Source organism: Somniosus microcephalus, chromosome 1 (genome assembly GCF_052327205.1).
Source record: "Somniosus microcephalus isolate GS21.2 chromosome 1, FLI_Smic_1.0, whole genome shotgun sequence".
Classification (NCBI taxonomy): Eukaryota; Metazoa; Chordata; class Chondrichthyes; order Squaliformes; family Somniosidae; genus Somniosus; species Somniosus microcephalus.
This window is the reverse complement of record NC_140987.1, coordinates 22,302,388-22,446,566: the sequence shown is the minus strand read 5'-3', so window position 1 is coordinate 22,446,566 and position 144,179 is coordinate 22,302,388. Positions and strand designations below refer to the sequence as shown.

At 48.7% G+C, this 144,179-nt stretch overlaps 1 protein-coding gene across 1 annotated transcript; it reads right to left on the bottom strand.

Annotated features, from left to right (window-relative positions):
* Positions 1-30,206: 30,206 nt before the first annotated feature.
* hgfac (HGF activator) lies at positions 30,207-143,311 on the bottom strand. The gene is made up of 19 exons (XM_085975404.1): positions 143,128-143,311; positions 127,162-127,258; positions 104,829-104,925; positions 101,295-101,368; positions 98,435-98,548; positions 94,413-94,544; positions 86,245-86,355; positions 83,415-83,589; positions 76,297-76,391; positions 70,430-70,543; positions 69,705-69,836; positions 61,811-61,921; positions 51,760-51,934; positions 49,833-49,927; positions 42,322-42,562; positions 40,499-40,638; positions 40,234-40,374; positions 37,197-37,345; positions 30,207-30,719 (listed from the first exon to the last, which is right to left on the bottom strand). Exons 1-19 carry the CDS (start codon positions 143,188-143,190, stop codon positions 30,537-30,539), a joined length of 2,439 nt encoding a protein of 812 aa, XP_085831530.1. The 5' UTR covers positions 143,191-143,311; the 3' UTR covers positions 30,207-30,536.
* Between the last annotated feature and the right edge of the window lie 868 nt (positions 143,312-144,179).

Genomic DNA, 144,179 nt, shown 5'->3' with positions numbered 1-144,179 from the left:
GCAACAAAGTAATGCCATTAGTGACACATTTGAGCTATGGATGCTGCAGTGCAAATAAAGGAGACAAGCTACAGATTGGCATCTGATGCAAATTAAACTGTCAACATAGTACTGACAGTCAGTGAGTTATAATGGCTATAATATCTAGGGCGTGCAGGAGAGATATTGCGGGGTTTTTTTTGCTATTGCCGATTCTAAACCTTGAAGACTGTGACGCGGTCGGGCGGAGGCGGCTGCTCCTCTCCTCGCGGGCGGGCCGTGGCCGGTGAAAGGGGCGGTTGGGCGGGGCGGGCCCAGTGCAGTGAGCAGGTGGGCCAGAGATACCGAGAGTGAGCAGGCGGGCGGCGGCGATGCTCACGGCTGCGCGAAGCCCGTGTTCCCAACCGTCACCGACACACAAACCGCCGCGCAGGCGCACAACAACTCTTTCCCCCGCCGCGCAGGCGCACAACAAACCCCCCCCACCCCGCGCCACGCAGGCGCTCTCCGCCCCCCCAGGCCAGGACAGTGCGCCCGCGCAAGGCGGCGAGGGCAAAGGGCGGGAAGGAGCAGCCTGGCGGCGGCCTGTGCACAACATTAAACATCCAGCTTCTCTCAGAGTGGGTCAGGAAGAGACAAAGAGAGTAACCAAGGTGACATCAGGGAAAAAATGAAATAGAGTCTTAACGGCACAGAAGGAGGCCATTCGGCCCATCAAGTCGGTGCTGGCTCTCAGTAGAGTAGTCCGGTCAGTCCCATTCCCCCGTTCTATCCCCGTAACCCTGCAAGTTTATTTCCCTCAAGTGCCTATCCAGTCTCCCCTTGAAAAGATTGAGTGTCTCCGCTTCCACCACTTCAGTCGGCAGCGAGTTCCAGGTCCTCGCCACTCGCTGCGTAAAATTTCTTTTCCTCACGTCCCCCCTGTATCTCTTGGCCAAAACCTTAAATCTGTGTCCCCTAGTCCTTGTACCATCAACTAGTGGGAACAGTCGTTCCCTGTCTAGCCTAGCCAAACCCGTCATAATCTTGTACACCTCTATCAAATCACCCCTCAATCTCCTTTGCTCTAATGAAAACAAATCCAGCTTCTCCAGTCTGTCCTTGTTGCTAAGATCCCCCATATCTGGAACCATTCTGGTAAATCTCTGCACCCTCTCAAGGGCCTTCACATCCTTTCTAAAGTGTGGTGACTAGAACTGGATGCAATACTCCAATTGTGATCTAACCAGCGCTTTATAAAGGTTCAGCATAACATCTCTACTTTTGTACTCAATACCTGAGATTGGAAGGAGTGGACCTGGAGGGAACACAGCAACAGCGGAGCAGTTAAAAGGAGCGGCAGCAACTCAACAAAGGCACTTTTTGGAAAATTGAAGTCGGTGTAAAAAGAAGTGATGTCGACACAAGGGAAGGAGCTGATTGCTGAGTAGCTGGGGAGTGTTTTTTAAGTTTTAAGTTTACTTCTGCTGGGTTAGTTCTTAGTCTATTAAATAGAGGCATGGCAGGGCAGCTCAGTCCCGTGGAGTGCACATCCTGTGCTATGTGGGAATCCTGGACGCTTCGCGAAGCCTGGACGACCACATGTGCGGGAGGTGTCACCAGCTACAGCAACTCGAGCTCCGGGTTACGGAGCTTGAGCGGCGGCTGCAGTCACTGCGGTGCATCCGCAAGGCTGAGAGTTACGTGGACAACACGTTTCTAGAGGTGGTCACCCCGCAGCTTAAGAGTATGCAGGCAGAGAGGGAATGGGTGACCGCCAGACAAAAGAGGGGTAGTGCTGGGGTACATAGAAACATAGAAGATAGGAGCAGGAGTAGGCCATTCAGCCCCTCGAGCCTGCTCCGCCATTCAATGCGATCATGGCTGATCATCCAAATTCAGTACCCTGTCCCTGCTTTCTCCCCATATCCCTTGATCCCTTTAGCCTTAAGAAATATATCCAACTCCTTGAATATATTTAATGAATTGGCCTCTACTGCCTTCTGTGGTAGAGAATTCCACAGGTTCACCGCTCTCGGTGAAGAAATTCCTCCTCATTTCTGTCCTAAATGGCCTACCCCTTATCCTTAGACTGTGACCCCTGGTTCTGGACTCCCCCGCTATCGGGAACATCCTTCCTGCATCTAGTCTGTCCAGTCCTGTCAGAATTTTTAAAGTTTCAATGAGATCCCCTCTCATTCTTCTAAACTCTAGCGAGTATAAGCCCAATCGACCCAATCTCTCCTCATACGTCATTCCTGCCATCCCAGGTATCAGTCTGGTGAATCTCCGCTGAACTCCTTCCATGGCAAGAGCATCCTTCCTTAGATAAGGCAACCAAAACTGCACACAATACTCCAGATGTGGTCTCACCAAGGCCCTGTACAACTGCAGCAAGACATCCTTGTTCCTGTACTCAAACCCTCTCGCTACGAAGGCCAACATACCATTTGCCTTCTTAACTGCCTGCTGCCCCTGCATGCTTACCTTCAACGATTGGTGCACAAGGACACCCAGGTCTCGTTGCACTTCCCCTTCTCCCAAACTATTGCCATTCAGATAATAATCTGCCTTCTTGGTTTTGACACCAAAGTGGATAACCTCGCATTTATCCACGTTATATTGCATCTGCCATATCACCCAACCTGTCCAAATCATCCTGGAATTTCTCGGCATCCTCCTCACAGCACACACGCCCACCCAGCTTTGTGTCATCTGCAAACTTGGGGATATAACATCTAGTTCCCTTCTCTAGATCATTAATATATATTGTGAATAGCTGGGGTCCAAGGACCGATCCCTGCGGTACCCCACTCGTCACTGCCTGCCACTCGGAAAAAGACCCGTTTATTCCAACTCTTTGCTTTCTGTCTGCTAATCAGTTCTCTATCCAAGTCAATATTTTGCCCCCAATCCCATGTGCCTTAACTTTACACGCTAATCTCTTATGCGGGACCTTATCGAAAGCCTTCTGAAAGTCCAAATACACCACATTCACTGGTTCTCCCTTATCTATTTTACGAGTTACATCCTCAAAAAATTCCAGTAGATTAGTCAAGCACGATTTACCTTAAGTCAATATGGATTTACAAAAGAACACAAGAACATAAGAAGTAGGAGCAGGAGTAGGCCATACGGCCCCTCGGGCCTGCTCCGCCATTCAATAGGATCATGGCTGATCCGAACCTAGACTCACGTCCACTTCCCTGCCCGTTCCCCGTAACCCCCAATTCCCTTATCAGCTAGGAAACTGTCTATCTCCGTTTTAAATTTATTTAATGTCGCAGCTTCCACAGCTCTCTGAGGTAGCAAATTCCATAGATTTACTACCCTCTGAGTGAAGAAGTTTCTCCTCATCTCAGTTTTGAAACGGCAGCCACTTATTCTAAAATTATGCCCCCTAGTTCTAGTCTCACCCATCAGTGGAAACATCCTCTCTGCATCCACCCGATCAAGCCCCCTCACAAATCTTATATGTTTCGATAAGATCGCCTCTCATTCTTCTGAATTCCAATGAGTAGAGGCCCAACCTACTCAACCTTTCCTCATAAGTCAACCCCCTCATCTCCGGAATCAACCGAGTGAACCTTCTCTGAACTGCCTCGAGAGCAAGTATATCTTAAATATGGAAACCAAAACTGTACGCAATATTCCAGGTGTGGCCTCACCAGTACCCTGTATAACTGAAGCAAGACTTTCCTGCTTTTATACTCCATCCCCCTTGCAATAAAAGCCAAAATTCCATTGGCCTTCCTGATCACCTGCTGTACCTGCATACCAACCTTCTGTGTTTCATGTACCAGGACCCCCAGATCCCTTTGTACTGTAGCACTTTGCAGTTTCTCTCAATTTAGATAATAACTTGCTCTTTGATTTTTTTCTGCCAAAGTGCATAACCTCACACTTTCCAACATTATATTCCATCTGCCAAATTTCTGCCCACTCACTTAGCCTGTCTATGTCCTTTTGCAGGTTTTTTATGTCCTCCTCACTCACTGCATTCCCTCCCATCTTTGTATCGTCGGCAAACTTGGATATGTTGCACCTGGTCCCCTCCTCCAAATCGTTAATATAGATTGTAAAGAGTTAGGGTCTCAGCACTGACCCCTGCGGAACACCACTAGCTACTGATTGCCAACCCGAGAATGAACCATTTATCTCAACTCTCTTTCTGTTAGAGAGCCAATCTTCCACCCATGCCGGTATACATAAGAACATAAGAAATAGGAGCAGGAGTAGGCCAATCGGCCCCTCGAGCCTGCTCTGCCATTCAATAAGATCATGGCTGATCTGATCCTAACCGCCAATCTACTATCACAGAACCATCTCCTGAATCTAACAGAATTAGACACACGAAATAGGAGCAGGATCAGGCTACACGGCCCCTGGGCCCGCTCCGCTACCCACAGGGCCATGACCGATCCGAACCTAGACTCGTGTCCAAATTCCTGCCCGCTCCCCGTAACCCTTAATTCCCTTTACTTCTAGGAAACTGTCTATTTCTGTTTTAAATTTATGTAATGATGTAGCTTCTACAGCTTTTTGGGGCAGCATATTCCATGGACCTACCACCCTCTGAGTGAAGTAGTTCCTCCTCATCTCAGTTTTGAAAGAGCAGCCCCTTATTCTAAGACTATGCCCCCTAGTTCTAGTTTCACCCATCATCGGGAACATCCTCCCCGCATCCACCCGATCCAACCCCTTCACAATCTTATATGTTTCAATAAGATCGCCTCTCATTCTTCTGAACTCCAATGAGTAGAGTCCCAATCTACTCAACCTCTCTTCATATGTCCATCCCCTCATCCCCGGGATTAACCGAGTGAACCTTCTTTGTACTGACTCGAGAGCAAGTATGTCTTTTCTTAAGTATGGACACCAAAACTGTATGCAGTATTCCAGGTGCGGTCTCACCAATACCTTGTACAACTGAAGCAATACCTCCCTATTTTTATATTCTATCCCCCTAGCAATGAAAGCCAACATTCCATTGGCCTTCTTAATCACTTGCTGCACCTGCATACTAACCTTTTGAGTTTCGTGCACCAGGACCCCCAGATCCCTTTGTACTTCAATACTTTCCAGTTTCTTGCCATTAAGATAATAACTTGCTAATAATATTACCCCCAATCCCGTGTTTTTTTTATCTTGTGCAGTAATCTTTTGTGTGGCACCTTGTCAAATGCCTTTTGAAAGTCCAAATACACCACATCCACTGGTTCCCCTTTATCCACCCTGTTTGTTACATCCTCAAAGAATTCAAGCAAATTTGTCAAACATGACTTCCCCTTCATAAAACCATGCTGACTCTGTCCGATTAAATTATGCTTATCCAAATGTCCTGTTACTGCTTCCTTAATAATGGACTCCAACATTTTACCAACCACAGATGTTAGGCTAACTGGTCTATAGTTTCCAGCCTTTTGTCTACCTCCCTTTTGAAATAAGGGCATTACATTAGCAGTTTTCCAATCTGCTGGGACCTTTCCTGAATCCAGGGAGTTTTGGAAAATTACCACCAATGCACCGCAATCCCTACCGCTACTTCTCTCAAGACCCTAGGATGTAAGCCATCAGGTCCAGGGGATTTATCCGCCTTAAGTCCCATTATCTTACCGAGTACCATCTCCTTAGTGATTTTAATCATGTTTAGCTCCTCCCCCACTATAGCCCCCTGTTTGTCCAGTGTTGGGATATTTTTAGTGTCCTCTACTGTAAAGACTGATACAAAATATTTGTTCAGCGTTTCTGCCATCTCCATGTTCCCCACCACTAATTTCCCGGTCTCGTCCTATAAGGGACCAACATTCACTTTAGCCACCCTTTTTCTTTTTATATAACTGTAGAAACTCTTGCTATCTGTTTTTATATTTTTTGCTAGTTTACTTTCATAATCTATCTTCCCTTTCTTAATTAATCTTTTAGTTATTCTTTGCTGGCTTTTAAATGCTTCCCAATCTTCTATCCTCCCACTAGATTTGGCTACTTTATATGCCCTTGTTTTCAGTCGGATACTATCCTTTATTACTTTACTAAGCCACGGATGGCTGTCTTTTCTTTTACGCCCCTTTTTCCTCAGTGGAATATATTTTTCTTGAAAGTTGTGAAATATCTCCTTGAATGTACACCACTGCTCATGTACCGTCTTACACCTTAATCTATTTTCCCAGTCCACTTTAGTCAACTCTGCTCTCATACCTTCATAGTCTCCTTTATTTAAGCTTAGTACGCTGGTTTGAGATCCAACTCTCTCACCCTCCAACTGAATCTGGAATTCAACCATGTTATGGTCACTCATTCCAAGGGGATCCTTTGCTAGGACATTTTTTATTAATCCTGTCTCATTACACAGGACCAGATCTAAGATTGCCTGCCCCCTGGTTGGTTCAGTAACATACTGCTCAAGGAACCCGTCCCTAATGCACTCTATGAACTCTTCCTCAAGGCTGCCCTGCCCAATTTGATTTGGCTAGTCAATATGAAAGTTAAAATCTCCCATGATTATAGCTGTTCCCTTATTACAAGCCCCAACTATTTCCTGATTTATACTCCAACCAACAGAGTTGCAACTGTTAGGAGGCCTATAGACTATGCCCACTAGTGACTTTTTCCCCTTACTATTCCTTAACTCCACCCAAACCATTTCACTATCCTGATCCTTTGACCCAATATCATTTCTCACTATTGCAGTGATTCCATCCTTTATTAACACAGCCTTTCCTTCCTGTCTGTCCTTCCTAATAGTCAAATACCCCTGGATGTTTAGTTCCCAGTCATGGTCACCCTGCAGCTATGTCTCCGTAATGGCCACCAGATCATACCCATGTGTAGTTATTTGTACCGTCAACTCATCTATTTTGTTACGAATGCTGCGTGCATTCAGATAAAGAACTTTTAAATATGTTTTGTGACAATTTATTCCTGCTTTTACCCCCTTTACTACTTTACCTTTATCTTTATATATTCTGTCCCTTCCTGACACGCTCTGGTTATTAATTCCCCCACTGCTACCTTGCTCTATTGCCTTCTCCATTGACATTCTTATTTTTCGCTCTCTTGAAACCTCCCCCCCACTAATTAGTTTAAAGCCCTCTCTACAGCCCTAGTTATTCGATTCGCCAGGATTCTAGTCCCAGCACTGGCCAAGTGAAGTCCGTCCCAATGGAACAGCTCTCTCTTGTCCCAGTACTGGTGCCAGTGTCCCAAGAAGCAAAACCCATTTCTCCCACACCAGTCTTTGAGCCACGCATTTAACTCTCTGATTTTATTTACCCTAGCCAAATTTGCTTGCGGCTCAGGTAGTAATCCAGAGATTATTACCCTTGTGGTTCTGCTTTTTAATTTGGCCCTTAGCTGCTCAAACTCCCTCAGCAGAACCTCCTTCCTTGTCCTATCTATGTCGTTGGTACCAACATGGACCACGACAACTGGATCCTCCCCCTCCCACTCCAAGTTTCTCTCCAGCCCAGAGGAGATGTCCTTAACACAACCTTCGGGACTCTCGCTCTCGGCTGCAAAGAACCCTATCTATCCCCCTAATGATACTATCCCCTACCACTACAACATTTCTTTTTACTCCCCCCACTTGAATGGCCCCTCGTTCCACGGTGCTGTGGCCAGGTTGCTCATCCTCCCTGCAGTCCCCGTTCCCGTCCTCACAGGGAGTAAGAGCCTCGAACCTGTTGGACAAGAGCAAGGGCTGCGGCTCCTCCAACACTACCTCCTGGATCCCCGTACCTGCCTCACTCATAGTCACACCCTCCTGTCCCTGACCACGGACTACATCTGAATTAGTTAATCTAATTGGTGTGACTACTTCCTGGAACACAGAGTCCAGGTAACTCTCCCCCTCCCTGATGCCAAGTTTTAAATCTTTCAGCAGCAGACAATGAAGAGAGTCCCGGTGACACTGTGATTGCTCTCAGAAGCGGGACGTTGTTAGCTGTCACCGGTAACACATCCAACGGTCATTCACCAGGAGCTGATTGGGACACCGAGATTAAAGGAACTACTTTAAGTCAGCAAGGAACAGCTTCAGGTGAGGAAGAACAGTGACGGTTTAAGTCTCAGTACCTCTGTACTTCCATAAATACTGAGAACACTGTGCAATGAGGAAATGGTCTGAGGTACAAATCATACAGTTCAGGGATAGAGCATGGGTACTGTTCAGGGGGTACAGCACGGACACTGTTCAGGGGGTACAACACGGGCACTGTTCAGGGGGTACAACACGGGCACTGTTCAGGGGGTACAGCACGGGTACTGTTTTTAAGGGGGTACAGCACGAGTACTGTTCAGGGGGTACAACACGGGTACTGTTCAGGGGGTACAGCACGGGTACTGTTCAGGGGGTACAACACGGGTACTGTTCAGGGGGTACAACACGGGTACTGTTCAGGGGGTACAGCACGGGTACTGTTCAGGGGGTACAACACGGGTACTGTTCAGGGGGTACAGCACGGGTACTGTTCAGGGGGTACAACACGGGTACTGTCAGGGGTACAGCACGGGTACTGTTCAGGGGGTACAGCACGGGTACTGTTCAGGGGGTACAGCACGGGTACTGTTCAGGGGGTACAACACGGGTACTGCTTTTAAGGGGGCACAGCATGGGTACTGTTTTTAAGGGTACAGCACGGGTACTGTTTTTAAGGGGGTACAGCACGGGTACTGTTCAGGGGGTACAGCACGGGTACTGTTTAGGGGATACAACACGGGTACTATTCAGGGGGTACAGCACGGGTACTGTTCAGGGGGTACAGCACGGGTACTGTTCAGGGGGTACAGCACGGGCACTGTTCAGGGGGTACAGCACGGGTACTGTTCAGGGGGTACAACACGGGTACTATTCAGGGGGTACAGCACGGGTACTGTTCAGGGGGTACAGCACGGGTACTGTTCAGGGGGTACAGCACGGGTACTGTTCAGGGGATACAACACGGGTACTATTCAGGGGGTACAGCACGGGCACTGTTCAGGGGATACAACACGGGTACTATTCAGGGGGTACAACACGGGTACGGTTCAGGGGGTACAGCACGGGTACTGTTCAGGGGGTACAGCATGGGTACTGTTCAGGGGGTACAGCACGGGTACTGTTCAGGGGGTACAGCATGGGTACTGTTCAGGGGGTACAGCACGGGTACTGTTAAGGGGATACAGCACGGACACCGTTCAGGGGTACAGCACGGGTACTGTTCAGGGGTACAGCACGGGTACTGTTTTTAAGGGGGTACAGCACGGGTAGTGTTCAGGGGGTACAGCACGGGTACTGTTCAGGGGGTACAGCATGGGTACTGTTCAGGGGCTACAGCACGGGCACTGTTCAGGGGGTACAACACAGGTACTGTTCAGGGGGTACAGCACGGGTACTGTTCAGGGTACAGCACGGGCTCTGTTCAGGGGGTACAGCACGGGTACTGTTCAGGGGGTACAGCACGGGTACTGTGCAGGGGGTACAACACAGGTACTGTTCAGGGGGTACAGCACGGGTACTGTTCAAGGGTACAGCACGGGCACTGTTCAGGGGGTACAGCAGGGGTACTGTTCAGGGTTACAACACGCGTACTGTTCAAGGGTACAGCACGGGCACTGTTCAGGGGGTACAGCAGGGGTACCGTTCAGGGGGTACAGCACGGCTACCGTTCAGGGGGTACAGCACGTCTACCCTTTAGGGGTACAGCACGGCTACCATTCAGGGGGTACAGCACGGGTACTGTTCAGGGGGTACAACACGGGCACTGTTCAGGGGGTACAGCACGGGCACTGTTCAGGGGGTACAGCACGGGCACTGTTCAGGGGTACAGCACGGGTACTGTTCAGGGGTACAGCACGGGTACTGTTCAGGGGGTACAGCACGGGTACCGTTCAGGGGGTACAGCACGGGTACCGTTCAGGGGGTACAGCACGGGCACTGTTCAGGGGTACAGCATGGGTACTGTTCAGGGGGTACAGCACGGGCACTGTTCAGGGGTACAGCACGGGTACTGTTCAGGGGTACAGCATGGGTACTGTTCAGGGGGTACAGCACGGGTACTGTTCAGGGGGTACAATACGGGTACTGTTCAGGGGTACAGCACGGGCACTGTTCAGGGGGTACAACACAGGTACTGTTCAGGGGGTACAACACAGGCACTGTTCAGGGGGTACAGCACGGGCACTGTTCAGGGGGTACAACACGGGTATTGTTCAGGGGTACAGCACGGGTACTGTTCAGGGGGTACAGCACGGGTACTGTTCAGGGGTACAGCACGGGCACTGTTCAGGGGGTACAGCACGGGCACTGTTCAGGGGTACAGCACGGGCACTGTTCAGGGTTACAGCACGGGTACTGTTCAGGGGTACGGCACGGGTACTGTTCAGGGGGTACAGCACGGGTACCATTCAGGGGGTACAGCACGGGTACTGTTCAGGGGGGTACAGCACGGGCACTTCAGGGGTACAGCATGGGTACTGTTCAGGGGTACAGCACGGGCACTGTTCAGGGGTACAGCACGGGTACTGTTCAGGGGGTACAGCACGGGTACTGTTCAGGGGGTACAATATGGGTACTGTTCAGGGGGTACAGCACGGGCACTTCAGGGGTACAGCATGGGTACTGTTCAGGGGGTACAGCACGGGCACTGTTCAGGGGTACAGCACGGGTACTGTTCAGGGGGTACAGCACGGGTACTGTTCAGGGGGTACAGCACGGGTACTGTTCAGGGGTACAGCACGGGTACTGTTCAGGGGGTACAGCATGGGTACTGTTCAGGGTACAGCACGGGTACTGTTCAGGGGGTACAGCATGGGTACTGTTCAGGGGTACAGCATGGGCACTGTTCAGGGGTACAGCATGGGTACTGTTCAGGGGTACAGCATGGGTACTGTTCAGGGTACAGCACGGGTACTGTTCAGGGTACAGCACGGGTTCTGTTCAGGGGGTACAGCATGGGTACTGTTCAGGGGGTACAGCATGGTTCTGGTTAGGGGGTACAGCACGGGCACTGTTCAGGGGGTACAGCAGGGGTACCGTTCAGGGGGTACAGCCCGGCTACTGTTTAGGGGTACAGCACGGCTACCGTTCAGGGGGTACAGCCCGGCTAATGTTTAGGTGTGCAGCACGGCTACCGTTCAGGGGGTACAGCACGGGTACTGTTCAGGGGCTACAGCACGGGTACTGTTCAGGGGGTACAGCACGGGTACTGTTCAGGGGGTACAGCACGGCTACCGTTCAGGGGGTACAGCACGGGTACTTTTCAGTGGGTACAGCATGGGTACTGTTCAGGGGGTACAGCACGGGTACTGTTCAGGGGGTACAGCATGGGTACTGTTCAGGGGGTACAGCACGGGTACTGTTCAGGGGGTACAGCACGGGTACTGTTAAGGGGATACAGCACGGACACCGTTCAGGGGGTACAGCACGGGTACTGTTCAGGGGGTACAGCATGGGTACTGTTCAGGGGGTACAGCACGGGTACCGTTCAGGGGGTACAGCACGGGTACCGTTCAGGGGGTACAGCACGGGCACTGTTCAGGGGTACAGCATGGGTACTGTTCAGGGGGTACAGCACAGGCACTGTTCAGGGGTACAGCACGGGTACTGTTCAGGGGGTACAGCACGGGTACTGTTCAGGGGGTACAATACGGGTACTGTTCAGGGGGTACAGCACGGGCACTGTTCAGGGGTACAGCACGGGTACTGTTCAGGGGTACGGCACGGGTACTGTTCAGGGGGTACAGCACGGGTACCGTTCAGGGGGTACAGCACGGGTACTGTTCAGGGGGGTACAGCACGGGCACTTCAGGGGTACAGCATGGGTACTGTTCAGGGGGTACAGCACGGGCACTGTTCAGGGGTACAGCACGGATACTGTTCAGGGGGTACAGCACGGGTACTGTTCAGGGGGTACAATACGGGTACTGTTCAGGGGGTACAGCACGGGTACTGTTCAGGGGGGACAGCACGGGTACTGTTCAGGGGTACAGCACGGGCTCTGTTCAGGGGGTACAGCACGGGTACTGTTCAGGGGGTACAGCACGGGTACTGTTCAGGGGTACAGCACGGGCACTGTTCAGGGGGTACAGCATGGGTACTGTTCAGGGTACAGCACGGGTACTGTTCAGGGGGTACAGCATGGGTACTGTTCAGGGGTACAGCATGGGCACTGTTCAGGGGGTACAGCATGGGTACTGTTCAGGGGTACAGCATGGGTACTGTTCAGGGTACAGCACGGGTACTGTTCAGGGTACAGCACGGGTACTGTTCAGGGGGTACAGCATGGGTACTGTTCAGGGGGTACAGCATGGGTTCTGGTTAGGGGGTACAGCACGGGCACTGTTCAGGGGGTACAGCAGGGGTACCGTTCAGGGGGTACAGCCCGGCTACTGTTTAGGGGTACAGCACGGCTACCGTTCAGGGGGTACAGCACGGGCACTGTTCAGGGGGTACAGCAGGGGTACCGTTCAGGGGGTACAGCCCGGCTACTGTTTAGGGGTACAGCACGGCTACCGTTCAGGGGGTACAGCACGGGCACTGTTCAGGGGGTACAGCAGGGGTACCGTTCAGGGGGTACAGCCCGGCTACTGTTTAGGGGTACAGCACGGCTACCGTTCAGGGGCTACAGCACGGGTACTGTTCAGGGGGTACAACACAGGTACTGTTCAGGGGGTACAGCACGGGTACTGTTCAGGGGGTACAGCACGGCTACCGTTCAGGGGGTACAGCACGGGCACTGTTCAGGGGGTACAATACGGGTACTGTTCAGGGGGTACAGTTTGCAGCACGGGTCTGGTACAATAGCTGGGAGTGGGGCCCAGGAATGGTGCAGTAAGTGGGAGTGGGGCCCGGGAATGGTGCAGTAACTGGGAGTGGGGCCCAGGAATGGTGCAGTAACTGGGAGTGGGGCCCGGGAATGATGCAGTTAGTGGGAGTGGGGCCCGGGAATGGTGCAGTAACTGGGAGTGGGGCCCAGGAATGGTGCAGTAACTGGGAGTGGGGCCCGGGAATGATGCAGTAACTGGGAGTGGGGCCCGGGAATGGTGCAGTAAGTGGGAGTGGGGCCCGGGAATGATGCAGTAAGTGGGAGTGGGGCCCGGGAATGTTGTAGGAACTGGGAGTGGGGCCCGGAAATGCTGCAGTTAATGGGAGTGGGACACGGGAATGATGCAGTAACTGGGAGTGGGGCCCGGGAATGGTGCAGTTAATGGGAGTGGGGCCCGGAAATGGTGCAGTAACTGGGAGTGGGGCCCGGGAATGGTGCAGTTAATGGGAGTGGGACACGGGAATGATGCAGTAACTGGGAGTGGGACATGGGAATGGTGCAGTAACTGGGAGTGGGACATGGGAATGGTGCAGTAACTGGGAGTGGGACATGGGAATGGTGCAGTAACTGGGAGTGGGACATGGGAATGGTGCAGTAACTGGGAGTGGGACACGGGAATGGTGCAGTAACTGGGAGTGGGGCCCGGGAATGGTGCAGTGAGTGGGACACGGGAATAATGCAGTAACTGGGAGTGGGGCCCGGGAATGGTGCAGTAACTGGGAGTGGGACACGGGAATGATGCAGTAACTGGGAGTGGGACATGGGAATGGTGCAGTAACTGGGAGTGGGGCCCGGGAATGGTGCAGTAACTGGGAGTGGGGCCCGGGAATGGTGCAGTAACTGGGAGTGGGGCCCGGGAATGGTGCAGTAACTGGGAGTGGGGCCCGGGAATGGTGCAGTAACTGGGAGTGGGACACGGGAATGCTGCAGTAACTGGGAGTGGGACACGGGAATGGTGCAGTAACTGGGAGTGGGGCCCGGGAATGATGCAGTAACTGGGAGTGGGGCCCGGGAATGGTGCAGTAACTGGGAGTGGGGCCCGGGAATGGTGCAGTAACTGGGAGTGGGGCCCGGGAATGGTGCAGTAACTGGGAGTGGGGCCTGGGAATGATGCAGTAACTGGGAGTGGGACATGGGAATGGTGCAGTAACTGGGAGTGGGGCCCGGGAATGGTGCAGTAACTGGGAGTGGGGCCCGGGAATGGTGCAGTAACTGGGAGTGGGGCCCGGGAATGGTGCAGTAACTGGGAGTGGGGCCCGGGAATGGTGCAGTAACTGGGAGTGGGGCCTGGGAATGGTGCAGTAACTGGGAGTGGGACACGGGAATGGTGCAGTAACTTGGAGTGAGACACGGGAATGGTGCAGTAACTGGGAGTGGGACACGGGAATGCTGCAGTACTGAGAGCGGGAGAGGAGCTGTAGTAGGGTATGAGGATCCACTCTGTCGCATTTTCCTAGCCTTACCCAAATCATTTTAAATTTTTTATTTTTGAAACTTCCGTTATAAAGCCATAGAGAGCATATACTGTAGATTCACCAGAATAGCGCCACAGATGGGAAATTTTAGTTCTGAGGAGAGACATGAGATAATGAGACTGTTTCCACTGGAGCAGAGAAGACAGCCATAGAATCATAGAATAGTACAGCACAGAAGGAGATCATTCGGCCCATCGAGTTTGCCCCGGCTTTTTTGAAGAGCAATCCAGTGAGTCCCGCTCCCTGGCTCTTTCCCCATATCCCTGTAATTTTTTCTCCTTCAAGTATTTAAGCAATTCCCTTTGGTAATGCAGTAGATGTAATTTATCTGGAATTTCAAAAGGCCTTCGATAAGGTACCCCATAATAGAATGATGAACAAGGTCAGAGAATGCGGAGTCAGGGGACAAGTAGCAGAATGGATTGCTAGCTGGCTTCAGGACAGAAAGCAGAGGGTAGGAGTAAAGGGTAGCTGTTCACAATGGCAGAAGGTGGGTAGTGGTGTTCCACAAGGATCAGTGCTGGGATCACTGCTGTTCACAATTTACATTAACGATTTAGACTTAGGAATCAAAAAGACAATTTCTAAATTTGCGGATGACACCAAATTGGGGGGGATAGTCAATACTGAGGAGGACTGCAATAAGTTACAGGAGGACATTAATAAACTTGCAGAATGGGCATATAATTGGCAAATGAAGTTCAACACAGATAAATGTGAGGTATTACATTTTGGTAGGAAGAATAGGGGGGTCACTTATTACTTGGAGGGTGCGAGTCTAGGTGGGGTAGAGGAACAAAGGGATCTCGGAGTACAAATACACAAATCACTAAAAGTTGCGACACAGGTTAGCAAGGCCATAAAAAAAGCACTAGGATTATTTCTAGAGGGATAGAATTGAAAAGTAGTGAAGTTATGCTAAACCTGTATCGAACCTTGGTTAGACCACACTAAGAGGACTGCGTACTGTTCTGGTCGTCATATTATAAAAAGGATATAGAGGTGCAGAGACAATTTACAAGGATGATACCAGAAATGCGAGGGTATACCTATCAGGAAAGGATGAACAGGCTGGGTCTCTTTTCTCTTGAAAAAAGGCTGAGGGGTGACCTAACCCTAACACTAACCCTTTAAAATTATGAAAGGTTTTGATAGAGTGGATACAGAGAGAATGTTTCCACTTGTGGGGAAGAGCATAACTATTGTGGGGAAGAGCATAACTAGAGGCCATCAATATAAGATAGTCACTAATAAATCCAATGGGGAATTCAGAAGACACTACCCAGAGAGTGGTGAGAATGTGGAACTCGCTACCACAGGGAGTGGTTGAAGCGAATAGTATAGATGCATTTAAGGGGAGGCTGGACAAGGATATGAGGGAGAAGGGAATAGAGGGTGATGCTGATAGATTTAGACGAGGAAAGATGGGAGGAGGCTCGTGTGGAGTATAAACGTCGGCATGGACGGGTTGGGCCGAATGGCCTGTTTCTGTGCTGTATATCCAATGTAATCCTATGTAATCTTTTGAAGGTTACCACTGAATCTGTTTCCAGCACCCTATCAGGCACTGCTTTTCAAATCCTAACCACTCCTTGCATAAAAATGTTTTATCTTTTGTCAATCACCTTAAATCTGTGCCCTCTGGTTATCGACCCTTCAGACATTGGAAACTGTTTCTCTTTATTTACTCGATCTAAACCCTTCATGATTTTAAACACCTCTATCAAATCTTATCTTAACCTTCTCTGCTCTAAAGAGAACAATTCTAGCTTCTCCAGTTTATCCAAGAAACTGTGATCCCTGATCCCTGGAACTATTCTAGTAAATCTCCTCTGCACCCTCTCAAAGGCCTTCACATCCTTCCTAAAGTGTGGTGACCAGAACTGGATGCAATTCTCCGGTTGTGGCCTTACCAGCACTTTATAAAGGTTCAGCATAACTTCTCTACTTTTGTACTCAATACATCTATTTATGAAGCCCAAGATCCCATATGCTTTGTTAACCACTCTCTCAAGATGTCCTGCCACCTTCAGGGCCCTATGCACATTAACTCCCAGGTCCCTCTGTCCCTGCACACTCTTTAAAACTGTGCCATTAAGTGTATATTGCCTCTCCCTGTTCCTTCTGCCAAAATGCATCACCTCACACTTCTCTGTATTAAGTTCCATCTGCCACTTGTCTGCCCATTCTGCTAGCCTTTCTATGTCCTGTTGCAGTCGATTGATATCATCATTGCTGTTTGCCACACCCCCAAGTTTGGTGTTATTGGCAAATTGAGAAATTCTGCTCTGTATTCCAATATCCAGGTCATTTATATATAAAGCAGTGGCCCCAGCACTGACCCTTAGAAACATAGAAGATAGGAGCAGGAGTAGGCCATTCAGCCCCTCGAGCCTGATCCGCCATACAATGCGATCATGGCTGATCATCCAAATTCAGTACCCTGTCCCTGCCTTCTCCCCATATCCCTTGATCCCTTTAGCCTTAAGAAATATATCTAACTCCTTGAATATATTTAATGAATTGGCCTCAATTGCCTTTTGTGGCAGAGAATTCCACAGGTTCACCACTCTCTGGGTGAAGAAATTCCTCCTCATCTCTGTCCTAAATGGCTTACCCCTTATCCTTAGACTGTGACCCCTGGTTCTGGACTCCCCCGCCATCGGGAACATCCTTCCTGCATCTAGTCTGTCTAGTCCTGTTAGAATCACAGAAACCCCACAGTGCAGATAGAGGCCATTTCGGCCCATCGAGCCTGCACCAACACATATCCCACCCGATCCCCGTAACCCCTACACCAACACATATCCCACCCTATCCCCGTAACCCCACGTATTTAATCCCCCTAACACTAAGGGTCAATTTATCATCGCCAATCAACCTAACCCGCACATCTTTGGACTGTGGGAGGAAACCGGAGCACCCGGAGAAAACCCACGCAAACACGGGGAGAATGTGCAAACTCCACACAGACAGTCACCCGAGGCTGGATTCGAACCCGGGTCCCTGGCGCTGTGAGGCAACAGTGCGAACCACTATGCCACCGTGCTTCCCGGTGGCATAGTGGTTAGCACTGTTGCCTCACATTATGAATGTTATAAGTTTCAATGAGATCCCCTCTCCTTCTTCTAAACTCCAGCGAATATAAGCCCAATCGACCCAATCTCTCCTCATACGTCATTCCTGCCACCCCAGGTATCAGTCTGGTGAATATTCGTTGCACTCCCTCCATGGCAAGAACATCCTTCCTCAGATAAGTGACCAAAACTGCACACAATACTCAAGGTGTGGTCTCACCAAGGCCCTGTACAACTGCAGCAAGACATCCTTGCTCCTGTACTCAAATCCTCTCGCTATGAAGGCCAACATACCATTTGCCTTCTTAACCGCCTGCTGCACCTGCATGCTTACCTTCAGCGAGTGGTGAACAAGGACACCCAGGTCTCGTTGCACTTCCCCTTCTCCCAATCTATTGCCATTCAGATAATAATCTGCCTTCCTGTTTTTGACACCACGTTATATTGCATCTGCCATGCTTCTGCCCAATCACCCAACCTGTCCAAATCATCCTGGAGTTTCTCGGCATCCTCCTCACAGCACACACGCCCACCCAGCTTTGTGTCGTCTGCAAACTTGGAGATATTAAATCTAGTTCCCTTGTCTAGATCATTAATATATATTGTGAATAGCTGGGGTCCTAGGACCGATCCCTGCGGTACCCCACTAGTCACTGCCTGCCACTCGGAAAAAGAGCCGTTTATTCCAACTCTTTGCTTTCTGTCTGCCAACCCGTTCTCTATCCATGTCAATACCTTGCCCCCAATCCCATGTGCCTTAATTTTACATGCTAAATCTCTTATGCGGGACTTTATCGAAAGCCTTTTGAAAATCCAAATACACCACATCCACTGGTTCTCCCTTATCTATTTTACTAGTTACATCCTCAAAAAATTCCAGTAGATTAGTCAAGCATGATTTACCTTTTGTAAATCCATGTTGACTTTGTCCGATTCGGTCACTTTTTCCAAGTGCTCTGCTATTACATCCTTTATAATGGACTCTAGCATTTTTCCCACTACCGATGTCAGGCTTACCGGTCTGTAATTCCCCGTTTTCTCTCTACCACCCTTTTTGAACAGTGGGGTAACATTAGCTACCCTCCAATCCATGGGTACTCTTCCAAAGTCTATCGAATTATGGAAGATGACCCGCAATGCATCTACTATTTCTAGGGCCATTTCCTTAAGTACCCTTGGATGTAGATTATCAGGCCGTGGGGATTTATCAGCCCTCAATCCCATTAATTTCCCTAACACCATTTCCCTACAAATACTGATTTCTATCAGTTCCTCCCTGTCATTAGACCCTATATTCCCCGACATCTTTGGGAAGTTATTTGTGTCCTCCTTTGTGAAGACAGAACCAAAGTATGTATTTAATTGGTCTGCCATTTCTTTGTTCCCCATTATAAATTCCCCTGATTCTGACTGCAAGGGACCTACGCTTGACTTTTCCAAACTTTTTCTCTTCACATATCTATAAAAGCTTTTACAGTCAGTTTTTATGTTCCCTGCAAACTTACTCTCATACTCTATTTCCCCCCTCTTAAATAATCCCTTTGTCCTCCTTTGTTGAATCCTAAACTGCTCCCAATCCTCAGGTTTACTGCTTTTTCTGGCCAATTTATATGTCCTCTCCTTGGACCTTATGCTATCCCTAATTTCCCTTGTTAGCCACGGTTGAGTCACCTTTTTTGTTTTATTTTTATGCCAAATTGAGATGAACAAACTCTGTAGTTCATCCATGCGATCTTTGAATGTTTGCCATTGCCCATCCACCGTCAACCCTTTGAGTGTCATTCCCCAATCAATCCTACCCAACTCGCACCTCATACCATTGTAGTCTCCTTTATTTAAATTCAGGACCCTAGTCTCTGAGTCAACTATTTCACTCTCCATCTTAATGAAGAATTCTATCATATTATGATCGCTCTGACCCAAGGGGCCTCGCACAACAAGATTGCTAATTAATCCTTTCTCATTACATAATACCCAGTCTAAGATGGCCTGATCTCTAGTTGGTTCCTCGACATATTGGTCCAGGAAACCATCCCGTATACACTCCAGGAATTCCTGCTCCACAGTATTGTTACTAATTTGGTTAGCCCAATCTATATGCAGATTAAAGTCACCCATGATAACTGCTGTGCCCTTATTGCATGCTTCTCTAATTTCCCATTTAATGCCATCCCCGACCTCCGCATTACTGTTTGGAGGTCTATATACCACTCCCACTAACTGAATGGTGGAACAGGCTCGAGGGGCCGAATGGCCTACTACTCCTATCTTCTATGTTTCTATGTTTTCGGACTGGAGGAATATATACAGTAGTGTTCCCCAGGGGTTGGTACTAGGACCACTGCTCTTCTTGACATCTATATTAATGATTTGAACTTGGGAGTATGTAAGATTCGAAATTTTCAGTAATTTAATCACGCAACAATACAGGGTTAATAAAACAGTTTTATTGACCAAAAGAAGCTTGTACAGAAAAACCTTTGATAAAAAGGGCATACAAAATGGCCGCCGGACCTCGTGATCAGTTTCTGGGACCATTTGATTTCTGTTAATCCACAAGCCTGTCTGGCTTGCAGTGAGGACAGTAAGCCCGCGAAAGCCAGTATCGGGAAAACGAAACTCAGGGAACTGAGCATACATATTAATTGGATTCTAAGTACAAGACAGTTTCAGGTAACAGGATGGGGCCCATCAAGAAATGGGCGGACTTTTGAATGAACACTTAAACCCATTTACTGTACAAAGGAAAAACCGTTTAACAGCCATCAAGGGCAATCTCCAGACCGATCAATATACGAACCGAGTTACGGTGACAAAGTAAAAGACATTATCGGCCAGGAAGGCCAGTTAAGCTATCACCGGCTCCCGTTACAAGACAAAGCGCCCCTGCAGAGATTTCTGCCCGCCAAAAATATTACAAAGACTGGACTATGATTTGGCGGGAGATAAGACTGTCCCAACAAGGTATAACTGTGGATTGAAAGGTCCATCAGGGCTCACTCTCCGGGGCTGCACTTCGGTTTTCATTTCTTCAACGCTTGGGAGTACGCTTCGGCGTTTCGCTTCAGATTCACGTTTCGGGACGGACTCTTCGGTTAAGGCAGCGTGGTCGGTGTTCGGCCAGGCAAGGCTCGGCCACAACGGGAAGACGACGAGGGTGGCCCGGGTACTTTTGTCGGGAGATCATCGACGACCCAGGCCGAAGGAGAAGACACCCTCAGGAAAACCGACGAGCCAGGCCGGAGGGAGAAATAAAAGGACACTCCGGGCCTAGCCCTCCAGGGCCTCAACATACCATTCGACCAGGAATTTTCCCTGTGCAGCTCTGCAACGTCGCATCGGTGACTTGAGTCTTACATGGGCATCCAGTTCTTAAAGTCCCGCCGGTAACGGATTCAGTCATGACGAGCGCTCATCGAGACTGTATCTGCTGCTCCATCGCCTGAGAGAAAAACAAGCTGCGCCAGAAGTTTCCAAATCCACGTGACGACGGAAAGCTGTGCCAAAAGGCTGCGAACCCCTTTTTGCGAATCTGAAAGTGGTGAGCATGATCCCGAGTTCCTCAAGTCGAAACTTAGTTTAGGTCTAGGGGAGGGGGTTAAGGGTAATCGTAATGTGTTTCCCCTTTTACGATGTGCCGTGTGTTCCCCATTTCCATAGAGTTAAGTTTATAGATATGTGCATGATTGTAGTTCTTTTAATCTGTGCTTATGACATGTATTTTACAATGCTGCAAACTGTTTTATAATAAAAGCCTCCATTTCATGCTATTCAACCTGGTCTATTGAGTTTTTTTCTCTGCACTACAGTTCCCTGCACCTAAGTCCAAGGTCTAGAACCGTAGGGAAGAGTGGGTCGAACCACTCAAGGGTAATTATTGCACGAAGCCTGGTAGGAGACCAGAACGAGCAAGAGAAACCCCCTACAAGTACAGGGCACAATTTCAAAATTTGGGGATGACACAAAGCTTGGAAGTATAGTGAACAGTGAGGAGGATAGTGATAGACTTCAAGAGGACATAAACAGGTTGGTGAAATGGGCGGACACGTGGCAGATGAAGTTTAACACAGAAAAGTGCGAAGATTTAGGTAGGAAGAACTAGGAGAGGAAATATAAACTAAAGGGCACAATTCTAAAGTGGGTGCATGAGCAGAGAAACCTGGGGGTATATGTACACAAATCATTGAAGGTGGTAGAGCTGGTTGAGAAAACGGTTAACAAAGCATACGGGATCCTGGGCTTTATAAATAGAGGCATAGAGTACAAAAGCAAGGAAGTTATGATGAACCGTTATAAAACACAGGAGTATTGTGTCCAATTCTGGGCACTGCACTTTAGGAAGGATGTGAAGGCTTTAGAGAGGCTGCAGAAAAGATTTACTAGAATGGTTCCAGGGATGAGGGACTTCAGTTACGCGGATAGACTGGAGTAGCTGGGGTTGTTCTCCTTGGAGCAGAGAAGTTTGAGAGGAGATTTGATAGAGGTGTTTAAAATCATGAGGGGTCTAGACAGTAGATAGAGAGAAACTGTTCCCATTGGTGGGAGGGTCGAGAACCAGAGGACACAGATTTAAGGTGATGGACAAAAGATCCAAAGGCGACACGAGGAAAACATTTTTTACGTGACGAGTGGTTATGATCTGGAACCCCGAGGGGCCGTATGGCCTACTCCTGCTCCTATTTCTTATGTTCTTATGCACAGCTTGAAATGGTGGTGGGGGCAGATTCAATTGTGGCTTTCAAAAGGTAATTGAATAAGTACCTGAAGGGAAATAATTTGCTGGGCTACGGGGAAAGGGCGGGGGAGTGGGACTAGCTGAAGTGCTCTTGCAGAGAACCGGCACGGGCTCGACGGGCCGAATGGCCTCCTTCTGTGCTGTAACCATTCTATGATTCTCGAGAGCAATTAGGGATGGGCAATTAATGCTGGCCTTGCCAGTGATGCCCACAGCCCAGGAACAAATAAAGAAAAAAGTGCCATAACCTACAGGGCTACGGACCAAGAGCCGAAAAGTGGGATTAGGCTGGATAGCTCTTTATCGGCTGGTACAGAGACGATGGGTCGAATGGCCTCCTTCTGTGCCATGAATTTCTATGATTCTATGAAAACTTATATGGTAAAAAGTGTGTGTTTGTAGAGAGAAGTCTCAGCTCCCAGCAATCGTAACACTCCAAATAAGAAGTAAAAGTACTCTGGTTCAAGATGAGAATAGTCTGATTTTACTTGTTGGCACCATTACAATGTACACATGCAGCAACCCAGAGCTACACAGTCAGATCGAAAAGTGAACCTTGCACTCTAAGTCAGACCATTCCCGGGAGCAACAATTCTAAAGTGGGAGCTTGTCCTGGATCAGGGGCATGGAGACTTGAGTTTGTTTCAAGGAAGATTTCTATTTGGTCATTCTGTCCTTCCGTTGCTGTATTCGTGCTTTGTGCTTTATCCTAGTGTAATGCTCAGTATCTCTCGCACAGGTTCAGACAATGTGTATCTGACATGGAGCAGTGCTGGAGGACTCTGCCATTCAGCCCAATTCACTCGAACCTTGTTCCTTTCTTTTTTTCCCCACAGACTCCTCTTGCCGAGAGGGTTCCAGATATCGTACTATGATTCGAATGGGACTCTGGTGACAGAGCAGGACACTGATCTGGTGAGCAATCTCTTGCAAACTGAGTTCAGGCTGAAGCCCATTGTTTTTTAAATGCAATGAATGTGGCACTTCTCTACCAGCAGGTTATGCAGGAGGAGGATCAGAGGATGCAAACAGATAGCTGTGTTAGCTCCAGAGGTGTCAGTCTGGGCTCAGTAGTAGCATTTTCGTCCCTGAGTCGGATGATTTCAAATCTCACTCCAGAGTCTTGAGCCCATAATCTCAATCTACCTGTCGCAGATGCATCTGTCCATGACAGGATTGGTAGCAGTCATTGTGGAGATGAAGTCCCGTCTTCACACTGAGGACACCCTCCATCGTGTTGTGTGGCACTACCACTGTGCTAAATGGGATAGATTCAGAACAGATTCAGCAGCTCAAAACTGGGCATCCATGAGGTGCTGTGGGCCATCAGCAGCAACATAATTGTATTCCACCACAATCTGTAACCTCCTGGCCCGGCATATCCCTCACTCTACCATTACCATCAAGCTAGGGGACCAACCCTGGTTCAATAAGGAGTGTAGAAGAGCATGCCGGGAGCAGCACCAGGCGTACCTAAAAATGAGTTGCCAACCTCGGGAAGCTGCAACACAGGACAACATGCATGCTAAAAAGCGGAAGTAGCATGCTATAGACAGGGCTAAGCGATCCCACAATCAATGGATCATATCAAAGCTCTGCAGTCCTGCCACATCCAGTCATGAATGGTGGTGGATCATTTAACAACTAATGGGAGGAGGAGGCTCCATGAATATCCCCATCCTCAATGGTGGTGGAGCCCAGCACATGAGTTTGAAAGACAAGGCTGAAACGTTTGCAACCATCTTCAGCCAGAAGTGCCGAGTGGATGATCCATATCGGCCTACTCCTGAGGTCCCCACCATCATAGAAGCCAGTCTTCAGTCAATTCGATTCACTCCACGTGATATCAAGAAACGGCTGAGCGCACTGGATACAACAAAGGCTATGGGTCCTGACAACATCCCGGCTGTCGTGCTGAAGACTTGTGCTCCAGAACTAGACGCACCTCTAGCCAAGCTGTTCCAGTATAGCTACAACACTGGCATCTATCCGACAATATGGAAAACTGCCCACGTATGTCCTGTCCACAAAAAGCAGGACAAATCCAAGCTGGCCAATTATCGCCCCATCAGTCTACTCTCAATCATCAGCAAAGTGATGGAAGGTGTCATCAACAGTGCTATCAAGCAGCACTTACTCACCAATAACCTGCTCACTGATGCCCAGTTTGGGTTCCACCAAGACCACTCAGCTCCCGACCTTATTACAGCCTTGGTCCAAACATGGACAAAGGAGCTGAATTCAAGAGGTGAGGTGAGAGTGACTGCCCTTGACATCAAGGCAGCAGTTGACTGAGTGTGGCATCAAGGAGCCCTAGTAAAACTGGTCAATGGGAATCGGGGGGAAAACTCTCCACTGGCTGGAGTCATACCTAGCACAAAGGAAGATGGTTGTGGTGGTTGAAAATTAATCATCACAGCCCCAGGACATCACTGCAAGAGTTCCTCAGGGCAGTGTGGTAGGCCCAAACATCAGGTCAGGAATGGGGATGTTCGCTGATGACTGCACAGTGTTCAGAGCCATTCACAATTCCTCAGAAAATGAAGCAGTCCATGTCCGCATGCAACAAGGTCTGGACGACGTTCAGGCTTGGGCTGATAAGTGACAGGTAACATTCGCGCCACAGAAGTGCCAAGCAATTACTATCTCCAACAAGCGAGTCTAACCTCCGCCCCTTGACATTCAACAACATTACCATCGCCGAATCCCCACCATCAACATCCTGGGGGTCACCATTGACCAGAAACTTAACTGGACCAGCCACAAATACTGTGGCAACAAGAGCAGGTCAGAGCCATTCCACCATCTACAAGGCACAAGGAGTGTGATGGAATACTCTCCACTTGCCTGGATGAGTGCAGCTCCATCAACACTCAAGAAGCTCAACACCATCCAGGACAAAGCAGCCCGCTTGATTGGCACCCCATCCACCACCTTAAACATTCACTCCCACCACCGGCGTACCGTGGCTGCAGTGTGTACCATCTACAAGATGCACTGCAGCAACTCGCCAAGGCTTCTTCGGCAGCACCTCCCAAACCCGCTGTTTTGATTTCTTTTTGGGTTCAATAAAGACTCATTTCTGAAAGAGAATGTTGTTTAATCTAAAGTCTTGTTCAAGACTTTCTACAGCTTTTTACAGAACACACTATGCTGTGATGCAGCTAGAATGAAACTGAAAGTAAAACTTCTCTGGACTGCTTGTCTCTCACATGACCTCTGCTGGTCAGGCACAAGTAATCAAAAACACAGACAAATATGCTGTAAGGCATAAGTAATCAAACACAGACAAATATCATCACTATTTGCTGATATCATTACACCCGCGACCTCTTCCATCTAGAAGGACAAGGGCAGCAGACGCATGGGAACACCACCACCTCCAAGTTCCCCTCCAAGTCACACACCATCCTGACTTAGAAGTATATCGCTGATCCTTCATCGTCGCTGGGTCAAAATCCTGGAACTCCCTCCCTAACAGCACTGGGAGTACCTTCACCACACGGACTGCAGTGGTTCAAGAAAGCGGCTCATTGCCACCTTCTCAAGCGCAATTAGGGATGGGCAATAAATGCTGGCCTTGCCAGCGATGCCCACATCCCATAAACGAAAAAAAAATCTAGGCTGATTCTCCCATGCAGGACTGAGGGAGTGCTGCACTTTTGGAAGTACTGTATTTTGCATGAGATGTTAAACAGAGGCCCTATCTTCTCTCTGAGGTGGACATAAGAGATCCCATGGCATTATACGAAGAAGAGTAGGGGAGTTCTAACCAGTGCCTTGGCCAATATTTATCCCTCAATCAACACATAAAAAGCAGATTATCTTGTCATTATCTCAGTGTTCTTTGTGGAAACGTGCTGTGCGCAAATTGACTGCCGGGTTTCTTATATTACAGGAATGTACAGGTCCCATTGCTAGCACAAATCTGAATGCTGTCATAGAATCATAACAGCACAGAAGGAGGCCATTCGGCCCATCGAGTCCGTGCTGGTGGTGTTCCGATGCACCTGCTGGTCGCTGAATGCCAGCAGCCCCAGCTGGTCTCAGCGGGGTTAGTGTTTGTGGTATAGACTCTGGAATAGTTCCCATGGATTGGAGGGTAGCTAATGTAACCCCACTATTTAAAAAAGGTGGTAGACAGAAAATGGGGAATTATAGACCGGTAAGCCTGACATCGGTAGTGGGAAAATGCTAGAGTCCATTATAAAAGATGTAATAGCAGAGCATTTGGAAAACAGTGACAGGATCGGACAAAGTTAACATGGATTTACAAAAGGTAAATCATGCTTGACTAATCTACTGGCATGTTTTGAGGATGTAACTGGTAGAATAGATAAGGGAGAACCAGTGTATTTGGACTTTCAGAAGGCTTTTGATAAGGTCCCGCATAAGAGATTAGCATGTAAAGTTAAAGCACATGGGATTGGGGGCAAGGTACTGACTTGGATAGAGAACTGGCTGGCAGACAGGAAGCAAAGAATTGGAATAAATGGCTCTTTTTCCGAGTGGCAGGCAGTGACTAGTGGGGTACCGCAGGGATCGGTGCTAGGACCCCAGCTATTATTAATGATCTAGACGAAGGAACTAGATGTAGTATCTCCAAGTTTGCAGCCGACACAAAGCTAGGTGGGCGTGTATGCTGTGAGGAGGATGCCGAGAAACTCCAGTATGATTTGGACAGGTTGGGTGATTGGGCAGATGTCTGGCAGATGCAGTATAATGTGGATAAATGCGAGGTTATCCACTTTGGTGTCAAAAACAGGAAGGCAGGTTATTATCTGAATGGCAATAGATAAGGGGAAGTGCAACGAGACCTGGGTATTCTTATGCACCAGTCGCTGAAGGTAAGCATGCAGGTGCAGCAGGCGGTTAAGAAGGCAAATGGTATGTTGGTCTTCATAGCGAGAGGGTTTGAGTACAGGAACAAGGATGTCTTGCTGCAGTTGTACAGGGTCTCGGTAAGATCACACCTTGAGTATTGTGCAGTTTTGGTCACCTTATCTGAGGAAGGATGTTCTTGCCATGGAGGGAGTGCAGCGAAGATTCACCAGACTGAAAGCTGGGATGGCAGGAATGATGTATGAGGAGAGATTGGGTCGATTGGGCTCATACTCGCTGGAGTTTAGAAGAATGAGAGGGGATCTCATTGAAACTTATAAAATTCTAACAGGACTAGACAGACTAGATGCAGGAAGGATGTTCCCGATCGTCGGGGAGTCCAGAACCAGAGTGGCGGTGGCGGGTAACTCGGCAGAGTGGCGAGGTATAAAAGCAGCAGCGAGGCTCAGGTAGGCCTCAGAGCGGCGGCGGCGGGTAACTCGGTGGAGCGGCGAGTTTAAGAGGCAGCGGCGAGGCTCAGGTAGGCCCCAGAGCGGCAGCGGCGGGTAACTCGGCAGAGCGGTGAGTTTAAGAGGCAGCGGCGAGGACCAGGTAGGCTTACCAGTCTCCAATCTCCAATCTCAGAGAGAGGGAGAGAAGTAAAAAGTAATCGAAGTGTGACGTCACCAGAAAGCAGGCAAGTGATTGGTTGGTGAGTATTTCTCTCTTTTTTTAAACTTTAACTCTGTGGTTTATAGTTTCTAAGCTCTCTGTGGTGTAGCGGGGACTGTTTGTAAACCAGGGCCCTTAAATATATCATTTAACTGTAGTGTGATTGGTGGGATTGATTTGATTTAATTTATTTTGAATTAATTAAAGGGTAAGTCATGGCAGGACAGCTCGGCCCCATGGCATGCTCCTCCTGCGCTATGTGGGAACTCAGGGACACTTCCTGTGTCCCTGACAACCATGTGTGCAGGAAGTGTATCCAACTGCAGCTACTGGCAGACCGCATTGCAGCGCTGGAGCTGCGATTGGATACATACTGGACCATTCGCGATGCTGAGGACGTCGTGGATATCACATTTAAGCAGTTGGTCACACCGCAGGCAAAGGTTGCACAGGCAGAAAGGGAATCGGTGACCAACAGGCAGAGTAGTAGGCGCAGGCAAGTAGTGCAGGTGTCCCCTGTGGCCATCCCCATCTCAAACAGATATACCACTTTGGATACTGATGGGGGGGATGGCTTACCAGGGGAAGGCAGCAGCAACCAACTTCCTGGCACCAGGGGTGGTTGTGCTGCACAGGACAGGAGGAATAAGAGTGGGAGAGCTATAGTGATAGGGGATTCTATTGTAAGGGGAATAGATAGGCGTTTCTGCGGCCGCAAACGAGACCCCAGGATGGTGTGTTGCCTCCCTGGTGCAAGGGTCAAGGATGTCTCCGAGCGGCTGCAGAACATTTTGGAAAGGGTGGGTGAACAGCCAGTTGTCGTGGTGCATATACGTACCAACGATATAGGTAAAAACCGGGATGAGGTCCTAAAAGCTGAATATAGGGAGTTAGGAGGTAAATTTAAAAATAGGACCTCAAAGGTAGTAATCTCAGGATTGCTACCAGTGCCACGTGCTAGTCAGAGTAGAAATAGAAGGATATTTCAGATGAACACCTTTTCTCTTGCGGATGGACCCAGAGGCAGAGGGTCGACATGCAGCTGAGCTGAGCTGAGCTGTCCTGCACCCTCCGACGAGGACTCTCCACTGCTGTCCCTGTCTCCACAATCTGCTGAGGCTCACTTGTGAGCTGTGAAACACCAGGTGACAACACTACTCTATGTCCCGAAGGTCCCCCCGAGGTGTGAGTGTCTGCGCTGGTGCTGGGTGTGCTTACTTCTGCTGACGTTGCGCCCTCAGAGGTTGGAGCTTCCTCTGAGGAGTCTGGCTGCACAGCCTCTTCCTCCTCCACAGTGGGGACAGGGGCTCTGGATGGTACTGTGGGGGAGTAAAGGAAGGAGTTAGAGATGTAATGCCAAGGTTCCTCTGGTGACTCCCAGCGAGTTGACATCTGCTGACACCTGCATCCATGCAGCCTTGGTCTCAGTGGGAGGCCTCTTCCTCCCTGACCTAGGGAAGAGGACCTCCCTGTGGGCCCTAACCCCATCCAATAATGCCTGCAGTGAAGCCTCGTCGAATTTGGAGGCAGCTCGGGGGCTGGCACTGGCCACAGCTGCTCTGCCATCCTGTATGGTTCGTTTGGAAGCCTTCAGAGGATGCAGTGCTTGCTGTGGACCTTGAAAACGCCACGATTGATGACATCATACTGTGGGGCTTTCTGACTGGAAATAGTCAATTAGCAAGGGTTCCCACACGCTGGAAATGAACTGGCCAATTGAGGGAAAATTGCATCGATGTGGCAGACCCATTTAGATTTGTGGGGGAACCCGACAAATCCCCGCACCTGCGGGAAAATCAACCCCTTTAGAAACTATAAACCACAGAGTTAAAGTTTAAAAAGAGAGAAATACTCACCAACCAATCACTTACCTGCTTTCTGGTGACGTCACACTTCGATTACTTTGTACTTCTCTCCCTCCCTCTGAGTTCGGAGATTAGTAAACCTACCTGGTCCTCGCCACTGCTTTATACCTCGCCGCCGCCGAGTCTCCCGCAGGTCCGCCGCTCTGAGGCCTACCTGGTCTCTGGCGCTCTTTTAAACCGCCGCTCCGCCGATTCTCCCGCAGGTCCGCCGCTCTGAGGCCTACCTGGTCTCTGGCGCTCTTTTAAACCGCCGCTCCACCGATTCTCCCGCAGGTCCGCCGCTCTCGCCGCTCTGAGGCCTACCTGAGCCTCGCTCCTGCTTTAAATAACCGCCGCTCCACCGATTCTCCCGCAGGTCCTCCGCTCTCACCGCTCAGTTTGATTTTTCACCGAAGCATTCCTGTCCGGGACTTATTTCATTTACACTCTGAATAATAATTCCCGGGTATAGAACTTTCGTAAGGCGGGGGCGATTCGAACCGTCCGTCTAGCAATTGGGCTAGGATCAAAAACCGCTTACAACGCAATGGCATGGGGCACCTGACTGGGGTCCCACATTTAGCTGGGACCACTCAGGCCGAGCCCCTTTCAGGCCCCCTGCATTAATCCGCCCCTCTCCCACCCGCCCGAGTACCCTCCACCGTAGAGTTTGCCAACCCCGGTGGGACGTATTCCCGGAGCTTTCATCGCACGAACCTCCCGCCTCCAACCTTCCCGCCCAGTCCAACAGACATTTTTTTTTGTTTTGTTTCCCATCTCCAATACTTTTATAAGGAATAAATGAAAGCCTTCCAAGAAAATGGAAAAAAAAAACACACACAATTTATTTTTTGAATGACCCTGTCTCACTTTTCTCCTGGGTTTCTCTGGCAGCCGCGGGCTGGAGATTAATTCCTGGAGACTCCCGGCCAATCCTGGAGGTGTTGGCAACCCGACTCCATCGTCGAATTAAAAGCTTATTGGCAAAACGTCCGCCGGGGCTTCCGGTTTGAATAATTAAAGCAGAGCGATGAATGTTCTTCCAAAGTCACCGTTTCCACACACACACACACACATAAGAAAATAGAAATGGGGCAAGGAAGCGATCGGGTTCGTCGTTCGAGTGAAGTAAGAATTCCTCTTCTTCCAGCTTAGCCTTTCCTGCCGCATTTCGGCCTATGTTTGATTTTCTTGTAAATCCAGTCCACGTATTTGGGGACCCGTGTGTACACTCCCGGCTGGTTCATTTTAGCGCAGCCTTCGCCCCAGCTGATGATCCCGTACAGGTACGCAGTGCCGCCCTTGTAGCACGCCAACGGTCCTCCAGAGTCTCCCTGCGCAGGCCAGCCCAAGAGGCAAAAGGGTTAAAATACGTCTTAAACGCCGCGAGGCGGCCTCTCCTGGCGCAGCCAGTGGGTCGTCAGAGGGACTTCCTCAGCACTTTACAACCAGTGAAGTACTTTTGGAGTATAGTCACTGTTGTAATGTGGGGAACGCAGCTGACAAGTTGTGCACAGCAAGCTCCCACACACAGCCATGTGATTTGGTGGTGTTGGTTGAGGGATAAATATTGGCCCCAGGACACCGGGGAGAACAGGGGAGAACTCCCCTTGCTCCTCTTCGAAATGGTGGCCATATTACGGCGCCTCCGACAGTGCGGCGCTCCCTCAGCACTGCACTGGAGTGTCAGCCTGGATTTTGTGTCCAAGTCTCTGGAGTGAAGCTTGAACCCACGACCTTCTGACTCAGAAGTGAGAGTGCTGCCCACTGACCACGGCTGCTTATTAATGCATAGGATGTGTAACCCACAATGTATTATTTTAATGCAAAGGTGTTGCCTTTGTGTGACCTGTTTTGACCCTGTGTGACCCTCTGTGACCTGGTGTTGCCTTTGTCTGACTTGGTGTTGCCTTGTGTAACCTGGTATGACCAGGTGTGAATCGGTGTGACCAGGTGTGAATCGGTGTGACCTGGTGTTACCTGGTGTGACCCTGTATGACCTGATGTGACCCTCTGTGACCTGGTGTTGCCTTTGTCTGACTTGGTGTTGCCTTGTGTAACCTGGTATGACCCTGTGTGAACTGGTATGACCAGGTGTGAATCGGTGTGACCTGGTGTGACCAGGTGTGAATCGGTGTGACCTGGTGTGACCCGGTGTGACACTGTATGACCTGGTGTGACCTGGTGTGACCCAGTGTGACCTCCTGTTGCCTTGTGTGACCTGGTATTGCCTTGTGTGACCAGTCGTGTCTTTTTAACACCACTACTGCAGTACCTGAAGAGGTGGACAGCTATTTAATGGGGATGTGGGGTGGGGAGGAAGAGCAACCAAAAACCTCGACCAAGACCACCATTCACCTGGCGGTACAAGGGGCAGCAAAGCTGGCCAGGAAGTCAGGCTCTGCTACCCCCTGCCGGCATTTACACGCGGTGGACCTGGCAGGGTGGAGGAGGGGCGGGGGATGGAGCTCAGGATGGGGACCTGGCAGTAGCCCTTACTGCCTGATTTTGCCCCCCTTTTTCTTGCCATTAATATGGTTGGCAAATGGTGAGCAGCACACGCCCAAGTTTCCAATACACAGGCAAGGCTCCCTACCAGCACCACACACTCATAGGCCTGCTAGTGTCATAGGACTGAGCTATTGGGAACTGAGGGTGACTATATCGAGGTGGAGAGTGCTATTAAACAGTAAATGTTGGGCACTTAGAAAATTATAATATGATTAGGCAGAGTCAACATGGTTTTATGAAAGGGAAATCGTGTTTAACAAAATTTATTAGAGTTTTTTGAGGATGTAACTAGCAGGGTAGATAAAGGGGAACCAGTGGATGTAGTATATTTGGATTTCCAAAAGGCATTCGATAAGGTGCCACATAAAAGTTTATTACACAAGAAAAGGGCTCACGAGGTTGGGGATAATATAATAGCATGGATAGAGGATTGGTTAATGGACAGAAAACAGAGAGTAGGGATAAACGGGTCATTTTCAGGTTGTCAAGTTGTAACTAGTGTGGTGCCACAGGGATCAGTGTTGGGAACTCAGCTATTTACAATCTATATTAATGACTTAGATGAAGCGACCAAGTACAATGTATCCATGTTTGCTGATGATACAAAGCTAGGTGGGAAAGTAAGCTGTGAGGATGACACAAAGAACCTGCAGAGGGGTATAGACAGGTTAAGTGAGTGGGCATTAAGGTGGCAGATGGAGTATAATGTGGGGAAATGTGAGGTTATTCACTTTGGTAGGAGGAGTAGAAAAACAGAATATTTTTTAAATGGTGAGAAACTTTCAAATGTTGGTGTTCAGAGAGAATTAGGTGTCCTCATACAGGAAACACATAGGGGTAGATTTTCCCGAACCTGTCGGGAAGAAGGCGGGACTTCCCCTTTCGTGTTTTAGACCCGCCTACTTCGACGTCCGGCCAATCCACGCGATTTTCCCTTGATTGACCTTATTGAGCCCGCCCAGCGTGCTCAGCAGGCCAATTGAGGGCCACCTGGTAACAGGTGATGTCACAGACTGCAATTTCATCTGTCAAGAACTCTTGACAGATGGAATATCAGCGTTTGACAGCTGTTTGAAGCTGTGAAGCAGTGACAGTCCAAGTTCTAACTGCAGTAAGGAGGGATGATATATTAGCAGGTTCCTCTAATGAGGCCATATGGGTGGAGCTTAAAAACAAAAAGGGGGCAAGGACTTTGCTGGGAGTGTACTATAGGCCTCCAAACAGTCAGGGGGAGATAGAGGAACAGATATGTAGGCAAATCTCAGAGAAATGTGCAAATAATAGGGTAATAATAATGGGGGATTTCAACTTCCCCAATATTAACTGGGATAGTCAAAGTGTGAAAGGCTCAGAGGGTGTAGAATTCTTAAAGTGCATCCAGGAGAGCTTTTTGAGCCAGCATGTAGAAAGTCCTACAAGAGAGGGGGCAGTACTGGACCTAATTCTAGGGAATGTGGCCGGCCAAGTGGAAAAAGTGCTAGTAGGTGAGCACTTTGGTGACAGTGACCATAATATGGTGAGATTTAAGGTGGTCATGGAAAAGGACAGGGATGGGCCGGAAATAAAGGTTCTAAATTGGGGGAAGGCCTATTTTAATAGGATAAGGCAGGATCTGGCCAAAATGGACTGGGATCAGCTACTTGTAGGAAAATCCGCATCGGAGCAATGGGAGGCTTTCAGAAGGGAGATTGAGATCATACAATGGCAACATGTTCCCGTAAAGGTCAAGGGTGGTTCCAAAAACCACAGGGAACCTTGGATGTCAGGGGATATACGAGAATGGATTAGGAAAAAAAGGAGGGCTTTTGGCAGATACAAAAGGCTAAAGACGGAGGAAGCCCTAGAGGAGTACAAAAAGTGCAGGGGGATACTTAAAAAAGAAATTAGGAGATCAAGGAGGGGCCATGAAATAACACTGGCGAGCAAAATAAAGGAAAATCCTAAGATGTTTTATAAGTATATTAAGGGTAAGAGGATAACTAGGGAAAAAATAGGGCCCATTAGGGACAAAAGTGGCAATCTGTGTGTGGAGCTGGAAAATGTAGGAGGGGTTCTAAATGAATTTTTTGCATCTGTTTTCACTATGGAGGAGGACGATGTAGACATAGAAATAGGGCAGGGGGACTGTGATATGCTCGAACATATTAACATCGAGAGGGAGGAGGTATTGGCGGTTTTAGCAGGCCTAAAAATGGATAAATCCCCAGGCCCGGATGAAATGTATCCCAGGCTGCTGTGTGAGGCAAAGGAAGAGATTGCGGGGGCTCTAACACATATATTCAGGACCTCTCTGGCCACAGGGGATGTGCCAGAGGACTGGAGAACCGCTAATGTAGTACCATTATTCAAGAAGGGGAGTAGGGAAAAACCGGGCAACTACAGGCCAGTGAGCCTAACATCAGTGGTAGGAAAATTATTGGAAAAAATTCTGAGGGACAAAATTAGTCTCCACTTGGAGAGACAAGGATTAATCAGGGATAGTCAACATGGCTTTGTCAAGGGAAGATCATGTCTGACTAATTTGATTGAATTTTTTGAGGGGGTGACTAGGTGTGTGGATGAGGGTAACGCAGTGGATGTGGTATACATGGATTTCAGTAAGGCCTTCGATAAAGTCCCGCACAGGAGACTGGTCAAGAAGGTAAGAGCCCATGGAATCCAGGGTGCCTTAGCACATTGGATACAAAACTGGCTTAGTGGCAGAAGGCAGAGGGTGATGGTCGAAGGTTGTTTTTGTGACTGGAAGCCTGTGGCCAGTGGGGTGCCACAGGGATCGGTGCTGGGTCCCTTGCTGTTTGTGGTCTACATTAATGACTTGGATATGAATGTAAAAGGTATGATCAGTAAGTTCGCGGATGATACAAAAATTGGTAGGGTGGTAAATAGCGAGGAGGGTAGCCTCAGTCTGCAGGACGATATAGATGGGTTGGTCAGATGGGCGGAACAGTGGCAAATGGAATTTAACCCGGAAAAGTGCGAGGTGATGCACTTTGGGGGGACTAACAAGGCAAGGGAATACACAATGAATGGTAAGACCCTAGGCAAGACGGAGGTGCAGAGGGATCTGGGTGTGCAAGTACACAGATCCCTGAAGGCGGCGGAACAGGTGGATAAGGTGGTAAAAAAGGCATATGGGATACTTGCCTTCATTAGCCGAGGCATAGAATATAAGAGCAAGGAGGTTATGATGGAGCTGTATAAAACACTGGTTAGGCCACAGCTGGAATACTGTGTGCAGTTCTGGTCGCCACACTATAGGAAGGATGTGATCGCTTTGGAGAGGGTGCAGAGGAGATTCACCAGGATGTTACCAGGGCTGGAGCGCTTCAGCTATGAAGACTGGGCAGATTGGGTTTGTTTTCCTTGGAGCAGAGGAGGCTGAGGGGGGACATGATTGAGGTGTACACAATTATGAGGGGCATAGATAGGATGGATACTGAGGAGCTTTTTCCCTTAGTAGAAGGGTCAATAACTAGGGGGCATAGATTCAAGGTAAAGGGCGGGAGGTTTAGAGGGGATTTGAGAAAGAACTTTTTCACCCAGAGGGTGGTTGGAGTCTGGAACTCACTGCCTGAAAGGGTTGTGGAGGCAGGAACCCTCACAACATTGAAGAAGCATTTGGATGAGCACTTGAAATGCCATAACATACAAGGCTACGGACCAAATGCTGGAATATGGGATTAGATTAGACAGGGCTTGATGGCCGGCACGGACACGATGGGCCGAAGGGCCTCTATCCGTGCTGTATAACTCTATGACTCTATGAGTCCTTCTGTACAGACTCCGTTAGAACTCACACCCGCACTCAAAGCTGAAGGCTGTCACTTTTGACAGATCGCAGCCGTTCAGCTTTCAGTTCCAGCTGAGTGATGCGCTCCCGACGGCTACAGGAAGAAAGGCTGTTAAGGTAAGTACAGGTAAGTAAAAGTTCTTTACACACACCAAACACACTTACCTTTACACTCATGCACCCATCACTCACCTGAGCACCGACATCGCGACCCCTCCAACTCCTTCAACCCGACGGCCCACCTGCTCTAACCTGGCGTGGTTTGGCGCCGTCGGGAAACCCACACGAAACCCCTCAAAATAGGGATTAGGCTAAAAACTGCTTTTTAACTACCTGTTAACAGGCAGTTAATTGGCACTAATCCCTTCCCACCTGGTTTCGGCGGGTCCCAGTGCGGGGCGGGTACCCGCCACCCCTGAAACTTACGTGGGGCGGGGTTTTGGGCGGGATGGTGTCGTAACCCCCAAATCCGGGATTCCCCCCCCCCCACACGCCTGAAACCCCGCCTGACGGCTCCACGAAAATCTAGCCCATAAAGTCAGCATGCAGGTACAGCAAGCAATTAGGAAGGCAAATGGCATGTTGGCCTTTATTGCAAGGGGGTTGGAGTATAAGAGTAAGGAAGTCTTGCTACAATTGTACAGGGCTTTGGTGAGATCACACCTGGAGTACTGTGCACAGTTTTGGTCTCCTTATCTGAGGAAGGATATACTTGCCTTGGAGGCAGTTCAACGAAGGTTCAATAGATTGATTCCTGGGATGAGAGGGCTGTCCTATGATGAGAGATTGTTTAGAATGGGCCTATACTCTCTGGAGTTTAGAAGAATGAGAGGCGATCTCATTGAAACGTACAAGATTCTGAAGGGGATTGACAGGGTAGATGCTGAGAGGTTGTTTCCCCTGGCTGGAGTGTCTAGAACCAGGAGTCACAGTCTCAGGATAAGGGGTCGGTCATTTAAGACTGAGATGAGGAGAAATTTCTTCACTCAGAGGGTTGTGAATCTTTGGAATTCTCTGCCCCAGAGGGCTGTGGATGCTTCTTCGACAGCACCTCCCAAACTGGGTGACCTCTACCACCTGGAAGGACAAGGGCAGCAGGCTACCTAACAGCACTGCAGGAACACCTTCACCACATTGTCTGCAGCGGTTCAAGAAGGAGGCTCACCACCACCTTCTTATATTGGATATATTAGTGACTAACTTATATTTGTGGCTCTTAGTTTTGGTTTTCCCCACAAGCAGAAACGTTTTCTCTAACTCGACCCTATCAAAATCCCTTCATAATTTTAAAGACCTCTATCAGGTCACCCCTCGGTCGTCTCGTTTCCGGAGAAAAAAGTGCCCCAGACTCTTCAGACTTGCATTTCTATAGCGCCTTTCACGACCTCAGGACGTCCCAAATGCGCTTTATAGCCAATGAAGTACTTTTCGAAGTGTAGTTGCTGCTGTAATGAAGGCAACGCGGCAGACAATTTGCGCACAGCAAGCTCCCACACAGTGTATCGAGTACCTGGCAGGCATCGACTGCTTTGATGAGGTGTCCAGCACAGATCATATTCGAGGTCACTTCACTGCCGTAGAGAATGTTGCTGCTGCACAACACTTGGGAAATGATGAGGACGTAGACTTCCTGCAAAGTGTTCGCATATTCGGTCGTATCTAGAATAAAAAATGCAGCCAAAAAAGGAAACAAGCATCATGGAAACAGAAGGAGGCCATTCGGCCCTTTGAGCCTGTGCTTGCTCTTTGAAAGAGCGACCCTGATCAGTCCCACATCTCCGCCCTTTGTCCGTAACCCTCTTAAGTTCCTCATCCTCCAGAACCCGTCCAAACTCCCTTTAAAAATTATTGATGGAATCACCACCTCTTCAGGTCGAGCGTTCCAGATCCCCAGAACTCTCCAAGTGAAAAAAATATTCTCCTCATCTCCCCTCTGGATCTTTTGCCAATGACCTCTGGTTGTTGGCCCCACTCCATCTACGCTAGCAAAACCTCTCATCATCTTGTAAACCTCGATTAGGTCACCTCTTAACCTTCACTGTTCCAAGGAGAACAGTCCAAACTTTTCCCAACCTCTCCTCATAACTGAAGTCCCTCATCCCTGGGAAACATAAAAATTGGTCCAGAATGGCATCCAAATCAATAACATGCATTTATATAGCGCCTTTAACGCAGTAAAACGTTGCAAGGCGCTTCACAGGAGCGTGAAAAGAAAGACTTGCGTTGCTACAGCGCCTTTCACGACCACCAGACGTCCCAAAGCGCTTTACAGCCAATGATGTACCTTTTGAAGTGTAGTCACTGTTGTAATGTCGGAAACGTGGCAGCCAAATTGCCCACCGACGTGTATGACCATTTTGGTGTCAGCCATGGTTCAGTGACTCAGAAGGTTGTGGGTTCAAGTCCCCACTCCAGCGACTTGAGCACAAAGATCTAGGCTGACACCCCCAGTGCAGTGTTGAGGGAGTGCTGCACTGTCGGAGGTGCCGTCTTTCGGATGAGACGTTAAACCGAGGCCCCGTCTGCTCTCGGGTGGATGTAAAAGACCCCGTGGCCACTATTTTAAAGAAGAGCAGGGGAGTGCTCCCCGGTGTCCTGGTCAATATTTATCCCTCAACCAACATCACTAAAAACTGATTACAGGAAACTTTGTGCTATCCGGCACCCACGGGACCGAGCTGCTGCCATTGCCTAAAAAGTGCCGTACTCTCCAGAGTTAATGTTGAGAGATACGGAGATTCTTATCTCCGTATTTGACAACAAACACTGTTGCTTAGCAACAGCTAAACACTCGGGTGTGGCCCTAAAGCTCTGTAGCTGAAGCTGTTGCTATAGCTACAGACCTTGCACAGCTTGACTGTTCAAACAAAGCAAAAAAAACAAACAAAAAGAATAAAAAACAGCTGCTGATTTTTGCCGGTGGCTCCAGATTGCCGGCTAGCTCACCTCCGGATAGCACAAAGTTTCTTGTATCTGGTTCGTATCACATTGTTGTTTGTGGGAACCTGCTTTGCACAAATTGGCTGCTGCATTTGATACATTACAGCAGTGTCTACACTTCAAAAGTACTTCATTGGCTGTAAAGTGCTTTGGGACATGAAAGGTGATGAAAGGCGCTGTAGCAATGCAAGCCTATCTTGAAATCTGTTTCTGGTTGTGTTGGTCACAGCAGCAATGTTGGACGGGAGCCCCCGCCTCCACCGCTCTGCTCTAACGGGCACCACCTGAACGGGCAGACCCCATCTTGGAGGGCAGCGCCTCGACAATGCAGCACTCCAACAGCGTAGCACCGGAGAGACCGCCCAAGAGTTACGAGCTCGAGCCTCCGGAGTGGGATATCGACTCGCTATCTTCTGACATCAGAGGCGAGAGTGTTGCCCACTGACAACCCAACCCCCACCCACCCCACCCCCCACCCCGTCCATGTTCCAAAGAGGGAATTCCATCCAAAACATTAATCTGCGCAGGCAGTGACTAGTGGGGTACCGCAAGGATCGGTCCTAGGACCCCAGCTGTTCACAATATATATTAATGATCTGGACGAGGGAATTGGATGTAATATCTCCAAATTTGCAGACGACACAAAGCTGGGTGGGAGGGTATGCTGTGAGGAGGATGTCATGAAACTCCAGTACGATCTGGACAGGTTGGGTGATTGGGCAGAAACATGGCAAATGCACTATAATGTGGATAAATGTGAGGTTATCCACTTTGGTGGCAAAAACAGGAAGGCAGATTATTATTTGGCAATAGATTGGGAGAAGGGGAAGTGCAAAGAGACCTGGGTGTTCTTGTGCACCAGTCGCTGAAGGTAAGCATGCAGGTGCAGCAGGCGGTTAAGTAGGCAAATGGTATGTTGGCCTTCGTAGCAAGAGGGTTTGAGTACAGGAACAAGGATGTCTTGCTGCAGTTGTACAGGGCCTTGGTGAGACCGCACCTTGAGTATTGTGTGCAGTTTTGGTCGCCTTATCTGAGGAAGGATGTTCTTGCCATGGAAGGAGTGCAGCGAAGATTCACCAGGCTGATACCTGGGATGGCAGGAATGACGTATGAGGAGAGATTGTGTCGATTGGGTTTATACTCACTGGAGTTTAGAAGATTGAGAGGGGATCTCATCGAAACCTATAAAATTCTGTCAGTCCTGGAGAGACTAGATGCAGGAAAGATGTTTCCGATGGGGTAAGGATAAGGGGTAAGCCATTTAGGACTGAGATGAGGCGGAATTTCTTCACCCAGAGAGTGGTGAACCTGTGGAATTCTCTGCCACAGAGGGCGGTGGAGGCCAGTTCATTAAATATATTCAAGAAGGAGTTGGATATATTTCTTAAGGCTAAAGGGATCAAGGGATATGGGGAGAAGGCAGGGACAGGGTACTGAATTTGGATGATCAGCCATGATCTCATTGAATGGCGGAGCAGGCTCGAGGGGTTGAATGGCCTACTCCTGCTCCTATCTTCTATGTTTCTATGTCTGATTGTTGTTGTCTTACTTCCCACACTTTTCTATCTGATAAGGAAGATGAGTGTTAGAGCTCCGACCGTTCTTACTTTCGTGGGTGTGTCCCCATCCAGAGATTTGGCACTGTGTATCAGCCGGGAAGAAGTCGGTTGCACTCGGTAAACATATCGGTCGAACAAATCTGGAATTGGTTGTACATCTTTTATTTTTCTTCTTCAGCTTTAGAAGGGCTGGAAGATTTTAAAAAAAAACTCTGGTTGCGGCATATAAACAAACACACACGTAAACATGACCATTCGAATGAAACTTCACGATTGCACAGATGTAACAATATATATATAGTTGTCGTTTTACCTATATCATGTTTGGTTTCTTCATACACATTGTACTTGTTGTGTATAAAGTATCTCTCGATTTCAAATACCTGTGTGTTCCTACTTGTTTTATTAAAATTTTGCTGGCCCAACACAACTCTGATAGACGACCTCAGCGGACTTAAAGAAAAGAAAACACCGGTCAGATTTCACCATAGGGAAACGATAATCAGAAACAGACAATTCTTTACCAAATCTACGCTGATTTCTGGTCAAAGCTGTCCAGCAGAAGCTAGTTAGGAAGGAAACAAAAAGAACCGCATTTACATATCGTACTGTATGTGCCAGGAACACCCCCCACCCCCACCCCCACCCGAGTGTTTCATCGAGCAGTTACAAGATGAATGATCAATTAATCTTAACTCAGAGTGTGGTGAGAATGTGGAACTCACTACCACAGAGAGTGGTTGAGGTGAATCGCACAGATGCCTTTAAGGGGGAAGCTAGAGAAGCACATGAGGGAGAAAGGAATGGAAGGATATGCTGATTGGGAGAGACGAAGGGTGGGAGGAGGCTGGTGTGGGGCATAAACACCGGCATAGACCAGTTGGGCCGAATGGCCTGTTTCTGTGCTGTAATATTCTATGTAAATTCCATTGGCATTAATTGGAGGCTAAGGGAGGGAGGGAAGGAAGGATAAAATGACTGTTTTCCACTATATTTGTTTACACAACCCTGTCCGTACAAGGGGTCATAAATATAAGATAGTCACTAATAAATCCAATAGGAAGTTCAGGAGAAACTTCTTTACCCAGCGAGTGGTTGGAGAGTGGAACCTCCTAGCACATGGAGTGGTTGAGGCAAACAGCATCGATGTATTTAAGGAGGAGCCAATGGTTACTGCCCAAGTCGAGTTTTTATCCCAATGAGGAGATGACTGCATGTTGCAACAAAATCCACACGATCTGCGAGTCCATGCGTTTCCCACTCAGAGAATCACAGGGGCCATTTGCTTAGCTTGCTGGCGATGTAGGAAATGGGTGTGAGCAGAAACCCGCATCCTGTTATTGATTAGGGGTTCCTGCTGGAGACAGGACTCTCCGGTCTCACGGGAGCGCTGCTGGAGGACGTTGGAACAGGAGACGGCTACTCAGCTCCTCGAGCCTGTTCCACCCCATGGCTGATCGGGTACCTCAACAACAACAACTTGTATTTATATAGCGCCTTTAATGTAGTAGAACGTCCCAAGGCGCTTCGCAGGATTATTATAAGACAAGAAATTTGGCACCAACCCACATAAAGAGATATTAGGACAGGCGACCAAAAGCTTGGTGAAAGAGGTAGGTTTTAAGGAGCATCTTAAAGGAGGAGAGAGGTGGAGAGGTTTAGGGAGGGAATTCCAGAGCGTAGGTCTTAGGCAGCTGAAGGCACACCTGCTAATGGTGGAGCGATGAAAATCGGGGATGCTCAAAAGGCCAGAATTGGCGGAGCGTGGAGATCTCGGGGGATTAAAAGGCTAGAGGAGATTACTGAGCTAGGGAGGGGGCGAGGCCATGGAGGGATTTGAAAGCCAGGATGAGAGTTTTAAAATCAAGCTGCTGCTTAACTGGGAGTCAATGTATTAGGTCAGCGAGCACAGGGGTGATGGGTGAGCGGGACTTAGTGCGAGTTAGGACACGGGCGGCAGGGGTTTGGATGACCTCAACTAGGGAGGCCAGCCTAGTTTGGGACCGCGACCCCATTTTCCCGCCGTTGACCTCTATCCCACGATACCCCCGCCCAACCTAAATCTGTCGATCTCAGTTAATGAATTCATAAAGAGTTGAAATGCTCGACAACTTCGGAGACTGGTTGTCCAGCTACCTATGAGCGAAGCAGTGGGCAGCCGAGACCACCCAACAAGAAAATATAAGAGATCCAGCACAAAAGTTTCTCCCGATGTATATGGCTGCAAGCCAGGGCTGAGAGCCAGGCAGGGCTGAGGATCCTCCGATAACCCTCGGCCTTGGGCCCTTTGTTTGTCGTTTCCCACACAAGGCTGATTGTTGAGGAACTGTTGATGCCGCAAACCTTGCGATAGGAGTAATTCTCCTCGGCCGTATATCTGAAAGACAGTAGGACAACTTAGTACAAGATAAGCCAAACTCATCGCTGGTGAGCACACTGATGACAACACTAAAAATAGAAAGAGCTTGTATTTATATAGCACCTTAGGATGTCCCAAAGTGCTTTACGGCCAATGAGGTACTTTGAAATGCGGCAGCCAATTTCCGCACAACAAGCTCCCACAAACAACAATGTGATAATGGCCAGATCATCTGTTTCAGTGATGTTGATTAAGGGATGAATATTGGCCCTAGGACACCGGGGATAACTCCCCTGCTCTTCTTTGAAATAGTGGCCATTACGTCCACCTGAGAGAGGCAGACGGGGGCCCTCGGTTTTTAACATCTCAATGCAAAGACAGTATGGCACTCCCGTCAGCACTGCACTTGGAGTGTCAGCCTAGATTTTTGTGCTCAAGGCTCTGGAGTGAGACTTAAACCCACGTCCTTCTGACTCCGGAGGTGGGAGTGCTTCCAACTGAGCCACGGCTGACAATAACCCTTGGCGTTGGACTAACTAGGCCACATTCCTAAACCTTTCCGAAATCAAGCTCTCATTACGAGACCTGGGTGTCCTTGTGCACCAGTCGCTGAAGGTAAGCATGCAGGTGCAGCAGGCGGTTAAGAAGACAAATGGTATGTTGGCCTTCATAGCGAGAGGATTCGAGTACAGGAGCAAGGATGTCTTGCTGCAGTTGTGCAGGACCTTGGTGAGACCACACCTTGAGTATTGTGTGCAGTTTTGGTCGCCTTATCTGAGGAAGGATGTTCTTGCCATGGAGGGAGTGCAGTGAAGATTCACCAGACTAATACCTGGGATGGCAGGAATGACGTATGAGGAGAGATTGGGTTGATTGGGCTTATATTCACTGTGTGGCGGAGCCACTAAGGGACTCTGATCAGTTGTATATAATTCCCTTTAACAATATGTTAGCTCCAGCCTGAGTCTGTATCTCTGTATATACTGTTTGCATGTATAGAGCGCGGTCCCTTTAAGAGCGCGGGCAAACGTGATGACGTCATGCCGTTCATCATGTGATCCTCATCGGCAGGAAAAACGTGATGACGTCATGACGCCAGCCACGGGACCGCCCAGGCAGTCCTCGTGGAGCCTCCGAACTGACTAGACCTGTATTCGTAGTTCTCGTGCATTTGTTTGTAAACTCAGTTTGTTTTGCATTAAACATCGTTTGTTTGATCGCCTGAGTCAACCTCAGTCTCTTGATAGGAACTAGACATTCCTACAACTGGAGTTTAGAAGAATGAGAGGGGATCTGATTGAAACTTATAAAATTCTAACAGGACTAGACATACTAGATGCAGGAAGGATGTTTGTGCTGCCTCTCCCTCTAACTTAACCTCACTGTATGTATTTAACTTACTTATATATGTATAACCTACCTGTTGGGGTCGTTGCCCCTTTAACTTACCTTTTAGGGCCATTGCCCCTTTAAGACGCGCCTTAGCGTGCTGACGTCACGTCACGTACGATGTAGCGTGCTGACGTCACGTCATGTACGACGTGACGTGCGTGAGGCGGCTGCCGGCCCGACTCGGCCTTCCAGAAAGGCCGCCGGCACAGCCCGGCCTAGCGTCTTCGGCCGCATCCACCAGCCGCCGGGAGCAACGCGATCTTCCGCTCCCGCGGCAAGCACCGGCTTGGCCTGGCCTCCAGCTCCCGCTCCCGACTTCGGCCTCAACGGCCAGAAATGCGACCACGCGCATCACGTGACGCCCCAAGCACGGACAACGCGACCAAGTGTGATGAGGTCATCACGCTCCCCACAGGACTGCTAACGTAGTCCTCGTGGCGTCCTCGCTGGGACAAGACCTACACCACGGTGCTCCTACAGCAGCACAGGCTCCGGGCAGTTGTATTGTCCCCATGCTTGAGTCTTGGAAATTATTTGTCTGTAAGTATTTTAGAATGATATAGATGATTAGTGTACACTATGTTGTAGAAAATGTTTAGTTGTAACTTTTCTCTGTCTAGCTGGTTAACTAGTAGCTGTATTTTGATGCACTATGTACAGGGCTAATTTAAAGAGAATGCCTTCCAGTTTGCTAAATGTATATTCATTGCCAAATGTACTGTGTTGCTCAGGCGTACCTAAATTTGTGTATACATATCAGTTATGCGTTTGTATACTAATGTGTGCTTCCATTTCTGTGTTGTATTTCAGTTTTACAATAATAAGAATCTTTCAATAAAGCGTTACAAGAAAAGTCAAGCCTTGTGATTTTATGGGAAGATATCAAGTTGTTCGCTATCTGTCTAGCTCTGCATAGGATCGCGTTGCGAGGGCAGAATAGTAAAAAGACAACAGCACAGTGGGCTCAAGCACAGGAAGATACCACTCAGCTACCATGAGTCTACGCTCAGGAAGACAATATACCATAGAGGACGTCGACCAGCTAATCGAGAAGCATGAGCCTCTCCGAGCAAACGCTGCCAAGTCACAGTCCTCTAAAGTGTCCTCTAGGTCATCTCGGCGGTCCAGCAGACCGTCGTCATCGACAGCTTCTGCAGCCGCCAAAGCACGTGCCAAGGCAAAAGCTGCCCAGGCTCAATTGTCCTTCGCTGAAAAAGAAGCTGACCTTATGAAGCAGAGAGCCGACCTCGAAGCTAGTATGATGAAGCAGAAAGCTGACCTTATGAAGCAGAGAGCTGACCTCGAAGCTAGTGTGATGAAGCAGACGGCACAGTCCTCTAAAGTATCCACTAGATCATCTCGGCAGTCCAGCAGACCGTCGTCATCGACAGCTTCTGCAGCCGCCAAAGCACGTGCCAAGGCAAAAGCTGCCCAGGCTCAATTGGCCCTTGCTGAAAAAGAAGCTAGTGTGATGAAGCAGAAAGCTGACCTCGCTGCCAGTCTCCACATTCTCCAAAGCCAGAGAGCTGCTGCTAAAGCTAAAGCTAAAGCCGCAGCTTATGAAGAAGGTGAGGAGAACGAAGGCGGGGAGCCCAGCCAGGAAACATATGTTCTGGGACAGCCCCTCAGTCCAGTGCAACGTACAAGTGAGTATGTCCAACAACACTCCAAATTGTTCTCCAAGGAAACATCCAACTATCTCGACGCAGAACCAGCTACTCACCACAGTAGCAAACAGCCTGTTTTTGGAGACACTGAGCTTAAAGGAGAAGAAACAAGCAAGACTTACCTACAGAGACCTCCACAGCACTCGGCCAATCCAGCCAAGCAGTCCTCACCCGAGCCACAGGGTACACAGGACCTCGCTGGGTGCCTTATCCGCCGAGAGTTGTTGAGTTCGGGCCTTCTGGAGTTAGATGGCCGTCCTGAAAGTTGTTGGCCATGGAAAGAGTCCAACCTGAGACTACACAAGGTAACATCGAACAGTGGACAGGTGATGGAAGCCTTCCCTGCAGAGGACCGTGCCAAGGATCTGAAGGATTTGCACCTTGGAGTGGATCCTCCCCCCCTTCAACGGAGCCTGGGACTCTCCTGGAACCTGGAAACAGACAGCGTCACATTCCTGGTGTCCCGTGAAGAAAGGCCATTCACACGGAGAGGCGTCCTGTCCACAGTCAACAGTTTGTACGACCCTTTGGGGTTCGTAGCTCCCATAACAATGCAAGGAAAAGCATTAGTACGGGAACTCCCATCGGATCAGAGTGAGTGGGATGCTCCACTCTTCCCAGAAAAAGAAGCAAAAGGGAACCTACGGTTGATCAGAGACGAGATTGACATCGACGTGAGCACCGTCAAGTTCTTCACGGACAGCAAGATTGTACTTGGTTACATCCACAACTCCACAAGAAGGTTTTATGTGTATGTTTCCAACTGGGTGACTCGTATCAGACGATCCACTCACCCTGACCAGTGGTGCTATGTCTCCACAGACCTGAACCCTGCAGACCATGCTACCAGGTCTATACCAGCAGCACACCTACAGCAAAGCAGTTGGTTCTCGGGCCCCTCTTTCCTGTCTGATGTCAACACAGAGGAGACTCCTGAGTCCAATCCCTTCACCCTTGTGGAGCCTGAAGCTGATACTGAGGTTCGGCCTGAAGTTACGATCCTGGTCACCAAAGCCTCAGAATCTCAGTTGGGCTCACAACGCTTCAAGCGATTCTCAAGCTGGAGAACACTCTGCCGAACCACAGCCCGACTCATTCATGTAGCAGCATCCTTCAAGGAGGAATTCAAATGTCTTGAAGAGGGACAGACATTCCCCAAGCAAAGAGGAGAGTATTTGTCCACCCTACAGAGCCGTAGGAAATGGACAGAAGACAAGCCAAATGTCAAAGTGAGAGATGTTGTCTTGCTGAAAGACAGCCAAGCAGGCAGAAATGAATGGCCAGTGGGACTGGTTGTCAAAACTCTGCCGACCAGGGACAAGAGGGTCCGCAAGGTGGAGGTGAAGATTGTCAAGGAGGGGCCTGTCAAAGTGTTTCTGAGGCCAGTCTCAGAGATCGTAGTCCTCCTTTCTGAAGTAACCTAGAGAACGGACTCTGAGTATGTTGCAGCCAAAGGACGTTTTCTTTAGGTTTATTTTGTATCTGTAGTGGTACAATGGAATTGTACCAAGCGGGGAGTGTGCTGCCTCTCCCTCTAACTTAACCTCACTGTATGTATTTAACTTACTTATATATGTATAACCTACCTGTTCGGGCCGTTGCCCCTTTAACTTACCTTTTAGGGCCATTGCCCCTTTAAGACGCGCCTTAGCGTGCTGACGTCACGTCACGTACGACGTAGCGTGCTGATGTCACGTCACGTACGACGTGACGTGCGTGAGGCGGTTGCCAGCCCGACTCGGCCTTCCAGAAAGGCCGCCGGCACAGCCCGGCCTAGCGTCTTCGGCCACATCCACCAGCCGCCGGGAGCGACGCGATCTTCCGCTCCCGCGGCAAGCACCGGCTCAGCCTGGCCTCCAGCTCCCGCTCCCGACTTCGGCCTCAATGGCCAGAAACGCGACCACGCGCATCACGTGACGCCCCAAGCGCGGACAACGCGACCGAGCGTGATGAGGTCATCACGCTCCCCACAGAACTGCTAACGTAGTCCTCGTGGAGTCCTCGCTGGGACAAGACCTACACCACGGTGCTCCTACAGCAGCACAGGCTCCGGGCAGTTGTATTGTCCCCATGCTTGAGTCTTGGAAATTATTTGTCTGTAAGTATTTTAGAATGATATAGATGATTAGTGTACACTATGTTGTAGAAAATGTTTAGTTGTAACTTTTCTCTGTCTAGCTGGTTAACTAGTAGCTGTATTTTGATACACTATGTACAGGGCTAATTTAAAGAGAATGCCTTCCAGTTTGCTAAATGTATATTCATTGCCAAATGTACTGTGTTGCTCAGGCGTACCTAAATTTGTGTATACATATCAGTTATGCGTTTGTATACTAATGTGTGCTTCCATTTCTGTGTTGTATTTCAGTTTTACAATAATAAGAATCTTTCAATAAAGCGTTACAAGAAAAGTCAAGCCTTGTGATTTTATGGGAAGATATCAAGTTGTTCGCTATCTGTTTAGCTCTGCATAGGATCGCGTTGCGAGGGCAGAATAATGTTCCTGATGGCAGGTGAGTCCAGAACCAGGGGTCACAGCCTAAGGATAAGGGGTAAGCCATTTAGGACAGAGATGGGGAGGAATTTCTTCACCCAGAGAGTGGTGATCCTGTGGAATTCTCTACCACAGAAGGCAGTTGAGGCCAAAGCATTAAATATATTCAAGAAGGAGTTAGATACAGTTCTTAAGGCTAAAGGGATCAAGGGATATGGGGAGAAAGCAGGGACAGGGTACTGAATTTGGATGATCAGCCATGATCTCATTAAATGGCGGAACAGGCTCAAGGGGCCGAATGGCCTACTCCTGCTCCTATCTTCTATGTTTCGATATTACACCGGCGATATACTGCAAAGCGATAGCATAAATGTTTTTGTCCGATGCTCCTGGTGGTTCAAAGGCAAAGCGTGTCAATATTCTAACAGTGCCCATCGTAAAGTCTTAATGGACATCCCCAGGGTCCCTGGTGAAGCTACACCATGCTCTGCCGCAGCCACATCCACTGGTTATCGTGTTAAGAGAGAGCCATCTGGGCCCCAGATGTGGGGCAGAGAAGAGCAACGAGACTGGTTCCTGGTGTCAGCCGTGGCTCAGTGGGTAGCACTCTCCCCTCTGAGTCAGAAGGTTGTGAGTTCACAGCCCCACTCCAGGGACTCGAGCAGAAAAATCTAAGCTGACACTTCCAGTGCAGCGCTGAGGGAGCATCGCGCTGTCGGAGGTGCCGTCTTTCGGATGAGACGTTAAACCGAGGCCCCGTCTGCTCTCTCAGGTGGACGTAAAAGATCCCACAGCAATATTTCGAAGAAGAGCAGGGCAGTTACCCCTGGTGTCCTGGGTCAATATTTATCCCTCAATCAACCCTAACAAAAACAGGTCATTATCACGTTGCTGTTTGTGGGAGCTGTCCGCAAATTGGCTGCCGCGTTTCCTACATTACAACAGCGACTACACTTCAAAAAAGTACTTCATTGACTGTAAAGCATACATAAGAACACAAGACGTAGGAGCAGGAGTAGGTCATTTGGCCCCTCAAGCCTGCTCCGCCATTCAATAAGATCATGGCTGATCTGAGCACTTTGGGACATCCGGTGGTCGTGAAATCCACTATATAAATGTAAGTCTTTCTTTCTTTAATACATTCAGGTGAGCTATGAGGGCATGGATTTCAGGGTTTGAGAAGGGTAGGGCGGGGAAGTGGAGTTCAGGTAGAAGATCAGCCGTGATGTTACAGGCTCGAGGGGCCGAATGGCTGACTCCTGCTCCTAATTCTTATGTGAGTTATAGGGTGCAAGGATGTATTTCTATACACAGAGGACGGTCGACAGCTTGACTGGGTTGACAGTAAGGCTGGTTAAAGTCAAGACGCTGGCGTCAGTTAAGAAGCAGCGAGATGTTGCAGCGGGGAGACAGTAGAGTTGTGTATTGTAGAAGAATGAGATCAACTGGGCCAAAGGGATTCTTTCTCCCAACTTGTCTCATGATCTGAAATAAGTTCGCAATTACAGCTAGACCACGGGAAAGGTTCTGTTTATTGGTGATGTTGGCCAGGACTCCCCTGCTCGTCTTCAAATAGTGTTGTGGGATGTCCACCTGAGAGGGTAAACTGACATTGGTTCTGTTTAAGAGTTGACACATTACCGCAATATTAAACAAAGAGCAAGAACATGAACATGCATAAATCTACATGCAGTAGTAATGCTATAAAGTAATAGGAAAATGCTGGGATACTCACTTATTGCACCACACTTTGCGATATTACATTGCTCCCAGGATACATGTTCGTCCAGCATTATGTAACACCAGGGCTTTTCATCACCATCAGGATTTCTGCAACAGACAATTGGATAACGATTCCACTATCCAACAGTGTGTGTCACATTTACACCACATACACAGGCAATACACAAAGGTGGGTGGGTGGGGAGGAAGAGAGGAAGGAAGGAAGGAAGAGAGGAAGGAAGGAAGAGAGGAAGGAAGGGAGAGAGGGAGGAAGGAAGGAAGGAAGGACGGCGCCTGTCACCAGCCCAGGACGTCACAAAGTACTTTTTTATAGCCAATGAAGTACTTTTGAAGTGTAGTCACTGTTGTAATGTAAGAAACACGGCAGCTAATTTACGTACAGCAAGCTCCCACAAACAGCAATATGATAATAACCAAATAATCTGTTTTAGTGATGTTGGCTGAGGGATAAATATTGGCCGGGACATCCGGAATAACTCCCCTGCTCTTCTTTGCAATGGTGGCCACGGGATCTTTTACGTCCACCTGAGAGGGCAGACGGGGTCTCGGTTTAACATCTCACCCGAACGTCGATGCATTAAATCTCCTCCGCTAGCGTGCCGGTTAAAACATTTGCGTTGTCCTGCGTGTGACTGCAGTTCTTAACCTGTGGACCACAGAACTCTGACAAAGAACTACTCAGAATATTAACCTCTCCTCTCTCTTTTCCGATGGCCCACTCCGTTGTTTGTACATTGGATTAATCATAGAATCATTGAACCTTGCAGCACAGGAGGAGGCCATTCGGCCCATCGTGCCTGTGCCGGCTCTTTGGGGGAGCTATCCGATTAGTCCCACTCTCCTGCTCTTTTCCCCCATAGCCCTGCAATAGTTTCCTCTTTGAGTTATTTATCCAATTCCCTTTTGAAAGTTACCATCGAATCTGCTTCCACCGCCCTTTCAGATCACAACTCGCTGCATCATTTTTTTTCCCTCGTGTCACCTCTGGGTCTTTTGCCGATCACCTTCACTCTGTGTCCTCTGGTTACCGACCCTCCTGCCACTGGAAACAGTTTCTCCTTATTTACTCTATCCAAACCCTTAATAGAAATTTCAGCACGGAAACAGGCTGTTTGGCCCAACCAGTCCCTGTCAGCGATCATGCTCCGCACGGGCAGAATCGAAATGATTGGCAGCTTCACACTCGATCCTACAACATGACTGCTCTCTGCTGGCTTCATACCCGAAACAGCTGTCCCGTCCTCTCTCTTTTCAGAGGGTGATGGACCTGCCGTGTACCTCTGGCCTTTCCTGCTTGTAGCTCAGCTTTTCTGCAGTTCTTTTTCCTCTTTGCCGTGCCCTTGTAGCACCCTCGCCTCTGAGTCAGAAGGTCGTGGGTTCAAGTCCCCACTCCAGAGACTTGAGCACAAGAATCTAGGCCGACACGCCCGGTGCAGTGTTCGAGGGCGTGCCGCACTGTCGGAGGTGCCGTCTTTCGCAAGAGGTGTTAAAACTGTCTGCTCTCTCGGGTGGATGTAAAAGATCCCATGACATTATTCGAAGAAGAGCAGGGGAGTTATCCCCGGTGTCCTGGGCCAATATTTCTCCCTCAATCAACATCGCTAAAAACAGATGATCTGGTCATTATCACATTGCTGTTTGTGGGAGCTTGCTGTGCACAAATTAGCTGCCGCATTTCCTACATTACAACAATGGCTACACTTCAAAAAGTACTTTGTGTCATGAAAGGGGCTGTATAAATGTAAGTCTTTTTTTGTTTTATATCACGTTGGTCATGCACAAGGGGGCTTTTTGCGTTTCCCTACGTAACGACAGTGACTCCGCTTCCAGAGTAATTCATCAGCCATGAAGCTAGTTGGGACATGCCGAGGCCTGTAAAGGCGCTGTGTTAATGCAAGTTCGTTCTTCCGTTTTCCCACCTGCAATAGGAATGGTCGCCCAGGCCCAGCTGGAGAGCTTCTTCCAAGCTACTGATGTTTAACTTATCTCGCAAGAAGTCCTCCTTCCAAGGAATGCATTCGATGCCCGAGACACTCTCATCCTCAGTGCCTTTATAAGACATCCCATTGTCTTTATAACAGGTTTCTTTTGTGTCTAGATGAAAGCAAATGTCTGTTAGATTACAGGCTTTAATTGAGAGTTCAAGATTGTAATTCTTTTTGGATGGCATGGGAGCCAATGGTTGTGTAACAGTGGCTTCATATAACCATTGCTGAAGACTTAGGACATTGAGACTTGGGAAATCCTACAAGAGGTCTCCTGGTACCTGTTAAGTCTGTGTGTTATATTGCGAATTACTACACAGACCACAAGAGTAAACTTTAACAGGACTTTACTGGTTGAAGGTCAGGGCGGATCTGCCCAATAAATCATTACACAGCACTTATATACCGGTGTGGTCACCGCCGGTATTACAGTATACAGCAGCCAAGATAAAGTAGTGCAACCCCTAAAATAGTTCTCTTAAAGGTGGACGGTTACATACAATAGTTCTCTTAAAGGTAGAACGGTTACATACACTACAATCCTCCCTTTTTAGCTTACAATATACCTATTCCCCATTAAACATAACATCATAACATATATCCAACTTCATGTAAAAACAGTTCACAGATGCAGTCTCTGCGGGAAACAGTTCACAGATTCAGTTTCTGCGGAAAACAGTTCACAGATTCAGTCTCTGCGGAGGCGCCTCCTGCGCTTCCTGACTCGGTCCGGATAACGCCTCGGTGGCGTAGTAGTTCTCGGTGGTGTAGTCGGTTCACGTTGCTGGGGTGACTCATCCAATAGTCCTTCACTGGACTTAACAGCTTGAACTTTCGTAACTTCCGAAACAGCCTTGCTGGCTTCTAAAGGCTCGAGTACCTTGGGAATTTTCCCTACTTCCAGACTGATTTGGTTCAGTTCAGAGGGACCACGTGCGTGACCTGGAAGGGGTGATAATGGTTCAGATGAGTCATCATCTTCATCCTCATGGGACAACTCACATGAATATACTAGATTGCTGTCCTCCTCAGTACCTACGTCCTCTAAATGGTTTATTATTTCTATTTTTGGAGCTTCAACTGTGAGTGTGGCTGCGGTCTGTGCATTACTTGATTTGCAGCTATATTCACCAGAGTCTTTGGTTGTGAGATTTGTAATGGTAAGTTCTCTCACCTTCTTATTTTGTTTAAATTTGTAACGGTCAGAAGCTTCGATTAAGCTCTGGTCTTTGTACCATCTGACCGTCTTGGGAGTAAGTGTAAACTCACAGCTCAAAGTAGCAGAATGCTTCTCTTCCACTGTAATGTTCTGTAGTTCTTTGACTACCTTTGACGGAGGCTCTTTAATAGTCAGCCTTGCCTCAGATTTTGATTTCCCGGCAATAAACTGCAGTAAGCCGGTCATCTTACAAGTTGTTTTTTTCAGAGTGAGACGATGAATAGTGCCACTATGCTCAATGTCCACATCTTCAGAAGCATGAAGAATTTCACCATTTAGTATCCATTTTGGAGACTTCACGTCAGCAACTGAAAGCTCACACTCAAAATTGGCGTCACTTGGCGCTGACACTTCCACATCACATATGGGTTTAATGATGGCAATTGATTGCTCTTCTACATATAACTTTGCTGTGCTTTGGTCATCTATGGCATCGCACATGTAGTTGCCTTCATCTTCAAAAGCGACATTATTAATAACGAGCTTCCTGTACACATCTTCACTCACAATCTCATATTTATTACTGGGATGAATCTCTTTGTCTTTGTAATACCACTTGACAGCAGCATTTGACCTGGAAACCTTGCATTCGAAAATGACATGATGTTTCTCCATGTTAATCTTCTCTTTCAAGGGTTTCACAATTTTAACTGGCAATTCTTTAATTCGAAGCAAAGCTCTGGAAGTAGCGCTTCCAGCAACAAACTTGATCTCTGCAGCATCTTCAGGTTTTGCCTCTGCACCCAATTCCCTGAGTGGCTTAGTACTGCTGACACTGTTCACAAAAGGGTGCTCTTTCTTCTTAGCTTTCAACTGCTCAATGAATTCGACATATTCCCTTTCTTGCTCAGCTTTGATTCGTTTGGCCTCCTCGCGCAGACGGTTTGTGTGTTCCTGCTCCATTTTCTCAATCAGCTGCCTCAGCTGTCCTTCCAGATTCTCCCACTCTGTGTCAAAGAACTTTTTCTTTGCATTCATCTCTTGCTCAAAACGGTGAATCATTTGTTCCAATTGCTGTTGTAGTTTGAAATTGAGTTGAGTTCGAGCCCGGTGTTCCTCAGAAATGTGCATGTCTGTAGACTGGACAGACTCAGAATTCTCTGTCAAACTATGTTGTTGTTGTTCGGTGGAAATCTGTTCTGATACTTTGCTCTCTTCTGAAGCATTTATGTACTCCTTCGTTTTTCCATCATTAATCTGCAAGTCCATTTTAGACTTGTCTTTTGCACATGGGCTGGTCTTACCATCATTAGTTCCAGAGTCTGAGCTGGTTGTCTTCACCGAGTTCTCACTCTCTGCTTTGTCCCTGTCACTGTTGCATACGTCCTCATCCAATATTCTGGACAATCGTGCAGGTTTGACATTTTTCTTTCCGGAATCTACCGTTATTGCTTTTAGGGAGTGCCAGTCCATATTTATTTTCCTGATCCACTCCCGTCCCAGTAGTGGTGGACCTCCCTCAGGTAGTACATATAAGTCCATTCCTTGGTGTTCTTTGTCCGTGTGTCTCACCTTGACTTTTATCTTTCCGATGGGGTATACTCTTTGCCCCGTATATGTTTGCAATACTATCTTCGTATCCCGTAGGGGAATATGTGTGAATAACTTTTTGTAATCTTGTTTATTCATGACCGTCAACGCCGATCCGGTGTCCAAGTCCATTTTCACGTGTACTCCTGCTATCTGCAGTGTGACCCAGATAGTTTGACGGTCAGCTTCCTTACTCACATTGTGAATTCTCAGACTACCCAGTTCCTTGCTGTTGGAGTCTGAATCCGAATTCTGTTCATCCGAACTCTTCTCAGCCACCTTGTGTACCTTGCTGTACTTTTCCGGCGGTGACTTTTTGTTGTTGTTGGTCTTCTTTCCTGACCGGCATACTTTAGCTATGTGACCAAGCTTGCCACATTTTCTACATTCCTGGTTTTTAAACCAGCATTGGTTCTGGTCGTGTGTTGTCTTCCCACAACGATAACATTTCGTTGTACCCGAAGCCATTTGATCCACGCTGAGTACCGCTGCCTTCAGCTGCATTTCCGCAGTGCCTCTCGCTGCGGCTTCGTGCGATGCTGCAATAAGGACAGCCTTATCAAGTGTAAGATCGTTCTCTTCGAGCAGTCGCTTTTGTGTTCCTTCCTTCGACAACCCGCACACGAACTTGTCTCTCAATGCCTCTGTCAGATTTTCCCCAAACTGACAGTATTTCGCTAGTCTACGCAGTTCAACCAAGTACTCCGCGTTGCTTTCCTCTTTCAGTTGCGTTCTCGCATAAAATTTGAATCGTTCCGCTAACATCAGCGGTGTGGGGTTCAAATGATCCTTCAGGACAGCAACAATATTAGCGAAAGTCTGATCCGCCGGTTTAGCTGGTGATAGAAGATGCTTCAATAGCCCGTATGTCTTCGCACCCATTGAGTTTAGTAAGGTTAGAGCTTTATCATCATTTGCTATTTTATTTGCCTTACAATATATCTCGATGCGTTCTACATACGTGGCCCAATCTTCCACATCGGGATCGAAATCGTTGATGTTACCACGCTTAGGCATCTTCGCAATCTTTCTGAGAAACAACAACGAATTTTTTCTTTACTTTTTTTTTTCCAAAAATGGCGGTTTCCCGCGCTTGTCTTCTTCCCCGCCTACTTTCAAAATGGCGGTTTCCCGCTCCTGTCTTCTTCCCCGCCTCCGAAAATGGTGGTTTCCCGCGCTCGGTCTCCCTCGCTCTCCCGCTCGCTCGGGCTCTGTCTCTCCCGCTCACTCGGGCTCTGTCTCTCCCTCAGCGGTTTTCAATCGCGCCTCCCAGCCCCTCTCGCAGTCCAGTCCTTTCCTCCCCCGGCTGCGGCTGAGTTCTCCGCGGTTTCTTTTTTTTTATTTATTACCTCCCGCGCCTTACGATCCCGGTCGCAGCGCCTCGCGGCCTCGGTAGGTGCCCGGCCTTTTTCCCGTCGCGGTCGAGCTGTCTCTCGACGCTGTTGCGTCTCCCAGCCCGCTTATGCCCGGTCTCTCACACCAGCTGCGTTCCCGCTTGTAGCCCGGTCTCTCACACCGGCTGCGTTCCCGCTTGTAGTCCGGTCTCTCACACCGGCTGCGTTCCCGCTTGTAGCCCGGTCTCTCACACCGGCTGCGTTCCCGCTTGTAGTCCGGTCTCTCACACCGGCTGCGTTCCCGCTTGTAGCCCGGTCTCTCACACCGGCTGCGTTTGCCTGCACCGCGGCTGCCGTGCCCTACGCTGCCCCAGTCTCAGCGCCTCTGGCCCCGACTTCTGTCCGGCTCCTTTCCCCAGCCGTGGTCGAGTTCTCCGCCCTTATATCCTCCGTTTTTTTTTAAATTTTCTCCCCTACTCACAGTCAACGTGGCCGACTTGCTTCTCGACGCTGCTCGGCTCACCTACCACCGTGATATAAGGGACGATCGCTGCCTGTTGCTGATGGAAGGCTTCGTGTCAGAATTCTTCCTTCTTCCTTGCTCTGCAGACTCGAGTCTTCTCTCAGCAGAATGACGAGGGCGGATTCCTCTTCTCGACGCTCATTAACTGCCTTGGATGTATCTCTGCCGCAGGGTAAGATCGAACTCGTCGCCACTGTTAAGTCTGTGTGTTTTATTGCGAATTACTACACAGACCACAAGAGTAAACTTTAACAGGACTTTACTGGTTGAAGGTCAGGGTGGATCTGCCCAATAAATCATTACACAGCACTTATATACCGGTGTGGTCACCGCCGGTATTACAGTATACAGCAGCCAAGATAAAGTAGTGCAACCCCTAAAATAGTTCTCTTAAAGGTGGACGGTTACATACACTACAATAGTTCTCTTAAAGGTAGAACGGTTACATACACTACAGTACCAGAGCAAATAAGCGAACATCCTGGGGGTGACGGGCCTGTTTAGCATTGGCCAAATTTGCTCTGCTCTCTACAGCAGTGTAAAAATATGGGTCAGAATCATTGAAACTTATAAAATTCTAACAGGACTGGACAGACTAGATGCTGGAAGGATGTTCCCGATGGTGGGGGAGTCCAGAACCAGGGGTCACAGTCTAAAGATAAGGAGTAAGCCATTTAGGACAGAGATGAGGAGGAATTTCTTCACCCAGAGAGTGGTGAACCTGTGGAATTCTCTGCCACACAAGGCAGTTGAGGCCAATTCATTAAATATATTCAAGAAGGAGTTGGATATATTTCTTAAGGCTAAAGGGATCAAGGGATATGGGGAGAAGGCAGGGACAGGGTACTGAGTTTGGATGATCAGCCATGATCTCATTGAATGGCGGAGCAGGCTCGAGGGCCGAATGGCCTACTCCTGCTCCTATCTTCTATGTTTCTAGAACTAACTACCAAATCATTGTCAGTCGGGGGAAAAGTTAACTTGAGCCAGGAAGGTCATGGTTTCTCGGCCCACCCCAATCACACAAGCCATGGGGCGTCGGTACTGAGCCTTGAAGAGCGAGTGCAGCAGAATGAAAAATTGTATCCTTCCGCCCAGCTCCGCCTCGCGATGATTTACAAATCCTTGCCCGGTGACTTACGGGCGAGGTTGATACCGTGGGTGAGAAAGAGGCAGCAGTACGGTGGCTAACGCCAGGCGCATGACTCCGAGAGGACAGCTCCAGACAGCTAATACAGCGCTCACACTGGCAATGTGTTTGGGTGTCTGGGAGACAGCTTAAAATTTCAGTGAACAAAAATAAACAGTCGACTATCTGAACTCGATTATTGTGACTGATTTCCATATGAAGCTTCGAGCCAAAGGACGTCTCCATGTCAGACTGCTGGGCAAGCTGTCCCTCCGTTTTCATTCACTGTTTTGAAGCTTTAACAGTGCCCAGGATCTCACCGTCCCCCACGAAGGTTGGAATCAGATTTATGATTGGTACAAAAGACTGGAAAAATTCAGCATCAGTGAAGAGAACACCAGTCCTCAGAACCGGGAGCTGAACAGCATTTAAAAAGGAACAGAACTCAATATTGATTTCAATAACTTCAGATCATAACCATCGCTCCCATTTTTTTCAGACAGCAGGTGCTGGTAATGGTTCTGCTGTTGCCACTTAGACCTCCTCCAGACCCATCTTTTGCTTCTTTACTTGTCCCATTGCCTCCCGCCATCGTCTCTTTTGTCATTTAATCTCTCCTGCCTCCGCCCTGTCAGAGACCTTCCCCTTTGTGCTTTCCTTCCCCTCTTCCCTGCCCCTGCACTTCCTTAAAACCCGTGACATCTCCAACGTCTTCCAGTTCTGATGAAAGGTCAACCAAACTGAAACGTTGACTCTGTTTCTCTCTCTCTCGCTCCACAGATACTGCCCGACCTGCTGAGCATTTCCAGCATTGTCTGTTTCTATTTCAGATTTCCAGCATCCGCAGTGTTTTGCTGTTGTAGAAGAAGGGATAGGTGGTGGGAGGGGTGGCGGGGGGGGGCGTGGTGGGAAGAAGGGGAAGAAACAAACCCACCACACACAGTGGAGAAGAAATGGAGTGAGCCGTAAAGGGCATGGGCAGAGGACAGGAGAAGGTTAAAGAGCAGAAGGGCTGTGCGATTACGGTTGGTGCCCTCGGCCGTAGAGCGGCTCTTGGTGCAGGGCTGCTAACGTCGGCATGTTTAACTTCAAATAGTGACCGAGTGGACTTTGGCCTTGAAGTTAAAAATTGAAAGTGAAGTTACATTGTCTGCGATTTTCAGAGGCGTATGTTTAAAATACGCAGGTTAATGCCCTCGCTAGAGCAGCAGTAACAGGAACTTAGAACAAACACACTTAGGGGGTCACTTTGACATCAGCCCGTGGCTCACTGTGTAGCACCCTCGCCTCGGAGTCACAAGGTTGTGGGTTCAAGTCCCACTTCAGGGACTTGTAGCACAAAAAGCTAGGCTGACACTCCCAGTGCAGTGCTGCACTATCAGAGGTGCCGTCTTTCGGATGAGACGTTAAACCGAGGGCCCCGTCTGCTCCCTCGGATGGATGTGAAAGATCCCATGGCCACTATTTCGAAGAAGAGCAGGGGCGTTCTCCCCGATGTCCTGGGCCAATATGTATCCCTCAATCAACATCAGATTATCCGGTCATTATCACATTGCTGTTTGCGGGAGCTTGCTGTGCGCAAATTGGCTGCTGCGTTTCCCACATTACAACAATAACTCCACTCCAAAAAGTACTTCATTGGCTGTAAAGCGCTTTGGGGCATCCTGAGGTGGTGAAAGGCGCTATAGAAATGCAAGTCTTTCTTTCTTTCTAGTGTAAAATGGGCGATACCGGATCAGCCGCCCGTTATACATTGTCTTTGGAAATGGAAATCGGGAGAGGTGTGTAATGGGCGCCCGATCTGATATCGCCCAAAATCAAAATATTCCCCTACACGTTCGCACATGAAATAGCCTCACACCGTCATGAGCTGGCTTCAGCGAGTTGCCGCGATAAGTGAGTTTGCCCAGGAGAGAATGTTGGCCTCGCATTTTCCCGATATTCTTAACGGCTTTTGCTTCTTGGTTTGTTTCTCATTTTGTGGCTGCTGAATTCATATCCCCATGAAAGGCAGCAACCCAATTGTGCAGCTGCTCGAGGCACAGGAGAATGCAACAAAGATAGATCTGAAGGAATAGGGTGAGCCCTTAACGCTACAATAAAGGGTCAATCAGCTGGGAGTTAAGAACATAAGAAATAGGAGCAGGAGTCAGCCATTCGGCCCTTTGAGCCTGCTTCGCCATTCAATGAGATCATGGCTGATCTTCTACCTCAATTCCATTCACCGGCCCTATCGCCATATCCCTTGATGCCCTTACTAGTCAGCAATCTAGCGACTTCTGTTTTGAATATACCCAATGACTGAGCCTCCACAGCCCTCTGGGGTAGAGAATTCCAAAGATTCACCACCCTCTGTTTGAAGAAATTTCTTCTCATCTCAGTCCTGAATGGCCTACCCTTTTTCCTGAGGCTGTGGCCCCTGGTTCTAGACACCCCAGCCAAGGGAAACATTCTCCCAGCATCCACCCTATCAAGCCCTGTAATAATTTTGTATGCTTCAATGAGATCCTCTCTCATTCTTCTGAATTCAAGAGAATACAGGCCTAGTTTACTCAATCTCTTTTCAAACGACAGTCCTGCCATCCCAGGAATCAATCTCGTGAACCTTCGTTGCACTCCCTCTATGGCAAGTAAATCCTTTCTTACGTAAGGAGACCAAAATTGTACACAGTACTCCAGGTGTGGTCTCACCAAGGCCCTATATAATTGGAGTAAGACTTCTTTACTCCTGTACTCAAATCCTCTTGTAATGAAGGCCAGCATACCATTTGCCTTCCTAATGGCTTGCTGCACCTGCACCTTCACTTTCAGTGACTCATGTACAAGGACACCCAGGTCCCTTTGAGCATCTGCACTCCCCAATCTGTCACCATTTAGGAAATACTCTGCCTTTCTGCTTTTTCTACCAAAATGGATAACTTCACATTTATCCACGTTAAATTCCATCTGCCATGTTCTCGCCCACTCAGAGCCTTTCGAGATTCCCCTTGAAGCCTCTTCACATCCTCTTCGCAACTGACACTGCCACCTAGCTTTGTGTCATCAGCAAATTTGGAAATGTTACATTTAGTCCCCTCATCCAAATCATTGATATAGATTGTGAATAGCTGGGGCCCAAGCACCGATCCTTGCAGTACCCCACTAGTCACAGCCTGCCATCCTGAAAAAGACCCGTTTATCCCTACTCTTTGTTTTCTGTCTGTTAACCAATTCTCAATCCATGCTGGTATATTACCCCTAATTTTGTTCACCAACCTCTTGAGTTCAGGAATATCACTGACCAACACACTACAGGATCAATCAGCTCAGGAATATCACTGACCAACACGCTGCAGGGGGAATCAACTCAGGAATATCACTGACCAACACACCATGGAGATAATTACTTGCACTATATAACGTGCCCCAGTGCTGTTTGAAGGGGTGCCTGAAAGCAGAGCAGTGGTTTCTCACCCTCCAATTGTCCCTGTCTCCCTTTGGGAGAGCCTCTAGTCTCTAACTGCATGGCCAGTCCTAGGAGCTCACAGTTTGAGTGATTCCAGCTGTACCGATCTCACGTCCGATCCTTGGGCGGCACCGAGCATCCCAGGAAAGGAATGCAACGGGACAGTAAAGTTCACCGTCATAAGATTATTGACACTGTGGTTCGAGAAATGGGCAAAGAATGACAACATAAAGCACTTTAATTCTCTGCCTCACTCCCACTCTGACCTCTGTGTCCTTGGCCTCCTACACTGTTCCAATGAAGCTTGAGGAACAGCACCTCTTCTTTCAATTAGGCACTTTACAACCTTCCGGACTCAACATTGAGTTCAACAACTTTAGATTGTAACCACTGCCCCCATTTTTTCCAGAGAGCAGGTGTTGGTGATGGGTCTGCTATTGCCATGTATGCCTCCTCTAGACCCAGCTTTTGTTTCTTTACTTGTCCCATTACCATCCCCTTTCGCCTTGCTCCATCTTCCCTTTGATCATTTGCTCTCTCTTGCCTTCCATCCTATCACAGACCTTCCCCTTTGTCCTTTCCTCCCCTCCTCCCTTTCCCTGCCCCTACACCTGCTTAAAACCTGATACCTCTCTAACTTTCTCCCGTTCTGACGCAAGGTCATCGACCTGAAACGTTAACTCTGTTTCTCTCTCCACAGATGCTGCCTGGCCTGACGAGTATTTCCAGCATCCGCAGTAATTTGCTTTTGTGTTGAAATAAAGCATTTGTTCGCGTGAGATCTCGTTCCAATCGAGGAGCGTACCTATATCGCAGTACTTCCCCACAAAACCCTCACTGCACTGGCAAACGGTCTCCCCTGTGTCCTGGACTGCTCGACACTCACCGCCCTGGAGACACAGATTAACCTCGCAATCTGAAAGACACAAGAGAAGCAGTACAAAAAAATACGGCTATTAGGATACACCACAACACTCTTATAATAATCAAATCCAGTTTGCCATGACTAGATTTTACCGTGTTAGGAGTTTCATCTTGTTGAGTTTCCCCTCTGGTTCTTGTTGCCAGTTATCTTACATCCTCTTGTTACTGACCGTTCTGCCAGTGGAAAGGGTTTCTCCCTATTTACTCTTATCAAAACCCTCCACGATTTTGAACGCCTCAATCAAATCTCCCCTTAACCTTCACTGCTCCGAGGAGAACAACCCCAGCTTCTCCAGTCGAGGTACTTCTCAACCACGCTCGAAAAGGTCAAGACTGGCTTTAACCAGTAGGGGAGCCAGTTATTAACAAAGCTGTTTGTAGTGGCGCTTCGTAATTTCCAAACATGCAGCCACTGAGCTTTGAGGCTTTTAACAACGAGTAGACGCGTGTCGAAATAAAACGTTCCAAAACGTAACTTTGTCTTTAAACTGTTTACTGTAACACCTTACAAACAGAATTACAAAGCAAAACACGTTTAAACGAACACGGTCAGAAACTGTATTGCTCCAGCCCTCAAAAGCCTTTACCTTCTCTCCAGCCTCGTGCAGCTTGAACTGTAAAATGGCTGGATACCATGTGACAATCTTAAGGACTGTACCATTGTAGCAAGAATAAAGGGGGTATCTCAGACTATACTACTGGAACAAGAAAATAGGGGGTTTCTCAATACAATAAGTCAGTCAGGTAAATTAACTATTATACTATTTAACCAATATTTTAAAGTATTTTCTTTCTTAAACTTTCATGACTCTTACATTCCGGCCCCTAATTGACTAAGCACATGAAGCATATCAATTACTCAAACATTCTTAAGAGTCATAAACTAATGAGTTCAACATATTTACAATATAAATGTCCACTTTTTTCGTTCAGGAACCTTTCACGCTGCTTCTTGTAGCAGGCAGAGCTTTGTGATCGGTCTTTCCAAGGTACTGGTCTTGGTTTGCAAACAAACGCGACGAACAACGCCTCTGGAGTCTGGCATGGTCTTAATTATTTTTCCCATCAACCAAGAATTTCTAGGGGCTGAATCATCCACGATTAAGACGATGTCTCCGACAATGAAGTTCCTCTTTATTTTGGACCATTTTTGACGCTCCTGTAGCAGAGGTAAGTATTCTCTTGTCCATCTGGTCCAGAAAAGGCCTGACATATACTGAACTTGCCTCCACTTCCGACGGGCATACAGATCTTCCTTTTTGAAGACTCCCGGGGGCATGACTGGCTGTGTTTTCAACAACAACAGGTGGTTCGGAGTCAGGGCTTCGAGGTCATTGGGATCATCTGATGTCTTAGTTATCGGTCGGTCATTAATGATGGCTTCAACCTCACACAGAACGGTTTGAAGTCCCTCGTCGTTAAGCACTTGCAGCTTCAGTACAGAACTGAGTAGTTTTCTTACGGTGCGTATCTGTCTTTCCCAGACACCTCCATGGTGGGATGCAGCCGGTGGATTGAAGATCCACTTAATTCCTGTTTGCATCATGGCTTCCTGTATTTTAAGCTGATTCCAACCTTCAATAACTTCCCGTAGTTCTCTCTCCGCTCCGACAAAATTAGTGCCATTATCAGAACGCATAATGGACACCTGTCCTCTTCTACAGACAAAGCGCCGCAGGGCGTTAATACAGGAATCAGTGTCAAGCGTGTGTGCCACCTCAATATGAACTGCTCTGATGGTCAAACAAGTGAAAAGCACACCATATCTCTTGACAAGGCTCCGTCCTCGCTTTACCTTGAAAGGCCCGAAATAGTCCACCCCTACGTTTGTAAATGGGGGCTTGTCTGGTAACAAATGGTCTTCAGGCAGGTCCTGCCATTTTCTGTTCCCCAGCTCCAGCGTGTAACCGTCTGCAAACAATGCATTCAGAGAGTATTTTTCTTATTACAGAATTAGCTCCTGGAATCCAGTATCTTTGTCTTAGCTTCGCAAGCACGTGATTCCTCCCACTGTGTCCAATACTCTGGTATATATGCTGAAGAATGAGAGTAGCAACCCGGAGGTCCTTAGAAAGGATAGCAGGATGCTTGGCCTCCTCTGGCATAGCAGATTTGTTTAGTCGCCCTCCCACCCTCAGTACTCCATCTTGCAGTGTAGGGTCCAGCTTGTAGATATGACTACCTTTCTTGATTGGAGTATTTCGCTGTAAAGCTTCGATTTCTTCTGGATATCTTTGTCTTTGACTGAAGCGAACTATCTCCATCTCAGCGTTGGCCAAATCCTCCACGGTCAATGAATTCTTACCCAATGTGGTCTTGTGCTGGTGCATATATTGCTGTAGAAGCATTCTCTGCTTATCAGGGTTACTTTCAGACTGATGGATAGTGGCTCGATACTCTCTTCTCTTACCGCTCAGGTGTAGCAGCAACTCTTTCAACCTTAGAAACCATGCAACTGCTTTCCTCAACTGGTGCCATCCTGAGAAATGGTTAACAAGCTTGTTCACTGTGTCAAAGTTCTCTTTCGTAGTTATGAGATTTACTGTGACTGATCTCTTGACTTCGACGTCGTCTTCAGCAATCTGACTTGGCATATCTGGTCTTTCTGGCCATGATCTCTCTGTTTCCAGCAGATAACTTGGGCCTTGTATCCAAGTTTCACTCCTCATGAAGTTTTCAGCCTTCAATCCCCGTGAGGCTTGATCTGCTGGGTTTAATGAGGTGTTTACATACCTCCATTGAGATGGTTGTGTAGCTTCTCTAATGGATGAGGTTCTGTTTGCTACGAAGGTCTTGAAGCGTATCTTCTCATTCTCTATATACTTCAGCACCGTCGTGCTATCCGTCCAGAAGACAGATTCTTCTAATGGGAGCTGTAACTCTTTCCGCATTACCTGGTCAACTTTAACTGCAACAACCGCTGCCGTCAACTCCAGTCTCGGGATGGTGACCTGCTTCAGCGGAGCCACCCTGGATTTCCCCATGAGGAAGGCACAATGTTTCTGGCCCTGTTGATTTGTCAGCAAGAGGTAAGTAGCCGTGCCATAGCCGTCCTCACTGGCGTCCGAGAAATGATGTAGTTGAGCCGTCTTTGTAACTCCAAAACTCACGGGCTTGATGCATCTACTGACGTTGAAGCTAGAAAGTTGTTGCAAATCTGTCAACCATCTGAGCTTGACCTTCTGGGATATCTTCATCCCATCCTCTCTTGTCTCTACACAGCTCTCGTAGGATCAGCTTCACCGGCAGAATGAGTGGTGCCAGGAATCCAAGAGGGTCGTAGATGGAACTGACCACGGAGAGAATCCCTCGTCTTGTGGATGGTCTTTCGTTCACCATTATTCTGAAGTTGAACGTGTCTGACTCAATGCACCATTGTACACCAAGAGCTCTCTCAATAGGAAGGACATTGTGGCTCAGGTCCAGATCTTTGACTTCAGTGGCTCTTTCCTTTTCTGGGATAGAAGCTAGAACTGCTCTGCTCTTGCTTATCCACTTAGTCAGATGGAATCCTCCATTCGAACACAGAGTTCTAAGGTCTCTTGACAGTGCAATGGCATCGTCTTCTGTTGACACGGACTTCAGACAGCCATCGACATAAAAGTTTCTGAAGATTGTCTCCACAGCCTCTGATGGTGCTTTGCCTTTGCCATCTTCTGCAGTTTTTCCTGAGAGCGTAGCTTGCACAGCTGGGAGATGATGTGGCTCCGAACAAGTGTACAGCCATTCTACATTCCACCATCGCTTGACTAACGTCGCCACCTGGCCACCAAAGGAAACGCAGAAGATCAGCATCTTCATCAGGGATTCTGACTTGGTAGAACATTGATTCTATGTCTGCCATCATGGCAACAAGCTCTTGTCTAAACCTAGTCAAGACGCCAATGAGGGTATTAGTAAGATCAGGACCTTGAAGCAGCTGGTCATTCAGTGAAGTTCCTCTGAATGAGGCGGCGCAGTCAAACACTACACGGATCTTTTTCTTCTTTGGGTGATACACACCGTGATGAGGAATGTACCAGACCCTTCCATCGTCTCTGTTCAACTGTTCCTCGGGCACTTTTACAGCATAGCCTTTCGCTATGATGTTTCTCATGAAGCCTTTGTAGTCTTCGTGAAAGTCGGGATTCTTGTTCAGCTTTCTCTTTAGACTGATGGCGCGCTGCTCTGCTATGCAGCGATTGTTCGGCATCTTCGTGGTCTGTCTTCTCAGTGGCAAACCAATGTGATAGTGGCCATCAATGAACTGTGTAGACCTCGTCATCAAATCCATGAACTGATGGTCTTCTTGTGACATCTCTGTCTTTTCCTCACAGCTGCGTTCTGAAAAGTCTGCGTTGAACTGCTGTATCAACAGCTCTTCAATGCTTGCGATAGAGATACAATTAACTGTTACATTTGGTCGTTGCTCCTTGTTCGACTTGTTGCCATCATCTCTCCTTACCGGTCCATTGACTACCCATCCAAGAGCTGTCCTGACTGCGTAGGGTCCGTCATCCTTGCTGTTTATCACCTGCCATGGCTCCATAGTTTTGTAGGCATTGGTTCCAATTAATAGGCCAATTTCTGCTTCAATATATGGGAGACGCACCTTTTCCAGGTAAGGCCATCTCTCCACATCCTTCTGCAGGGCTGAGTTTCCTATTTTAACAGGAATCTCCCTCTGTGTGAAAACATTAGGCAGGTCTATGAAGTCCTTCTCTTCAAGTCCACACACTTCTAAGTCTGACAGGATATAACTTTGCATTGACTTCTCATGACCCATGGTGCGTAGTAGGATTTCTGTTCTTCTGCCTCTAACGTTCAGCTGTCGCATGAGTGATTCTGTGCAGAACGTTGCTGAACTACCTGGATCCATGAAGGCGTAAGTCTCCACAAACTTCTCACTCCTCTTAGACTTGATCTTTACAGGTACGATGGCAAGAATACAATCACTGTCACCGGCCCCAGTGAATCCACAAGTCTCTGGTTCTAGCGACACTAGAGCACTTGAAACAACCTTCTTGTCGGTATTGTTTTCTTCACTCTTCTTAGAGACTTGTTCTTCTTTGTGGATATGCAGCAGACTGGGATGTTTCCGAGTGCACTCTCTGCATGTTGTTCTTTGCTTACAGTTTCTACTCAGGTGCCCGAGAGAGACATCCAAAACATAGGCCATTGTACTTCAGAAATTCGATTCTGTCCTTATGTGGCTGTGCTTTGATGTCACTGCAGAAATCCAATGTATGATTCTTCTGGCAGAATAAACATGGCTTCTGAAAGGCATTAGCAGGCGTCACTGTGCTGCTCTTTTTGGGAGATGAGTTCTGAGACCTTTCTTCCCCAGCCTGAGTGACGATAGTTGCAAAGCTGCTTCCCCTGGAACCACCTTTCCTGAGAGTCTTTGATTCAGCAGGCTTGGCTTTCACTCTTCCATCAGTAGTCGGGCTGACATCCTGGATGTTTCCAAACAATGGGTCCCTCGCAATTTTAGCCTGTTTGTCTATGAAATTCACTAAGTCTGCAAACCTGGCTCTACTTTTCCGTCTCTCCATTATCTCAAAGGCTGCTCTTCTCCATTGTTCTCTCATCCTGTAAGGAAGCTTAGAGATGATGATTCTCATAGTCGTAGGATTGTCCATCTCTTCCATGAATTCAACATCCTCCATGGTGTTGCGACATCCTATGAGAAAAAGAACACATGTGTTCAATGCCTCCCCGTCCTCCGATCTGATCTGTGGCCACTTGGTAGCCTTTTCAATATATGCAGTGGCTATCTTCAGCTCGTTACCATAGTGCTCCTGCAGCAACTTCCTGGCTTCTATGTATCCCCGGTCCGGTCTCATGTGTTCACAGCTTCTGACCAGGTGTTGTGGTTTACCACTGGTGTACCGTCCCAGGTAGTACAACTTATCACTGCTGCTCTCTGTTTTGGAGTCAATGGCTTGTTCGAAGGATCTGATGAAGGGCTTATACTTGAGTGGGTCACCTTGGAACACTGGTATGTCTCTTTGAGGGAGTCGAAACAGATTCTGTTGTTTTACAAGCATCTCTGTAATTTCGTTCTGACGTTGCATCACTCGGTGTAGGCTTCTCCCTGTGTCTTCAGGCCTCTGGTGGTCATCAGCAGGGTCTAGTCTAGACTGTCTGACGTCTGGGGTAGCATCACGTGCTCCTGTTAGTGGAGAGGCCACTCTTCCACGCTGTAATGCCAGGAGATGGCCTTCGGACTCTCTTTTAACTCTTGACGGTGCCCTGGATCCAACTCTGTGTGACAACATTGACTGGCAGTATTCGTTCATGCCATCCTGTGAGCCTTCATAATCTTCATACACACTCAACCTGGCATCTGAGACCGCAATAGCTGTTTTTATCTCCAGCTGTTCTTTCTTTGCCTGCACTTGGGCCTGTTGGGCCTGCAGTTGGGCCTCTTCCCGTTCAAGAGCTTGCTTCTCCACTAAAGATGCTGCGCGCGCCATCAACGCTGCCTGTTCAACCTCCTCTCTCATGCGTCGAGACGAGCGTGTGGTAGAAGCGACTGACCTGTGTCCAGAAACAGAGCTACCTTCTTTTCGATTTTTGCTCAGTCTGGCTGAAGTCTCTGAAATGCTATCATCTGGTCCGACTTCATCGTCATCTTTATCGTTCTCTGCTGTATCAGCATCTTGACGAATCTTTAACATCCACTGTTCTGTGGCCTTGACATAGTCCTTAATGCTGGATGATTTAAGATCAAACCAGTTGTGCTGATCAGCATTTCCCTCTTCTTCAGACAGAAGTGCTAATACATCTTCATTGAGTACATTAAATTCTTCATGCAACTTGGAGAAATCATAATGCATTATGTCTTCAGCTTTCTTAATATTAGCATTATCTTCCATGAGACAATCAATTATCTTCATTTTTCCAGTTATCTGAGCTAATTTAGCCCTCCTTGCACCTATTCTTCTATGTAACTTCTCTTCCATTGCCTTTGGGGTGAGCTTTACTTCCCTCTTTTGGCCAACAATCCTTCTGGCTGGGGGAAGCTCCTCACGGCTCCGTAAGGCCTCGGCCATTTTACCTGCAGCTCTTATTTAGCTTCTCAATAGAATGAACAAGGCAAGTAACAGTCACTGTACCTTCGCTTTCTTATATTGTCGTCTGGCTCCGTGACCATTCATGTATACGTTCGCCGACAATTCCGTCCTTTCCTTCTTAGGTAGCTAGTTTTTGACTAATGTAGTGGCGCTTCGTAATTTCCAAACATGCAGCCACTGAGCTTTGAGGCTCTTAACAACGAGTAGACGCGTGTCAAAATAAAACGTTCCAAAACGTAACTTTGTCTTTAAACTGTTTACTGTAACACCTTACAAACAGAATTACAAAGCAAAACACGTTTAAACGAACACGGTCAAAAACTGTATTGCTCCAGCCCTCAAAAGCCTTTACCTTCTCTCCAGCCTCATGCAGCTTGCACTGTAAAATGGCTGGATACCATGTGACAGTCTTAAGGACTGTACCATTGTAGCAAGAATAAAGGAGGTATCTCAGACTATACTACTGGAACAAGAAAATAGGGGGTTTCTCAATACAATAAGTCAGTCAGGTAAATTAACTGTATTATACTATTTTACCAATATTTTAAAGTATTTTCTTTCTTAAACTTTCATGACTCTTACACTGTTAGAATGGGAGGGGAGGAAGGAGTCCTTCACCAAACTCTGATTCCATCAACCAAACCCACTCAAACAAGACAAAGGGTCGGCCTGTAACTCAAGCCAGATATGGGAATTTTTTTGCCTTCTCACTGATACCTTCATACCGGACACTTTGACACTCAGGCCCGCTGTCAGCGCACACGCAACTTTCAACTTTGTCGCCAACGATCCGGCTCCAGCTCTCTCCAATAAGGAAGTACCTGAATTGGGTCCTGTCGAAGCATTTCGCTGAAACACAGAGGGAAGAAAAGTTACAAAGATCACCAAATCATGACAATTTGGGTGTGCCGTCATTGCGTGATCATTAGGTCCCAATCTAAGTGTCCTAAAGATACACTAAGCACAAGAACATAAGAATTAGGAGCAGGAGTCGGCCATATGGTCCCTTGAGCTTGCTCTAAGATCATGGCTGATCTTCAATCTCAACTCCACTTTCCCGCCCGATCTCCATGTCCCTTGATTCCCCCAGAGTCCAAAAATCTATCAATCTCAGCCTTGAATATACTCGACGGTTCAGCATCCCCAGCACCTCTGGGGTAGAGAATTCCAAAGACTCACAACCCTCTGAGTGAAGAAATTCCTCCTCCTCTCAGTCTTAAATGGCCGACCCCCTTATTTTGATACTATGCCCCCTAGTTCTAGGCTCTCCAACCAGGGGAAACAGCCTCTCAGCATCGACCCTGTGAATTCCCCTCAGAATCTTAGATGCTTCAATGGCAGATATTACGGTCTACTTTATGGCCGTTCAGCAACTGTACCCAACATGCAATATTGTCCCTCATCCTCTCAAACGCGTGTGAGGCAGGGAGCTGCTTGCTTACCTCCCTGGCAATTAACTCCCATGAATTGATCAGTGCACCGACAGCGGTAAGAGTTGACAAGAGGATCGCTGGTGCAGATCCCTCCGTTTTTACAGGGATGCGAAAGACAGGGATCTGTACGGTACAAAGCAAAGAGGTTTTAAAGTCAATGACATGTCCGCAGCCATCTTTCTGAAACGGTGCATTTTAAATCTCCTGGGATATATCCCAATGGAGTGAAAACGCCCCCAACGCCAATATTAGCAGCCAAATTCGTATTAAATTTGATTCTTCCGTCCGATACCATTAACTGGTTCAAAACGGGCAGTGCCTCATTTAAATACCTGACAGAGACAAAAAGTTCGTCCCTCTAACTTGCCCTTTGTTTCCCTACTGCAAATCCTAAACCGATCAATGGATCATCTTTCACCGTTTAATGTTAAGGGCGTTGGCGGGTGGTGGGGGTGGGGGGAGAGGGTGTTCTCCTGATTATCCACCGCGGGAAAAATGAGGCAAATATTGATCGGGAATCCCGGGGCTCTACTGCCGAAGCTAAAGGAGACGATACAACATATGAAATTGATGGGCGGGAAACGACTAGTTGGTCCATCAAGCCCGCCCTCATTTCATTTTTTGTATTACAACAACAACTTGTATTTATATAGCACCTTTAACGTAAGATGTCCCAAGGTGCTGCACAGGAGTATTTTAAGACAAAAAATTTGACACCAATCCACAAAAGGAGATATTAGGGCAGGTGACCAAAAGCTTGGTCAAACAGGTAGGTTTTAAGGAGTGTCTTAAAGGAGGAGAGAGATATAGAGAGGCAGAGAGGTTTAGGGAGGGAATTCCAGAGCTTAGGGCCCAGGCAGCAGAAGGCACGGCCACCAAAGGTTGAGCCATTATAAACAGAGATGCTCAAGAGGGCAGAATTAGAGGAGCGCAGATATCTCAGCGGGTTGTGGGGCTGAAGGAGATTACAGAGATAGGGAGGGGCGAGGCCATGGAGGGATTTGAAAACAAGGATGACAATTTTGAAATCGAGGCGCTGCTTAACCGGGAGCCAATGTAGGTCAGCGAGCACAGGGGTGATGGGCGAACGGGACTTGGTGCGAGTTAGGACACGGGCAGCCGAGTTTTGGATGAGCTCAAGTTTACGTAGGGTAGAATGTGGGAGGCCAGCCAGGAGTGCGTTGGAATAGTCAAGCCTAGAGGCAACAAAGGCATGGATGAGGGTTTCAGCACCGAAGGAGGTCATTCGGCCCATCGTGCCTGTGCCGGCTCTTTGAATGAGAAATCCAATTAGTCCCACTCCCCCGTGCTCTTTCCCCATGGCCCTGCAAATATTTGCTTTTCAAGCATTTATCGAATTCCCTTTTGAAAGTTACTGTTGAATCTGCTTCCACCGCCCTTTCAGGCAGCGCGTTCCAGATCACAACAACTCGCTGCGTAAAGAAAAATCTCATCTCGCCTCTGGCTCTTTTGCCAATTATCTTAAACCTGGTTACCGACCCTTCTACCACTGGAAACAGCTTCTCTCTATCTACCCTACCAGAACCTCTCGGAATTTCTTACACAGATTAAAAGTAAATTACACAATCTTACAAATTTCACAGTCAACTTTACATGTAGTTTAATATGTTTTCATGTTTTCAGTAGAAAGGTAACAAGATAGTGCTCTGAAATTTAACAACTAGGGGCTAGAATTACGCTTCCTTTGCGCCTCCTATTAGTGCCTCCTGGGGGGGGGGGCAATAACGGGGCGCTACCGGCTTTGCGACCGGGCGCGGTGAGAGTACCGATGCACGCGAAGTTCCCCTCGAGGTTTGCGGCAGCGGCTACCCCAAGCGCCACGATCTCCCGCGCCCGGAGATTGTGATGTCATCCTGCTGCGCATCGCCCCGGACCCGAAATTCGACAACACCGACAGCTGCGGGAGGCGTCGTCGGGGAGGCCGGCCGCTTCGGGGAGCAGTGTTTAAAGGTGATGATGGTTGCGTGAAAAAAAAATTATTTTCTTAATGCTGTAGCTCCGTTTTTCAGCATTTTCTTCAGCCGCGATCGATCAGCCCTGCGCTCTGCTCAAGTGCTTGGGGCTGATCGTGCAGGATCGCGGCTGCCGTCGGCGACGAGGGACCTGGTTTCAATGCGGAGCCGGCAGCGACGGCCCTTTCCCTTTAAGGGAGGGAAGGAGCCTCCATTCCCGGCAGCGCTGCCCTCAGCATTGGGCAGCGCTGCACCACTACCCGCCCCTCCCGCCGGGTTTAGCACTCCCAAGCAAAGTGGTAGCACTTGATTTAGCGCTCCACCTCCTTCCTGGAGCGCTAACAGCCGATTTATTGGAAGCTCACAATCATTAGCGCCTGCCGCTAATTTTTCAAGATTGCAAAAGTTAGTGCCCCAAACTTCTCCCCCTAGTTTTACTACATTTTGTAGCTGAATGTAATATTGTAGAACATCATCATCACTTCCACCATCTCTGGTGTAATAGTCTTCCATTTCACCTGAGGGAAAATTAAGCAGTCAAATGTTCGGGAGGACACCTGGCGGACGTTTAACGCCATACCCCAAGGAGCTTCATCCCTCCCGCCGAGGAACTTCACCCCCCCCCCCCGAGGAACTTCACACCCCCCCGAGGAACTTCCCCCCCCCACCGAGGAACTGCACCGCCCCCCCCGAGGAACTTCAACCCCCCGAGGAACTTCACCCCCCCCCGAGAAACTTCACCCCCCCCCCCGAGAAACTTCACCCCCCCCCCGAGGCACTTCAACCCCCCCCCGAGGAACTTCACCCCCCCCGAGGAACTTCACCCCCCCCCGAGGAACTTCACCCCCCCCGAGGAACTTCACCCCCCCCGAGGAACTTTACCCCCCTGAGGAACTTCACACCCCCCCGAGGAACTTCACCACCCCCGAGGCACTTCAACCCCTCGCCCGAGGAACTTCACCCCCCCCGAGGAACTTCACCCCCCCCGAGGAACTTCACCCCCCCCCAAAGGAACTTCACCCCCCCCCAAGGAACTTCACCCCCCCCCCCGAGGAACTTCACCCCCCCCCCGAGGAACTTCACACTTCACCCCCCCCCCGAGGCACTTCACCCCCCCCCGAGGCACTTCAACCCCCCCCGAGGAACTTCAACCACGCCCCCCCGAGGAACTTCACCCCCCCCCGAGGAACTTCACCCCCCTGAGGAACTTCACACCCCCCCGAGGAACTTCACCCCCCCCCGAAGAACTTCACCCCCCCCACCGAGGAACTTCACCGCCCCCCCCCGAGGAACTTCACCCCCCTGAGGAACTTCACCCCCCCGAGGAACTTCACCCCCCCCCGAGGAACTTCACCCCCCTCCCGAGGAACTTCACCCCCCCCCCCCGAAGAACTTCACCCCCCCCCGAGGAACATCACCCCCCCCCGAGGAACTTCACCCCCCCCCGAGGAACTTCACCCCCCCCCGAGGAACTTCACCCCCCCCCCCGAGGCACTTCAACCCCCCCCCCCGAGGAACTTCACCCCCCCCCCGAGGAACTTCACCCCCCCCCGAGGAACTTCACCCCCCCCCGAGGCACTTCAACCCCCCCCCCGAGGAACTTCACACCCCCCCGAGGAACTTCACCACCCCCGAGGCACTTCAACCCCCTGCCCGAGGAACTTCACCCCCCCTGAGGAACTTCACCCCCCCCCCGAGGAACTTCACCCCCCCCAAAGGAACTTCACCCCCCCCAAAGGAACTTCACCCCCCCCCCCGAGGAACTTCACCCCCCCCCGAGGCACTTCACCGCCCCCGAGGCACTTCAACCCCCCCCGAGGAACTTCAACCACCCCCCCCGAGGAACTTTACCCCCCTGAGGAACTTCTTCCCCCCCCGAGGCACTTCAACCCCCCCCCCGAGGAAGTTCACCCCCCCCGAGGAACTTCACCCCCCCCGAGGAACTTCACCCCCCCCGAGGAACTTCACCCCCCCCGAGGAACTTCACCCCCCCCGAGGAACTTCACCCCCCCCAAAGGAACTTCACCCCCCCCCAAGGAACTTCACCCCCCCCCGAGGAACTTCACCCCCCCCCCGAGGCACTTCACACTTCACCCCCCCCCCGAGGCACTTCACCCCCCCCCGAGGCACTTCAACCCCCCCCCGAGGAACTTCAACCACGCCCCCCCGAGGAACTTCACCCCCCCCGAGGAACTTCACCCCCCTGAGGAACTTCACACTTCACCCCCCCCCGAGGAACTTCACCCCCCCCGAGGCACTTCACACTTCACCCCCCCCGAGGCACTTCACCCCCCCCGAGGCAGTTCAACCCCCCCCGAGGAACTTCAACCACGCCCCCCCGAGGAACTTCACCCCCCCCCAAGGAACTTCACCCCCCTGAGGAACTTCACACCCCCCCGAGGAACTTCACCCCCCCCGAAGAACTTCACCCCCCCCACCGAGGAACTTCACCGCCCCCCCCCGAGGAACTTCACCCCCCTGAGGAACTTCACCCCCCCGAGGAACTTCACCCCCCCCCGAGGAACTTCACCCCCCTCCCGAGGAACTTCACCCCCCCCGAAGAACTTCACCCCCCCGAGGAACATCACCCCCCCCCGAGGAACTTCAACCACCCCCCCGAGGAACTTCAACCCCCCCCTGAGGAACTTCACCCCCCCCGAGGAACTTCACCCCCCCCCGAGGAACTTCACCCCCCCCCCGAGGAACTTCACCCCCCCCCGAGGCACTTCAACCCCCCCCCGAGGAACTTCACCCCCCCCCGAGGAACTTCACCCCCCCCGAGGAACTTCACCCCCCTGAGGAACTTCACACCCCCCCGAGGAACTTCACCACCCCCGAGGCACTTCAACCCCCTGCCCGAGGAACTTCACCCCCCCTGAGGAACTTCACCCCCCCCGAGGAACTTCACCCCCCCCAAAGGAACTTCACCCCCCCCAAAGGAACTTCACCCCCCCCTGAGGAACTTCACCCCCCCCGAGGAACTTCACCCCCCCCCGAGGCACTTCACCCCCCCCGAGGCACTTCAACCCCCCCCGAGGAACTTCAACCACCCCCCCCGAGGAACTTCACCCCCCCCCGAGGAACTTCACCCCCCCCGAGGAACTTCACCCCCCTGAGGAACTTCACACCCCCCCGAGGAACTTCACCACCCCCGAGGAACTTCACCACCCCCGAGGCACTTCAACCCCCCCCTGAGGAACTTCACCCCCCCCTGAGGAACTTCACCCCCCCCCGAGGAACTTCACCCCCCCCCCGAGGAACTTCACCCTCCCCCGAGGAACTTCACCCCCCCCCGAAGAACTTCACCCCCCCCGAGGAACATCACCCCCCCCCCGAGCAACTTCACCACCCCGAGGAACTTCACCCCTCCCGAGGAACTTCAACCCCCCCACCCGGAATATCACCCCCCCCCCCCGAGGAACTTCACCCCGCCCCCCCCCGAGGAACTTCACCCCCCCCGAGGAACTTCAACCCCCATCGAGGAACTTCACCCCCCCCGACGAACTTCACCCCCCACCCGAGGAGCTTCAATCCCCTCGAGGAACTTCACCCCCCCGAGGAACTTCACCCCCCCTCAAGGAACTTCACCCCCCACCCGAGGAACTTCACCCCCCCCGAGGAACTTCACCCCCCCTCGAGGAACTTCACTCCCCCTCGAGGAACTTCACCCCCCCTCGAGGAACTTCACCCCCCCGAGGAACTTCACCCCCCCGAGGAACTTCACCCCCCCGAGGAACTTCACCCCCCCGAGGAACTTCACCCCCCCAGAGGAACTTCACCCCCCCTCGACACCCAAGGGATATCACCTCCCCCTGATGAGGAACTTCAGCCCCTTAGACTTCCATTGCACAGAATGAATTTCTTTAATAAGAAAGTCAAACAAGGACTACGTGATTTACCCACCCTGTTGTGGACACCGTGGAGCTTCACAATAATCCCAGGAGATGTCTTCATCTGTCAGTGTGTAACACCAAGGCTGTTCTTCATTATCAAAGTTTCTGAAACAAATACACGGATAACTTATTAATGGGCGATTCTCTTGTCCAATCAAACCCCCTCTACTTACCCTCAGAATTAACCAGTTGAATATAAAATATATATTTGCATTTATGTAGGACCTTGAGTGTCAGCTGTGGGTAGTGCTCTTGCATCTGAGTCAGAAGGTTCTGGGTTCAAGTCCCACTCCAGGGACTTGAGCACCTAATCTAGGCTGACACTTCAATGCAGTACTGCGGGAGTGCTGCACTGTCGGAGGTGCCGTCTTTCGGATGAGACATTTGGTCACTTGCCCTAATTTCTCCTTTTGCGGCTCGGTGTCAATTTTTTGGTCTTTTAATACTCCTGTGAAGCGCCTTGGGATATTTTACTATGTTAAAGGCGCTATATAAATACAAGTTGTTGTTGTTAAACCGAGGCCCTGTCTGCCCTCTCAGTTTGATGTCAAAGATTCCATGACCCTATCTATAAAGGAGCTGGGGACTTCTCTCTGTGTCCTGGCCAACATTTATCACTCAACCATCATAGATTATCTAGTTACCTATTTCAGCGCTGTTTGCAGGACCTTGCTGTGCACAAATTGACTGCCAGATTATAGTGACTCCACAGGCTGTGAAGCGCTTTGGGGTGTTCTGAGGATGTGATCGGCACTATATAAGTGCTAGTTCTTTCTTTCATTCTCTATTAAATATCTGAGAGCACTTCACACACAATTTTGGTTTTGGTGTCCATACTTAAGAAAAGACATACTTGCTCTCGAGTCAGTACAAAGAAGGTTCACTCGGTTAATCCCGGGGATGAGGGGGTGGTCATATGAGGAGAGGTTGAGTAGATTGGGACTCTACTCATTGGAGTTCAGAAGAATGAGAGGCGATCTTATTGAAACATATAAGATTGTGAAGGGGCTTGATCGGGTGGATGCGGTGAGGATGTTTCCAATGATGGGTGAAACTAGAACTAGGGGGCATAATCTTAGAATAAGGGGCTGCTCTTTCAAAACTGAGATGAGGAGAAACTTCTTCACTCAGAGGGTGGTAGGTTTGTGGAATTTGCTGCCCCAGAAAGCTGTGGAAGCTACATCATTAAATAAATTTAAAGCAGAAATAGATAGTTTCCTAGAAGTAAAGGGAATTAAGGGTTACAGGGAGCGGGCAGGAAATTGGACATGAGTCTAGGTTCGGAATGGTCATGGCCCTGTGGGTAGTGGGTTGCCCGCCGCTGCAGGTCAAGTTGGCTCTGCGATGACAGACGCGCCTGTGGGAAAGGCACGTGGGAGCGAGATGACAGCGTGTTCCTGAGCCGCTGTCAATAAAACCAACTTTCCGCACCCGACCCGCCACCGATCGCCGTGTAGCCTGGTTCTGCTCCTACTTCTTGTGTTCTAATTCTGTGTTAGATTTCAAGAGATGGTTTTATTCCTGTTCCTGGCTGGGGTGGAGATTGCCTTTACAGAAGGTAAGTACTGTAGAAAATACAGGGACAGAGTGATCTCCTGGACGAGTTTCGATTGCCTAGATGGGTCGGAGAGGAATTTCCCAGATTTTTTTCTCCCAAATTGGCCATTGGGTTTTTTATCTGGTTTTTCGCCTCTCCCGGGAGATCACATGGGTTCGGGTGGGATGGAGAGTGATAGTAGATTTGAGGTTAGGATCAGATCAGCCATGATCTTATTGAATGGTGGAGCAAGCTCGAGGGGCCGATTGGCCTACTCCTGCTCCTATTTCTTATGTTCTTATGTTCTTATGTACAGTGGGCTGAACTTTCCGGGGTGGTAGCGGGCGCAATCGGTGGCGGGTCGGGTGCGGAAAGTTGGTTTTATTGACAGCGGCTCAGGAACACGCTGTCATCTCGCTCCCACGCGCCTTTCCCACAGGCACGTCTGTCATTGCAGAGCCAACTTGACCTGCAGCGGCGGGCAACCCAATTGAAATCATTATGAGGTACTTTACAGGCACTTAAGAGCATTTTTCCCCCCAACTTTTTTAATTTTCCAGCATGGCCACAGGATTCACGCATCTCGGGAACCACATCAGTCAATCTGAGGCGAGAGTTCTGTGGCCATTGCTCCAGCTGATTACTCGACAGCACGGAAAACAAAGAGATTCTGTTCTACTTGAAAAGCTACTGGTAAATGTTAACTCAGAAATTCCTGAAGGGATGTAAATGGTGAGGGAAGAACATTTTTCACTGGCCATTCTCGGCTGTTGCCTTCCAACTCAACAGTAATTCCAGTGAATTGACCTGCACTATAAAAAATGACATCTACCATTTTGATAAATTTTTCTGTTGTTTCTGGTCAAGTTTTTCTCACAGTATACTGCGTTTGTCCAGTTACATGTTAAATCAAGTCATCAACCGTAACAATTTCATTCTTATCACTCATTCCACTGGTTCAATTTGCTTTCAGTCCCTGAATGTGACTAAGGTAATTTTTCAGTCTGAGACTTTAGGGTGAATTTCTGTGGAGGTTCTCTCGCTTGTCCATTATTAACATCAACGGAAGAGCTGCAGAAATCCCAGAAACACATAAGCATCACTTGCACTGTTTGTCAGGGATTCCGCAGCTCTTCCGCTGAACTTGCATAAAATTGTAAATCCACCCCTTTACAATTACATTTAAAATCTGCTTAATTTTACGTATTACCTATACACGCACATCTTTTATTTGTACCAGTTACTGATACAAATGTCTATAGATTTGTGACTAAAGCACCAATAACTTCCCAATTAATGTACTTCTTCAATTATGTTCTAGATTGTATTTGTAGATGGAGTCATATTACTTAATGATAATTTTATTTAAATATTTCTTTGTGATCTATATAACTTTTATTATATTATTGTACAGGAAAGATTCTATTTTAAGGTTAATCTATGTTAGATTAACCTTAAAATTTAATGAGGCCAGGGTCGCTTTAAGGATCCCGGCTTAAAAAGCATCGTCAATGACGTCACCAGACCCGCTCCATCTCATTGGGCCGGGTAACGCGCTAGGCGGGTTTAATAGGCCCCATTAAGGTAAGTTCATTTTGTACAGCGGGATGGAGCCAGCAGCGGGGTCGCGATCCGCCACCGACATTTGCTGCACTGGACCCGCCAAGGTGAGGAAAATTCTGGCCAATGAATGACTTCCTCGGTGTGTGTGGTAAATTGTTGTTATTTAAGCACCCACCACAGCCACACTGCACCAACATCCCACAAACAGCGATGACGTGGAAGAGCGGTTAATCTGTTTTATTGCTGTTGGTTGAGGGGTAAACGTTGAGACCAGGAGAGCTCCCTGCTCCTCTTCAAAATAGGGCTACCGGATCACTTTTTGTCTGTGGTTCTTAAAAGTATTTATTTCTGTGCTTTTCAGAGCGAGTGTTGTTAGTGCCGGTGAATGGAACTCTTCCTATTTCAAGAACAAGAGGAGGCCATTCCACCTCTCGAATCTGCTCCGCCATTCAATTAGATCACAGCTGATTCTCACCTCAACTCCATTAACGTATCTTTGCTCCGTATTCCTTGATATTCTTACCGAACAAAACATCAAACTATCTCAGTCTCGAAAGCTCCAATTGGCCCTCAGCATCCACAGCCTTTTCGGGGAGAGAATTCCAAATGTCCACCACCCATGGAAATTTCAGGTGCCCGGTGTCAGCGTCAAGCACTCCCAGGCGAGGTGTAGCACACGTAGATGCAGAGCAAAGCGCTCTCTTCTGAACCTCAACAATCTGCCTGGGCCACAATCTCACAAGAGTGCCCCCTGTTGCACCAGTGTGGCATTTGTTCCAGCGGCTCAGTGGGTAGCACCTTCGCCTCTGTAGTGGGGAAAATGCTAGAGTCCATTATAAAGGATGTAATAGCTGAGCACTTGGAAAACAGTGACAGGATCGGACAAAGTCAACATGGATTTACAAAAGGTAAATCGTGCTTGACTAATCTACTGGAATTTTTTCAGGATGTAACTGGGAAAATAGATAAGGGAGAACCAGTAGCTGTGGTGTATTTGGACTTTCAAAAGGCTTTCGATAAGGTCCCGCATAAGAGATTAGCGTGTAAAGTTAAGGCACATGGGATTGGGGGCAAGGTATTGACTTGGATAGAGAACTGGTTGGCGGACAGAAAGCAGAGAGTAGGAATTAACGGGTCTTTTTCCGAGTGGCAGGCAGTGACTAGTGGGGTACCGCAGGGATCGGTCCTTGGACCCCAGCTATTCACAATATACATTAATGATCTAGATAAGGGAACTAGATGTAATATCTCCAAGTTTGCAGATGACACAAAGCTGGGTGGGCGTGTGTGCTGCGAGGAGGATACCGAGAAACTCCAGGATGATTTGGACAGGTTGGGTGATTGGGCAGAAGCGTGGCAGATGCAATATAACGTGGATAAATGCGAAGTTATCCACTTTGGTGTCAAAAACAGAAAGGCAGACTATTATCTGAATGGCAATAGATTGGGAGAAGGGGAAGTGCAACGAGACCTGGGTGTCCTTGTGCACCAGTCGCTGAAGGTAAGCATGCAGGTGCAGCAGGCGGTGAAGAAGGCTTTCATAGCAAAAGGGTTTGAGTACAGGAGCAAGGATGTCCTGCTGCAGTTGTACAGGGCCTTGGTGAGACCACACCTTGAGTACTGTGCAGTTTTGGTCACCTTATCTGAGGAAGGATGTTCTTGCCATGGAAGGAGTTCAGCGAAGATTCACAAGGCTGATCCCTGGGATGGCAGGAATGACGTATGAGGAGAGATTGGGCCGATTGGGCTTATACTTGCTGGAGTTTAGAAGAATGAGAGGGGATCTCATCGAAACTTATAAAATTCTGACAGGTCTGGACAAACTAGATGCAGGTAGAATGTTCCCGATGGTCGGAGAGTCCAGAACCAGGGGTCATAGTCTAAGGATAATGGGTAAGCCATTTAGGACAGAGATGAGGAAGAATTTCTTCACCCAGAGAGTGGTGAACCTGTGGAATTCTCTACCACAGAAGGCGGTTGAGGCCAAGTCTTTAAATATATTCAAGAAGGAGTTAGATATATTTCTTAGAGCTAAAGGTATCAAGGAATATGGGGAGAAGGCAAGTACGGGGTACTGAGTTTGGATGATCAGCCATGATCTCATCGAATGGCGGAGCAGGCTCGAGGGGCCGAATGGCCTACTCCTGCTCCTGTCTTCTATGTTTCTATGTCAGACGGTGGTCGTGAAAGGCGCTACATAAATGCAAGTCTCTCTTTTCTTTCTTTCTATTTTCCGCACCACCATAATATAGCCTCTCTGACCTGGACTGCCAACGAGTGTCAAGTTAAGGGGGTCTGAGCTCGGAGCTGGATTAAGACTGCCCAAAACTTTCACAAAAGGACCCTTACGGTCTGCAGACCGAGGACACTTTATCCATCAGTCTGGGTTGGATTTGAAACCAGGTCCTAGGTGGCATCTGCAACATAAAACATGTGGCTATTGGTTGGGTCCTCCATCATGCTCAGCTCTTATCGTGTGTTTCTTTTCCTCTCTATTTTCCTTTTTGTTTGTGTGGGCCTCTCCATTGTCTCCGGATCCTCAACATTGCCCGTCTCCGTCCCTTGCCTCAGATCATCTGCTGCTGAAACCCTCATCCATGCTTTTGTTGCCTCCAAACTCGACTGTCCCTGTTTCCCATCCTTCACCCTCCGCAAACCTGAGCTCATCCAAAACTCTGCTGCACTTATCCTAACTCGCGCCAAGTCCCGTCTGGTTGATAGTGAGTAATCAAGCTGGAGACTGCAGGAAACTATCACTGGACTGGTCAGGTGGGCAGAAAAGTGGCAAATGGAATACAATCCGGAGAAGTGTGAGGTAATGCATTTGGGGGCGGGCTAACAAGACAAGGGGATACACAATGAGGTACTGAGAAGCACAGAGGGACAGAGGGACCTTGGAGTGCATGTCCACAGATCCCTGAAGGCAGCAGGACAGGTAGATAAGGTGGTTAAGAAGGCATACGAGATACTTTGCTTTATCAGCCAAGGTATAGAATATAAGAGCAGGGAGGTTATGCTAGAACTGTATAAAACACGAGTGAGGCCACAGCTAGAGTATATTGTGTATAGTTCTGATCACCACATTACAGGAAGGATGTGATTGCACTACAACAACAACTTGTATTTATATAGCGCCTTTAACGTAGTAAAACGTCCCAAGGTGCTGCACAGGAGCGTTATCAGACAAAAATTTGACACCGAGCCACATAAGATATTAGGGCAGATGACCAAAGAACTTGGTCAAAGAGGTAGGTTTTAAAAAAGAAAGACTTGCATTTCGATACCGCCTTTCACGACCACCAAAGCGCTTTACAGCCAATGAAGTACTATTTGAAGTGGAGTCACTCTTGTAATGTGGGAAACGCGGCAGCCAATTTGTGCACAGCAAGCTCCCACAAATAGCAATGTGATAATGACTGGATAATCCGTTTTTGTTATGTTGATTGAGGGGTAAATATTGGCCAGGACACCAGGGATAACTCCCTTCACCTCCTCTTCTCCGAAATAGTGCCATGGGATCTATTTACGTCCACCTGAGAGAGCAGACGGGGCCTCGGTTTAATGTGTCATCCGAAAGACAGCACCTCTGCCAGTGCAGCACTCCCTCAGCACTGCAGTGTCAGCCTAGATTTTTGTGCTCAAGTCCCTGGAGTGGGACTTCAACCCACAACCTTCTGCCTCAGAAGATGAGTGTGCTGCCCACTGAGCCACAGCTGACACTGTGTTAAGGAGTGTCTTAAAGGAGGAGGGAGAGGTAGTGAGGATGAGAATTTTAAATTTGAGGCGTTGGTGAATCGGGAGCTATTGTAGGTCAGCGAGCACAGGGGGTGATCACGGGTGAACGGGACTTGGTGCGAGTTAGGACACGGGCAGCAGACTTGGGTGAGGTACCACAGGACCACAGACGAGAAGCATTTGTCGCTTTTCAGGAAAGGAGGGGAGGAAAGCTGGGAAAATACTCGTCAATCGCTGCCAGCCTCGCATCGCGCTCACAGTCACGCTGCTGTTCTGAAGCATATTCCTCACACCTGCAGTAAGAGTGGTCACCCAGGCCTAAACGAAGAGGCTCTTCCAAGTCGTTGATGTTAAACTCCAGGCTTATGAAGTTAGACGTCCAAGCCAGACAGTCACTCCCTGAGGCTGTCCGCTTTCCTGTCCCTCTGTAAGAGCTCCCATTGTTTTCATAGCAGTCAGCAGCAGAATCTGGACGAAATACATTTGTAAATGTTAAGCAACAGAGTGCTAATTCTGGAAAATTACTTCCCCAACATTGGTGACTCTCTGGGATTGTACTGTTGGTGGGCAATTCTCCAAGTATCTGTGTGTGTGATACGATCGATATCATATATATATCTATATATATATATAATATAGAGAGAGAGCGATTATATTTTACAACCCTCCGAGAACTCTGCATTCCTCCGATTCTGGCTTCTTATGCATCCCTTCCCCCCACCACTGGCGGCCGTGCCTTCAGCTGTCTAGGCCCTACGCTCTGGAATTCCCTCCCTAAAGCTCTCTGCCTCTCTCTTTCCTCCTTTAGGACGCCCCTTAAAACCTACCTCTTTGACCAAGCTGTTGGTCACCTGCCCTAATATCTCCTTCTTTAGCTTGGTGTCAAATTTTGTCTGATTTACGCTCCTGTGAACGTTTTATAACGTTAAAGGCGCAGTATAAATTTGCTGTTGTTGTTAACAGTCTTGCATATTGCACCCACTTCCTATAAATGTCACACTTACTTCCTGTCACATTTTCACTGTCACGCTTTCCCCCTCTACACTTTTGTTGACAATTCACTGTCCATAGCTTCTGAATTTAGAAACGTGCCGGAGTTTAACCTAATAACTTGATTATTCCATTCAGCACAAAATCTACCCTGCGCCTATGTCTTCCTGCTCATGTAAATCATTACCACACCTCATCCTCTCAAGACAGCCCTGCACTTTACGGGTTCCTCCAAAGTGTTTACAACGGACAGGCAGGTGAAAGTGAGAATTCATAAAACAGTCTATGCTCCAGCTCACCGCGAGAGATCTAACATGAAAGTTTCGAGAGCATCATTCACATTTCAAACTTTTCAGATTTTGCTGGGCTATGGGGAAAGAACGGGGGGGGGGAGGGGGCGGGCGGGGGGGGTTGGAGGTGGTTGGCGTGCACGATGTTCCCCTCTAAGCTGCACCCGGGTGCGACCGCACAGTAGTCTGCAAGGTCCCGTGCAGGCCGCTCACAAGCCTTTAAATAAATTTAAAGGGACCGTGTATTGAAAGAAACAGGCCGTGCAGAATGAAGCACAGCTTACAGGGGGAGTGGGACCCATTGGGACAGCTCTTTCAAAAGGACGGCACAGGCACGATGGGCCGAATGGCCTCCTTCTGTGTTGTATCGTTCTATGATTCTTTTCTTATCTGGAGTGCGATGTCCAAACACCTGGGCAAACTGCAAACCTCTCTCGTCAGACAGCAATAACGCTCTAATATAAAAGCAAAATACTGCAGATGCTGGAAATCTGAAATAAAAACAGAAAATGCTGGAAAAACTCAGCAGGTCAGGCAGCATCTGTGGAGAGAGAAACAGAGTTAACGTTTCAGGTCGTCTGACCCTTCGTTCTGATGAAGGGTCATCGAGCTGAAACGTTAACTCTGTTTCTCGCTCTACAGATGCTGCCTGACCTGCTGAGTATTTCCAGCATTTGCTGTTTTTATTAGCATTTAAACTCTTATTGATCTCGGGTCCAATTCAGTCCCCTTCCACGAGGTGTGAACCTTGCCTCAATGGGTAGCACTCCTGTCTCTGAGTTAGAAGGTCGTGAGTTCAAAGTCCCACTCCAGCACCTTGAGCCCATAATCCAGGCTGACACTCCGGTGCGGTGCTGAGGGAGCGCTGCATTGTCGGAGGTGCCGGCTTTCAAATGAGTCGCTAAACCGAGGCCCCGTCTGCCCTCTCAGGTGGACATAAAATATCCCACGGCCAGTACTCGAGGAAGAGCAAGGGAGCTCTCCCTGGACAAGAAATTTGCATATCGACGGATTGCCTTTGGGGGGGGGGAGGGGAGGGGGAGGGAGGGACATGAACCGGTAATTCGGTAATTTCATTCGAGCTCATCCCACTGCTGTAACCTCACCAGAAGCGCAGCAGAAGCCCTGCTTACGGGTGTAACCGAGGTTCCTGCCACACTTGCAGTGAGGTTACGGCGGTGGAGTGGGAGCAGCTCCGAGGAACTTCCTGACCGGAGGGTATTCTCCGCCAAAGAAGGTTCACTAGATTGACTGTCCTATGAGGAGAGATTGAGTAGATTGGGCCTATGCTCGCTGGAGTTCAGAAGAATGAGGGGTGATCTCATTGAAACATACAAGATTCTGAAGGGGATTGACAGGGTAGATGCTGAGAGGTTGTTTCCCCTGGCTGGAGTGTCTAGAACTAGGGGGCATAGTCTCAGGATAAGGCGTTGGCTATTTAAGACTGAGATGAGGAGGAATTTCTTCACTCCGAGTTTAGGTCTAAGATCAGCCATGATATTGAATGGCGGAGCAGGCTCGAGGGGCCGTATGGCCTACTCCCGCTCCTATTTCTTATGTTCTTAACTCCAATTCTCCTGCATTTCAGGGGGGGTGGGGCAGTGTCATATCCAACTCATTTGCATTGATAACCTGGGGAAAGTGGCGACGGGCTATCATCTCATTGAGGACCCTCCAGAATCCTCAGCAACAGGCCCAACTAGAACACAAATACAGAGGACTAAAGGGTCTGGATGAAGGGAGACTGAACGTCAGGCACGCACTGCAACGCGAGTTCTTGCGGAACTCACAGCTGAAACCCCTCACAGTGCTGTGGAGGGCCCATTCCACGGCGCAACCTTACCAATTTCGCAGTGTTTCCCGGTGTAATTCTTGCTGCAAGCGCACACACGGTTGCCCGTAGCCTGGACCTCACGGCACGCCCCTCCGTAAAGGCACGGGTTCGTCTCACAGTCTGCGAATCAGAAGGAAGAGGCGCTCTCTGAAACATTTCACTGCGCTACTCAACGAATCAGCTTTGACTCTCAACAGATACTAACAGGATGGTGATTGTGCCTGTGTCAGCCGTGGCTCAGTGGGTCACCCCTGAGTCAGAAGGTTGTGGGTTCAAGTCCCACTCCAGAGCCTTAAGCACAAAAATCCAGGCTGACACTCCCAGTGCAGTGCTGAGGGAGTGCCGCACTGTCGGAGGTGTCATCTTTCGGATGAGATGTTAAACCGAAGCCCCGTCTGCTCTCGGGTGGACAGAAAAGATCCCGTGGCGATATTTCGAAGAGGATCAGGGGAGTTGTGGTGTATGTAACCGTTCCACCTTTAAGAGAACTATTTTAAGAGATGCACTACTTTATCTTGGCTGCTGTATACTGTAATACCGGTGGTGACCACACCGGTATATAAGTGCTGTGTAATGATTTATTGGGCAGTTCAGCCTGACCTCCGACTAGTAAAGACCTGTTGAATTTACTCTTGTGGTCTGTGTGCAGTGATTCTTATTAACAATAACTAGAACACACAGACTTAACAGTGGCGACGATGACGATCTTACCCTGCGGCAGAGATATATCCAAGGCAGTTTAACAGACGTCGAGAAGAGGCATCCGCCCTCATCATCCTGCTGAGAAAAGACTCGGGTCTGAAGAGCAAGGAAGAATCCTGACACGAAGCCTTCCATCAGCAACAGGCAGTGATCATCCCTTCTATCACGGTGGTGGGTAAGCCGATCAGCGACGAGCAGCAAGTTGGCCACGTTGGCTGTGAAGTAGGGGAGGGAAAAACGGAGGATATAAGGGCGGAGAACTCGACCACGGCCGGGGAAAGAGCCGGACAGAAGTCGGGGCCAGAGGCGCTGAGACTGGCGCAGCGTAAGGCACGGGAGCCGCGGTGAATGCAAACGCAGCCGGTGTAAAAGACCGGGCTGCAAGCGGGCTGGGAGACGCAACAGCGTCGAGAGAGAGCTCGACCGCGACCGGGGAAAAAGGCCGGGCAGCTACCGAGGCCGCGAGGCGCAGCGACCGGGACAGCGTAAGGCGCGGGAGAAAATTTTAAAAAAACCGCGGAGAACTCAGCCGCAGCCGGGGGAAAGGACCGGACTGCAAGAGGGGCTGGGAGGCACGATTTGAGAACCGCTGGGGAGGGCGAACGCAGCAATACGGCAATCGCCATTACAGCCAGCGGGGGAGAAAGGCAAACGCGGGAAGCCGCCATTTTCGTAGGCGGGGGAAGAAGACAAGCGCGGGAAACCGCCATTTTGAAAAAAAAAAGAAAAGAAAAATTTCTTTTTGTTTCTCAAGAAGATTGCGAGGATGCCTAAGCGTGGTAACATCAACGATTTCGATCCCGATGTTGAAGATTGGGCCACGTATGTAGAACGCATAGAGATTTATTGTAAGGCAAATAAAATATCAGATGAAGATAAAGCACTAACCTTACTAAACTCAATGGGTGCGAAGACATACGGGCTATTGAAGCATCTTCTATCACCAGCTAAACCGGCGGATCAGGCTTTCGCTAATATTGTTGCTGTCCTGAGAAATCATTTGAACCCCACACCGCTGATGTTAGCGGAACGATTTAAATTTTATGCGAGAACGCAACTGAAAGAGGAAAGCAACGCGGAGTATTTAATTGAACTGCGTAAGCTAGCGAAATACTGTCAGTTTGGGGAAAGACTGACAGAGGCGCTGAGAGACAAATTCGTGTGTGGATTGTCGAAAGAAGGAACACAAAAGCGGCTGCTTGAAGAGAATGATCTTACACTTGATAAGGCTGTCACTATTGCAGCATCGCACGAAGCCGCAGCGAGAGGCACTGTAGAAATGCAGCTGAAGGCAGCGGTACTCAGCGTAGATCAAATGGCTTTGGGTACAGCGAAATGTTATCATTGTGGAAAGACAACACATGATCAGAACCAATGCTGGTTTAAAAATCAGGAATGTAGAAAATGTGGCAAGCTTGGTCACATAGCTAAAGTATGCCGGTCAGGAAAGAAGACCAGCAACAAAAAGTCACCGCAGGAAAAGTGCAGAAAGGTACATAAGGTGACTGAGAAGAGTTCGGATGAACAGAATTCGGATTCAGACTCCAACAGCAAGGAACTGGGTAGTCTGAGAATTCACAATGTGAGTAAGGAAGCTGACCTACAAACTATCTGGGTCACACTTCAGATAGCAGGAGTCCAAGTGAAGATGGAATTGGACACCGGATCGGCGTTGACGGTCATGAATAAGCAAGATTACAAAAGGTTATTCACACATATTCCCCTACGGGATACGGAGATAGTATTGCAGACATACACGGGGCAAAGAGTATACCCCATCGGAAAGATAAAAGTCAAGGTGGTACACAAGGGCAAAGAACACCAAGGAATGGACTTATATGTACTACCTGAGGGAGGTCCACCACTTCTGGGATGGGAGTGGATCAGGAAAATAAATATGGACTGGCACTCCCTAAAAGCAATAACGGTAGATTCCGGAAAAAAAGATGTCAAACCTGAACGATTGTCCAGAATATTGGATGAGGCTAAAGAGGTGTTCCAACAGGGACTGGGAACACTGAGAGGAATTACGGTAAAAATCAAGATTGCAGAACATGCAAACCCAAAATTTTTCAAAGCCAGACCGGTACCTTATGCGATACGACCTGCTGTGGAAGCTGAGCTGGAAGGGCTAGAACGTTCAGGAGTACTGTCTAAGGTGGACTGGAGTGAGTGGGCCACGCCCATTGTTCCCGTCATGAAGCGTTCATCGAGTAACAAGCCAGGGGAACCGGGGAAGGTCCGCATCTGTGGAGACTTCAAGATCACGGTTAATCCGGTGCTTCACACGGTGCAATATCCGCTTCCGCGGATTGAGGATATCTTTGCTTCATTGTCTGGCGGGAAACACTTCACCAAGATAGACCTGGCGCAAGCGTACTTACAGATGGAAGTTGAGGAAGAGTCGCGCCAGTATCTCACAATCAACACGCACAGAGGCTTGTATCGATATAATAGACTGGTTTTTGGAGTGGCTTCGGCTCCAGCAATTTGGCAGAGGGCCATGGAGCAGGTATTACAGGGAATTCCAAGCACTCAATGTTACTTGGACGATATCCTGATTACAGGAGCTGACGATGAGGAACACCTTGCAAATTTGAAACTGGTGCTCACCAGATTGAAGGAATATGGACTTCGAGTTAATCGCCAGAAATGTGAGTTCTTTCAGAAACGGATCTCGTACTGTGGTCATGTCATTGACCAGGAGGGGCTGCACAAGTCACCTGACAAGATCGAAGCTGTTGTGAAGGCTCCCGCTCCGGAAAATGTATCCCAGTTGAGGTCGTTCCTAGGGTTGATTAACTATTACCATAAGTTTCTGCCAAATCTATCCACGGTGCTGCACCCGCTGAACGCTCTTTTGCAGAAAGAAGTACCATGGAAGTGGAGCGAGGACTGTAAGAAGGCCTTTCGCAAAAGCAAGGCATTGATCACCTCAGAGGAAGTGTTGGCTCACTTCAACCCAACGCTACCTATTCGTTTAGCTTGTGATGCTTCTCCTTATGGTATTGGAGCAGTACTCTCACACAAGTTGCCAAATGGCTTGGAAAGGCCAGTCGCATTTGCATCCAGATCATTGACCTCCGCTGAGCGCAACTATGCTCAGATAGATAGGGAGGCTCTCAGCCTTGTGTGGGGAGTAAAGAAGTTTAATCATTACCTGCAGGGCCAGAAGTTTACACTGCTGACAGACCACCAGCCGTTGGTATCCATTTTTAACCCTAAGAAGGGTGTTTCGGTGATGACAGCACAGAGGCTCCAGAGATGGTCCCTTTTCCTAGGGGCACATCAATATCAGATAGAATTCAAAGGTACAAAGCAGCATGGTAATGCTGATGGGCTGTCGCGCCTGCCACTACCTACTGAGGAGGAGGCACCGACGGTTGACCCGGTGGAGTTATTTCACTCGACCATCATCGAATGTTTACCTGTCACCAATGCAAATATTGAAAGGGAGACTAGGAATGACCCGACACTGTCCCGGGTCTACGAATTGACAGTAAAGGGATGGCCAGCCCATGGTGATCCACTGTTACCAGCATTCTCAGCAAGACGAGAACAGCTGTCCATCTGTCAGGGAACATTGATGTATGGAACAAGGGTGATTAACCCTCCTAAGTTAAGAGAGAGAGTTCTAAAAGAACTACATGAAGGTCATCTGGGGGGAGTCAAGATGAAAAGCCTTGCTAGGGCTTATGTGTGGTGGCCGGGTATCGACCAACAGATAGAGGATCTGACGAAAAGCTGCGCAGGGTGCCAAAAAGTCCAAAATGCACCTCCAATTGCACCGCTGCATCCATGGGAATGGCCTTCAACCCCATGGCAACGTGTACATATTGACTTTGCTGGTCCATTCATGGATTCCATGTTTTTAATTGCGGTGGACGCACATTCTAAATGGCCAGAAGTGATTAAAATGACTACCACTACCTCGGAGAAGACGATCGCGGTGCTAAGAACGATATTTGCAAGAAATGGATTGCCAGAGCAAATATGTTCAGACAACGGACCACAGTTCGTGTCAGAGGAATTCCAGAAATTCCTGAAGAAGAATGGGGTGAAACATTATACCTCTGCCCCATATCATCCAGCTATGAATGGGCTGGCCGAGAGGTTTGTACAGACGTTCAAAAAGGCAATAAAGGCCATGAGCGAAGATCAGATTCCACTGCAACACAAGGTGGACAATTTCCTACTGGCAGAGCGAAACGCCACCCATGCAACAACAAACCAAAGTCCTGCCATGATGTTCTATAACAGGAGGTTGCGGTCCAGGTTGGACTTGTTAAAACCAAATGTGCGGAGGGAAGTTGAAAACAAACAGTTCCAGCATATCAATAACAAGCCCACTCGGAGTTTTGAAATAGGACAACCGGTGTTAGCCAGGGACTATAAAAACGAGAAATGGCAATCTGGAACAATTCGGGCCAGACAAGGACCCCTGATGTACACGGTAGATGTTGGTGAAAATGTAATGCGACGTCATGCTGACCAACTGGTGGGATCGAGAACAAGGGTCGAGCCCATGGTTACGACAGAGACAACCGTGGAGGAAGTTAGTGAACCTGAAGCATCTACCTCAGAAGTGAATATACCTGATGATGATGTCCTATCCATAGGGGATCAACTAGATGAGTCACCCCAGCAACGAGAACCAGAGACCCCTGAAAGGCGTTATCCGTCTCGGATCAGGAGGCCTCCTCAGAGACTGAATCTGTGAACTGTTTTTACATGAAGTTGTGTATATATGTTATTATGTTATGTTTAATGGGGAATATATACTGTTAAGCTAAAAAGGGAGGATTGTGGTGTATGTAACCGTTCCACCTTTAAGAGAACTATTTTAAGAGATGCACTACTTTATCTTGGCTGCTGTATACTGTAATACCGGTGGTGACCACACCGGTATATAAGTGCTGTGTAATGATTTATTGGGCAGTTCAGCCTGACCTCCGACTAGTAAAGACCTGTTGAATTTACTCTTGTGGTCTGTGTGCAGTGATTCTTATTAACAATAACTAGAACACACAGACTTAACAGGAGTTATCCCCAGTGTCCTGGCCAATATTTATCCCTCAATCAACATAACAAAAACAGATTGTCAGGTCATTATCACATTATTGTTTGTGAGACCTTGCTGTACGCAAATTGGCTGCCACGTTTCCTGCATTACAACAGTGACTACACTTCAAAAGTACTTCATTGGCTGTAAATCGCTTTGAGACGTCCTGAGATCATGAAAGGCGCTATAGAAATGCAAGTCTTTCTTTTTTTTTAAAGCCTTTTTCACGCCAGTACTTTCCCCCTTTGGCACTCTCTGTGGTACATCTGCCCGAGTGGCCCAGGTGTGTGGCTCTGTGCCGCCAGTATCAGCAGACCCTTTCACTGCAAGGGAGAGAGTGGGGCCGTGGGATTAGGTTTGAACTGCGCTGGCAAAGAGCCAGCAGACACGATGGGTCAAATGGCCACCTTCTGTGCTCTAAGCCTCTATGGTTCTATTTTTCCATGGAAATCTTCTGTAGGTTTAATTGAGGTGTTAATGTTCAGGTTAATGCCTCCATTAAAATAGGGGCAAAGGAATTTCATATGAGTGCAGGGAACTAGGAAAATCCCGTTGGCCCATCTGGCCCACTACTTCCACAGCCCTAGTACACTGTACCCTAACAAGGACTCTACTCCACCCATTCAATCTCCTTCCACAGACCATGTACAATCTACCCGAACAAGGACTCTACCCCACCTATTCAATCTCCTCCCACAGCCCAAGTACACTGTACCCTAACAAGGACTCTACCCCACCCATTCAATCCCCTTCCACAGCCCACGTACAATCTACCCTAACAAGGACTCCAACCCACCCATTCAATCCCCTTCCACAGCCCACGTACAATCTACCCAAACAAGGACTCTACTCCACCCATTCAATCCCCTTCCACAGCCCACGTACAATCTACCCTAACAAGGACTCCAACCCACCCATTCAATCCCCTTCCACAGCCCACGTACAATCTACCCTAACAAGGACTCCAACCCACCCATTCAATCCCCTTCCACAGCCCACGTACAATCTACCCGAACAAGGACTCTACTCAACCCATTCAATCCCCTTCCACAGCCCAAGTACACAGTACCCTAACAAGGACTCTACTCCACCCATTCAATCTCCTTCCACAGCCCACGTACAATCTACCCGAACAAGGACTCTACTCCACCCATTCAATCCCCTTCCACAGCCCAAGTACACAGTACCCTAACAAGGACTCTACCCCACCCATTCAATCTCCTCCCACAGACTATGTACAATCTACCCTAACAAGGACTCTACTCCACCCATTCAATCTCCTCCCACAGACTATGTACAATCTACCCTAACAAGGACTCTACTCCACCCATTCAATCTCCTTCCACAGCCCAAGTACAATCTACCTGAACAAGGACTCTACCCCACTCATTCAATCTCCTCCCACAGACTATGTACAATCTACCCTAACAAGGACTCTACTCCACCCATTCAATCTCCTCCCACAGACTATGTACAATCTACCCTAACAAGGACTCTACTCCACCCATTCAATCTCCTTCCACAGCCCACGTACAATCTACCCTAACAAGGACTCTACTCCACCCATTCAATCTCCTTCCACAGACTATGTACAATCTACCCTAACAAGGACTCTACTCCACCCATTCAATCTCCTTCCACAGCCCAAGTACAATCTACCCTAACAAGGACTCTACTCCACCCATTCAATCTCCTTCCACAGCCCAAGTACAATCTACCTGAACAAGGACTCTACCCCACTCATTCAATCTCCTCCCACAGCCCAAGTATAATCTACCCTAACAAGGACTCTACCCCACCCATTCAATCTCCTTCCACAGACCATATACAATCTACCCTAACAAGGACTCTACTCCACCCATTCAATCCCCTCCCACAGCCCACGTACAATCTACCCGAACAAGGACTCTACTCCACCCATTCAATCTCCTTCCACAGACCATGTACCATCTACCCGAACAAGGACTCTACCCCACCTATTCAATCCCCTTCCACAGACCATGTACAATCTACCCTAACAAGGACTCTACCCCACCCATTCAATCTCCTCCCACAGCCCAAGTACAATCTACCCTAACAAGGACTCTACCCCACCCATTCAATCTCCTTCTACAGACCATGCACATTCTACCCTGTCATGGATCCTATCTTACCGAGTCAATCTGCTGAGGAAATGATCTTTGTAAATACTCCCTGATCCCCAAAGATAATGATAGAAAACACCAAAATATTCATCCCCAGCCCCCTCATATCTCCACTATTCAACCTTGGCCTACAGCCTTCTATAGACAACACTTCTCCCCAACCCAAAACCAGAGGACTATCATTGCAGTCCATACTGGTGAGAAACAGCTTACCAATGGCAAAGTGCCTGCTACGATGTTGCGTGTTATATAAACAGTTTTCCGGGTACCTTTTGATCTCACAGGCACGGGATGGATCCCATCCTCGGCACAGTAGCACTTCTCAACTTCACCATAAAGAATTCGTGTCCACGTTTGTCCAATGTCGTAATATTTCAGATGCTGTCTTTCAAGACACTTTTCTAAAAATAAAGGCAAGTGTTCACTTAACAGAGGAAACATACGCACCTCCGCGGGATAGTGTTAGAAAGCTAAAAAAATAAGAGAGAAGATGAATTATGAGAGTAAACTGGCAAGAAACATTAAAACAGATAGTAAGAGCTTCTACAGGTATATAAAAAGGAAGAGGGTAGCTAAAGTAAATGTTGCTCCCTTGGAGGTTGAGACTGGGGAATTAATAATGGAGAACGGGGAAATGGCAGAGACTCTGAACAAATAATTTGTATCTGTCTTCACGGTAGAAGACACTAACAACATCCCAATAATAGATAATCAAGGGGCCACAGGGAGGGGGGAAGACAATCAATATCACGAAGGAAATAGTACTTGGTAAAATAATGGGACTAAAAGACAACAAGTCCCCTGGACCAGATGGCCTGCATCCCAGGGTCTTAAAAGAAGTGGCTGCAGAGATAGTGGATGCATTGGTTGCAATATACCAGTATTCCTTGGAATCTGGAGAGGTCCCAGCGGATTGGAAAACCGCAAATGTAACACCCCTAGTTAAGAAAGGAGGGAGACAGAAAGCAGGAAACTACAGACCAGTTAGCCTAATATCTGTTGTTGGGAAAATGCTGGAGTCCTTCATTAAGGAAGCAGTAGCAGGGCATTTGGAAAATCATAATGCAGTCAAGCAGAGTCAGCATGATTTTATGAAATGGAATTCATGTTTAACAAATTTGCTGGAGTTCTTTGAGGATGTAACAAGCAGGGTGGACAAAGGTGAACCAGTAGATGTGGTGTATTTGGATTTCCAGAAGGCATTCGATAAGGTGCCACAAAAAAGGTTACCGCATAAGATAAGAGCTCACGAAATTGGGGTAATATAAGAGCATGGACAGAGAATTGGCCAACTAACAAAGCAGAGAGTCGGGATAAATGGGTCATTTTCCGGTTGGCAAACGGTAACTAGTGGGGTGCCGCAGGGATCAGTGCTGGGGCCTCAACTATTTATAATCTACATTAATGACTTGGATGAAGGGACTGAGTGTAATGTAGCCAAGTTTGCGGATGATACAAAGATGGGTGGGAAAGCAAGTTGTGCAGAGGACTCAAAGAATCTGCAAAGGGATATAGACAGGCTAAGTGAGTGGGCAAACATTTGGCAGATGGAGTATAATGTGGGAAAGTGCGAGGTTATACACTTTGGCAAGAAAAATAAAAAGCAAATTATTATTTAAATGGAGAGAGATTACAAAATGCTACAGTTCAGAGGGACCTGGGGGTCCTTGTGCATGAAACACAAAAAGTTAGCATGCAGGTACAGCAAGTAATCAAAAAGGCAAATGGAATGTTGGCCTTTATTGCAAGGGGGCTGGAGTATAAAAACAGGGAAGTCCTGCTACAACTGTACAGGGTATTGGTGAGACCACACCTGGAGTACTGCGTACAGTTTTGGTCTCCTTATTTAAGGAAGGATATACTTGCATTGGAGGCAGTTCAGAGACGATTCACTAGGTTAATTCCAGAGATGAGGGGGATGACTTATGAAGAAAGATTGAGCAGGCTGGGCCTATACTCATTGGAATTTAGAAGAATGAGAGGTGATCTTATTGAAACATATAAGATACTGAGGGGGCTCGACAAGGTAGATGCAGGGAGGATGTTTCCCCTCGTGGGGATATCTAGAACTCGGGGGCACAGTTTCAGAATAAAGGGTCGCCCTTTTAGAACTGAGATGAGGAGGAATTTCTTCTCTCAGAGGGTCGTAAATCTGTGGAATTCTCTGCCCCAGAGAGCTGTGGAGGCTGGGTCATTAAATACATTTAAGGTGGAGATAGACAGATTTTTGCAAGATCAGGGAGTGAAGGGTTATGGGGAGCGAGCGGGGAAGTGGCTTTGAGCCCAAGATCAGCCAGGATCTTATTGAATGGCGGAGCAGGCTCGAGGGGCCAAGTGGCCTATTCCTGCTCCTATTTCTTATGTTCTTATGTAAGGTGATGTAGTAACTTATTTAATGAAGACTTAACAGTTTCAAAGGCAGCAGCTTAGCGGGTGACAACTTAGGACTGAGGTCAGGGGATGTTCATCAGGCAGAGAATTGTCAACACTGGGAATGGATTTCGGGGCAGAGTATTAGAAGCCCTGAAACTATTTAAGAAACCGTTAGTCGTTGAGATGGGAGGGGGCGAGGCAGGGCGTTGTGCAGTCCTTCACAAGGTGACTGACACATCAGAGGAAATCTTCCCCACTGGCTCCTTATCACAATCCAAAGCTGAGCTGGGTCAGACCATCTCTCCTTTTCACCCCTACATTAGAGACCTGTTACCTGCATTTATGCCCTTATCAATCCATTGGATGGTAAACACGTCTCATCCAAAGGATGGCGCCTCTGACAAAGCAGCACCCCCCTTCAGTACTGCACTGGAGTGTCAGCCTAGACACTGAGATCCAACTCCTGGGATGGACCACCAACCCACAACCTTCTGACCCAAAGGCGAGTGGGTTAACAATTGAGCAGACAGTGCCACTTGGAACAGATTACCAGCATTGGTGATGGAACAAGAAACCTTAATGGGCTTCCAGAGGAACATAAGAACAGGAGTAGGCCATTCAGCCCCTCCAGCATATTCATCATTAGGAACAGGAGTAGGCCATTCAGCCCCTCCCGCCTGTTCATCATTAGGAACAGGAGTAGGCCATTCAGCCCCTCCAGCCTGTTCCACCATTAGGAACAGGAGTAGGCCATTCAGCCCCTCCAGCCTGTTCCACCATTAGGAACAGGAGTAGGCCATTCAGTCCCTCCCGCCTGTTCATCATTAGGAACAGGATTAGACCATTCAGCCCCTCCCGCCTGTTCATCATTAGGAACAGGAGTAGACCATTCAGCCCCTCCTGCCTGTTCATCATTAGGAACAGGAGTAGGCCATTCAGCCCCTCCCGCCTGTTCATCATTAGGAACAGGAGTCGGCCATTCAGCCCCTCCAGCCTGTTCCACCATTAGGAACAGGAGTAGGCCATTCAGGCCCCCCCGCCTGTTCATCATTAGGAACAGGAGTAGGCCATTCAGCCCCCCCCCCCCCCGCCTGGTCATCATTAGGAACAGGAGTAGACCATTCAGTCCCTCCCGCCTGTTCATCATTAGGAACAGGATTAGACCATTCAGCCCCTCCCGCCTGGTCATCATTAGGAACAGGAGTAGACCATTCAGCCCCTCCCGCCTGGTCATCATTAGGAACAGGAGTAGGCCATTCAGTCCCTCCCGCCTGTTCATCATTAGGAACAGGAGTAGGCCATTCAGTCCCTCCCGCCTGTTCATCATTAGGAACAGGAGTAGGCCATTCAGCCCCTCCTGCCTGTTCATCATTAGGAACAGGAGTAGGCCAGTCAGCCCCTCCCGCCTGTTCATCATTAGGAACAGGATTAGACCATTCAGCCCCTCCCGCCTGTTCCGCCATTCAATGCGATCATGGCTGATCATAGCTTCCAGAAGGAAATAGACAGCTTCTTCCCAACAAATGGGATTCAGGGTTATTGGAAATGCACCAAGGGAACAGTGTGGAAGGTGAGCTAGATGGACCGAAGGGCTTCTCCAGCCTGGAAATGTTTCTCTTGTATTTATCCTGGAGTATTGCTGACGTAATAAAACTCACTACACACTTGGTTTGAGCATAAAGCAAGGCTTTAATCAACTTGTTTCAGAACATGGAAGTCTAGTTGTACTTCATTAGTTCCTTGTCTTACAAAATGTCCCTGGCAAGTTGGGCCCACGCCCGAGTATTTATACTCCTTGGACGGCGCCACCAGCTGGCCGTCCAGCGTTATTTCACAAGTAGTTTCTTGATGAATTATGAGATTTATAACAATTGCTTTCACGTTTCACTGTAGAAATAAAGAAGTCCTTGTCGCCTACCTTTCTCACAGTCCCCTCCTGTGAACTGATCGGTGCAGAGACACTGATAGGTCTGGTCATCGGGGATATTGATACAGGCAGCCCCATGCCAGCAGGGTTGGCTCTCACAATAATCTGTGAAATGAATACTGAGGAGGTTAGAGTACAATCAAATTACACTTAAAACTGGATTAATTTAAATATAGACGTTGCTTGTATGTTTCTACGATAAAGAGCACACTGGGCTAAAATCTCAACGCACTGGGCTAAAAACCTATGATATTGTAGTTCAGAAATCTCTAACGGTGATTTTAGTGCTTTGATGTCATGACATGTTTCTCTGCCGGTTTTCTCACTTTTTCCCTCTGCCGAAGATGCCGACTCCTTGTCAGGCTCCCTCCAGCACCTTGCCCCATTGGTTGTTCTCCATGTAAGATCCTAGGAGAATTCTGTGGGATTCAGCAAGACCCTCTGTGGTGATTATTCTTGTTTTATAAGAAGCATTGTAATTGGTTGCCTGTTTTCCTGCCTTGAGATATATGCTGTAAACTTATTGGTTAGTTGATTCCATGTGACCTGTGGTGGCCATCTTAAATTCAGTTTTCTACAGTGGTTGAGACTGGGTGCTCAACATGTACTTGCTGGTTTTTTAAGGTTAATAAAGCCTAGCTTTTGAAAGGCAATCTACTCTTTATTTCACCCTCCAACTCCCCAGAGCCCAAGGGACTCCAAGGAAAAGATCAACTCCATACAATCCCAAATGTAGCAGGTGCACGGGAACACCACCACCTCCAAGTTCCCCTCCAAGTCACACACCATCCTGACTTGGAAATATATCGGCCGTTCCTTCATCGTCGCTGGGTGAAAATCCTGGAACTCCCTCCCTAACAGCACTGTGGGAGCACCTTCACCGCACGGACTGCAGCGGTTCAAGAAGGCGGCTCACCACCACCTTCTCAAGGGAAATTAGGGATGGGCAATAAATGCTGGCCTTGGCCCAAGAAAAAAAGGACAGCAATGTAAGCAAAGGCCACTCAACTCAAGGAATCCCATCCCTCTGGTGCAATAACTCTCTCGCCAAGGCATTGAACTGTACTTGTCTTTATTGCCTCATTTATTCCATCTCTCTTTAAAGCGAATACATGTCTCCCGCGATCTTTCTAAATTTTAATCGCTCCACCATCGGCGACTGTGCCTGGGCTAAGCTCTGGAATTCCCTTCCTAAACCTCTCCGCCTCTCTCTCCTCCTTTAAGACACTCCTTAAAACCTACCTCTTTGACCAAGTTTTTGGTCATCTGCCCTAATATCTCCTTATTGTGGCTCGGTGTCTAATTTTTGTCTGATAACGCTCCTGTGAAGCACCTTGAGAAATCTTGCTATGTTAAAGGCGCTAGATAAATACACATTTTTTGTTGTTACTTTTCAATAATTTCGATGCTTCGCCTCTTGTATTACTTTCCTGGTGTACTTTGAAATGACACTCTTTCTTTTTATTCGTTCACACGGGATGTGGGCGTCGTCGGCAAGGCCGGCATTTACTGCCCATCCCTTAATTGCCCCGAGAAGGTGCTGGTGGTGGTGGTGAGCCACCTTCTTCTTGATACGTTGCAGTCCGTGCGGTTTGATACAACGGAGTGGCTCGCTTGGCCACTTGCTCAGGGGAGTTAAGAGTCAGCCACGTTGGTGTCACATATAGGCCAGACCGGGTAAGGGCGGCAGATTTCCTTCCCCTAAGGAACATTAGTGAATCGGCGGGGTGTGCACAACAATCCGACAGCTTCATGGTGACTTTATACATAAATGAAATTCAATCTGCCGTGGTGGGATTTGAACGTGTTTTCCTCTCGGATTACTAGTCCAGTAACCTAACCACTACACTACTGTACTCCTTAATTTAAAAACCCTCTAGTCTAGGTCGACCCTGGCTAGACCGGTTAATAACTTATGCACTCCGATGATTATGTAATTTCTCTTTCTAGTTTGTAACGCCTATATTTCTTTAATCTTTCCTCATCCCCTGAAAATTTAGGGTCAGTCTTGTTGCTCTTTTCTTCGTCTTTCTAATTCAAGTACAAATGGAATTTCAAGGGGGTTGGAGTATAAAAGCAGGGAAGTCCTGCTACAACTGAACAGGGTATTGGTAAGACCACACCTTGAGTACTGCGTACATTTTGGTCTCCTTATTTAAGGAAGGATATACTTGCATTGGAGGCAGTTCAGAGACGATTCACTAGGTTAATTCCAGAGATGAAGGGGTTGACTTATGAAGAAAGGTTGAGCAGGTTGGGCCTATACTCATTGGAATTTAGAAGAATGAGAGGTGATCTTATTGAAACATACAAGATACTGAGGGGGCTCGACAAGGTAGACGCAGAGAGGATGTTTCCCCTCGTGGGGAAATCTAGAACTCGGGGGCACAGTTTTAGAATAAAGGGTTGCCCTTTTGGAACTGAGATGAGGAGGAACTTCTTCTCTCAGAGGGTCATAAATCTGTGGAATTCTCTGCCCCAGAGAGCCGTGGAGGCTGGGTCATTAAATACATTTAAGGTGGAGATAGACAGATTTTTGCAAGATAAGGGAGTGAAGGGTTATGGGGAGCGGGGGGGGAAGTGGCTTTGAGCCCAAGGGATCAGCCATGATCTTATTGAATGGCGGAGCAGGCTCGAGGGGCCAAGTGGCCTATTCCTGCCCCTATTTCTTATGTTCTTGTTGCAGCAGAATCCAGAAACTAACACATCGTGGTGTGGGGGGGGGTAATTGGTAGCGCGGGTAATTGGTAGCGCGAATTGGGCTAACGTGGCTCGGCGGCCCCTTTAACTCCATGTCCAATTGTCTTTTCCGTTGAAGCCATCTCCTTTCAAGCCAGTAAGGGAATTGTACCGTGCGTTAACGGCTGGATCTCTTCGCAATAGCCCCATCGCCCGTCCTGGTCAAAATTGGGGGTGGTGGCGCACCTGAAACAGAAACCGGAGTGAGTGTCAGGAACAACACAACTGATTGCACAACTGTGCTGGTAGAAAGGTGCTGAGACAGGGTAGGATTGGGCCGATACTCTCTGGAGTTTAGAAGAATGAGAGGCGATCTCATTGAAACATACAAGATTCTGAAGGGGGATTGACAGGGTAGATGCTGAGAGGTTGTTTCCCCTGACTGGAGTGTCTAGAACTGGGGGGCACAGTCTCAGGATAAAGGGTAGGCCATTTAGGACTGAGATGAGGAGGAATTTCTTCACTTGTGAATTTTTGAAGTTCTCTACCTCAGAGAGCTATGGATGCTCAGTCGATGAGCATATTCAAGACAGAGATCGATAGATTTTTGGGCACTAAGGGAATCAAGGGATATGGAGATTGGGCGGGAAAGTGGAGATGAGGTAGAAGATCAGCCATGATCTTACTGAATGGCGGAGCAGGCTCGAGGGGCCGTATGGCCTACTCCTGCTCCTGTTTCTTATGTCAATGGATTTTTGACTATTACTATACTGGGTGCCGAACAGCCCCAATCCTTCGATTCCAGTGAAGGTGCCGGACCCATCCACTGCTGCCCCCCGCCAGAGTACGAGGGTGGGGGGCGCGGAGTGGGAAGGGGCAGCACGAGGTTCCTTATTTTAAATATTCCCGTCACTATGGGCGCATTCTGGAAATCTGTCACAGCAGGATGGGCGGGCATTGCGATGGCCGCCCGCCACTGGAATAGCCTTTAGACTGAGGCCTACCCTTGAAAGAGACCCCACTCCCTTAATGCTCACAGGCTTTGTCTGTAGGGGACCACGGCAAGACCCCCGGGTGGGACTTAATTCCACCATACAACTCCAATCGCAACAACAACAACTTGCATTTATATAGCACCTTTAACGTAGTAAAACATCCCAAGGCGCTTCACAGGAGTGTTGTCAGACAAAATTTGACACCGAGCCACATAAGGATAAATTAGGGCAGGTGACCAAAAGCTTGGTCAAAGAGGTCGGTTTTAAGGAGCGTCTTAAAGGAGGAAAGAGAGGTAGAGAGGCGGAGAGGTTTAAGGAGGGAATTCCAGAGCTTAGGGCCGAGGCAGCTGAAAGCACAGCCGCCAATGGTTGAGCGATTATAATCAGGGATGCTCAAGAGGGCAGAATTAGAGGAGCACAGATATCTCGGAGGGTTGTGGGGTTGGAGGAGATATGGAGGGGCGAGGCCATGGAGGGATTTGAAAACAAGGATGAGAGTTTTAAATCGAGGTGCTGCCGGACCGGGAGCCAATGTAGGTCAGCGAGCACAGGGGCGATGGGTGAACGGGACTTGGTGCGAGTTAGCATCAGGGCCGCCTGGCGAATCTCAGCCTGAGGACTGAGGAAACTCCCAGCCTCTCCTGATCATTCCCCCCACTACCCCCACGTCGTAGGGGGCCATGTTTGGGCAGACAGAGGTTCCACCCCCACATAATGCCCCGCACCAAGGTCAGGCCCCCGGCGCACCCGTGTTCCCACCTAATCCCCGGGTCTTCCGCCACACTTCCGCCTGATCCTGACAAACTGTATCACAGTATGGTATGGCAGCTGTAGCTACTATGACCGGAAAGCCCTGCAGCGGGTAGTCAAAACTGCCCAACGCATTACCGGCACCCGGCTACTGACCATAGAGCACATATACCAGAAACGCTGCCTACGGAGGTCACGGTCCATCATCAAAGACCCTACCCACCCCAGCCACAGTCTGTTCGCCCTCCTACCATCTGGGAGACGCTACAGATGCATTCGCACCCGTACGACCAGATTTAGGAACAGCTTCTTTCCCAGGGCTGTCATCCTACTGAACTCCACAAATAAACTCTAAAGCCTGCACATCTGCCAATGCACTTTATTATGGTCATATTTATGTTAATATACTACAAGCCAAATGTATGTTGAATATTTAAATGTCTTAATCCAAATGTACACTCTCGGGAGCCGCAAGCCTACATTTCGTTGTACTGCACTTGTACACTAACAATGAGAATAAAAGTTGATTTGATTTGATTTGATTGATTGATTTGATTCATGGAAGGCCACAGATTTTTCAGGCTTATGGTGCAACTGAAGAAGACCAGGCCCAAACCAGATACGTTCAATAAAAGTTCACAACCGAGACTCACTCCGGGAATAATGCTCCAATCCGAATAGGAGACTCCGTGTATTCTCTGTCCCTTAGCCCGCGAGTGAAGCCAGAAAAGAAAATTAGCGATAAACCTGGTCTGGGCAAGATTGGAAAATGTAGTCACAAATCACAGCTACAGGTCAAAGGTGACTGACCAACCGGCCTCACCGCACCTAACTGGAGCCTTAAAACGATTCGGAGGACTGCGGGTCAGCAAGACGGGGGACCCGTAAGTAAAAAAAGCCACTCGACGGGTTTACCTGACGAGTGGCTAAGCCCCTGACCGAGAGGTTCGATCCACGGTCTGTGCTGAGTTTGCTGATCTCAGTCAGAGTCGGGGGGGTGGGGCGGGGTACAATTGGCCTCACAGCCTCAGGGGGTTAGGGAGGGGTAGAAATCTGTCAGACATCCAGCGATCCTTCCCCTCCCCTTTGCTGGAAATACAGGTGAGGAGAGGACTAGTTGGGTTGGGACCAACGTTCCCCGCTAAGCTGTGCAGCCGCGCGGCGGTCTGGAGGTCCCGCACAGGCTGCTCGCCGACTTTTCCGTGCGAGAAACTTACACTGCGCGAAAATTTGAATGGGCCGCGCAGCCAGTTACAGGGGGAAAAAAAATTAGAGGGAACATTGATTGTGATGCACCCCTTGGATAAACATAGAAACATAGAAGATAGGAGCAGGAGTAGGCCATTCGGCCCCTCGAGCCTGCTCCGCCATTTAATGAGATCATGGCTGATCATCCAAATTCAGTACCCTGTCCCTGCCTTCTCCCCATATCCCTTGACCCCTTTAGCCTTAAGAAATATATCCAACTCCTTCTTGAATATATTTAATGAATTGGCCTCAACTGCCTTCTGTGGTAGAGAATTCCACAGGTTCACCACTCTCTGGGTGAAGAAATTCCTCCTCATTTCTGTCCTAAATGGCTTACCCCTTATCCTTAGACTGTGACCTCTGGTTCTGGACTCCCTCACCATCGGGAACATCCTCCCTGCATCTAGTCTGTCTAGTCCTGTTAGAATGTTATAAGTTTCAATGAGATCCCCTCTCATTCTTCTAAACGCCAGCAAATATAAGCCTAATTGACCCAATCTCTCTTCATACGTCATTCCTGCCTTCCCAGGTATCAGTCTGGTGAATCTTCGCTGCACTCTCTCCATGGCAGCTTGCCAACACTCACTGGCTGGACACACACATAAATAAAAGGGTCACTTGGGGCAAGGTACCAGAGGACTGCCCAAAGCCCGTTATCCTGGTAATGATTTGTTTTTTTGGAGGAGGCGAATGGACAAAGAGCTTATACTTACCATTTTTTACGTGAAATTCTGTTGAGTATACAGGTGTGGTGGAGCTTGCCGGCGTATCGAAAGGGAAAAACACAGAGCCACCCAGTTTCTGTAAACACTGAAGAGGTTAGATTTATATCAGTAATAATATTCAGATTGGCAGATCAATGCATTGCTGACCCCGGCACCGTCCATCGCTCCCTACTGACACCAGCAAGCTGTACATTACTCAGTGTCGCGCGCGGGGGGCTCTTATACAAGGACTGGAGGGTGTGACACAGTTATAGTTATAGTTCAAAGACAAAGGGAAAGACTTGCATTTATATAGCGCCTTTCACAACCTCAAGACGTCCCAAAGAACGTTACAGCCGATGAAGTACTTTTTTTGAAGTGTAGTCACTGTTGTAATGTAGGCAACGCGGCAGCCAATTTGCGCACAGCAAGCTCCCACAGACAGCAATGTGATAATGACCAGATAATCTGTTTTTGTTAAGTTGATTGAGGGATAAATATTGAGCAGGACACCGGGGAGAACTCCCCTGCTCCACTTCGTAATAGTGGGATATTTTACATCCACCTGAGAGAGCAGACGGGGCCTCGGTTTAACGTCCCATCAAAAAGGGGAACCCAAGCCTGAAAGAACCAGGTCCCACCCTAAATTCTGCCCCCACCCATCTCATGTGCAGTGTTTTCAAGCCCAAAAATCAATGAGGAGATGCAAGGGCTGAGTGTCACCGGGCTATTTGATCGTGAGGTGAAGCAGCACCAGATTTAACTCTGACCGGGACCTCACTCGATACCGGAGTTCCCAACCCTGGTTGGAGGCATTCCTGGAGGTTTGATCATGTGACATTCTGACCACCTGACGCCTGACCACGTGACGCCTGATCACTTGACATCTGATCATGTGGCATTTGATCACGTGAAATTTGTTCACATGACTAATACAAATGTTATTGCATTTACCATATAAAGGTTTTGGTTCCCTGGAGAAGAGGGGAGACCGAGGGAGGGACAGAGGGGAGACCGAGGGAGGGACAGAGGGGAGACCGAGGGAGGGACAGAGGGGAGACCGAGGGAGGGACAGAGGGGAGAGCGAGGGAGGGACAGAGGGGAGAGCGAGGGAGGGACAGAGGGGAGACCGAGGGAGGGACAGAGGGGAGACCGAGGGAGGGACAGAGGGGAGAGCGAGGGAGGGACAGAGGGGAGAGCGAGGGAGGGACAGAGGGGCGACCGAGGGAGGGACAGAGGGGAGACCGAGGGCGGGACAGAGGGGAGAGTGAGGGAGGGACAGAGGGGAGAGAGAGGGAGGGACAGAGGGGAGAGCGAGGGTGGGACAGAGGGGAGACCGAGGGAGGGACAGAGGGGAGACCGAGGGAGGGACAGAGGGGAGACCGAGGGAGGGACAGAGAGGAGAGCGAGGGAGGGACAGAGGGGAGAGCGAGGGAGGGACAGAGGGGAGAGCGAGGGAGGGACAGAGGGGAGAGCGAGGGTGGGACAGAGGGGAGAGCGAGGGATGGACAGAGAGGAGAGCGAGGGAGGGACAGAGGTGAGAGTGAGGGAGGGACAGAGGTGAGAGTGAGGGTGGGACAGAGGGCAGACCGAGGGAGGGACAGAGGGGGGTCCGAGGGAGGGACAGAGGTGAGACCGAGGGTGGGTCAGAGGGGAGAGTGAGGGAGGGACAGAGGGGAGAGCGAGGGAGTGGCAGAGGGGAGAGCGAGGGAGGGACAGAGGGGAGACCGAGGGAGGGACAGAGGGGAGAGCGAGGGTGGGACAGAGGGGAGACCGAGGGAGGGACAGAGGGGAGACCGAGGGAGGGACAGAGGGGAGAGCGAGGGAGGGACAGAGGGGAGACCGAGGGCGGGACAGAGGGGAGAGCGAGGGAGCGACAGAGGGGAGAGCGCGGGAGGGACAGAGGGGAGAGCGAGGGAGGGACAGAGGGGAGAGCGAGGGAGGGACAGAGGGGAGAGCGAGGGAGGGACAGAGGGGAGAGCGAGGGAGGGACAGAGGGGAGAGCGAGGGAGGGACAGAGGGGAGAGCGAGGGAGGGACAGAGGGGAGAGCGAGGGAGGGACAGAGGGGAGACCGAGGGAGGGACAGAGGGGAGAGCGAGGGAGGGACAGAGGAGAGAGCGAGTGAGGGACAGAGGAGAGAGCGAGGGAGGGACAGAGGAGAGAGCGAGGGAGGGACAGAGGGGATCGTGAGGAAGGGACAGAGGGGAGAGCAAGGGAGGGACGGAGGGGAGACCGAGGGAGGGACAGAGGGGAGAGCGATTGAGGGACAGAGGGGAGAGCGAGGGAGGGACAGAGGGGAGAGCGAGGGAGGGACAGAGGGGAGAGCGAGGGAGGGACAGAGGGGAGAGCGAGGGAGAGACAGAGGGGAGAGCGAGGGAGGGACAGAGGGGAGACCGAGGGAGGGACAGAGGGGAGAGTGAGGGAGGGACAGAGGGGAGAGCGAGGGAGGGATAGAGGGGAGAGCGAGGGAGGGACAGAGAGGAGAGTGAGGGAGGGACAGAGGAGAGAGCGAGGGAGGGACAGAGGGGAGACCGAGGGAGGGACAGGGGGAGAGCGAGGGAGGGACAGAGGGGAGAGCGAGGGATGGACAGAGGGGAGAGTGAGGGAGGGACAGAGGGTAGACCGAGGGAGGGACAGAGGGGAGAGCGAGGGAGGGACAGAGGAGAGAGCGAGGGAGGGACAGAGGGGAGAGCGAGGGAGGGACAGAGGGGAGAGCGAGGGAGGGACAGAGGAGAGAGCGAGGGAGGGACAGAGGAGAGAGCGAGGGAGGGACAGAGGAGAGAGCGAGGGAGGAACAGAGGGGAGACCGAGGGAGGGACAGACGGGAGAGTGAGGGAGGGACAGAGGGGATCGTGAGGAAGGGACAGAGGGGAGAGCGAGGGAGGGACAGAGGGGAGACCGAGGGAGGGACAGAGGGGAGAGCGAGGGAGGGACAGAGAGGAGAGCGATTGAGGGACAGAGGGGAGAGCGAGGGAGGGACAGAGGGGAGACCGAGGGAGTGAGAGAGGGGAGAGTGAGGGAGGGACAGAGGGGAGACCGAGGGAGGGACAGAGGGGAGAGCGAGGGAGGGACAGAAGGGAGAGTGAGGGAGGGACAGAGGGGAGATCGAGGGAGGGACAGAGAGGAGAGTGAGGGAGGGACAGAGGGGAGAGCGAGGGAGGGACAGAGGGGAGACCGAGGGAGGGACAGAGCGGAGCCCGAGGGAGGGACAGAGGGGAGACCGAGGGAGGGACAGAGGGGAGACCGAGGGAGGGACAGAGGGGAGACCGAGGGAGGGACAGAGGGGAGAGTGAGGGAGGGACAGAGGGGAGACCGAGGGAGGGACAGAGGGGAGAGCGAGGGAGGGACAGAGGGGAGAGCGAGGGAGGGACAGAGGGGAGAGCGAGGGAGGGGCAGAGGGGAGACCGAGGGAGGGACAGAGGGGAGACCGAGGGAGGGACAGAGGGGAGAGCGAGGGAGGGACAGAGGAGAGAGCGAGGGAGAGACCGAGGGAGGGACAGAGAGGAGAGCGAGGGAGGGACAGAGGAGAGAGCGAGGGAGGGACAGAGGGGAGACCGAGGGAGGGACAGAGGGGAGACCGAGGGAGGGACAGAGGGGAGAGCGAGGGAGGGACAGAGGAGAGAGCGAGGGAGAGACAGAGGAGAGACCGAGGGAGGGACAGAGGGGAGAGCGAGGGAGGGACAGAGGAGAGAGCGAGGTGGGAACCTCGGAAATATTTTCGAGACCTCACCCGAATACCAATAATTACCGATGAGAGCACCCCCCACCCCCCCAATGCTTAAACCTGCGATCCCTGAGTCCTCCCAATTCCCAGGTCTCCAGCCTCCTCCGTGCACTCGGGACTCTCTGTGGGTGATGTCATTGACCCAGAGTCTGCTCCAACAGCAGCCGGTGACGTCACAAAGTGCGGGGCGGGGGGAGTGCACTGTGGCAGGGAATTTAAATTGCTGAATCTCCCGGACTGCGGGGATGGGGCAGCACTCCGGGAGACTCCCGATCATTCCAGGAGTATTGGGAACGCACATTCAGCTGGCATCGCTGGATGGTGAGCAGGGCTGCGAATCCTGGCTGAATCTCCTCCAAGGGTCTTGAGGTCAATTCGAGCAGCCATACCATGGTCCAGGCTGGGATCGGCTAACTGAGCACAGCCTGAGGATTGCCCCTGGAGCAGGCCTGGTCTCGTTGGCTCAGGGACTTCCTGACCCAACCAGCAAAGCCACCAGAGGGAGCCCAATGCTGCCTGTCGTGTGTGTGAGCGGCTTCTCTCTATTGCACTGTCAGCCTCCAGACATAGCTTCTGCTTCCCCGCTTTCATTTAATTGCTGAAACTTTTACAGCTTCCTGTCAATTCAATGACACCATCGCATCACTGACTAGACAATGGCCCAGTAATTCCGGGCACAACGCGTGAGTAAGGACGGGGTACTCACGCGTGTGCCCGGAGGAATTGCCGGTTTTCAGCATGCACAGCGCATGCGCTGAAAACCGGCATTTCCTGTCCTCTGACCCAAGGGGTTAAGAGGCAGAACGCGCGCGACTGCACAGGCAGCGCGTGCGCAGTGAAATTCCTTTTTTTTTTCAGAGTTGCGCGTGTGTAAAGGCCTCCGGTCTTTACGCATTGAAAAACAAGACGTAAGTATTTAGTTTTTCAGGTAAGTGGGCTTTTAGTACAATGTAGAAATTTTTTTTCCACAGGTTTGTTATTTTTAAAGAATTTACAGGATGGTAAGTTTAGTTTTAGACCCTATTTTTAAAAAAAAAAAATTTTCAAAAAATTGATTAATTGTTTAAAACATTTTTTAAAACTTATTTATAGTTATTATAATCAGTGGGATGTTTTTTAAAATTTTATTTAAAGTTAAAGTAGTGTTTTGGCAGCCCATACTTTTCATGAGTTTGACAGCTCTTACTGTCAAACTCATGAATGAGTTTCCCCTCCCCTGATTGGCTGCACAGTGCTCACCTGATCCCAGCCGGCACATCGCACTAACTACGCCGCTGGATCAGGTAAGCACAGCGCGCCGACATCTGAACCGGGCCAGTGACAGGAAATGCAAGCAGGCCCGGGCTTCAGATGTCAGTGCGCAAGGTGAGTGCACATCGGGGGCTTGCACGCGCGGCAAGCACCCGATCCTAATTTCAGGGCCACTATTACACAAGATCAATCTAAGCAATTGTCTGTATGAGTGTCTACAACCCGCTTCTCACTGTTCACAACTCGATTCTCACTGTTCACAACTCGCTTCTCACTGTTCACAATCCGCTTCTCACTGTTCACAACTCGATTCTCACTGTTCACAACTCGCTTCTCACTGTTCACAACTCGATTCTCACTGTTCACAACTCGCTTCTCACTGTTCACAATCCGCTTCTCACTGTTCACAACTCGATTCTCACTGTTCACAACTCGCTTCTCACTGTTCACAATCCGCTTCTCACTGTTCACAACTCGATTCTCACTGTTCACAACTCGCTTCTCACTGTTCACAACTCGCTTCTCACTGTTCACAACTCGCTTCTCACTGTTCACAACTCGCTTCTCACTGTTCACAATCCGCTTCTCACTGTTCACAACTCGATTCTCACTGTTCACAACTCGCTTCTCACTGTTCACAACTTGATTCTCACTGTTCACAACTTGCTTCTCACTGTTCACAACTCGCTTCTCACTGTTCACAATCTGCTTCTCACTGTTCACAACTCGATTCTCACTGTTCACAATCCGCTTCTCACTGTTCACAACTCGATTCTCACTGTTCACAACTCGATTCTCACTGTTCACAGCTCGCTTCTCACTGTTCACAATCCGCTTCTCACTGTTCACAACTCGATTCTCACTGTTCACAACTCGCTTCTCACTGTTCACAACTCGATTCTCACTGTTCACAACTCGCTTCTCACTGTTCACAATCCGCTTCTCACTGTTCACAACTCGATTCTCACTGTTCACAATCCGCTTCTCACTGTTCACAATCCGCTTCTCACTGTTCACAATCTGCTTCTCACTGTTCACAACTCGCTTCTCACTGTTCACAACTCGCTTCTCACTGTTCACAATCTGCTTCTCACTGTTCACAACTCGATTCTCACTGTTCACAACTCGCTTCTCACTGTTCACAACTCGATTCTCACTGTTCACAACTCGCTTCTCACTGTTCACAATCCGCTTCTCACTGTTCACAACTCGATTCTCACTGTTCACAATCCGCTTCTCACTGTTCACAATCCGCTTTTCACTGTTCACAATCTGCTTCTCACTGTTCACAACTCGCTTCTCACTGTTCACAACTCGCTTCTCACTGTTCACAATCTGCTTCTCACTGTTCACAACTCGATTCTCACTGTTCACAACTCGCTTCTCACTGTTCACAATCCGCTTCTCACTGTTCACAATCTGCTTCTCACTGTTCACAACTCGATCCTCACTGTTCACAACTCGCTTCTCACTGTTCACAATCCGCTTCTCGCTGTTCACAACTCGATTCTCACTGTTCACAATCCACTTCTCACTGTTCACAACTCGATTCTCACTGTTCACAATCCACTTCTCACTGTTCACAACTCGATTCTCACTGTTCACAACTCGCTTCTCACTGTTCACAATCCGCTTCTCACTGTTCACAACTCGATTCTCACTGTTCACAATCCGCTTCTCACTGTTCACAATTCGATTCTCACTGTTCACAACTCGCTTCTCACTGTTCACAATCCGCTTCTCACTTTTCACAACTCGATTCTCACTGTTCACAATCCGCTTCTCACTGTTCACAACTCGATTCTCACTGTTCACAATCTGCTTCTCACTGTTCACAACTCGTATCTCACTGTTCACAACTCTCATTCTCACTGTTCACAATCTGCTTCTCACTGTTCACAACTCGATTCTCACTGTTCACAACTCGATTCTCACTGTTCACAATCTGCTTCTCACTGTTCACAACTCAATTCTCACTGTTCACAACTCGATTCTCACTGTTCACAATCCGCTTCTCACTGTTCACAACTCGCTTCTCACTGTTCACAACTCGCTTCTCACTGTTCACAATCTGCTTCTCACTGTTCACAATCCGCTTCTCACTGTTCACAACTCGATTCTCACTGTTCACAATCCGCTTCTCACTGTTCACAACTCGATTCTCACTGTTCACAATCCACTTCTCACTGTTCACAACTCGATTCTCACTGTTCACAACTCGCTTCTCACTGCTCTCAGTGTCAGCTGTGGCTCAGTTGGTAGCACACTCACCTCTAAGTCAGAAGGTTGTGTCACTCCAGAGACTTGAGCACATAAAGCTAGGCTGACACTCCCAGTGCAGTGCAGATGGAGCGCTGCACTGTCAGAGGTGCCGTCTTTCAGATGAGACGTTAAACCGAGGCCCTGTTTGCTCTCTTTCTATTTCGAAGAAGAGCAGGGGAGTTCTCCCCAGTATCCTGGGCCAATACTTATTCCTCAATCGACAAAATAAAAACAGATTATCTGGTCATTATTGGCAAATTCGCTGCCGTGCTTCCCACATTACAACAGTGACTCCACTCCATTGGCTGTAAAGTGCTTTGAGACGTCCATGAAAGGCGCTATATAAATGCAAGTCGTTCCTTTTTTCTCCCCTTCTCACTGTTCACACTCGACCTTCTCACTGTTCACACTCGCCTTCTCACTGTTCACACTCGCCTTCTCACTGTTCACACTCGACCATCTCACTGTTCACACTCGATCTTCACACTGTTCACACTCGTCTTCTTGCTGTTCACACTCGACCTTCTCACTGTTCACACTCGACCTTCTCACTGTTCACACTCAATCTTCTCACTGTTCACACTCCCCTTCTCACTGTTCACACTCCCCTTCTCACTGTTCACACTCGACCTTCTCACTGTTCACACTCGACCTTCTCACTGTTCACACTCGACCTTCTCACTGTTCACACTCCCCTTCTCACTGTTCACACTCCCCTTCTCACTGCTCATACTCCCCTTCTCACTGTTCACACTCCCTTTCTCACTGTTCACACTTCCTTCTCACTGTTCACCCTTCATCTTCACTGTTCACACTCGACCTTCTCACTGTTCACAACTCCCCTTCTCAATGATCACACTCCCCTTCTCACTGTTCACACTCCCCTTCTCACAGTTCACACTCCCCTTCTCACAGTTCACAACTCCCCTTCTCACTGATCACACTCCCCTTCTCACTCTTCACACTCGACCTTCTCACTGTTCACATTCCCATTCTCACTGTTCACACTCCCATTCTCTGTTCACACTCCCCTTCTCACTGTTCACACTTCCTTCTCACTGTTCACACTCCCCTTCTCACTGTTCACACTCCCCTTCTCACTGTTCACACTCCCCTTCTCACTGTTCACACTCGACCTTTTCACTGTTCACACTCCCCTTCTCACTGTTCACTCTCCCTTTCTCACTGTTCACACTCCCCTTCTCACTGTTCACACTCCCCTTCTCACTGATCACACTCGACCTTCTCACTGTTCACATTCCCATTCTCACTGTTCACACTCCCATTCTCTGTTCACACTCCCCTTCTCACTGTTCACACTTCCTTCTCACTGTTCACTCTCCCCTTCTCACTGTTCACACTCCCCTTCTCACTGTTCACACTCCCCTTCTCACTCTTCACACTCGACCTTCTCTGTTCACATTCCCATTCTCACTGTTCACACTCCCATTCTCTGTTCACACTCCCCTTCTCACTGTTCACACTTCCTTCTCACTGTTCACACTCCCCTTCTCACTGTTCACACTCCCCTTCTCAATGTTCACACCCCCCTTCTCACTGTTCACAATCCCATTCTCACTGTTCACACTCCCCTTCTCACTGTTCACACTCCCCTTCTCACGGTTCACAACTCCCCTTCTCACTGTTCACACTCCCCTTCTCAATGTTCTCAACTCCCCTACTCACTGTTCACAATCCCCTTCTCACTGTTCACACTCCCCTTCTCACTGTTCACACTCCCCTTCTCAATGTTCACACTCCCCTTCTCAATGTTCACACTCCCCTTCTCAATTATCACAATCCCCTTCTCAGTGTTCACACTCCCCTTCTCACTGTTCACACTCAACCTTCTCACTGTTCACACTCAACCTTCTCACTGTTCACACTCGACCTTCTCACTGTTCACACTCCCCTTCTCACTGTTCCCACTCCCCTTCTCACTCTTCACACTCGATCTTCTCACTGCTCACACCCCCCCTTCTCACTGTTCACACTCCCCTTCTCACTGTTCACACTCCCCTTCTCACTGTTCACACTCCACTTCTCACTGATCACACTCCCCTTCTCTCTCAATCTTCTCACTGTTCACACTCCCCTTCTCACTGTTCATACTCCCATTCTCACTGTTCACACTCCCCTTCTCACTGTTCACACTCCCCTTCTCAGTGATCACACTCCCCTTCTCACTGTTCACACTTGACCATCTCACTGTTCACACTCCCCTTCACACTGTTCACACTCCCCTTCTCACTGTTCACACTCCCCTTCTCACTGTTCACACTCGACCTTCTCGCTGTTCACACTCCCATTCTCACTGTTCACACTCCCATTCTCACTGTTCACACTCCCCATCTCACTGTTCACACTCCCCTTCTCACTGTTCACACTTCCTTCTCACTGTTCACTCTCCCCTTCTCACTGTTCACACTCCCCTTCTCACTGTTCACAACTCCCCTTCTCACTGTTCACACTCCCCTTCTCACTGTTCACACTCCCCTTCTCACTGTTCACAACTCCCCTGCTCAATGTTCACACTCCCCTTCTCACTGTTCACACTCCCCTTCTCACTCATCACACTCGACCTTCTCACTGTTCACACTTGACCTTCTCACTGTTCACACTCCCCTTCTCACTGTTCACACTCGACCTTCTCATTGTTCACACTCCCATTCTCACTGTTCACACTCCCCTTCTCACTGTTCACACTTCCTTCTCACTGTTCACTCTCCCCTTCTCACTGTTCACACTCCCCTTCTCACTGTTCACAATCCCATTCTCACTGTTCACACTCCCCTTCTCACTGTTCACACTCCCCTTCTCACTGTTCACAACTCCCCTTCTCACTGTTCACACTCCCCTTCTCACTGTTCACACTCCCCTTCTCACTGTTCACAACTCCCCTGCTCAATGTTCACACTCCCCTTCTCACTGTTCACACTCCCCTTCTCACTGTTCACACTCCCCTTCTCACTGTTCACTCTCCCCTTCTCACTGTTCACACTCCCCTTCTCAGTGTTCACACTCCCCTTCTCACTGTTCACACTCGACCTTCTCACTGTTCACACTCCCCTTCTCACTGTTCACACTCCCCTTCTCACTGTTCACACTCCCCTTCTCAGTGATCACACTCCCCTTCTCACTGTTCACACTCCCCTTCTCAGCGATCACACTCGACCTTCTCACTGTTCACACTCCCATTCTCACTGTTCACACTCCCCTTCTCACTGTTCATACTCCCCTTCTCATTGTTCACACTCCCCTTCTCACTGTTCACACTCCCATTCTCACTGTTCACACTCCCCTTCTCAGTGTTCACACTTTACCTTCTCACTGTTCACACTCGACCTTCTCACTGTTCACACTCCCCTTCTCACTGTTCACACTCCTTCTCACTGTTCACACTCCTATTCTCACTGTTCACACTCGACCTTCTCACTGTTCACAACTCCCTTTCTCACTGCTCACACTCCCCTTCTCACTGTTCACACTCCCCTTCTCACAGTTCACACACCCCTTCTCACTGATCACACTCGACCTTCTCACTGTTCACACTCCCCTTCCCACTGTTCACACTCGACCTTCTCACTGTTCACACTCGATCTTCTCACTATTCACACTCAACCATCGCACAGTTCACACTCACCTTCTCATTGTTTACACTCCTCTTCCCACTGTTCACACTTGACCTTCTCACTGTTCACATTCCCCTTCTCACTGTTCACACTCCTCTTCCCACTGTTCACACTTGACCTTCTCAATGTTCACACTCCCCTTCTCACTGTTCACACTCGACCTTCTCACTGTTCACACTCCCATTCTCACTGTTCACTCTCCCTTTCTCACTGTTCACATTCAACCTTCTCACTGTTCACACTCCCCTTCTCACTGTTCACACTCCCCTTCTCAATGTTCACACTCCTCTTCTCACTGTTCACACTTGACCTTCTCACTGTTCACACTCCCCTTCTCACTGTTCACACTCCCCTTCTCACTGTTCACACTTGACCTTCTCAATGTTCACACTCCCCTTCTCACTGTTCACACTCGACCTTCTCACTGTTCACACTCCCATTCTCACTGTTCACTCTCCCTTTCTCACTGTTCACTCTCCCTTTCTCACTGTTCACACTCAACCTTCTCACTGTTCACACTCCCCTTCTCACTGTTCACACTCCTCTTCTCACTGTTCACTTGACCTTCTCACTGTTCACACTCCACTTCTCACTGTTCACACTCCACTTCTCACTGTTCACACTCCCCTTCTCAATATTCACACTCCCCTTCTCACTGTTGACACTCCCCTTCTCACTGTTCACACTCGACCTTCTCGCTGTTCACACTCCCATTCTCACTGTTCACACTCCCATTCTCACTGTTCACACTCCCCTTCTCACTGTTCACAACTCCCCTTCTCACTGTTCACACTCCCCTTCTCACTGTTCACAACTCCCCTTCTCACTGTTCACACTCTCCTTCTCACTGTTCTCAACTCCCCTTCTCACTGTTCACACTCCCCTTCTCACTGTTCACAACTCCCCTGCTCAATGTTCACACTCCCCTTCTCACTGTTCACACTCCCCTTCTCACTGCTCGCACTCGACCTTCTCACTGTTCACACTCCCCTTCTCACTGTTCACAACTCCCCTTCTCACTGTTCACAACTTCACTTCTCACTGTTCACACTCCCATTCTCACTGTTCACACTCCCCTTCTCACTGTTCACAACTCCCCTTCTCACTGTTCACACTCCCCTTCTCACTGCTCACACTCCCCTTCTCACTGTTCACAACACCCCTTCTCACTCTTCACACTCGACCTTCTCTGTTCACACTCCCCTTCTCACTGTTCACACTCCCCTTCTCACTGTTCACACTCGACCTTCTCACTGTTCACACTCGAACTTCTCACTGCTCACACTCCCCTTCTCACTGTTCACACTCCCCTTCTCACTGTTCATACTCCCATTCTCACTGTTCACAACTCCCCTTCTCACTGTTCACACTGCCCTTCTCACTGTTCACACTCCCATTCTCACTGTTCGCACTCCCCTTCTCACTGTTCACACTCGACCATCTCACTGTTCACACTCCCCTTCTAACTGTTCACACTCGACCTTCTCACTGTTCACACTCCCCTTCTCACTGTTCACACTCCCATTCTCACTGTTCACACTCCCCTTCTCACTGTTCACACTCCCCTTCTCACTGATCACACTCGACCTTCTCACTGTTCAAACTCCCTTTCTCACTGCTCACACTCCCCTTCTCACTGTTCACACTCCCCTTCTCACTGATCACACTCCACTTGTCACTGATCACACTCGACCTTCTCACTGTTCACAACTCCCTTTCTCACTGCTCACACTCCCCTTCTCACTGTTCACACTCCCCTTCTCACTGCTCACAACTCCCCTTCTCAATGTTCACACTCCCCTTCCCACTGTTCACACTCGACCTTCTCACTGTTCACACTCCCCTTCCCACTGTTCACACTCAACCTTCTCACTGTTCAAACTCCCCTTCTCACTGTTTACACTCGATCTTCTCACTGTTCACACTCAACCATCGCACAGTTCACACTCCCCTTCTCATTGTTCACACTCCTCTTCCCACTGTTCACACTTGACCTTCTCACTGTTCACATTTCCCTTCTCACTGTTCACACTCCTATTCCCACTGATCACAGTTGACCTTCTCAATGTTAACACTCCCCTTCTCACTGTTCACACTCCCCTTCTCACTGTTCACACTCGACCTTCTCACTGTTCACACTCCCCTTCTCACTCTTCACACTTGACCTTCTCACTGTTCACACTCCCCTTCTCACTCTTCACATCCGACCTTCTCACTGTTCACACTCCCCTTCTCACTGCTCACACTCCCCTTCTCACTGTTCACAACACCCCTTCTCACTCTTCACACTTGACCTTCTCTGTTCACACTCCCCTTCTCACTGTTCACACTCCCCTTCTCACTGTTCACAATCGACCTTCTCACTGTTCACACTCCTCTTCTCACTGTTCACACTCGACCTCACTGTTTACACTCAACCTTCTCACTGTTCACACTCCCCTTCTCACTGTTCACACTCGACCTTCTCACTGTTCACACTTCCCTTCTCACTGTTCACACTCCCCTTCTCACTGTTCACACTCAACCTTCTCACTGTTCACACTCCCTTTCTCACTGTTCACACTCAACCTTCTCACTGTTCACATTCCCCTTCTCACTGTTCACACTCCCCTTCTCACTGTTCACACTCCCCTTCTCAGTGATCACACTCGACCTTCTCACTGTTCACACTCCCCTTCTCACTGTTCACACTCCCATTCTCACTGTTCACACTCCCATTCTCACTGTTCACACTCCCCTTCTCACTGTTCACACTCAACCTTCTCACTGTTCACACTCCTCTTGTAGTGGTAGGGGATAGTATCATTAGGGGGATAGATAGGGTTCTCTGCAGTCAAGAGCGGGAGTCCCGAAGGCTGTGTTGCCTGCCCGGTGCCAGGGTTAAGGACATCTCTTCTAGGCTGGAAAGAAACTTGGAGTGGGAGGGGGAGGATCCAGTTGTCGTGCTCCATGTTGGTACAAACGACGTAGATAGGACAAGGAAGGAGGTTCTGTTAAAGGAGTATGAGCAGCTAGGGGTTAAATTAAAAAACAGAACCTCAAGGGTAATAATCTCTTACCTGAGGCACGAGCGAATTTGGCTAGGATAAATAAAATTAAAGAGTTAAATGCGTGGCTCAAAGACTGGTGTGGGAGAAATGGGTTTTGCTTCCTGGGACACTGGCACCAGTACTGGGACAGGAGGGAGCTGTTCCGTTGGGACGGACTCCACTTGGCCAGTGCTGGGACTAGAGTCCTGGCGAATCATATAACTAGGGCTGTAGAGAGGGCTTTAAACTAATTAGTGGGGGGTGGTTTCTAGAGAGCAAATAATAGAAATGACAACAGAGAAGGTCATAGACTTAGGTAGCAGTGGGGGAATTAAAAAACAGAACGTGTCAGGAAGGGACAGAAGGTATGGAGTAAAAAGTAAAGTACTAAAAAGGGAAAAAACAGGAACTAAGTGTTACAAAACATATTTGAAAGTTCTTTATCTGAATGCATGTAGCATTCGTAACAAAATGAATGAGTTAACGGCACAAATAACGACATATGGGTATGATCTTGTGGCCATTACAGAAACATGGCTGCAGGGTGACCATGACTGGGAATTAAACATACCAGGTTATTTAACAATCAGGAAGGACAGGCAGGAAGGGAGAGGAGGTGGGGTGGCTATGTTAATAAAGGAAGGAATCACTATAATACAGAGGAATGATATTGGGTCAAAGGAGCAGGATAGTGAAACAGTTTGGGTGGAGATAAGGAATAATAAGGGGAAAAAAACACGAGTGGGTGTAGTCTATAGGCCTCTGAACAGTTGCAACTCTGTTGGACGGAGTATTAATCAGGAAATAGTTGAGGCTTGTAATAAGGGAACAGCTATAATTATGGGAGATTTTAATTATCATATTAACTGGACAAATCAAATTGGGCAGAGCAGCCTTGAGGATGAGTTCATTGAGTGTATTAGGGATGGGTTTCTTGAGCAGTATGTAACTGAACCGACCAGGGGGCAAGCAACCTTAGATTTGGTCCTGTGTAATGAGACAGGATTAATTAAAAATGTCCTAGTAAAGGATCCCCTTGGAATGAGTGACCATAACATGGTTGAATTCCACATTCAATTAGAGGGTGAGAAGGTTGGATTGCAAACAAGCGTGCTGAGCTTGAATAAAGGAGACTATGAAGGTATGAGAGCGGAATTGATTAGAGTGGACTGGGAAAATAGATTAAAGGGTAAGACGGTACATGATCAGTGGTGTACATTTAAGGAGTTATTTTACAACTTCCAAAAAAAATATATTCCACTGAGGAAAAAAGGGTGTAAAAGAAAAGATAGCCATCCGTGGCTAAGTAAAGTAATTAAGGATAGTATCCGACTAAAAACAAGGGCATATAAGGTAGCCAAATCTAGTGGGAGGATGGAAGATTGGGAAGTCTTTAAAAGACAGCAAAAAATAACTAAAAGATTGATTAAGAAAGGGAAGATAGATTATGAAAGTAAATTAGCAAAAAATATAAAAACAGACAGCAAAAGTTTCTATAGTTATATAAAAAGAAAAAGGGTGGCGAAAGTAAATGTTGGTCCCTTAGAGGATGAGACCGGGAAATTAATGGTGGGAAACATGGAGATGGCAAAAACACTGAACAATTATTTTGTATCAGTCTTTACAGTAGAGGACACTAAGAATATCCCAACACTGGACAAACAGGGGGCTCCAGGGGGGGAGGAACTAAATACAATTAAAATCACTAAGGAAGTGGTACTTGGTAAAATAATGGGACTCAAGGCGGATAAATCCCCTGGACCTGATGGCTTGCATCCTAGGGTCTTGAGGGAAGTGGCGGTAGGGATTGTGGATGCATTGGTAATAATTTTCCAAAACTCCCTGGACTCAGCAAAGGTCCCGGCAGATTGGAAAACTGCTAATGTAACACCCTTATTTAAAAAGGGTAGTAGGCAGAAGGCTGGAAACTATAGACCTGTTAGCCTAACATCTGTGGTTGGTAAAATGTTAGAGTCCATTATTAAGGAGACAGTAACGGGACATTTGGATAAACATAATTTAATAGGACAAACTCAGCATGGTTTCATGAAGGGGAAGTCATGTTTGACAAATTTGCTTGAGTTTTTTGAGGAAGTAACATACAGGGTGGATAAAGGGGAACCAGTGGACGTAGTGTATTTAGACTTCCAAAAGGCATTTGACAAGGTGCCACACAAAAGATTATTGCTCAAGATAAAAAATCACGGGATTGGGGGTAATATTCTGGCGTGGGTGGAGGATTGGCTCTCTAACAGAAAGCAGAGAGTTGGGATAAATGGTTCGTTCTCAGATTGGCAACCAGTAACTAGTGGTGTTCCGCAGGGGTCAGTGCTGGGTCCCCAACTCTTTACAATCTATATTAACGATTTGGAGGAGGGGACCGAGTGTAACATATCAAAGTTTGCAGATGATACAAAGATGGGACGGAAAGTAGTGAGTGAGGAGGACATAAAAAACCTGCAAAGGGACATAGACAGGCTAAGTAAGTGGGCAGAGATTTGGCAGATGGAATACAATACTGGAAAGTGTGAGGTCATGCACTTTGGCAGGAAAAATCATAGAGCAAGTTATTATCTTAATGGCAAGAAACTGGAAAGTACTGTAGTACAAAGGGATCTGGGGGTCCTGGTGCACAAAACTCAAAAAGTTAGTATGCAGGTGCAGCAAGTGATCAAGAAGGCCAATGGAATGTTGGCTTTTATTGCTAGGGGGATGGAATATAAAAACAGGGAGGTATTGCTGCAGTTGTACAAGGTATTGGTGAGACCGCACCTGGAATACTGCGCACAGTTTTGGTGTCCATACTTAAGAAAAGACATACTTGCTCTCGAGTCAGTACAAAGAAGGTTCACTCGGTTAATCCCGGGGATGAGGGGGTGGTCATATGAGGAGAGGTTGAGTAGATTGGGACTCTACTCATTGGAGTTCAGAAGAATGAGAGGCGATCTTATTGAAACATATAAGATTGTGAAGGGGCTTGATCGGGTGGATGCGGTGAGGATGTTCCCAATGATGGGTGAAACTAGAACTAGGGGGCATAATCTTAAAATAAGGGGCTGCTCTTTCAAAACTGAGATGAGGAGAAACTTCTTCACTCAGAGGGTGGTAGGTTTGTGGAATTTGCTGCCCCAGAAAGCTGTGGAAGCTACATCATTAAATAAATTTAAAACAGAAATAGATAGTTTCCTAGAAGTAAAGGGAATTAAGGGTTACGGGGAGCGGGCAGGAAATTGGACATGAGTCTAGGTTCAGAATGGTCATGGCCCTGTGGGTAGTGGAGTGGGCCCAGGGGCCATGTAGCCTGGTTCTGCTCCTACTGTGTTCTAATTCTGTGTTAGATTTCAGGAGATGGTTTTATTCCTGTTCCTGGCTGTGGTGGAGATCGCCTTTACAGAGGTAAGTACTGTAGAAAATATAGGGACAGAGTGATCTCCTGGAAGAATTTCGATCGCCTAGATGGGTCGGAGAAGAATTTCCCAGATTTTTTTCTCCCAAATTGGCCATTGGGTCTTTTATCTGGTTTTTCGCCTTTCCCGGGAGATTCCATGGGTTCGGGTGGATGGAGAGTGATAGAAGATTTGAGGTTAGGATCAGATCAGCCATGATCTTATTGAATGGTGGAGCAGGCTCGAGGGGCCGATTGGCCTACTCCTGCTCCTATTTCTTATGTTCTTATGTTGTTCTCTTCTCACTGTTCACACTCCCCTTCTCACTGTTCACAACTCCCCTTCTCAATGTTCACACTCCCCTTCTCACTGGTCACACTCCCCTTCTCACTGTTCACAACTCCCCTTCTCAATGTTCACACTCCCCTTCTCACTGTTCACACTCCCCTTCTCACTGTTCACTCTCCCTTTCTCACTGTTCACACTCAACCTTCTCACTGTTCACATTCCCCTTCTCACTGTTCACACTCCCCTTCTCACTGTTCACACACCCCTTCTCAGTGATCACACTCGACCTTCTCACTGTTCACACTGCCCTTCTCACTGTTCACACTCCCCTTCTCACTGTTCACACTCCCCTTGTCAGTGTTCACACTCGAACTTCTCACTGTTCACACTCGACCTTCTCACTGTTCACACTCCACTTCTCACTGTTCACACTCCCCTTCTCAATATTCACACTCCCCTTCTCACTGTTCACACTCCCCTTCTCACTGTTCACAATCGACCTTCTCATTGTTCACACTCCCTGATGCGCTATCAATTACTCATAAAAGACTGAGAGTTAAGAGAGTAACTAAAGGCTTTTATTAACAAAAGAATGAAGGTCTGCCTCGAGTGGTCGACCGGTCCAGAAATACAAAGGGCTGGGGAGCAGTCACCTTTATACTAGGACTTGTGGGAGGAGTCAGCCGAGGCATGTCCAGGCATGTACACAGTGGAATACAAACAGTGGTTTACCACACTCCCCTTCTCAATGTTCACACTCGACCTTCTCACTGTTCACACTCGACCTTCTCACTGCTCACACTCCCGTTCTCACTGTTCACACTCCCTGTCTCACTCTTCACACTCAACCTTCTCACTGTTCACACTCCCCTCCTCACTGATCACACTCCCCTTCTCACTGATCACACCCCCCTTCTCACTCTTCACACCCCCTTCTCACTGTTCACACTCCCCTTCTCACTGTTCACAACTCTCCTTCTCACTCTTCACACTCGACCTTCACACTGTTCACACTCCCCTTCTCACTGTTTACACTCCCCTTCTCACTGTTCACACTCGCCTTCTCACTGTTCACACTCGACCTTCTCACTGTTCACACTCCCCTTCTCACTGTTCACACTCCCATTCTCACTGTTCACACTCGCCTTCTCACTGTTCACACTCGACCTTCTCACTGTTCACACTCCCCTTCTCACTGTTCACACTCCCATTCTCACTGTTCACACTCCCCTTCTCAGTGTTCACACTCGACCTTCTCACTGTTCACATTCCCCTTCTCACTGTTCACACTCCCCTTCTCAATGTTCACACTCCTCTTCTCACTGTTCACACTCCCCTTCTCACTGTTCACAACTCCCCTTCTCACTGTTTACACTCCCCTTCTCACTGTTCACACTCCCCTTCTCACTGTTCACACTTGACCTTCTCACTGTTCACACTTGACCTTCTCACTGTTCACACTCAACCTTCTCACTGTTCAAACTTGACCTTCTCACTGTTCACTCTCCCCTTCTCACTGTTCACACTCCCCTTCTAACTGTTCTCAGTCCCCTTCTCACTGTTCACACTCCTCTTCTCACTGTTCACACTCAACCTTCTCACTGTTCACACTCCCCTTCTCACTGTTCACACTCCCCTTCTCATTGTTCACACTCGCCTTCTCACTGTTCACACTCCCCTTCTCACTGTTCACACTCCCCTTCTCACTCTTCACACTCCCCTTCTCACTGTTCACACTCCCCTTCTCACTCTTCACACTCCCCTTCTCACTGTTCACACTCGACCTTCTCACTGTTCACACTCCCCTTCTCACTCTTCACACTCCCCTTCTCACTCTTCACACTCCCCTTCTCACTCTTCACACTCCCCTTCTCACTCTTCACACTCCCCTTCTCACTGTTCACACTCCCCTTCTCACTGTTCACACTCCCCTTCTCACTCTTCACACTCCCCTTCTCACTCTTCACACTCCCCTTCTCACTCTTCACACTCCCCTTCTCACTCTTCACACTCCCCTTCTCACTCTTCACACTCCCCTTCTCACTCTTCACACTCCCCTTCTCACTCTTCACACTCGACTTTCTCACTGTTCACACTCCCCTTCTCACTGTTCACACTCCCCTTCTCACTGTTCACACTCCCCTTCTCACTCTTCACACTCCCCTTCTCACTGTTCACACTCGACCTTCTCACTCTTCACACTCCCCTTCTCACTCTTCACACTCCCCTTCTCACTGTTCACACTCCCCTTCTCACTGTTCACACTCCCCTTCTCACTGTTCACACTCGACTTTCTCACTGTTCACACTCCCCTTCTCACTGTTCACACTCCCCTTCTCACTGTTCACACTCCCCTTTTCACTGTTCAGACTCCCCTTCTCACTGTTCACAACTCCCCTTCTCACTGTTCACAACTCCCATTCTCACTGTTCACAACTCCCATTCTCACTGTTCACACTCCCCTTCTCATTGTTCACACTCCCCTTCTCACTGTTCGCACTCCCCTTCTCACTGTTCGCACTCCCCTTCTCACTCTTCGCACTCCCCTTCTCACTCTTCACACTCCCCTTCTCACTCTTCACACTCCCCTTCTCACTCTTCACACTCCCCTTCTCACTCTTCACACTCCCCTTCTCACTCTTCACACTCCCCTTCTCACTCTTCACTCTCCCCTTCTCAGTGTTCACGCTCCCCTTCTCACTGTTCACACTCCCCTTCTCACTGTTCACACTCGACCTTCTCACTGTTCACACTCGACCTTCTCACTGTTCACACTCCCCTTCTCACTGTTCACACTCCCCTTCTCACTGTTCACACTCGACCTTCTCACTGTTCACACTCCCCTTCTCACTGTTCACACTCCCCTTCTCACTGTTCACACTCGACCTTCGCACTGTTCACACTCCCCTTCTGACTGTTCACACTCCCCTTCTCACTGTTCACACTCGACCTTCTCACTGTTCACACTCCCCTTCTCACTGTTCACACTCGACCTTCTCACTGTTCACACTCCCCTTCTCACTGTTCACACTCCCCTGCTCAGTGTTCACACTCTACCTTCTCACTGTTCACACTCCCCTTTTCACTGTTCACACTCCCCTTCTCACTGTCCCATTAAATTCTGCAGTACTACTTTTTTACTACTACTAATATCTTTCAATTCCTCATTCTCGCTAGACCCTTGGTTGCCCACTATTTCCAGAAAGTTTTTTGCGTCTTCTTCTGTTTAGACAGATACAAAACATTTGTTTAATTTCTCTGCCATTTCCTTATTCCCCATTATAATTTCTCCTGTCTCAGCCTGTAAGGGACCCACATTTACTTTTGCTAATCTTTTCCTTTTTACATACCTATAGAAGCTTTTACAGTCTGTTTTTAAGTCTCTCATAGTCTATTTCCCCCTTCTTTATCAATTTCGTAGTCCTCCTTTGCTGAATTCTAAAAATCTTCCCAATCCTCAGGTTTACTACTCTTGTTGGCAGCATTATAATACTATCTTTAACTTCTCTTGTTAGCCACAGTTGGACCACTTTTCCTGTAGGGTTTATGTGCCTTAAAGGAATGTATATTTATTGTAAATTATGTTTTAATTAGTCATAGATTCATAGTCATAGAGTCATAACGGCACAGAAGGAAGCCATTCGGTCCATCAAGTCCATACTTGCTCTCTGTAGAGCAATCCAGTCAGTCCCATTCCCCTATAGATTTTCTTTAAATTCTTTAAATGCTAGCCATTGCTTGTCCACTGTCATATCTTTTAATGCAGTTTCCCAATCTACCTTAGCCAACTCGCCCCTCATACCTACGTAGTTTGCTTTGTTTGGATTTAAGACGACAATTTCGGATTTAACTAAGTCACTTTCAAACTCAATATAAAATTCTATCATATTATGGTCACTCTTCCCTAAAGGCTGCTTAATACAAGGTTATTAATTAACCCTTTCTCATTGCACAATAGAACATAAGAACATAAGAATTAGGAGCAAGAGTAGGCCATACGGCCCCTCGAGCCTGCAGCACCATTCAATAAGATCATAGCTGATCTTCGACCTCAACTCCACTTTCCCACCTCATTCCCCATATCCCTTGATTCCCCATGAGTCCAAAAATCTATCGATCTCAGTCTTGAATATACTCAACAACAGCATCCACAGCCCTTTGGGGCAGAGAATTCCAAAGATTCACAACCCTCTGAGTGAAGAAATTCCTCCCCATCTCGGTCTTAAATGGCCGACCCCTTATCCTGAGACTGTGCCCCCGAGTTCTAGACACTCCAGCCAGGGGAAACAACCTCTCAGCATCTACCCTGTCAATGCCCCTTACAACCTTATATGTTTCACCTCTCATTCTGCTAAACTCCAGAGATTATAGGCCCAATCTACTTAATCTCGCCTCATAGGACAACCCTCTCATCCCAGGGATCAATCTGGTGAACATTTGTTGCACCGCCTCTAAGGCAAGTATACCCTTCCTCAGAGAAGCAGACCATAACTGTGCACAGTACTCCAGGTGTGGTCTCACCAAAGCCTTGTACAATTGTAGTAAGACTTCCTCACTCTTGTACTCCAACCCCCTTGCAATAAAGACCAACATGCTAACTTTCTGTGTTTCCTGTACGAGGACACCTAAATCTCTCTGAACACCAGCATTTAATAGTTGCTCACCATTTAAAAATATTCTGTTTTTCTCTACTTCCTACCAAAGTGAATAACCTCGCTGTAGAATCACTGTAGAATAAACCTTCAGAACGATGGTGCCCAATCTCTTACCTCTACGTGGGTGTTGCAGAGGATGAGGTGGATCTCGATGTTCATATCCATCTCTGGGAACCCCTAATTTGGATGTCATGCCCGAGTGCGAAGGAGGCTGTGAATCCAAACACAAAAAGCATTAACTGCGGCGCTCACGTTGACAGGAGCTGTAAAATTACATCACGGGGGAATCTAAAGAACAGAAAGATGCCATTATGGCCATCTGGTCAATGTTGGTCTGTACACTCCACACGAGCCTCCTCCCACTCTTAGTACTTTTCCCCACCCTGACCCATGTCCCTCCGTTCCCTTCTCCGTGGTCTGTGCATCAAGCCTCGTCCTTAAATGTGCCAGTGCTCTCTGCTTCAACCACTCCAGGTGGCAGCGAGTTTCACATTCTCTGTGTAAAGAAATTCCTGCTAAATTCTTTACTTAATCTGTTAGTGGCCATCATATTTATGTCCCCTTGTTCTGGGCTCACCCACAAGCAGAAACAGTTTCTCCACTTCCACCCTATCGAGCCCCTTCATAATATTAAAGACCCCTAGTAGGGAGCTGAGGTGAACCTGGACAAGGTGGAAAATGAAAATATTTCTTATTGGTGCTATCAGAAAACCTAGAGGACGTGCATGAACGTGGCTTGTATTCCCTTGAGCATTGAAGATTGAGGTGCTTCATAGAATCATAGAATGGGTACAACACGGAAGAAGGCCATTCGGCCCGTCGAGCCCATGTCGGCTCTCTACAAGAGCACTTCAGCTAGTCCCACTCCCCCACCCTTCCCCCGTAGCCCTTTCTTTCCTTCAGATACTTATCCAACTCCCTTTTAAAAGCCGTGATTGAATCTGCCTCCACAACACTTTGAAAGTGCATTCCAGATCCTAACCACTCGCTGTGTTTTTCTTAGGTCGCCTTTGGTTCTTTTGCCAATCACCTTAAATCTGTGTCCGCTGGTTCTCAACCATTCTGCCAATCGGAAAAGTTTCCTTCTATCTACTCTGTCTAGACCCCTCATGATTTTGAACACCTCTATCAAATTGCCTCTCTAACTTCTCTGCTCCAACGAGAACAACCCCAGCTTCTCCAGTCTATCAACATAACCCTCATTCCTGGAATCATTCTCGTAAATCTTTTCTGCACCCTCTCTAAGGCCTTCACATCCTTCCTAAAGTGTGGTGCCCAGAATTTTTTTTTATATTCGTTCATGGGAGGTGGCCGTCGCTGGCAAGGCCAGCATTTATTGCCCATCCCTAATTGCCCTTGAGAAGGTGGTGGTGAGCCGCCTTCTTGAACCGCTGCTGTCCGTGTGGTGAAGGTACTCCCACAGTGCTGTTAGGGAGGGAGTACCAGGGTTTTGACCCAGCAACGATGAAGGATCGGCGATATACTTCCAAGTCAGGATGGTGTGTGACTTGGAGTGGAACTTGGAGGTGGTGGTGTTCCCATGTGTCTGCTGCCCTTGTCTTTCTAGGTGGTAGAGGTCGCGGGTTTGGGAGGTGCTGCCGAAGAAGCCTTGGCGAGTTGCTGCAGTGCATCTTGTAGAAGGTACACACTGCAGCCACTGTACGCCGGTAGTGGAGGGAGTGAACGTTTAAGGTGGTGGATGGGGTGCCAATTAAGCAGGCTGCTTTGTCCTGGATGGTGTTGAGTTTCTTGAGTGTTGTTGGAGCTGCACTCATCCAGGGTGGAAGACGCCCGTGTGTCAATTCTTTTAACGTGGGGTGGCCATTGCACACCAGCTACCACACGGGCTTGACAGAGCAAGGTCTTGTTCCAATGGCAAGGGGATCCAAGACGATTGGAGACCAGGCTCTGCTACAACGACCTAGCACACACACACAAACATCGAATTACAGTATGCAGATGACGCTTGCATCTGTGCACACTCTGAGGTCGAACCCCAAATCATCGTCAACACCTTCACCGAAGCGTACAAGAGCATGGGCCTTACACTAAACATCCATAAGACAAAGGTCCTCTACCAACCTGCCCCCGCCACACAGTACTGCGCCCCGATTATCAAAATCCACTACGAGGCCTTGGACAACGTGGACCACTTTCCGTAACTCGGGAGCTTACTGTCAACAAGGGCAGACGTCGATGATGAAGTCCAACACTGCCTTCAGTGTACCAGTGCAGCCTTCGGTCGCCTGAGGAAGAGAGTGTTTGAAGACCAGGACCTCAAGCCCAGCACCAAGTTCATGGTCTACAGAATAGTAGTGATACCCGCCCTCCTGTATGCTTCAGAGACGTGGACCATGTACAACAGGCACCTCAAAGCACCGGTGAGGTACCACGAATGCTGCTGTCGCAAAACCCTGCAAATTTGTTGGATAGGTGCATCAACGTCAGTGTTCTCGCTCAGGCCAACATCCCCAGCATCGAAGCTTTGACCACGCTCAATCAGCTCCGATGGACGGGCCACATCGTCCGCATGCCCGATGCGAGACTCCCAAAACAAGCGCTCTACTCGGAGTTCCGACACGGCAAGAGAGCCCCAGGTGGGCAGAGGAAACGCTTCAAGGACACCCTCAAAGCCTCCTTGAAAAAGTGCAACATCCCCACTGTCACCTGGGAATCCCTGGCCCAAGACCGCACAAAGTGGAGGAGAAGCATCCGGGAAGGCGCCAAACACCTCGAGTCTCTTTGCCGGGAGCAAGCGGAAGCCAAGCGCAGGCAGTAAAAGGAGCACACATCAACCCAAGCACCCCACCCACCCGCCCCTTCAACCACCGTCTGCCCCTCCTGTGACAGAGACTGTAGGTCCCGCATTGGACTCATCAGTCACCTGAGAACTCATTTTAAGTGTTGAAGCAAGTCATCCTCAGTTCCGAGGGACTGCCTAAGAAGAGAAGACTCATCCAGGCACGTGGAGAGTATTCCATCACACTCCTTACTTGTGCCTTGTCGATGGTGGAAAGGCTTTGGGGAGTCAGGAGGTGAGACACTCGCCACAGAATACCCAGCCTCTGACCTGCTCTTGTTGCCACAGTATTTGTGGCTGGTCCAGTTAAGTTTCTGGTCAATGGTCACCCCCAGGGTGCTGATGGTGGGGGATTCGGCGATGGTAATGCCATTGAATGTCATGGGGAGGTGGTTAGACTCTCGCTTGTTGGAGATAGTCATTGCCTGGCACTTGTGTGGCGCAAATGTTACCTGCCACTTATTAGCCCAAGCCTGAACGTCGTCTAGGTCTTGTTGCAGGCGGGCATGCACTGCTTCATTATCTGAGGAGTTGTGAATGACACTGAACACTGTGCAGTCATCAGTAAACATCCCCATTTCTGACCTTATGTTGGAGGGAAGGTCATTGTTTAAGCAGCTGATGATGGTTGGGCCTAGGACACTGCCCTGAGGAACTCTTGCAGCGATGTCCTGGGGCTGTGATGATTGACCTTCAACAACCACAACCATCTTCCTTTGTGCTAGGTATGGCTCCAGCCAGTGGAGAGTTTTCCCCCCCCGATTCCCGTTGACTTCAGTTTTACTAGGGCTCCTTGATGCCAGACTCGGTCAAATGCTGCCTTGATGTCAAGGGCAGTCACTCTCACCTCAGCTCTGGAATTCAGCTCTTTTGTCCATGTTTGGACCAAGGCTGTAATGAGGCCTGGAGCCGAGTGGTCTTGACAGAACCCAAACTGGGCATCAGTGAGCAGGTTATTGGTGAGTAAGTGCTGCTTGATAGCACTGTCAACGACACTTTCCATCACTTTGCTGATGATTGAGAGTAGACTGATAGGGCGGTAATTGGCCGGGTTGGATTTGTCCTGCTTTTTGTGGACAGGACATACCTGGGCAGTTTTCCACATTGTCGGATAGATGCCAGTCTTGTAGCTGCACTGGAACAGCTTGGCTAGAGGCGCGGCTAGTTCTGGAGCACAAGTCTTCAGCACGATAGCCGGGATGTTGTCAGAGCCCATAGCCTTTGCTGTATCCAGTGCGCTCAGCCATTTCTTACATAGGATATACGGTACAGAACCGGCCATTCGGCCCAACCAGTTCATGCTGGCGTTTATGCTCCACACGAGCCTCCTCCCATCTTTCCTCAACTAATTCTATCAGCATAACCCTCTATTCCCTTCTCCCTCATATGCTTGTCTAGCCTCCCATTAAATGCATCTATACTATTCGCTTCAACCACTCCCTGTGGTAGCGAGTTCCACATTCTCACCACTCTTTGGGTAAAGAAGTTTCTTCTGAATTCCCCATTGTATTTCTTGGTGACTATCTTATATTGATGGCCTCTAGTTATGCTCTTCCCCACAAGTGGAAACATTCTCTCTGTATTCACTGTATCAAAATTTTTCAAAGTTTTAAAGACCTCTATTAGGTCACCCCTCAGCCTTTTTTCAAGAGAAAAGAGATCCAGCCTGTTCATTCTTTCCTGAGATGTATACCCTCGCATTTCTGGTATCATCCTTGTAAATCTTCTCTGCACCCTCTCCAGTGCCTCTATATCCTTTTTATAATATGGTGACCAGAACTGTACGCAGTACTCCAAGTGTGGTCTAACCAAGGTTCGATACAGGTTTAGCATAACTTCCCTACTTTTCAATTCTATACACCTCTAGAAATAAACCCGAGTGCTTGGTTTGCTTTTTTTTATGGCCTTGCTAACCTGTGTCGCAACTTGTAGTGATTTGTGTATTTGTACTCCGAGATCCCTTTGTTCCTCTACCCCACCTAGTGATAAGTGACCTCCCTATTCTTCCTACCAAAATATAATACCTCACATTTATCTGTGTTGAACTTCATTTGCCAATTATTTGCCCATTCTGCAAGTTTATTAATGTCCTTCTGTAATTTGTTGCAGTCCTCCTCATTATTGACTATCCCCCCCAATTTGGTGTCATCGCAAATTTAGAAATTGTATTTTTGATTCGTAAGTCTGAATCATTAATGTAAATTGTGAACAACAGTGGTCCCAGCACTAATCCTTGTGGAACACCACTGCCCATCTTCTGCCATTGTGAACAGCTACCCTTTACCCCTACTCTCTGCTTTCTGTCTTGAAGCCAGCTAGCTATCCATTCTGCTACTTGTCCCCTGGCTCCGCATTCTCTGACCTTATTCATCAGTCTATTATGGGGTACCTTATCGAAGGCCTTTTGAAAATCCAGATAAATTACCTCTACTGCATTACCATTGTCTACTCTCTATGTTTCCTCTTCAAAATATTCAGTGAGGTTGGTCAAGCAAGACTTTCCCTTTTGAAATCCATGCTGACTATTCATTATTATATTTTTGGTTCTAGATGTTCTTCTATTTTCTCCTTTAGTAGGGATTCCATTATTTTTCCTACCACTGATGTTAAGCTGACTGGTCTATAATTCCCTGGAAATGTTCTATCCCCCTTCTTAAATATTGGTATTATGTTAGCTATCCACCAGTCCTCTGACACTACACCTTTTTTTAACGAATTATTAAATATGTGTAGTAATGCCTCTGCTATGCAAGCGCAAGGCATTCCTGATCTGGAAACAGCAACAGAACTCGAGAGCAAGAAAGCAGCTCTACAGATGCCTGAAGGCCGAGGTCCAACAAAAAACTTGTGACCTAAAGAACAGATGGTGGGTGGAGAAAGCGCAGGAGATCCAGCAGCTAGCCGACAACCATGACGTGCGTGGATTCTTTAGCGCAGTCAAGAACATCTACGGCCCAAGCACCCAAGGTTCTACCCCACTATGGGCCAAGAACGGAGAGGTACTCCTCAAGGACAGAGAGGCAGTCAGTGCCCGCAGGATGGAGCACTTCCAAGATCTCCTTAACCGAGACTTTGTCTTCGAAGCGAGTGTCCTCAACTCCATCCCGCAGCATGCTACCCACCACCATCTCAGCACAACCCCAGCCAGGCATAAGGTTGAAAAGGCCATCCGACAACTGAAGAACAACAAGGCCTCAGGAGCAGATGGAATCCCTGCCGAGGCACTAAAGCATGGCGGAGAAGCACTACTGGCGCAAATTCATGAACTAATTTCTCTTATCTGGAAGGAGGAGAGCATGCCAGGGGATCTTAGAGATGTCGTAATTGTGACCATCTTCAAGAAAGGTAACACGTCCGATTGCGGTAATTACAGAGGAGATTCCCTGCTGTCTGCCACAGGGAAAGTCATCGCAAGAATCCTCCTCAATCGCCTTCTCCCAGTGGCCGAAGAGCTCCTCCCAGAGTCGCAATGCGGATTCCGCCCACTAAGGGGCACAATGGACATGATCTTCACCGCACAACAATTACAAGAGAAATGCAGGGAACAGCACCAACCGCCGTACATGGCCTTCTTTGATCTCACAAAGGCCTTCAACACTGTCAACCGTGAGGGATTATGGAGTGTCCTCCTCAAATTCAGCTGCCTTCAAAAGTTTGTCACCAACCTCCGCCTGCTTCACGACAGCATGCAAGCCGTGATCCTGACCAACGGTTCCACCACAGACCCAATTCATGTACGGACCGGGGTCAAGCAAGGCTGTGTCATCGCACCAACATTCTTCTCGATCTTCCTTGCTGCAATGCTCCATCTCACCCTCAGTAAGCTCCCCGCTGGAGTGGAGCTAATTTACAGAAAAAAGGGGATACAGTTCAACCTCCGTCGCCTCCAGTCCAGATCCAAGGTCGTCCCATCCTCTGTCGTCAAATTACAGTATGCAGATGACACTTGCGTCTGTGCTCACTTGGAGGTCAAACTCCAAACCATCATCAACACCTTCACCGAAGTGTACAAGAGCATGGGCCTTACACTAAACATCCGTAAGACAAAGGTCCTCTACCAATCTGCCCCCGCCACACAGTGCTGCCCCTTGATTATCAAAATCCACAACAAGGCCTTGGACAACGTGGACCACTTTCCATACATCGGGAGCCTACTGTCAACAAGGGCAGACGTCGATGACGAAGTCCAACACCGCCTTCAGTGTGCCAGTGCAGCCTTCGGTCACCTGAGGAAGAGAGTGTTTGAAGACCAGGACCTCAAACCCGGCACCAAGCTCACGGTCTACAGAGCAGCAGTGATACCCGCCCTGCTGTATGCTTCAGAGACATGGACCATGTACAGCAGGCACCTCAAAGCACTGGAGAGGTACCACCAACGCTGCCTCCGCAAGATCCTGCAAATCCATTGGCAGGATAGGCGCACCAACGTCAGTGTTCTCGCTCAGGCCAACATCCCCAGCATCGAAGCTTTGACCACGCTCGATCAGCTCCGATGGACGGGTTACATTGTCCGCATGCCCGATACGGAACTGAAAGAAATCAGTATTTGTAGGGAAATGATGTTAGGGAAATTGACGGGATTGAAGGCCGATAAATCCCCAGGGCCTGATAATCTACATTCTAGGGTACTTAAGGAAGTGGCCCTAGAAATAGTAGATGCATTGCTGATCATCTTCCAACATTCGATGGAATCTGGAACAGTACCCATGGATTGGAGGGTAGCTAATGTTACCCCACTATTCAAAAAAGGTGGTAGAGAGAAAACGGGGAATTACTGACATCAGTAGTGGGGAAAATGCTGGAGTCCATTATAAAAGATGTAATAGCAGAGCACTTGGAAAACAGTGACAGGATCGGACAAAGTCAACATGGATTTACAAAAGGTAAATCGTGCTTGACTACTGGAATTTTTTGAGGATGTAACTGGTAAAATAGATAAGGGAGAACCAGTGCATGTGGTGTATTTGGACTTTCAAAAGGCTTTCGATAAGGCCCCGCATAAGAGATTAGCGTGTAAAGTTAAGGCACATGGGATTGGGGGCAAGGTATTGACTTGGATAGAGAACTGGTTGGCAGACAGAAAGCAAAGAGTTGGAATAAACGGGTCTTTTTCCGAGTGGCAGGCAGTGACTAGTGGGGTACCGCAGGGATCCGTCCTAGGACCCCAGCTATTCACAATATATATTAATGATCTAGACAAGGGAACTAGATTTAATATCTCCAAGTTTGCAGACGACACAAAGCTGGGTGGGCGTGTGTGCTGTGAGGAGGATGCCGAGAAACTCCAGGATGATTTGGACAGGTTGGGTGATTGGGCAGAAGCATGGCAGATGCAATATAACGTGGATAAATGTGAGGTTATCCACTTTGGTGTCAAAAACAGGAAGGCAGATTATTATCTGAATGGCAATAGATTGGGAGAAGGGGAAGTGCAACGAGACCTGGGTGTCCTTGTGCACCAGTCGCTGAAGGTAAGCATGCAGGTGCAGCAGGCGGTTAAGAAGGCAAATGGCATGTTGGCCTTCGTAGTGGCCATTGAGTACAGGAACAAGGATGTCTTGCTGCAGTTGTACAGGGCCTTGGTGAGACCACATCTTCGGTATTGTGTGCAGTTTTGGTCGCCTTATCTGAGGAAGGATGTTCTTGCCATGGAAGGAGTTCAGCGAAGATTCACCAGGCTGATACCTGGGATGGCAGGAATGACGTATGTGGAGAGATTGGGTCGATTAGGTTTATACTCACTGGAGTTTAGAAGAATGAGAGGGGATCTCATTGAAACTTATAAAATTCTGACAGGACTGGACAGACTAGATGCAGGAAGGATGTTGCCGATGGTCGGGGAGTCCAGAACCAGGGGTCACAGTCTAAGGATAAGGGGTAAGCCATTTAGGGCAGAAATGAGGAGGAATTTCTTCACCCAGAGAATGGTGAACCTGTGGAATTCTCTACCACAGAAGGCAGTAGAGGCCAATTCATTAAATATATTCAAGAAGGAGTTGGATATATTTCTTAAGGCTAAAGGGATCAAGGGATATGGGGAGAAAGCAAGGACAGGGTACTGAATTTGGATGATCAGCCATGATCGCATTGAATGGCGGAGCAGGCTCGAGGGGCCGAATAGCCTACTCCTGCTCCTATCTTCTATGTTTCTATGAGACCCCCAAAACAAGCGCTCTACTCGGAGCTCCGACATGGCAAGAGAGCCCCAGGTGGGCAGAGGAAACGCTTCAAGGACACCCTCAAAGCCTGCTTGAAAAAGTGCAACATCCTCATCGACACCTGGGAATCCCTGGCCCAAGACCGCACAAAGTGGAGGAGAAGCATCCGGGAGGGCGCCGAACACCTCGAGTCTCTTCGCCGGGAGCAAGCGGAAGCCAAGTGCAAACAGCGGAAGGAGCGCACGTCAACCCAAGCACCCCACCCACCCGCCCCTTCAACCACCGTCTGCCCCACCTGAAACAGAGACTGTAAGTCCCACATTGCACTCATCAGTCACCTGAGAACTCATTTTAAGTGTGGAAGCCAGTCATCCTCAGTTCCGAGGGCCTGCCTAAGAGAGAGAGAGAGGTGTTCTCATGCGCCTGCTGCCCTTGACCTTCTAGGTGGAAGAGGTCGCGGGTTTGTGAGGTGCTGTCAAAGAAGCCTTGGCGAGTTGCTGCAGTGCATCTTATAGATGGTACACACTGCAGCCACGGTACGGCGGTGGTGGAGGGAGTGAATGTTTAAGGTGGCGGATGGGGTGCCAATCAAGGGGCTGCTTTGTCCTGGATGTCGCATACATTATTCTGCTGCTGAATTGCCGTGTGTATCTTTCTGTGTCTCCTTACGGCCACAAGGTGTAATATATCGTGACATTTAAAAAGACACAGAAAAGATACACAATCTCTTCACGTAGACATTCTATGATTTACTCAAAAAATTAGTCAGGCACAATCTTCTCTTTGCTAGGAAGAAGCGGAAGCCAAGCGCAAGGAGCGCACATCAACCCAAGCACCCCACCCACCCGCCCCTTCAAACACCGTCTGCCCTACCTGTGACAGAGACTGTAGGTCCCGCATTGGACTCATCAGTCACCTGAGAACTCTTTTTTAGTGTGGAAGCAAGTCATCCTCGGTTCCAAGGGACTGCCTAAGAAGAAGACACATTGTAGGAACTCCATTCCCTTATCCCCTTTAGCTAACTCTTCTGTCCAATTAATATTGGGGTAGTTGAAATCCCCCATGATTATTATTCTACGTTTTTTACTAATTTCCCTAATTTGTCTGCATATTTCTTCCTCCACCTCCCTTCCACTATTAGTTGGCCTGTAGACTATGTCTATTAGTGTGAGCGATCCTTTATTATCTTTTATATATCTATCCATATGGATTCTATTTTTGTCTTGCTGATATCTATGTCACTTTTTCTACTGCCATTATGTTATCCCTAATAAGTACAGCTACTCCACCTCCCCCTTTTTCCCTCCCTGCCTTGATATCACGTGGAGTGAATCGAATTGGCTGAACACTGGCTTCTGTGGTGGTGGGGACCTCAGGAGGAGGCCGATATCGATCATCCACTCGACACTTCTGGTTGAAGATGGTTGCAAACGCTTCAGCCTTGTCTTTTGCACTCACGTGCTGGGCTCCACCATCATTGAGGATGGGGATATTCATGGAGCCTTCTCCTCCCATTGAACAGAGTAGGAAAATACGGACAAACTATTTCCTCTGATGAGAAAATCAAGAACTAGGGGACATAATCATAAAATTAGAGTACTGTGGCCTATTAAAAATATGCTATTTAGGAAGGAAATCAGGAAGCACTTCTTCACAAAAAGGGTAATGGAAATCTGGAACTCTCGCCCGCCAAGAGGCTGTTGGACGATTGGAGCTTTCAAGACTGAGATTGTTGGATTTTTGTTGGGTAAGGGTATAAGGGATATGCGGGAAAAATTCAGTTGTTTGCGCCTCCCGTTAGCGCCTTAAGAGGGAGCTAATGGGGCGCAGAGCAACTAGCGCCCGGGTGCGGCGATGTTTGAGCCACTCGCGAAATTAACTAGACATTTTGCGGCGGCGCTAAACACTGCCGCCACGATCTCCTGCGCCGGCAGATTGTGACGTCAGTCGAGTGCGCAACGCCCCGGTAGCGCCCCGGACTGGATATTGAGTGGCGCCCCCTGCCTTACCGCCTGCCGCTAGCAACAACAGGTTGAGGGGAGCGTTTTATAGTCAGAAAGGGACTGGGGGAGCGCTATTTAAAGGCGACCGCTTCCGGCCTTTTTTTGTTGGTGACATCTGTGCATCACGCATTCTGAGAGAGAGAGAGAGAGAGAGAGACTTCTGGAGAGATTCAACGCTGTGTGAAGGAGTTTTGAGTACTGAGCAGAACTTTGCAGGTTCATTTTGATTTGCCCTTCCTTGCTTCGCCAGCGCTCCGAGTTAGTGCCTCGCTCCTCGGCCTTTGCGCCTTAAGACAGGTGTGAAGCGCCTGATTTAGCGCTCCAATCATCTCCAGGGGCGATAAAAGCCAAGTTTGCCGTCGGAGGCGATAATTAGCGCCAGGCGCTAAACTTTACGCACGGCTGATAATGGCGCCCCAAACGGGGCGAGACCGAATTTTTCCCCCATGGAGTTAAGACGAGTAAATGGAGTTGAGATACAGATCAGCCATGGAATAATTGAATGGCAGAACAGGCTTGAGGGGCAGAGTGGCCTCCTCCTGTTCCTAATGTTTCTAGGAATTGCCAAAAGAATGAAAACAAACCAACTTCATATGCTGTAATCCATCCAAGACCAGACTGATGGAAGTGGACAGAGTTAAGTGAGCGTGATGACTAGGAACATGGGACTGAGTAGACTAAGAACATAAGAACATAAGAAATAGGAGCAGGAGTAGGCCAATCGGCCCCTCGAGCCTGCTCCACCATTCAATAAGATCATGGCTGATCTGATCCTAACCTCAAATCTTCTATCACTCTGCATCCACCCGAACCCATGTGATCTCCCGGGAGAGGCGAAAAACCAGATAAAGACCCAATGGCCAATTTGGGAGAAAAAAATCTGGGAAATTCCTCTCCGACCCATCTAGGCGATCGAAATTCTTCCAGGAGATCACTCTGTCCCTATATTTTCTACAGTACTTACCTTCTGTAAAGGCGATCTCCACCCCAGCCAGGAACAGGAATAAAACCATCTCCTGAAATCTAACAGAATTAGAACACAGTAGGAGCAGAACAAGGCTACACGGCCCCTGGGCCCGCTCCACTACCCACAGGGCCATGACCATTCCGAACCCAGACTCATTTCCAATTTCCTGCCCGCTCCCCGTAACCCTTTATTCCCTTTACTTCTAGGAAACTATCTATTTCTGTTTTAAATTTATTTAATGATGTAGCTTCCACAGCTTTCTGGGGCAGCAAATTCCACAAACCTACCACCCTCTGAGTGAAGAAGTTTCTCCTCATCTCAGTTTTGAATGAGCAGCCCCTTATTTTAAGATTATGCCCCCTAGTTCTAGTTTCACCCATCATTGGGAACATCCTCACCGCATCCACCCGATCAAGCCCCTTCACAATCTTATATGTTTCAATAAGATCGCCTCTCATTCTTCTGAACTCCAATGAGTAGAGTCCCAATCTACTCAACCTCTCCTCATATGACCACCCCCTCATCCCCGGGATTAACCGAGTGAACCTTCTTTGTACTGACTCGAGAGCAAGTATGTCTTTTCTTAAGTATGGACACCAAAACTGTATGCAGTATTCCAGGTGCGGCCTCACCAATACCTTGTACAACTGCAGCAATACCTCCCTGTTTTTATATTCCAACCCCCTAGCAATAAAAGCCAACATTCCATTGGCCTTCTTGATCACTTGCTGCACCTGCATACTAACTTTTTGAGTTTCGTGCACCAGGACCCCCAGATCCCTTTGTACTACAGTACTTTCCAGTTTCTTGCCATTAAGATAATAACTTGCTCTATGATTTTTCCTGCCAAAGTGCATAACTTCACACTTTCCAGTATTGTATTCCATCTGCCAAATCTCTGCCCACCTACTTAGCTTGTCTATGTCCCTTTGCAGGTTTTTTATGTCCTCCTCACTCACTACTTTCCGTCCCATCTAGGCCTATATTCTCTAGAGTTTAGAAGGATGAGAGGTAATCTCATTGAAACAAATAAAATTCTTACAGGGCTTGACAGGGTAGATGCAGGGAGGATGTTTCCCCTGGCTGGGGAGTCTAGAACCAGGGGTCACAGTCTCAGAATAAGGGGTCGGCCATTTAGGACTGAGATGAGGAGAAATTTCTTCACTCAGAGGATGGTGAATCTTTGGAATTCTCTACCTAAGAGGGCTGTGGAGGCTCAGTTGTTGAGTATATTCAAGACAGAGATCGATAGATTTTTGAATATTAGGGGAATCAAGGGATATGGGGATATTGCTGGAAAGTGGAGATGAGGTAGAAGATCAGCCATTATTGAATGGTGGAGCAGGCTCGAAGGGCCAAATGGTCTACTCCTGTTCCTAGTTCTTATGTTCTAACATAGGAACAGGAGGAGGCCATTCAGCCCCTCGAGCCTGTTCCACCATTCAATGAGATCATGGCTGATCTGCGACCTAACCCCATATACCCGCCTTTGGCCCATATCCCTGAATACCTCTGGTTAACAAAAATCTATCAATCTCAGATTTTAAATTAACAATTGATCTAGCATCAATTGCTGTTTGCGGAAGAGAGTTCCAAACTTCTACCACCCTTTGTGTGTAGAACTGTTTCCTAATTTCACTCCTGAAAGGTCTGGCTCTAATTTTTAGACTATGTCCCCTAGTCCTAGACTCCCCAACCAGCGAAAATAGTTTCTCTCTATCTACCCTATCTGTTCCCCTTAATATCTTGAAAACTTTGATCAGATCACCCCTTAACCTTCTAAATTCTAGGGAATACAACCCTAATTTGTGTAATCTCTCCTCGTAACTTAACCCTTGGAGTCCGGGTATCATTCTGGTAAACCTACGCTGCACTCCCTCCAAGGCCAATATACTCTGGTATATAGGAACATAGGACTATATTCTGGCACGCTTTTTTGGAGTGTTTACTTTGCACCTTGGATTCAGTTTGGGTTTAAGGCCTTTGGAAGTGATTTTATTTTGGGAGAATCGCAGACCCCCGCCACCCCACTCATCCCCCACCGTCAGCTGCACTCAATTATAAATGATCTGACCAGTATAGAGTCTCCTCTTTCCCAGAGAGGAGAGTCCCAGCTTGCTCAATCTTTCCTGATAGTTGCATCTGACCGGGGAGGAATTGCTTTTGACTGAGTTAAATATGGAAATAGGACTGGGTTAACTAGGACTGGATGCGGTTAAACTAAATAAGCAGTCAGTTACTGCCTATAATTCCAGGAGGGGGAGGGACTGAGGCAGGGCGGAAGTGCGACAAGATCCTGGTGGGTGGGTGGAGGGGCTGAAATTTGGGGTGGAAACGAGATCTGCGAGGTTTCCACCTCATTCGCTCTGCGAAAGAAATCCCAGTTTGGGGAGAGGGTGGGTACACAAGATATTATGGGGAACAGATAGGGTAAATAGAGAGAAACTCTTTCCACTGGCTGGGGATTCTAGGACTAGGGGGCAGAGTCTAAAAATTAGAGCCAGACGTTTCAGGAGTGAAGTTAGGAAACACTTCTACACACAAAGGGTGGTAGAAGCTTGGAACTCTCTTTTGCAAACGGCAACTGATGCTAGATCAATTGTTAATTTTAAATCTGAGATTGATAGATGTTTGCTAGCCAAGGGTATTAAGGGATATGGAGCCAAAGCGGGTAAATAGGGATAGGATACAGATCAGCCGTGGTCTTATTGAATGGGTGGAACAGGCTCGAGGGGCTGACTGGCCTACAAGTGGAGGACTCCCAGATGAAGGCAACATTCAAAGGAGACGCTATAACGTCTGCATTGCCATACATAAGATTAATAGATTCCCATTCTCCTGAATGGCCTGGCTCTGATTTTAAGGTTATGTCCCCTTGTCCTAGACTCCCACCACCAGCGGAAAATGTTTCTCTCGATACACCCTATCAATTCCTTTCAAAATCCTCAATCAAATCACCTCTTCACCTTCTATACTCCAGGGAATACAAACCTAGTTTATGTTATCTCTCCTCCTTAATTGAGTTTTAAAATCTACATAGAATCATAAAAATTTTCAACGCAGGAGGTGGCCATTCCTCCCATCGTTGCCGAGCCAGGGCTAGCTCTACATCAGAGCTACCTACTCTGAACCCTTCCCTCCCCTCCATGCTCTCTCCCCTTATCCATTAATAATTCTGTGATTGATTCAGCTTCAGCAGCCCCTGAGGTAATGTATTCCACAGTCCATCGTTGGCGTGAAAGAAAATCTTCTAATCCCTCCCATTATACGTCTAATACCACCAGTATTAGAAGAATACTGAAGGTATCTATTATCTCTGAACAAATGAGGGACTTCAATTACTGTACGTGGACAGACTGGAGAAGCTGGGATTGTTTCTCCTTGGAGCAGAGAAGGTTCAGAGGAGATTTGATAGAGGTGTTCAAAATCATGAGGGGTCTGGACAGAGTAGAGAGAGGGAAACTGTTCCCATTGGTGGAAGGGTCGAGAACCAGAGGACACAGATTTAAAGGTGATTGGCAAAAGAACCAAAGGCGACGTAAGAAAAAGCTTTTTTACACAGCGAGTGATTAGGATCTGGAATGCACTTCCTGAGAGGGTGGTGGAGGCAGACTCAATCTTATCTTTCAAAAGGGAGTTGGATAAGTATCTGAAGGAAAGAAAACTTGCAGGGCTACGGGGTAAGGGCGGGGGAGTGGGACTAGCCGAGAGCCGGCACGGGCTCGACGGGCCGAATGGCCTTCCTCCGTGCTGTAACCATTCTATGACTCTATGACACCAAAGCTGCCAACAACATCTTTCGGATGTGACGTCTGCCCTCTCAGATGGACGTAAAAGATCCTACAGCACTATTGGAGGAAGAGCAGGGCAGTGATCCCCGGTGTCCTGGGCCAATATTTATCCCTCAACCAACATCACGTTGCTGTTTGTGGGAGCTTGCTGTGCGCAAATTGGCTGCCGCGTTTCCTACATTACAACAGTGATTGAACTTCAAAAAGTACTTCATTGGTTGTAAAGCGCTTTGGGACGTCCTGAGGTCGTGAAAGGCGCTACAGAAATGCAAGGTCTGTCTGACGTGCAGCTTCGACTGGGGGAGGGTCTTTGCAAGGCCGTTATCGAGGTGCTGTACTAATAGACCGAAGGTCAACTTACCTGTCCCACCAATCCGCCTGCAAGATAACAGCAAGCAAGAACCACTGAATAAAGTGCTAGCATGGCGTCCTGGATACACTCAAATCCCGCTAATTTCTGTAACTCTGACACTTGAAGAGTCTCACACTAGTGTCAACTCGATTTCCATGCGCCAAGTGGTCAGGTTGCTTGTTGAAAACGCACAGCTACTTTGACCCAGTTGCAATCACAGACCAAATGGAGGGGGAGTCGTGTAATCAGTATTAGCATTTCTTCATTGATCATTAACTAGACGGTTACGAAAAATGACCAAACCTATTGAAACTAATAACAGAGTTTCAACAACAAAAATGTCTCATTGGCCTGTGCAGTAAAACATCACCTGATCAACGGGAAACGCAGCTTCTGGAAACCCTGTGGTTAACTGGTGACACATTAACAGCAACAAATTGTGTTTATACAACCCGGTTGATGGAGAAGAACGTCCCAAAGTCATTCACAGAGGCGTAATCAATAGAATGGACGCTAAGCCAAAGAAGGAGTTTACGAAGGGTGACCAAAACCTTGATAAAATTCTGACAGGACTGGACAGACTAGATGCTGGAAGGATGTTCCCGATGGCGGGGGAGTCCAGAACCAGGGGTCACAGTCTAAGGATAAGGGGTAAGCCATTTAGGACTGAGATGAGGAGGAATTTCTTCACCCAGAGAGTGGTGAACCTGTGGAATTCTCTACCACAGAAGGCAGTAGAGGCCAATTCATTAAATATATTCAAGAAGGAGTTGGATATATTTCTTAAGGCTAAAGGGATCAAGGGATATGGGGAGAAAGCAGGGACAGGGTACTGAGTTTGGATGATCAGCCATGATCGCATTGAATGGCGGAGCCGGCTTGAGGGGCCGAATGGCCTACTCCTGCTCCTATCTTCTATGTTTCTATATCAAAGAGGTGGCGTGCAGGGAGGGCCTTAAAGGAGGCGAGAGAGGTGGAGAGGTGAAGGTAAGGGAGGGACTTATAGAGCTTAGGGCCTAGACGGCTGAAGGCATGGCCGCCAATAGTGGGGTGAAGAGGAG

Excerpts from the sequence above, each read along its gene's own strand:
- hgfac (XM_085975404.1), bottom strand. The coding sequence starts at position 143,190 with ATGCTAGCACTTTATTCAGTGGTTCTTGCTTGCTGTTATCTTGCAGGC. Across the intron at positions 40,639-42,321 it reads GCCCACTGCTTCGCTCATAG|TCCGCTGAGGTCGTCTATCA; the intron begins GTAGCTGGACAA and ends CTTTTCTTTAAG. Across the intron at positions 30,720-37,196 it reads AAGCAGTCGATGCCTGCCAG|GGAGACTCTGGAGGACCGTT; the intron begins GTACTCGATACA and ends TGGCCTGCGCAG.